Below are 121,896 nucleotides of genomic sequence, written 5' to 3' on the forward strand. Positions count from 1 at the left end.
CTGTCACTCCTTTTTGAAGTGAGGGTTATACAGTACATCAGAGACATGAAGACACGTAGGAATCACGGTGCACATTGGTCAGGCTCGGCACAGCAAAGCAATTGGCCTGAAATGTGACCAGATAAACACCCACTTTGTACATGGACAAAGAATCTAATTAGTTATAGAGTGAGAAATTAAAATTCTAAATAATCAGGAAAACATGAAGGGGAGTGATGCTTGTCTGCTTTCCCAACAAACAAGTAACAGTATAATTACTGTACAGATGTACAGCAGATGTAATTTAAACCAATATTTTAATTAATCATCAATAGAACACATTTTCTAACACAATCAAGTATTCTATACTATATCAGATTCAGACACTTGGATGGTTTTCACATTTTGTTATACACAACCTACTCCACACATACAAATCAAAACAAGGAAGACATTTTTACATATAATTCATATGAAAGGAGAATGAAATAGTCACAGCTGCGTAAGTATTCCAACCCTTTGCTGTGGCAAACCTAAATTAATTCAGGTGCACAAAATTATCTTACAGAGCCACACAATTAGTTGATTGGGCTCTGTCTGTGTGCTGTTATACAAACAAAATAAATACATCTGTTCCTTGCTCAGGTAGTGAATGTCAAGCAAAGACTCAACCATTAAGATTAAGGAGCTTTCAAGGCCGGTCAGGGATAAGGTGATAAAGTGAAAGGCACAGATCAGGTACAGAACGGCACGGAAAATATTGGAGTCTCTTAATATGAGTGAACACAGCCAACTCAATCAAGAAGAGGAAGGTGTATCATACTTCCCAGACACTGCCTACATCAAGCTGTCTCTCCAAACTGAGCAGACACAGCCATGAGGCCAGCAGCGCCTGTGAAGGAGTTACAGAGTGTACTGGCTGACATGAGAAAAAAACATCCAGGAGTTAACAATACCCAAGTCACTCCAGAAAGCTGCCCTACGTGCCAAAAAGACAAATCCATCTCAAATCCTGCTCGGAGTCTGCCAGAAAGCATTTAAATGATATTTTGCTCACATATGGCACATGTTTTTGGTGTCAGGTGGGACACAATCTGAACTTTATGATCTAAACAGAAAGTGTTATATCTGGTGCACAGTCAGCACAGTGCATTAACCGTCCCTACTGTCAGGCATGGTGTGGCAGCGGTGTGTTATGTGCTGCTGCTCATCAGTAGCGAATTGACAAGGTTGAGGGAAAAATAGATGGTCCAAAATACAGGCAAATCTTAGAAGATAACCCGCTATTCTGTGAAAGACCTAAACCCAGGAAAATGACTCAAAATACGAAGCCAAAGCTACAATGAATAAAGACGTGAATATCCTTGAATGGCTCAAAGTCTTGACACAAACACTTCTGAGAATCTGTGTGAAGATTTGAAAACTGATGTCCATAAGCAATTCCCAAAGCAACCTCAGAGACTCTTAAGCAAATATGGATCTGTGTTTTAGGTTTAGGTGCTACATTAGGTTGGGAATGAAATGATAAAAAAGGTGATTTAAATGGCAAACAGCTGGACAACTCTACTCTTTATTAATCATCAGCATTAATCACTAGAAATGTGTTACATCTTAATTGCAGCTGTGGACTTGGATTTAATCTTGGAACGACATCCCTGTGTGTGAAAAGGATAAATTTAAAATCCCCCCTCCTCCCAAGTGGAGTATGAGTGGGGCTGTGTGGGTGCTGGCGCCTGGCCGGTTCAGAGCCTGGTTTTGTCATTAGCTGAGTGTCAGCTCCTCTGTGGCTGAGTGAAGCTTTGAGAATCTTGGTCTGGTGTCTGTCCCTGGCTCACAGTGAGAGGTGAAACACGTGGCCTGATGATTCACTGGCTACAGGACATGTGTGCATCATCCTCATCTCTCCTGCCTCTGCCTGTGGCTGGGCTGCTTTGAGAAGCAACTGGATTTGACCAACTTTCCAAACAAAAAAAAATGAGTTACTCAGCTTGAATATTATTGGGCTGTTAAATAATGGAGGTTGCCATTAACTATACGAATGAAAGAATTGTATTTATTTAACTATATTATTTTTATAAAAAGCAACATTTTGACTTGCTCATTATTCACTCCTAACTTGTCCTTTCAGGTTAGTTGCATAGCCCATAGTTACATGCCACTTTCTAGCAGTCTCTAAATACGTATAACACTATAAAAGAAAACAAATATCCCCTCACACACAGTACAAATCTGAGTCAGTGTAAAGGAATATGGGCTCAGTAGCATTGTAAAAAAGTCCCAAAGTGCTATGTAACACTGCCTTGTGTTCACACTGGACTCCTACAACCAGGACTGCAGTCTGCTGGAGTACAATTGAACATAATGTAATAGAAAAGTCTCTAAAGACAAGAAGACTCTCTAAAGACATGCCAAGAAGACATGTTACAACTTGTGCTTGTTTCTTTAAATTGTAATTAACAATGCCCCAAACGCAGGCCATGCTTTTCATGTTGTATTGCTGACTGAGACACACTCTGCAGTAACAGGGACGGCGCTGTTACAGCAGCTGGTCCAGCCTCAGGGGTCACAGCCTGCAAGGGCGTCTAAATCAGCACCAGGTGACCTGTCAGATTCCAAGACAGATGCAGAATTAAATTCAGATTCATCTGCACAATTTCTACAAGAACCTGCAGCAGATAAAAAGCTATAAACTCTGGGTCTGAAGAAGCTACGCATGACAGTGATTGAGGTGTTTATGTTGACCTCATTCCCGTCTCCGTGGCACTGTGGAGAAGCAGAAAAATGGAAGACAGTGTGGAGGAACATGGAATCACATGCACAACCCAGGGAACTTCGGGATCATGAAACAAGAACCAGAGGATACGACAGGCGTCAAAGGGGCAGGGCATTTGAAACTGAGGACAGCGGGCTTTTCCATGCAAAGGGCTTCGGGAGTCTGGAACAAGCGACTGTGCCGTGTTGCTGCAGCTGGGTAGTTAGAAAAGCCGATGAGATCTGAGGATCGCGTATCGTCTAAAACCCAACGAGTTCTGAAAACTTCTAACTGATCAGAACAGCAGCTGGGAATCGCAGTCCCGCTTGTCTCAGTAACTGCACTTCCAGAGAACAACACAGGACTTACCAGAAGAAGGTTTAAGCACTTTTAAGGACTATTTCATCATGTTCAGTCAAACCTGAAGTAACTCATCACTAAGTAAAACTGACAAGCACCATCAGCACCAAACTCCAGAGGAGGAGGTGACTCTGTTCCCTGAAACAGAGCAAAGCTGCTCCATAGGTCTCAGCTTGCATTCTAGGAAAAAAATACATGTTTATTTCACTGGCTGCAGAGAGAATTTATTAATTTGACATTTTCTATTATTTAAGAAAAAAATAAATATGTGAAACATTCTATTCAGCCCATACCTAAATACAGGGCTGGGAGAAATCAGAGACACTCTTGTCAGGACAAAATAATAAACTGGGATTCCTACCTCCCTTCATAATGGGGGGGGGGGGGGGTGAGGCGGGGGGGGGGGGACATTCAACAGCCAATCAGCCGCTCATGTCTTTTAGGGAGGAAACCAGAGTTACTGGAGGAGCTCTTCCTGAGCACAGGGTGGGCTTCTGCGTGAAAACTTCACACAGGCAGGTGAAAGTGCTGGACTTGAGCCAATAGACAGTCTCCTTGGCTTACACAATTCTGTAACCCCACCACTTCTGTAATACTGTGAGTCTGTTCGCACTGCAGCTCTGTAAAAGCATTTGGGGTTCTAATATATATGAAGGATCAAACTGTTTATCGGTAAAAATGAAAACAATTTCTGAGCTACAACGTACACAGCAGGGCTTGTCAAAGAAGGAAAGGAATCTGTCTTCAGATGCTCCAGACTCAAACTCTGCACAAATTCCTCTGCAAGCACAGCATCTGAACTGGCTCTGCTGCTTAGACCCTTGACTTTTGCAGCACTACATCTCCTTTCTTTAAACTTTCATTAGAAATGTTTCCTTAAATTAAAACGGAGCGGCTGTAGTTTACATTTTTCCAGACCTGTTTTAAATGTGACCATTTTTTGGAGGAAATTCCTGAAACTCAGCAGGTGCTCTTATGTGACGCCAGGAAGGATAGAGCAGGAGACACAGGGATTGGAAACAGACCTGAATATCCCAGACCAGCTGACCAGCTGGGCCCGAGGTCAGTGCTGGGTCATCTTGCTGGAAACATTCTGTCATGACACCACCCAGACCAAAACAGCCTGCCGCAAGTCAAGAACATCCCCACCGTGTTAACCCAGGTGCACAGACTCCGCGTTCAGACACAGAAAGAAGAGGCCGAGCATAATGTTCTCCCTAATTTGTTTTTATTAGTCAATATGGAAACACGCAATAAAAGAGACCCCTCTTGGCCACCCCTACCATCACGTTTCTGAGTTTGGAAAGAGAGCACCGTGAGCTCCAACAAATACTGACACCAGTTAAGAAACTTAAATAATAAGCGTATATGGCGCTATTCGTTTGCTTATTTTTTGACAACCAGGTCAGGCAAAATACATTTTCTTTCCCGCGCTGCACTTCCTAAACACCTCCATTTAAAAGCAGATCAAAACAACTTCACACCTTCGTTTTTTTTAGAAATTCCAGCGCATCACATTCAAAACGTGTCACAGAGGTCACAAGGGTTAAACCAGCAGTCGCCTACAAGCAGCTCTTTCGGATGGGGATGGAGACCCCAGCCCAGCCCACCCGCGTGGCCGTGGCGACACGTTTGCAATGAGAAAGCCTTTTCAACGCACCGAAGAAATCGCCCGCCTGCCCTGGCGCCCCCTGCAGGGAGAGGTGTGGACGCGCGAGTCGGGGAGGCGGGGTTGTGACGTCACGATCCCCGGCGACCTGCAGAGGCGAACCCGCGGGGCTGCCCGGCCACGTGCCCTTCCCCCTGCAGCCGCCGGACGTCCATCGGGGCCGCAGTGACCGCGCTGTGACCCTCTGTTGAGGAAGGAGAGTCGGGTGTTCAGTGACATAAGCAAACTAGAGCCAAGAGAGTAAACAACCAGCGCTCACACGACTTTAAATTCGATACTTCAAATGCTTTGTCATCCCCGTATTACAAACCATCTTCAATTCCCGATTAGTCTTGCCAAGCAAAACTAAAACAAGGAAATACATGCATCTATGGATTCATTTATCGATCCATTCTGAAACCATTTTACGATTAAGGAAGGGATTAGTGTTTTAAACGTCTGACTGCCAATCTACCTAAACGCGCAGGAAAAAAAGAAAAAAGTACATCTGAAGGTTGTAGCCCCCTATTATATCTAATTGCTATAATTATTTTTTCTTACATTTTTCTATTCCACTACCTACGAGATTTATAGAGAATTTAGAATTAGCCGGAACATGCATCGCTTGAGCGCGTAACTCTTACACAGTGACCAAACTCCCACCTGTCGCTTACCCGACTACCAGAGCTCTCGGGAATAACAGCCTTTTGATTTCGACAGCCTAACCGTGAAACTTTATTTTGGCTAAAGTCACCAAAATGAACCAAATCGGGGGGGGGGGGGGGGGGGGGGGAATACACTTCATTGTGGTGTTGCGTTCTACAATAAAAAACATTGATAGATTCTGGTCATAACGCCCATGCAGCCTGTGTTTCTCGTCGAAACCACGGTCTTCCGTAAACTGTTAGAAACCAGTGGTCAAACTGTGGATACGCAGAAATGCGTTTCACCTGATTTTTTTATACCAACTGATTCTCATCGAACGCGCCGGTGTTATGACGTTTCATCGGCGTGTTCACTGTTCTTGCAGTTGCAAATAGTAATAAAATTAAAAAGCTGACTTTCCGGGCGCAATAGTCAGGTGGACAAAGTCTTCTGTAAGAATCGCTTGAGTTAAAAAAAAAACGAAAGTGCGATTGATGTTCTACCCGTTTTGTTTTTATGCTTCATTATGCCAGATCAGTAAAGGCCTAACACTTATGAACAACATGCTAAATACTCTCGATACTGCAATTTTTTTCCTGTTTACAGAAGCGAACAACATCCATTCGGGCAGTATCCATTTAAACAGAATGTCCCTACCAATCTAAAAGTCTGAGATGAAAAAAAGTTAAAAAAAAACGATTCTCTTATGAATAATGTATCATAAAAATAATTTTAGATTGAGAAAATTTGTGCAATATGTGAGAAGCAGTGTGTTTGGAAAAGAGGAGTACTGAAGTTCAAAAATAATTTATCAGCTAAACTAAAACAATTATATAAAAATAGAAAAATAGAAACTCAAATATAGGGGAGTGAATTGACAAAATCGATGATGTTTCCGAACAATAATTATATCAGTCGTATACGACACAACAGGTCTCTTTACAAGACTGTCTTGAAAGCCTCGGCGGCTGAACGCTAATCGGATAATTAAACAAAGTACATAAAGTACCGTTTAAAAACAAATACTGATTCATAACAATGGCTTCATGAGAAAACATTTGGGTAAAAGCATGAAATTAAAACAACCAGAAAGTACGACTGGTTCTTTTTTCTTTTATACAAATATAGACAAATGGTGTCCTGCATGAAGTTATTACGTAGATCATTCTTACTCCATTTCTTGTTCTCGTTCGTTGGTAAATAATTTATTTGTCTTTGTTTTTCTTTTCCAAAGAGATACTTAATTTTAAAAGCAGGAAATAAAACCAAATGTTAAATCAACTAAAACATTCTGCCTATCTCGTGCCACAACAGCTACCCGGGGGCAGCTGTTGAACAATCCGTTTACTTGATTTCGTGCACCACAGAAATGGCATATTCTAGATCTGCTGGAAAAACAGATGAAAACTTAACAGTTCTGAGATGTGAATTCAGACTTTACATGTATAACTAGTGTAGACTGAAAATACGTTAGGAGAAATATATTTTATTGGAAAGTTCCTAACGCCAAGGAGTCATTTGAATAGATTATATACGTACGTATAAAAACAATAAACCAAAATACATGCAGTCCAGCAAATTCACGGTCTCTCACTCACACATATTAGAAAACTGCAATTAACATAGAAACAAGACAACATACAATTTAGTTCTTTGTTCCGACTTTTTCAGCATTAAAACTGCGGGAAAATGTCCACCTATTCTTTGTTTTGTAAACCTCAGTTTTACTTCCAATCACGCCATCCTGCTTTGCATAGCAGCAGGCAGCTGTCAATAATCGGTATCTGTTTAGTGCACAACCGTGGCCCGCATGGGATACCAATAAATAAAAGCTTCTTGGTACATTCAGTCAGGAACACGAAGTTCGGCATTTTTTCTCTTTTACATTATCCTTAAAAGTTAATTAATATAATTGAGCAATTATGATTTTAAATTACGATTATTCTATGTGAAAAGCTTCATATATATATATCATTTTGTATAAAGTGCGTCGCTTGAAAACAAATGGAAAACTGGACGCTAACGCTGGGCCGTAATTAGGCCAGTCCACAAAATGAATAGATGGTGAATGTCTAGGTTTTTATACCGCCACTCCTGACGCGGAGCAAAAACGAAATCAATGAGATGCGAGAAGTTTTAAAAATCCTGTTTGAGATCAAGCTCCCAAAAGGTGTTCGACCAGCTCGTCATGAATCGACATTTTCTTATCCGCGTGTCATGAACGAAAAACAGGAATCGCTGAACATTTTACAATCGAGTCACAGCACTGATATCGCCACAATCTTTCAATAAGGTGCGTTTCTCTCCTCATGTCCAACAGGCCGCCCTGATACACCTAGCTTTTCACAGCGAGCTTCTTCACCGATTGTACGTTATATGAAAGTATTTACAAAATACTCACAGGTTTCCTGCACCCAGGTCTTATCTCCTGAAGCCAAAGACCTTCCGAAATGGCTGCTCAGTGACAGCACCCGCAGACACATTCAAGGTAAAGGTGAATGCCAATCATTAATCTTCACGTCGGTTCGAGCTTTCCTCAGCCGAGTTACTCCTTCTAAGGTAATTTACCACGAAGTACGTCAGAGAAACTTCAGGCCAGGTGATTCTTCATGAAAATGGCGGCATCCATTTTCCTTTTGATGATGATAGTGGTAATTATTATTATTATTAGTAGTAGTAGTAGTAGTAGTAGTAGTAGTAGTAGTAGTAGTAGTACACGAATGTGCTAGTACTGTGATGCACAGAGACGGGCGGAATAAACACTGTATTTTTACAGTACAAGTCTGTTGAACCGCAGTGTCAATTTAAAAGATAATCCCGTGAATTTCATCGCCGTTTACACTCGACACTGGATGTCTGCTACATTATACATTTTCGCTGGTTTCTGAACAGGCCTCGAATCGCTGGCCTTCGTCTAGCTAATTATAAGAAAAGATGATAAAATCAGGATATTTCATTAAGATTTTTAACACGGTTTCGGCCTCGTCCTGTTCCAGTAGTCTGTGTGCGTAAACTCAAGTCAGTATCGCTGTCGGCGCACAATGTTTTCACAAATGTACTGTGAGGGGTTGGCGTGAGACAGCTCACGCCTGATATCCAGTTTTGGGCTCCAATGCGCCAGACAGTATCCATGCTGTCTCAATATCACAATATTCACCAGAAACAAAAATTCAGGAACACATAAGTGCTATCGCGTCTGGTCCCACTAACAACATTTTATTTACTTGTCCTACATTATTTTCCCTATGGACTAATTCTGGGCTGATTGGTCAGAAACGAATCTCAAAAAGGATCAACCATATTTCTCCAAGGAAGGTCAAAGCTCCTCGACTTCATCCCTCCCCCCACAAGCCCTTGGGTGCCGAGGAAGTATCTCCTGACCGATAAACTCGGTTTTCACTGGGCGCAGCGCAGGGTTCGGAGCACGAAGGGAGCGAGATCGCCCTGCAGTTTTCCCCAGAAATAGGGAAGAGCCGCTTGCGGAGCTGGCTGGGCCGCCTGGCTGAGCAGGACACCGGAGTTCTGCCCCTGTGCGTGCCCTCAGAGCTTAAGACCTGTAAAGAGTCGGTATTCGGCTTTCTTTATTATTTCAGAACCTATCAGGTTGAATAAGGTCACTTGGACCGCCGAGTCCAGCTGCTCGGCACTGAGCCCGAGCCGTCCGCGCGCTGCACTGCCCACCTGTGCACGCGTCAGCCTCCAATAGGCTGACACGCACAGGTACACGTTTCTGTGGGAAGATAGTTATTTATACGAGTGCATAATTCCACAGAGAATCATACCTCTATTAGGCTTGAACAGTTTGTGTACTGAAGGCCACGAGAATACCACGGGAAGTTAAAGGTTTTAAATTAATTGAATGTAGGGCACGCAGCCTCTGTAATATGAACCCCTCGTTAAGCCCACCCTCTTTCATTCCAGATTGATTCCTTCAATCACGAGTCCGATGATGGATACTTTTTTGAAGGTGACTGAAGCCCCCATTTTGTTGAGGTTGTCGATTTGAATGATCTGTATCGAGAAAACCACAATCATTTCTTTTTAGATATTCATTTATGCAGTGTGTCTCCGAACTTTGACCTGCATAGGGGGAAAAAACATGACATTGTCTGCGTTTTGAAATTCACTGAGCGCGTTTGTGAGGGCGGTTTGCGTTAATGCATTAGTTATCTTTACTGTAACAGCAGTCGCTCGTCGGACTTAGGTAAGACAGCCACCAACAAGCCGCGGTGATGCTAATCTCTCAAACCTTCAAATGTGGAAATGCTTAGATACCATTTCGGTTATTCCATCGGAAGGAGAAATCACAATCCATAATGGCGGATTAGCCTCTACCATCCCTAATGTTGGATTGACCCCCCAGTGACCTCACGGCAAACAGCGGCCCGGCGAGCTTCCTGTTGTCTGTGGATGCATGCTCTCTGAGTAAATATTGATCTGTATCAGCCTGACTTCCCCAATGGGAGCCCGCGCACAGGCGGAGGCTTCAACAGAAGAAGTATGCACGCTCAGAAGACTACCAAGAAGTCTGCGAAAAAACTTCGTTGGAAACAAAAACTGATTTGTGGGGTTAATTTTACTGCAATATCATATTCCAGTTTAAACACAATATTTTATACCGCGTAGTTTTAAAATATTTAACCAATCTCAGTCCATTCATTGAGCAGAATGAAACGAGTTTACGTTAATTAATACTAATCTTACACGTTTGTCAATCGGTTTAGAAAAGTACTAGTTCTACTTCTGGGCAATACTGAAAAACTCTGAAGATTAAATATAGCTTGAGACACACAAAGATTGTTTCGTCATTGTTTTAAAATACATAAATCCCTCTCTCACTTTGTCAGATACACATTTTAAATTTCCAGAACATCACAGACTTCAATTTATTAAGGATTCGCGACAATATCAATGTTGTAATATGACTCGTGGCTTAAGTATAAAATGCCTGATGAAATATTTATACGTCTCAAATATTAAATCGACACAATTGATTGATAAACAATTAGTTAAAAACATAACCAATTAAATAAACCACCAATTTAAACATTAACTACGCAAGGGGATCTCCTGTGAATGTTACATGCAGATTTTAAACTGGTGTCACACAAACATGTAAGTAGATATGAAATTAATACTTTTTAGCACTGTGTATCTGGCTTGATATTTCTGCATACACGTGTTCTTAAATCGAAAAAAAATAGAAAATATTATTAATGATCTGTCCCGAATCATTTACAACGCCGCTGTCCATATTTAAATAACACACATTTATTTTGCCTTACAGTCTTTTTTATCCAAAACCAGTCTTTTATCCAATAGTTTAATGGAATTGTAGAATGACCAAGATTATAATTAAGAAAATGCTCTTCTATAGTATTCGCACACGGCCTGTAAACATCTAGTGCAAACATACTACACATGTTGCCATGCTGTAGCGTGCAAAAAAGGCTTCTTAGGATCCGGCCAAAAAGAAAATAAGTATTTTTCCCGGTTTTGTTTTCTCCAGCCTTTAAAGTTAAACATTATGGCCCCTTCGGTGTAGCACTGCGGGCGAACTCCATGAAAAGGCTCGTTCTGGAGACTGCGGTGTTGACATTCATGTCAATAGCTTCTGCGACGTCAGATGAAAGGGTCCGGAGACTGGAATTCATATAAACTCCAAAGGGAAGCTGAAAAATATTCGTCATTTTGAGGCTAACGAGGCGAAAACTGTTTAGCAATAAAAATGTGAACGTATGTGCAGGTATACTACCTTTATATTAAAACGAACTAAGTGCAGAGAAGGAAAAGACTAGAGAGTTCCCAAAATAACTCCTAACCCTGTTGTGGGAAAAAAAAAGTCATTTCTGATTTGTTTAGAAGCAGGATAGTTTTAATACATATCATACATAGACCCGTAAACTTTACTCGATTCAAATACATTAAATGTGTAGTTATAGTTTCTTCGCTTGTACAGAAATAGACTTTTACAACTGATAAAACTCAGTGTTAAGTGAGGTACATCAAAGCGCTGTGCATCATGCAGACGTCGTCACGAACACAGGTGTCAAATACAACTTGGTATTCCGAGGTATTTAAAGTGTGCGCCTTCACAGGTTCGGGATGAACCCACTTTGAACATTTCAATAGTTAAACGTTTCAGTGCAATTTCGTTTTATTTCACACAAATAAACACAATTTACAATAAAGTGAGCTTGTCTTCTTTATGAGGTATCTGTTTTTCATTATCGTTTTTCCTGTATAAAATAAAAAATGTAAGATCGCTCCCAAGCTGTGTCTTTCTATACCCTTAACATCTTACCGTCGTTATGTAAAAAGAGATTCTAAAAAATGAATTAAATACACATATTATAACTGCATCCAATTAATTACATAATTGCAATTCATAAGCTGAAGAGTTTAGGCAAGATCACCCGACTGCAAACTCTCTGCATTTAGTGCATTTCTCTAGATTTGTCATCATCACCTGAAATTTTGGGGAAGTTACACATGTAGTAGAAAACAGCTTGCTGACTACAGTATGTACTGTGTCATCTGTCTTGTGTTTTAATACATATTGTTGTCATTGAAATTCCGATCATCTAAATCCCAGCACTTACTTGCTCTATATCACTAAAACAACATGATAAAATGCGGACAATGCAATCTTCCACTTTCCTCCGATGACTGTATGACTGGAGCTAAGAGGTGCAGCCGCAGTGACAGGCTGGTCTGTCAGCGCGCTGCTCAGGAGCTTCAGCTGGAGGGACACGTCTCCGCGGTGGACGCTGAGGATGAGGCTGGAGAAGGTGTCGAAGGGGCAGAAAGAGATCTTTCCGACGCGTCTTCTCCTCTTTCTTCGCTTTCTGCTGCTGCCGACGGAGAACTCGGCAACAGACCTTCTTTCTCGCGTTTCTTTTGCTTCATCCTCCGGTTCTGGAACCAGATTTTCACCTGAGTCTCGTTGAGCTGCAGAGCTGCTGCGATCTCCACCCGCCTGGCTCGCGTGAGGTACTTGTTGAAGTGAAACTCCTTCTCCAGCTCCGTCAGCTGCTTGGTTGTGAAGTTCGTTCTCACCGTGTTGGGCTGGCCGGCGAAACCGTATTCTCCAACTTTCCCTGGAAACCAAAAAAAGTGCAGAGGATGTCAGCCTGAGCATCGTCATTCGTGTGAGAGAACATCACAGAGGATGTGCGCTTAATGACAAAGCCGGGCGAACAGGTGGAAAACACTTTGAGGTCGACTTCCACAGGCTGGGTAGCAATCGTATAGAATAGGTGCTCCTTGAGGAAACGCACAAGGGTTACAGAATCTCGTCACATGGGCTTTTTGCATGACAGCAGTACAACACAACTAAACGATACAGAAATAAACTGTTGAATTCAGTTTTCCTTAAGCGCCGCAGAAAGACACAACAACGATCAGAAAGGGGCGCAACAGCGTGACACTCACCGGTCTTGGGCGGATTTCTTTTGACTTTCATCCAGTCAAAAGTCTGGGCTTGGGGCGATGTCTCGGGCAGAGGAGAGCAGCAGGGGTCGTGGTGAGAGGCGTGGAGAGGAGACAGGGGGTTCGTGTAGCCGGGAAGGGGCAGGTTCGCCTGCTCGTGGCCGTAAGCGCCGTGCGTGTACGGAAGTACCCCCACCGACGCTCCGGTGTAGCCCTGGTGGTGCTGCACCATGGAAGCCGAAATGTTCCCCGAGTAAACTGCTGGGGCGCACTGAGGGTACCCCGCGCTAGACTCCACCTCTTGGTTCAGTGAGTAATGATTGTAACTCGCACAGAAGCCCTGTGTGGCATACCCCGCGCCACAGCTGGGGTGACTGGGGTACGTGAGGCTCAGGCTGCTGTGAGGCTGGTAGGCGGCCGGCTGGTGAGGGTGCTGAGGAATGCCCCCTGGCGAGCCCCTGCCCACGGCAAAGCGATCGTCAGCGCCGCAGGTATTAGTTGTGACAGAGCACGACGGGAAAGTTGTAATCCCATGGTCTGGGTGAAAAGCCCTGGAGGAGCAGGACGCGGTTTCTCCGCTGATCACAGGGTAATCTAAGAAGGAGCTCATTGTAGCATTGTCTACCTGTCACGACTGGTCAGGTCTGAAGCGATGACCGTGCTCCAGCCCGGGTGACCGTGCCAACTTGCCCAGTTCGTCCATCGGGCCAGCACAGACCGATATGAATGAGGAGCGGGGGTCACGTGACTCGTGTCCGCCAGTGGCTGCACAGCGGTGCTGAGATAGCCTTCTGCTGGCGGTGATAGATCACCGGTTTACAGACATTTAAATTCTCCACGCTCCTCTATCAAGGTGACGCACACCAGCCCGTAATGTATTGCTAGTTCAAACAATGGGCGAGACAGAGTGCAGCGGAAATCGTTCAGGACACTTCTCGAGACAATAAACAGCCCATTTTCCTGATGGATAACGTTTCTTGTTTTCTCGCTTTTCCATCCCGAAAGCACAGCTGTTTCAGCATCACTTAAGCACAAGGTAAGAAAAGCGCCATCTCTGGTTGTGAAATGTTTTCTGTTTAACTGAACGTATTACATATATTGTAGTCAACAACTCTAAGATTAAATGTGTCTTTGGGGCACATTTATAAAGTGGGATTTGGAATTTAGCATGTATTTCACGTTTGTCTTCTGAGAGTTGTAGTGTGAAAAGACAAGGTGAGCTCGGTTCAACATTTAACTGGGGGTGGATGCTTGGATTGAAGTTGCTGCTCGTCAGCTTTCGAGAGCCGGCAGACAGGTCGCATCCTATCAGGTGTCTGTGTGTGTTCACAGCTGTCGGCATGGAGATGAGAGCCTTCTGTAACCAAAGCCAGCGATGCTATCAGAGCGCTCTGAGCTCCGCGCATCACCTTCTCCGGCGGCTGGAGGCGAACACAGGCTGGACTACAGTCTAAACCGACACGTCTTTCATTCTACGATATAGGTCTTGGCTTCCCAAGCCTCGCCCCGGAGGCTCGCAGTCCTGCTGGCTTTCATCGCAGCACAGCCGTCAATGGTCTAATTTAGCTACTTATTGGCTTCGATGGAAGAGTTGAGCAGATTTTCTCAAGTCTGGAGGTGCCGCTGATCTCAGGAGACCTAGAAAACCTTCAGGATCGCGCCCCTTCAGGACCGGGCTGGGAAACCCCTGAAGTGGGCGGAGCCTGAAAGGGGAGCTGAGGCGGTTCATCTGCTCATGTCCGCTGGGTCCGTAGAGACGAGCCAACTTTTAGAGACCAACCATTCAACTCTACAAATAAGACTTCATCCCGCCTGGTGTGCGGTTTCCCTCACAATATAGCTGACGTGACTCTCTTCATTCGTTTTTTTTTAGCACAGCTTCTAAAACCGTTCCTCTAAATACGTAATGCTTTTTAGGACGTAATTTCTCTTAATTCGATAAAAAGTTGTAAAGGGGCTAGGTCTGTCAGACAAAACCATCTAAACTGGCATACAAATGTCTAAATGGCACGAGCAACAGCTGAAGAAGAGTAATATCGAAACATTTCACCCCACAGAAGGTTTCCTATAATAGCGTAATGGTTCCAGAATGGAATATTTTAGCCATTCACCCCTAAACTTGTTTGTGCGTCAGCATGATTAAACGTATCCATCAATTAATCGATAACGAAATAACCCGGCGTTACTTTAGTTACGCTACAATGCACATTTATTCTATTGCTGTTATCATATACCCAATATGTATATTTAGGCTTTTCCGATTACGTGGTGTTTTGTCCACCGGCCCTGTTTCCATTGCGACCTTACTCAAGGGGAGACCCGGTGGTCAGCGCTGTGCAATAAAATGGCGCTCTCGCTTGAATCCAGGGATTCAGGAAAGTGGCTCTTTCACAACGCCCAGCTCTGTCTGCAGTAACTACACATTTAAGCTTTCAAATATTGCCAGATGAACGTATGTCGTTTAATACGTGTGCAAAATCTGCACTGTTTTGTACTTTTGTTCACATACAAAAAAATAGTATGCCTTATAACATAGAACGCACAAAATGGAAAGGTATGTAAACTTACCATCACAATAAAAAAACCCTAGAAATACATTAACAGGCCTGTCCAGCTCTGTGAAGTTTCCACATCGCCCACGTCTTTAAAATGCGAATTGTTGACAGCCGGAGTTCCGAAAGAAAGGAGGTATTGTTTCAGGGGCACTGCGATACAATTCCTTTCAAAACCGTCGCATCGCCAGCGTGGGAGATAGTCCCGAAAAAGTCTTCATTCTTTAAAGGTTTCTAGATGTTTGTGTCCAGAGAAAATTTTCTTTATGGCAACATATAATTGGCAAAATGTCACTTTATTGCCTATGTGGTTTACAGTTTAATAGATTTAATAATGTTCGATCGATTCCTAATTAGAGGAAAATATCATCGTAATAACAAATTACAGTCTCTGGATGAGGCATAGAATGTGGATAATAAAGAAGAATCATTTTATCGACTCTATAGAAAGGCTCACTATAGACACCCTTTTAGGAAAACAATATAAAAATAATATTAAATATATATATATTTTTGTTGCATAAGACAAACTACGTTTATGTCGATTTGAAGTCCATTGTTAAATGTGAAATAAACTTTTAACTAAACAAATCGAAGAATATATATATATTTTAAAAAGTGCACTTTAAGAGATTGTAACACCCGCTCTGAGTCGAGCAGAGAGCATCTCGGTGCATCGGCGGCCGTTCTCAGGCCGCTCTGCTGGTTTAAATGGCAATAAAAATGAATTACTGCCGAACGCCTACAAAGTTAATGCTTTTGGCTGGGAATCCCCAGTCCCTCCAAATACGTAAGAGGTTTTTATTTGTGCATGTGCTCCTGCAATTGATCTCTTTGATGACATTCTCATTCATAAAAGAGAGTTTGATTTATGAGTTTGGGAAGAATTTCATCCAGGCCTCCCAGCCACTTCTTACGCAATTCCATCACGTTCTGCAGAGTAATACAAACGAAGCCAGGGCGCTTTCTGAGAAACCGGGCTCTTGTCTGCATAAAGCCGCTTTCTGCACGAACTCCACGGCAATATGAAGTTTGATTTCCACAGATACCGAGTGTAAGCCGTAACAATAACTCTGTGCCTGTCTTTTAAAATGACGAGAGCTGTAAACTACAGAAAGCTACGAAACAGTGCGTTTTAACTTTAAAATATTAAGATTATTCAATGTTTTATTTTAAAGTGCAAAATTATCTATGCCTGTCCAAGAGTTTTCTATTTCCGACTACGCACCGAATGCAGCATCCCGAAAGATTCGTATATGAAACTATATTTAATTAATTTAGACATTTCACAGCCCGGAGAGCCCCGCTGGAAGCTCTCTCTAGTTGTTCGTGTTCAGCTACTGCCTGAGCTCCCCGGCAGAATTCCAGTCCACCACGTCCTGCGAGATTGAAACTCGGTGAAACGGTCTTTTGCACTAACTACGCTTTTGAAGTTTTTGTTGTTTTGAAAGAAAAACATGCCTGTACAACTTTGAAATTGCTGTTTGTTTTAGTAAATACTTTTGATCTTTTTTTAGGTTCGGGAACGAAGAATATTTTGGGGTTTCAAGAGAGAGACACAATGGAAAACATTATTATTATTATTATTATTATTATTATTATTATTATTGGTGGTGGTAATAATAAGTAGTTTTAGGAATTACACCCAAATATTATCCTGTCCAGATTATACAAATTATATTTTTGAAAACGAATTTGAAAATTGGACTCATAAATTTAATTTTAAAAAGTTAATTGCTGATACACTTAAATGTATACTTTACTGTTATTATTCTAAAATACGTTTAACATTGTACCTTTCTTTATGTTTATTTTTGATTTCCTGTGGAATAATAAAATATTCTGACTTTCCATTTTCTTAATCTCGTGTTGTTTGAGAGGCGGGTAATATAAAAATACATTTTAATTTTCATTTGGACCTGGAAATAATGCAGTGACACAATTATTGAAAGCTACCTGTAGCAAGTAAAATTTATTCTAACAAAATATTCATGACAATGTACCCGAAAGAGATACAAAAATAAAAGAACAGAGACTAAATTCTATTTTTTTTTACAGAACCAATGTATTGCTTTTGGAGAATTAATGTTTAAATGGTTAATTGTAATTATTGCCAGACTAAACTTTTACAAAAATTAGAGCGTGGACTTTTATCTTCTGTACTGAATTAACTAATTCATTCATCAATAAACAAAATGTACTGACCATATCAAAGAAAGAAATAAACAAATCAACTTAGAATAAAGGAGAAGGCATAGTTTTTTTTTCTCTTTGCAATGAAGAGTCGCTAGACCGGATTTTTCCCCCAATTTAATAGCTGAGATGCTGCAAGTCGATTGTTGTGAGAGTGTCCGAGAAAAAATCAAAACTGTCGGCAGAAATGTCTACAGGGCTGTCGAGAGACTCTGGCAAACTAGGGGAAACGGCATCTGAAAGGTGCAGGCAGGAATCTGAGGAGAAAACGTTAAAATCCTGTAAAGAGGACACGTCCAGGGCCTCGGGGCTGTCATTGTGGAGGCCAGCTGTGCAGTCCTGGGCCATTGTTGACAGGCAGTTCTGAACAGTGGGTGACGGGCTCTGAAAATGTTTCAGATTTTTGTCATTGCTGCTTAAAGGCGACACAGTAAAACTTTGGGAATCTCCATTGTGCACGTTCGGAGCCTGTTGTGGAGTCAGAGAATTTTGCTGAAAAGCGTAGCCCTCCCTTTCCAAGAGGGCTCCTGAGACATTGTTGAGGGCTTGCTCGAAAAGCGACTTCTCCTCCTCGCTCTGCCCGCCGTCCTCCGGGCTCCTGAGCTTCCCCTCGCCGTTGTGATTCTCCTTGCACTGGGTTTGCCTTTTGTGCTTCATTCGCCTGTTCTGAAACCACACTTTGACTTGCCTCTCAGTCAGATCTAGCAAAGCCGCTATCTCCACCCTCCTCGGTCGGCACAGATACTTGTTGAAATGAAATTCCTTCTCCAGCTCCAGGAGTTGGGTGTTGGTGTACGCGGTTCTCAGCCTGCGAGATCCCCCGCCAGCGTTGTCAGGAACCTCGGGCGAGTCTAAAACAGCACAAAAGCACAGGATTGTAAAGACTGCACTCACGAACCACTTGAGAATATACTGGATTAAAAAATACACTGCAACAAAATGGCCGCCTGAATGCAGTAAAATCTATTGTTGCTTCCCAAGGCGTGTGTGTAAAAATGAGTACAAAATCCCACCACACGACTTAAACAACACACGAACCAAACAGTAAAAATACGAATAACGCAATATAAGCCTCCACCATGCTTGCCACATTTTAATGAATGCGCCAGCTGCTTAGCTGTGCAACAGTAATCTATCACTCTTCATTACTGTCAAATATCACAACTCTGGCACTGAAAGGCATGGAAGGTCAGTCAGTAAATCAAATAAATCATTTTACATTACTACATAAGTTAGTGAAAGTTTGAACAATTTTAGGAAGCACGTAAACGAAGCAGTGCAAAATCGTCTCAATGAATGCAACTTTAATAGACAAAATGCATCGAGAGACACAAGGGGAAAATACACCGAATTTCCTCTTCCCCCAGTCCACTTCGTGCGTCTTACCTTTCGGGGGAAAGCAGGCCGGTCCGGTTGCAGCGGCTGTGGACGAAGACGCCGGCAGGTGATTCTTCTTGGAGGCTTTTTTGTCTTTCATCCAGGGATATTCCGGGGGCAGAGAGGCGGCCGGCAAGGGGCTGCTGCCATTCGGACTCTGTTTGGGCCGGCTGTGGCGAGGATGGCTGCCTGGGTTTAGGCTAGGAATGGTGTGCTCAAAAGGAGGAGGAATCAGTGTCGAGTGTGAAAGCGTCGAGTTCTTGATTGATGAACTTTGAAATGTATCACCGACAGGGGGAAAAGATGTCAGACACTCAGCAAGCGACGGCTGACTATTGATAAAACCAGTCTCTCGCTCGAATTCGTAATTCATTTCCCTTCCCTCAGAGCTTTAGAAAGTTAGCTCTTATTTGTATTTTGTGGCCCAGACAAAAATCATAAAAATCGCTGCTAGTGTTTTTTCTAATTCACTGATTACAGCCGTATGGGGACCGCGCTACTATTAAACTATTGAATTCATGGAGACAAGGTTGAAATTGGACCGAATTGGTTGTCACATGATTACTTCTGCCCAATGACAATTTGGGGTTTAATCAAAAGAAGCCACTGTCTGCGTGATTGATCCAAAAAAGTCTGTAAGGAACGCCTCGTTCTGGGGTAGCACTGTTTTTATTTACACGTTTTGGTAGGTTTGTTCATTACTGCACTACACCATTAAAATATATTTTAATCGCGGGTGTCACAGACAGCTTGTCTTCCTCTCTGCGTCCTGCTCACTCTGTGTATTGTTTCTGACTGTCAGAAAAACGCCCTATACCTCACAAATCATCCAGGCACCCACATTTGACGCCTCAAGTCATTAACAAAGTAATCCATTAATCTTGAAAGTTTTGACACCGGACCCCAACAACCTCGCCACCTAAACGTCTCACGAGGACTCGTAACATTAATTTAGGAACCTGCTTGGTTTCTTTCAAAAATTGCCTCCTTGCAAAGTGTGTTGCTGTTTCATCTGTAATGCAGTGTCTCAGTGCGTTACGTAAGAAATAAAATGCAACAAACGTATTCATGGTTGTACATGTATATATATTAGCGAATTGTTCCTATCAGCAAATGCAACAGACAGCCAATCGAACTTAATAATGAAATGAAAATCCCATTTTTTCGTTTGTTTAAATAGCCCTGTCCCTTATCATACACTCGTTTGGCTTTAAATACGATTTCTCTCTTTAAGTTTTAAAAATACTGATATCTGACATTTCCTGTTTGTCTCTGTTCCGTAATAACACAACTAAGGGTGGTGTTTTATTTAGTTCTTAAACAGATAAAGCAGACTCCGCAAAGATTCTGACATAATTCCAGGGACTGGGGGCTCTACGAAAAACCTTTCTCTTCCTTTACAATTTGGTATACACGACAAGGCTTTTCAAAAATAAAGCATGTAAAATCCCTTTAAAGTGCTCATTAGAGAGCTCGCTAAAACAGGAAATAAATGCATCTTTTTTATTGGTATTATCTCGTTGCTCACACATAACGAACAATGATCTGGGAGCAGAAGGTCTAATTTGTATGAAAAGGAAAAAAAATAAAAAGAAGGATCTCGTTTTTCGTTTTTTGGGTTTATAGTTTAGATATTTTTTATTCTCGAACGGCGAACAGTGGTAGGCCTCTCACAGTTTATTGCTTATATTCTAAACAAAGAGGCTTGGAAGCCAGCGCGTTATCAATCTTACTCGCCAAAAGGTCTGACAGCTTCTTGCCCTGAGAACACATTTAAACCTTCTAACTCTCTCTGAGATCAAATGTAGCCAGGGAGAGAGGAAGAACACTGAGCACTTATTCGAGAAAAAGCAAAATATTGCTGGCCTTTCAGAAACCAGGAGCTTATTTAAAACTAAACACACATCTAGCCAATATATGCGCAATAATTCTGTGAAGTCGGCTGTGCATTCGGTGAGTAAAAAAAAACAACCTTTTATAATTTCTTTTCTTTTTATATACGTCGGCGTTTCCCTTTGAAAAGGGCCGATGTTTTTTTAAATGCAGGCAGCTGTGTAGGATAGATGCATTTGTTGAGAAAGAGACGAATGATTCTTCAATTACATCGAGCTTTGTGCGCGGATAGAGAGTGGGTGTTGGCATTCTGCACAATCCGATTCAGTCCTACACACTCAACGTCTTGGACTGAAATTGTGCCCCAATAACTCCGAGTGCCAGCGGGCTGCTCAGAGCACACAAACCGCCTAATGTTCACTACTTTTCCAAATGAAATTGTAAAAAAAAATTAACATTTTTTTCGAAGTAAATTTGTTTTCATATACAAGTAAATGAAGGGACAAAAGAAACACATAAGGACCAGTTGTTCTTCGAATTTCCTGCTAACCATATGTCACGGGAGGCAGCGTAACGCAGAAACCTTGTTCCTCACATGCATTGAACAGCATTTCAGAGAATTCAATAAAGAAGAGATTGTAAGTATATTTCTTACATTGGATATTGTAAGATATCTTACAAAAGATTGGAAATAAATCCGATACAAATGCGTCATTGATATTTTTTGCATTATGTTTACTCAGTTTCTACTCTCTCTTTTTAAACCCATTTGAAAAAGGTCCACACATTGATGTCGGGTAGCGAGGTAGGTGTTATTGTTCGGTGGGCAAACGTATAAAGACAATGGTATGATGTACATTATAAAACAGCTCGCTGAGCCTTTTATTTTCTATTTTCAAAAGTGAGAAGCTTATATTCAAAATACATTGCATTGATAATGTTTTGCGAGTGACATGCTTTAAAGCCAACAAAACCTATAGAAAATATCACGTTAATATTTTTATATACTTTTAACAGTCAGAAATTACTTTCGGCAAAATGGCGTCCGGTCAGGAGCGCGAGTAGTTACAGTTTTCAGAATAATCCCTAACAGTTTCGAGTGCACACAGGCAGGATTAAACATTGTAAACGCTCCCAAAAATACTATCCAAATATATCCTAAGTCTACATGTAGTATTTAAAATCACGATGTGATGATTATGGCTTATTTAATACCTATAAAAATTATCCAGTTCGCATTAATTTTCAAATAAATAAACATTATTATTATTATTATTATTATTATTATTATTGTGGCAGTAACACAAGAACTGCACACCTAAACACTACCAAGAAATAATAGAAATAACACTAATCCCAATAAATCTATTGATTATTTAAATCGAAAATGAGTAATTTGCTGAAAATTAGCTTTTTGAAGATTTTTTAATATAAAATTCCTGAAAGCATTTCTTTATCGGATGATTTATATATTTTTTTTTCGATAGCTGCAAACGCTTCCACTGGATTTATTCCACATGCTGCTGTGTACTAATTTCAGAGGACTGTTTTTAAATTGTTGCTAATGTTATCGCAAAAGGAATCTTGTGTAACGAATTACAACCACGAAGAAACAACTCAATATGTTGATCTATTATTTCTAGGTATTACATACATTCTGATTTATGGTCGTCTCAGGTCCGGCCGTTTACAACAAATTTACTTAATACTTTGACGGTCTTTTTGGAAACATCTTGAACGGTAGAAGAACATGTGTTTTTGTTTTTGTGTGAATTTATTTGCAGAGGAGCCACGGGAGCTGTAAACATTTCAGCGCTAGATCGGCCTTTGCAGAGACGGAAGAGAAGGAGCTGAAGGCGACACCGAACCGCAGCGTGTTCTAGAACAGCACAGATCATGCAAAATATATTCGGCAACCCTACGCTCTGTACCTACATGGTTATGTTTTGTAGATGCATAATATAAACGTATAATTATAATATCTTTGCAGTACGTATCTTACAGGCCTTAACAGATACATGATCTTACTCTGCGTTTAAAATGCTTATCTTTATTATTGACTATTTGGATCACAGCGATGTAGATATACAACATATTTCTGCTTGTGGAAGGCGGGCTCTGTGTTGCACCTAAAAATTGGGCTTAAACATTAAACCTGTTTTCCTAACCGGCGCCCTGGGTTTCTGACATTGGAGTCATTTCGCAGCCTAAACGCGTACTGCATTCGAGCGATTACTATTGTCACTATTATTATAATTATAGCTGTTATTATTATTGTAAAATGAACTGCATGGTGAATATTAATAAAGATGCATTAAATATTTTAGATGTTTATTTATTTCTCAGAACCGGAGCAGCATGGAATGCACGCCAATAAAACAGAAAAGTACTTTTCCATATCAAGCAATTAACAAGTACAAACTGTATCTAAATCAATGGTTGGTTTTCTGATCTTATTGTCTTATTGCATGATACATTTTTGTCATAATTAAAAATCAATCTGCGAGGAACTGACTTGGGCGATTGTGTCAAATATTGATCACGTGTTTTAAACTAGGCCAGAAAGAACAAAAAAAATATTATTTGTACCATGATTATTCTATAAATATTAGCAGGGGGATAAATAATACTTCAGACAATTAGAATACTATATTTTGCAAGAACAAATAAATAATTTTGAATGTCCATCAGAATACAAACAGCGGAGGCCCGGAGCTCTTGGCGAGAAACCTCTTTTCAAGCGCTTTTGGTTCTTACGGCCCCGAGAAGTGCAACAGAATACAAACACAATTCTTCAACTGGGATAAATAAAAGAGAACAAATTCACACAGATGCAACTTAGGGAATTTGTTCGTATACCCTGTTTTGATTTAAAAAAATGGAAAGTAAAGAGCGGGAAATTAAAGACGATGTCTGGGGACCACGCGCGCCCCCACACAAAGTTCATGGAAGCCGATAACACTAACGAAGCTCTAGAGAAATCCAAGCAACAGGTATTGCTACTACATCACAATTGAAACTATAAATGTGGGTCGGCTACTGAAGAAAAGGCAGGGATGGGGTCGGAGGTAACACAATGACAAAGAGGTCATTCCGCCACAGCTAACTGGTCCGTTAGAGATGCGTCAGTTTGGGCGCTTCCTGAATTCTTCCCTGAGACGGGTGATGAGGAGTGAGATCTGTGTATGTAGGATGTGAGTCGCACGGTCCATGGTGATGGTTGCTGGCCATAGTGCTACCGCCATTGTAGTCCATGCTGCCGGACGCGGGGTGAGGGAGATGCGTTAAGCCAAAAATGGAGGGCCCGGAATTCGTCATGGGATCAATGTAGCTGCCTCCAACATACACTGGGCTCCCCTGCAGATGAGAAGTCCCGTAGCTGCCGTTGCCTTGAAGGGGGTGCGCATCATATTCAGGCGTAACCGCGGCAGTCCCAGCGTATCTCTTTTGGGGGGGCGGGCAGCTACTCAGACTGCTGTTTAGAGGCGCCGGATATGACGTCGACAGACTATATGAATTTTGATGAGGTTTATTGTAAGCCGTGGGCGACTGGGGTTCATATGGTACACTGTTTACTAGCGAGTGCATAGAATTAAGGTATCCCCCTACCGACGAAGGGGGGACAGGACTTCGTGGAGACTGGCCTCCCGGGGAGGGCATCATTCCCTTTCCCTTCTGATCCTTTTTGTACTTCATCCTGCGGTTCTGAAACCAGATTTTAATCTGCCTTTCCGTGAGGTTCAGCAAATTGGCCATTTCCACCCTCCGCGGTCGGCAGAGGTAGCGGTTGAAGTGAAACTCCTTCTCCAGCTCCACGAGCTGCGCGCTGGTGTAGGCGGTCCGGGCGCGCTTGGACGCTGCCGACCCCGGCGGGCTCTTATCTTCGGGACAGCTCTCCACTGCGCGGAAGAGGGGAGGACAAGAGGACAAGATCAGTATCACCAAGGGGCAGATGGAGCACAGTGATGCTGCGCTGCGCGTCCGCCAGCACGGAGCACAGCGGCAAACCGGGAGCGCGACTGAGAACTACCCCCGTGTGGTGCGTCATCAAAGACACGGTCACACTCAAAACACCGGGAACGTCAACAATGCCTTTCCGTGTTTATCACAAAGCATATCATGTATTCTATTAAATAACCCACAAAAAGGATACACCTAAATCTTTTGATTTGGTTCTAAGGCACTATATGGTCCAGGGAAAAGACCTCTGTATTTCTTTCCTCTAATAAGAAAACATATACTATAACATTAAATCGTTTAAGCCATTTGTTAATGAGGGTTTCATTTAAAAAAATACGCCCGTCCTCAGGCCAATGTGCCTCCTGTGGCATCAATTCTTATTTGTACACCACGGAGACATTTAGAAAGCACTAAATAGGTTTCACTGCTCCTGCGCCGTTTTCTTACCGCACTGCTTGAAGTTTAGTGATTTTCCATTTTACTGTTATTGGATATTCACGTTCATGGTGGCTCCAAAAATGTCTCTATTTGTCCTGTCGCTCCAGCACTTACTCTCGACCACTTTGATAGCGTTCATAGCAACCTGGGTACTTTCAAGTCTTCTTCACCTATTATACAGACCTATCTACACAGATACTTTTATGATTTTCATTAGCCAATATTTTTTTACAGAAATTATATTCTGAATGTCACCTTCTTGTTTTATTCGATTATTAGTTTGTTTGAAATTATTTTTTTCTATAGGAATTTATTGATGTACATTCATTAAGAACGTGGACTTCACTATCGTTAAGTGTAAGCATTATTCACTGGTTGAAGGCTCACCATTGTTACACGATAAGGAGGGAGTTGTTTGAGCCTCACTCATGGCATAAGAAAATAATTATTTTTCTTAAAAGAAGTAAACATTATCTTTGCAAAGCAGTTCAATGTTAAGGTTTGTGGGGGATCTAGATATTGTGAGATACCTGACAAACTTTAAAGCACTAAGGATACCACTGATTTGCTTTCATGAAGGCTGACCATCTGAAGTAAAACACAGAGAACAGTATGTACACACACAGACAAAAGAGAAACCTCTACATTGCAAGGCATGTTGAGTACTGATGCTTATAAATCATTGTATCAGCTGTATAAGAAAAATGTAATTTGGATATGTGCCAGTGTTCCAAAAAAGACTAATCAATTCTGCCAGGTGTCTCTTTTTACCTTAGTTCTTTGTTTTTATTATTATCAGTATTAATAGTAATAATAATCATCATCATCACTGAAAGTATAAACACAGGATACAACTGTATGACTTAATGAAGTAAGTGCTCTTCATGTGTAATGTGAAGAGCTTTACATAAAAGTATTCAAAGGTTAGAAATATGTCAGTGAAAGGTCTGGGCCATATTAAATGAAAAACAGCTCTGTGCACAGCCTCCTTAGCCCTGAATAGATAATTCTATGTAGTCTTTTAAAATGGTGCAGATATAGAGGAGGGTTTATGAAACTCCCCTGGGCACTGTTGCAATTCCTGCAAAGGCTTCATTGTATACCTCGCCACACAGGTCATTACTGCTCACTGAGTGCCATAGCCCAGCATGTGCTTCACCAACAGGCCAGCCAGCGCAGGCGGCCGGGGCTTAGGAGGACACGCTGGGCAACAACACAGAATATTTCATCTGCAATCTCTACATCTTACGCTTGTTTCTTCTACAGAAAACATGCTCCAGGTAAAAACGGGGAATAAACTACATGATGCCCAGCTCTGTCAGCTTTATATTTCCATAGGAACTGGTGTTAAGGAATGTGCTCACAGAGAAGGGTCACTGCCAGCTACAGCACCATTTGTGCCAATCGGACAGCTGAAGGCTTACAGCTTTCGAGTCCCCTCTGTCCTAGCTGATTCCACTTCCTAGCAGACTGGAAGCCCCCCGAAGGCAGCTGCACACACAGGCGATCCTTCTAGGGTCCTGCGAGGAACCCTGCTCTGACAGGAGCTGTACCTGAGCTGGCGTTGCTGCTGTTTTTCTGCTTGGAGGTCTGGCGGGACTCCTTCATCCAGGGGAAGATCTGCTTGCTGCCGGCGGCCGGCGGGGAGGGGTGTGCCGGGTTCTTGCCGGCGCTGGGCGGGCCGGAGCCCGATCCGGAGTTGCTGCTGGGGTTCTGGGGCGGGGAGGGCGGTGGTGGGGGGGCCGGGGCTGGCGTGGGGGCAGCAGCCTGGGCCTGGGGAGGCGGCTGTGGGTGGCTGTCGGGAAGACCGGGGGTCTGGCTGGCCTGGGCGGCGCTGCTCCGCATGCAGCTTTTCCCAATCTCAGGGGGCTTCTGGAGGGGAACGGAGGAGCTCGGAGACTGCAGGGAGCAAGCGGGTCGATGGTAGTCACTTTCCACATGAGAGGAGGGGGGATATTGCTGCTGATTGGCATTATAACCGAAACCATTTGCTCCTTGATATGGGTAGCCACTGTATATTGCAGAGCTGTCGTAGTAGGTCGCCTTTTGCATCTCGTTGTTTCCCAATATTTATTTCAGAAACTGACAGGGTCTTGACACCCTTGTAGAATAACATTGGCCCCCGCGGTCACGTGACTCCTCTCTGCCAATGGCCTCTCTGGGTAGACCTAGGGGGACAAGAAGCACGTGTGATGAAGGAATGGGGCAGATCCATCTTACTTTCAATAGCTGCCTGACATGAGAAGCTATAAAGGGAAATATGCGCAGCATTTCACCAGCTATCACACTCACCTAAAGCCAAAGACACTGCACAACTATAATGAGATGTATTTAATCTACAATCATTACACCCAGATTTCTATACTGTAACACTGATACCATGGAAAAAAAAATATTAAGACAAAAACAATCTGCTGGGCGTGCAAAGATATACATCCCTGTGCCTGTCACGCCCTCACTCACCGGACCAAGTAGACTTTGAGATTGTAAACTGTGCGAGAAGGTGTTTGAGATTAAATATTGTAGATAATAAGTAACATCAAAATCAGGGTCATGTCATTTCACGGGTCCCTGTGATTCTCAATCTCGCATTGATTCACAAAACCACTACTGTTACTATTGCCACCACCACCACTAATAATAATAATAATAATAATAATAATAATAATAATAATAATAATAATGTGAAGACAATTATTTCATGCAAGGTTCTGGAAAACACACTGCAATATACAGTATATTCCAAAATAACATTAATATCACTCTGAGAGCAGCATCTGGGAAAAGACCCTCTAAATGAATTGAGTTTGAATGGCTCGGGTCTATTAAATAATCGCGCTGTCTTCATAATGCATGGCGTATCTATTTTATAATGCGTGAGAGCTAGAGGTGAGAGCGTAGCGCCGAGGACTCCAGTCACTCCTGCGGAAGAGGCGTCCAGTGCCGCATACATGAAAATAACAATCAAATTCTACATCTGTGCACGTGTAGAACGAAGATGGATTGAACACCTAAAGGACCCGTTCATCTCCATGACCACGTCTTGAACTTTTCTCCCAGCCTAGCAATAATGGCTTCTGTCTGCAGGGCTGCTGTGACTTGATGTATGGGGGTCAGTGGCCGGCACTGGGAGAGGCAGAGCGCGGCTCCAGGAGCTCTGAGTTAGAAGGAATGGGCCTTGTTAACTCACGATGTTTACTGAGCAAACCCGCGAGCAAGCCGTTTATTCAAACCTGCGCTTCTCTTAGCAGGCTTGTACGTTAAATCGGCCCATAAAATACTGACTTTTAAAATGTCAATGTGGTGTTTAGTGTCGGAGACTAAATAAAAAAAAAGTTGATAAATATTTATGATATACCTTTCGTTGTTTTGCTCCAACAAATCTTACATATCTCGTGTTTATTGTGAGATTAAATAGCGTGTTTCACTTTAAAGACTAGAAACGAAATCAATATTGAGGGACAATAGCGGTCACCATAAAAGTAATTATAATAACCTTTTAAATGACATCACAGAAGATCATAAAAACTTTATCCCAAAGCTATTCTCTGAAATTAATTTTATTCGCAGCTATGAAAACTCACATAGGTCAGATGACATCGATTACACATAGTAACTGATCAACTTTTAACACTGTTTCCACTTTCGACGTGAATAGCCATAAATCGTTTAACTTAGTGTCACTGAAGCAATAGAGACTAAAATAAAAATGTAAATTAGCAATAGACATTGTTCGAGAGACCTTAAACACTTTCCTACAACACTTTTCTAGCTGTATCACTAGAGTAGAAGAAGCATCTAATCCGTTCATTGCGGGATGTCAGTACAGATTATTAGCAATAAATACTTTACAGCATGCTCTTTTTTTAACCTCAAAAACGTGGACACCCTGTTAGGACTCTTCACATTGCCGGTTGTAAATGTACAATATTTAACCCTCTTGTTAAATGAGTGGAAGGTGAAATAAAAAAAAAATCAGCACTAGCATTCTGATCTTTAAATGCATTTAGAAAACAATGTGAAAAAATTCAACAATAACAAACAATAATAATAATAATAAAAATAGTGGTGGTGCTGTTGAGGAGAAGAAACTACTTTAAGTCCGAAAATGATTCTAAGAACTTTTTTAAAAAGCATAACGACACATTACCCCTTGAGTAATAAAACACATTGAGACAGAGGCAAATACAATTTGTTTCTGCTTTGTTTCCAGTCTGTTTAAATCGCAATAAAATTCACCATGCAATGCTCGATATTATTATTATTATTATTATTATTATTATTATTATTATTATTATTATTATTATTATTATTATTATGTAGCCCACGAATATCACGGGAATGTACACGGGAACAGCCCTGACAACCACAGTATTAAAAGGAGCCGTACCCAAATTCAAAACAACACAATAACGCGAGAATCTTCGCCTCAGTTTTAATGAAGCACAGAGAAACAGCTCAGAAATAGCAAAGCACTGCGGCTCGAGCCCTGCGCGTATCGGCGTCTCCGCTTGAAAGGAAGCTCGAGATGGTGAACTCTTCTTGAACCGAGATTTAAGTCCTACGGTCATAAATCACTAGGACATAAACTCCGCCATTTACAACTGATAGCCTATTTCTGGCCTGCTTACCTTAGCCTCTGACGACAAATGCAGAACACAACATAATATTTTCTCATTCAGCGACAAAATCGATAAAATGGGAGTCCAGGAAAAGTTTGGCGAAGGGCAGCAACAGATAGCGCGTGCACTTGCGGGAGTCATGGACAAAAGAGGAAGACAAGATGGTAGCAGGAGCTCTGCTCAAGGCACGAAACCAATCCCTTTCTCGATCTGGATCGGCCAGCACGGGACTGTGGCAGCGCACCCTGGTCATGAAGATAAGCGCTATCAGCCCACACGGCTGCACTCATCAAACGCTAGAGAAAAGGTTGTTTCGTGTGAATATTAAATGTAGCAGCGGCTGTTTTAAAGTCTGGCTCACTCCAGAAGTATCGTGCAGACACTATGTGAACTCCCCCGAAACACAGCGTCACTGTAGACAAGAAAAATTATGCAAATGAACCATACTTTAGACACAAGAGGCTGAGGTGTCGGATCCCACTCCTGCCTATAAAAGATGAAGAAGTTACCTTGCCCACAAGTGAGGAAATGCCTTAAAATCATTCAGAAATTATTTTTCTCGATCGTATTATTACGTTTGCCAACAACTTTCACTCAAAACGAAACCCCACAACCCAGACAAAAAAAAGTAATGTTTTACGCGCAACTGTATTTAATGTAAATGAATGCTCCGCTGTTTCTGACCCTTAGGAGAAGATGTTTGTGAAATATAAATTAGGGAGAATAAGACAGATTTTGTAACACTTTGTTTAGAAAATGTATTTGAAAATGCCTTGGGTTCGACGGCATCGAACAGAAACACAAAAAATAACAGCCCAGTGTTCCCACGACGGAGGTGCGAACTCTGGCGAGAGAAGAGTTACACCTCCAAACGAAAACAGAAGAAGAGATACAGAAAAGGATATGAGCGGGTCTCGTCTGCATACCAATGCTTTTTTGTCATTTGTAGCTACGTAAGATTTATGACTTCATGCATCAAGGCAGTAAACAAGTGTAGAACAGAAACTCGCAGCGCCTTGCTCCTTACACATTTATCGCCACAAAAAAAGTGGAGAAAGACGGACGGCGTAGGTGTGGAGAAGCTGACAAAAATTCTTCCGCGTGCAATTTAGCAACCCGATGAATGTAGCTTTTGAAGAGAGACCTCCTGGACAATAATTAACTGCCTTGCCTTTCAAAGTGCTGATTCGGATTTCTTTTTTAGCCCGTGTTAAATACCGGGTTAAATGTCACAAAACGAAACCTGGGCAGATGCGGATGGGCTTTTCGGAGGAGCCGTCTTTATTTCAGTTAAAAGCGAGAGGCCGAAGAGGATCTGATCAAAGACGCGAGAAGCAACAGCCCGACCGTGAGGCGCTAAAGATCTCACTGGCAAGTCTGCACGAAGCGGTGCGGGGCTGGACGCAGACTTTGTTCTTTCAGGCACCGGTTGTTCATTTAAAAAAAATGGAAGCGGCACTGAAGTGACTGCGGCTTTCTCCAAAGGTGATGTGCGGGTGTTTCTTTCCGAAGTGTGATTTCTCTCCTTATGCTTTGTAGCGGCAAACTCCACCACAAAGAAAAAGTAGAAAGACCACCAAATGATCACAGTATTGTTTATATCCTACTGTGTGGAAAAATAATACAATCTTGTCAAATTCCATTAGGATTATTGTGAACTAAATATAGCCTTATTAATTATATGTACAGTATTATTCAAGTGCATTTGTGTAATGTTAAACAATAGACGCGATGTGATCGCTTACCGAATTGTGATTCAGTCTCTCTGTGGGGCCGTGGGTCGCAGGGTCTATTTCGTGTGGAATCTGTACACAAACGTAAATCTGCAAAGCAGCAGGATAAATCAGTGAGATTAATATTGTTCACTCTGCGTGCTCAACAATAAAAACGGAAAATAAATATTTCAAACATCAGTTTATCTTAATTTGGGATAATTGATATGATATATTATTGTCTGTAAACGAAATTTTGTAAGCTACATATATTATATGTGGAAATTAACAATTAAAAATGTATTGTATTAATGTTAATTTAAAGTAAAGACGTAATTTCTTTCACTTGCTAATTTCATTTATTATGATAAAGAGAAGAAATAAATATATCACCTCCCGCGAACGAGTATTGTCAAGCAATTTCTATGCGTTTTTCTTTCATTATATGAATAAGTTCTCGGCTGAAACACTTAAAACCACAAAACAATTTTATTGCTCAAAGATTTTTTTTTTGTTTGAAATGTGTTTCAGTTCCACAGAGCTAAATAGTTCACATGCGCTACAGATAAAAAAATAACCGGCAGCCAAACAAAAGAACAGCCGAGCCCACCCTTCGCCCTCTTCGCTGGCTGGATTCACAAGAAAGGCTTTAAGGAGCATCGTCAACCACATTAACGGCAAACCGAAATTATTCTATCGAATACCAACAACGGCAATAATAAAAACAGCAGCGGCTCTGAAAGTTTATGCTGTAACATTTAATTTGGATGGAGAAGCAGTGAAACTGTCGTTAAGGCAGCTTGCCCAGAAGCGGCTGTCCCGGACCTTAGAGACATAAATCACGTCTCGGCACCCTGACCTTTGTAGAACTGAACACAGCCCTGGATACGATTTTAGACAGCAGTCATATTCTCAACACCATGGAAAGATTTTTAAAGCAAAACATAAGGAGTATATATATAGGCAAGCAGTTCAATGCAAGCTAAAGGCATTACTGCATTATTATTGAAGGCAGTACTCTATTATTATCATCATTACCAGAGGTCACCAATCCAATGTATCTTTAAGATTAAGATAAAAAACTATCCCCTGAAAATCTTTTAAAGTTAACCTTTCAAAATAGCTCACTTTCGAAAAACAAGTCACACTCCGTAGTAGTTACAAGCATTTACTTGCTGGTGTACATTGCCGAAGGAGTACAACCGAGACAGCAGCAGTTTGGTTTACGCGTTTATACAATTGAGGTGGGGTAAGAAAATCATTCAAAAATATTTTAAAACCTAATCCACAATGGTGCGTTTTATCCTTTCAGGTTAAATAACGAATTTTTTTTTAATTTTACAAAATCTTTCGCAAATTTTCTAAAAGGAAGAACTCGATTGGCCGACCGCATTGGATTTATGGTGTGATAAAGAAATAACAATCTATTATTTTTATTCGACCGGAACAATGCAGTTCCAATAAGGTCAGAGTACTGCCTCAAACTACACCCTATCGCAGCTCCAACTGTGCACAAACCCCACTGTAAACAGCCGAAATAAAATCCTCAGCGTTTTGCTTCAAATCATTCGTGTATATCAGACATATATAAGCATCCTCACACAATTGCGTTGATTACATATACATAAACTGTGGCTAAGGCTGTTTCTGCCATTTTTTACTGAACCCCTAAGCCTTTCCAACTGACCTTTGCCTTGAGCAGCAATAACTCACCACAGTAATGAACAATCAACGGAAATACCTCAAAATAAAATCCATCCTCCTAAAGCAGGGCTCCTTCTCTCTCCGCTCCGAAAAAAAACATCCATCCGCGAGAGCAGAAAACGAAGTCCAGAAAAGAGCCCTTTTGGTGAAAAGTATATAAAGCTCTGACTCTTTACAGAAAGTGGGGGACGATTATCACAGTCGAATCCAGCCCGGGTCTCCGCGGAAAATGCCACAATAATGCGCTGTATTATGCACTCACGTGGTGCTACGTCAACTTAAATCCTTTTATTTGAATTTGTGAATCATTAAAGGAACTATTCTTTGCCGCTTAATCTTTTACTTTAAAAAGTTAAACCACAGCATTGCATTGAAATTAATAGAAAACAAGAGATGAGCCTGCATGTTTCGTCTGATTGCTTTCCTAACTAAAATAACCCGTGCTAAGGTAAGTTAAATGAGAAACAGCCTGCGAATCTGCACTACGCTAGCCGCTTTTTGACCGACTGTTTTGTGAAACGTATGGACGGGAATAAGGTACCTCTCTCTGCATATCGCACACCAGCGATGTTTATTTTTGATCCTCTGTATTTGAATGTGTGGACATTGCTGTAGGAAACCCCTAATGGGTAGGTAGCTTGATTATCACTCAGCACTATAGTCGCCTCTTTGTAGGGCTATTGTGCTAGGCGTGCTCAACACCCACACAGACACCAAGGCAGTCAAATAAAATAAAATGACTTATAATTACCTGACAAAACGCAAAATGGGCTCCTCAATGGCTAGCTGATTTTTGTCGTTGTAACATAGTGTGAAGAATGGGGTTGCCTTAAATGTAGTAAATCAGAGGACTTTTCCCCTCTGTCTGTAGGGACCCTCCTGCTCAACCTGCTCTTACGCATTTCCTACCATCAGCTGAGTGATGCTGGAAATTATAGGTTTCTAATGAGGAAGGCTCGGCTCCAGCGCGTGGAAGAGGCTACAGGGAGCACCGCCGAACCGAGGGACATTTTGACGAAGTTCAAAATAGGACATTACGATTTTTTTAAAAAAAAGATTGTTTTGTGAACTAAAAGACGTCTCTGGTGGACGTATCCACAAAAAATAAAATATTCATTACTGAAATATAACTATTCCATGTTGTGTCGCTTGCTTTAAATCAATTGTATTCTTATTCGTATTATTCTTATTTTAGTAGTAGTAGTTGCAGTGGTAGTAGTGTTGGTGTATAAAAAGTACATTGCAGTCACGCAAGGCTCCAGTGTGAGTCTAGTAACATGTCGGTTTCAGCTCCAATGAATCAGTGTACAGATTGTGCAGTCTCTTTAAAAGGACAGTCAGCTTGCAGTGCTAATCCTTCCCTTTACAAGTTTTCAGCTCTGTTCAGTCATCATGGTGTAGGGGGCTTTGAGTGGTGTTAGTTCCCGGCACACAGAGCGGGCGAACAGGGTTTACTAAGACAATAAATCATCAGCACAGGACACCGGCCCCTTCATTCCGACACCCTCATGTTCAACAGCCATTGTCCTGTCGAAGTAGAAGAAGTTACACAAGTCTAAACTTTTTGTCTTATCGAGCCCGTTTTAGTCATTTGATTTGATTTTTCAGCTCTCTGTCTCGGCGCCTAATCTTCGGAAAGTGAAGCAGAGTTTTTTTAAACTGTATACTAATATGTACCTAATTCATTTTTAACAAGGGCTGGTCCTTAAACTCCTGGAAGACCAACACCTCCGCACAGCGAAGACTCTGGCGCCCAAGATCATCTCCTGTCCGGATCAGCCAAGCGTTCGCTCTCAGAATCCTTTGGAATATTTGGTGATTTCCTGAATGTTTTCTATGTCTCTTGGCTACTCAGAAGGATTCGTTCTTATTTCTGATGCTGCTGTGTGAAGATATGGAAGGCACTGGAGCTGTGAGGAGGATCTGGAGAATGTCTTGAACCTTCAACAGTCACAACAATCGTGGACGGATAGCAGACATGTGCTCCCACTGGGGTGAAAGTTTTTTCTGAGCCTGAGGATTTCACTGGTCCCTGAATAAGAGGCGGTTTGAGCTTGGATTTGTTAGGAAAGAGGCAATGGCAGAGTGAAAGAAGGAGCCGATAGGAAATAGAGAATTGTGGGGGAAGAATATATATATATTTCTTTGTTGTGTTGTGATCTGCTGTGTTTTGTCTCTGTCCTTGTCTCTGACTCGAATCGCTGCTATTTTCAATGGTGCTCCTCCAGACGTGTGGGTGGTGTACAACACTAAGTGCCTATATTGTACCATCTGTGGATCTTTGCCAAATGGTAATACATATCTCCACACAATGCTGACATGTATTGCTATAACATAAAAGCTAAGGTTACCGGATTCACTCAGTTTCTAACAAGGCTGTTCCAGATGCGTTAACGTCAAGGGTTCAGAAGGGAATTAACTTTCGGTTTTTTTTTATTTTACCGGTGAGCTGCCGGTTTGAAAGCCAGACCTGAGTGGATTTTATTTTTAAAAGACATTTTTTTTAGTAGAGGATCGGCGCGAACTCAGTATCAATCACATCATAGTCTTTGAAACGTAAAGTATAATTTTAAAGAATGAATGAAAATTCAGAGGAGCATAAAGACAGATGACAAGAAAGGTATAGGGGTGATGGAATGATTTCGTAACAATGTGGTTACAGGTCTACAAGCAAGAGAATAACAGGAGATCACGGCTGCCATCCTGCTATTAGAAACTATAATTAGCGGGTTCAAACATTGAATATCAGAAACTGACTTCTTGCGATTGCTCACACTGTCAACCAGTTCCTTATAACACTCGAACTCACAATTCTAATGGTTTAGACTACAAGACTCTCATCTCCAGCAACTGCATTTTCAATTGAACTTTGCAAAACGAAATGCCATTATCTTACACGTAAATCTTCCTCATCTAAAGGCAGACTGCTTTTCGCCCGTTGCAAAACACCACTTCCTAATTATTCTGGTTGGTACATTGATTAAGATTAAATCATGAAAACTTCCGTTGTGTTTATAATATCCTGAAACGAATAGTTTTTTAAGCAAAGTGGAAATGCGGCAAATATAAAACAAACTCTGGAACACAACACATCCCCATAGGCGATAGCTTGCTCAAGGTCCATTAGAGACAGGAAACACGAGGAAGCCCGTCTGAGGCCTTTCTTCATATTCTCATACACAAAGACAACAGCAGTGTAAATCAGAGCACTTTCAGTGCGTCCGATTACTACAATTTACCCGTCCGCGTTTCCTCGGTTTTATGATAAGTGAAACCAAGTCAGTTCAGTTTCAGGAAAATCTAAAGTAGTTTATTTACAGAAAACCACAAAGAGGAACAATGACCTTAGCCGAAAACTGTAAATCTTTAACACGTGGAAGAAGTGTCCCCTTTCTTATTCAGTGCTTTAAGTCCCAGAGGCATGGAGACTCTCTTCTGTGAGCCTTCACAAATCAATTCGAAATTCGAGAAATTGGCATGAGTCCACATTTGGCTAGTTTAAGCGTCAGTCAGAAATTGTTCGTTATATTTTCTCTAATTTTGCCACACGCGTGTAATAAAAATACATTTAAAGAGTATCTACGAGCAAAACACACTTCTGAAGGAAGCAACGTGAATTTAAAAATGTATTGTAAAATAGTTTTTATTCAAAAAAGACAAAACATCGTGTTTTTGTTTCTGATTTTAAGACATTAACTCAAAATCAGAAACAAAAACACGATGATTTATATTTTAACGCAATATGGCTTCTTAAACAATGGGATACTTTTAAGTTAACAACGTGCATTATTTTTTTGTTTTACGTTAATATAAAACGCGTCGTTTTTTTCATACGGATCGCGTAGCTGTTAACATATTTGAGTGTTAAGCCGTACAGAAATGCCTCGATATGCTTTCGACTGAGCACCAGTCAGGTGTCATCGGGTACTAACCGCTCAAATCGGAAGGTCTTTGGAAGAAAAAGAATCGTTTCGTCGATAAACTGACTTCTTTATTTGAGTATAATGTTTTGTTTTTCAATATTTTCATTCTATCTAAACGGATTGTCACTGGCTTGTTTTAAGAAGAAGAACATGACGGTTTTACAGTTTTGGTCATTTACAAGGCGGAAATCAAAGTTGCTTTTTCTTAGCCATTCTACTGAACATTCCGTGTGTATTTGTGTTTCTGTTCATTAAAGGGAATGCCATAAAAATGACATATTCTCCACTTGTCCGTGTTTGTTTTAGTCATTAATTTGACTATATCTTTTGCTTCTCATCGTTGTTTGCAAATTTCATTTCCCGATTAGTACTGTGAGATGGAATAATTGTAAGATTTCCATGTAAGGTTCCATTCTGAACTGCTTTCATAGATCACACCTTCGATAAAATAAACGGTAAATACTGTTTATACATTAGCTGTGACTTTGTGGGACATATATATTCTGGAGCCCTGGACAATTAAAATTGTGACTTCCTTTCAGAAGTCAGAGAAGAACAGCATCGATAACATTCATAACATCGAAACTTTAAAAATGCCTTATAAAACAATCAGAACCACTTCCCCGTCCAAGTGCTTTCCTCTATTACAGTTGTACAGAAGACTACGAAAAGTAGCAACTATATTTAACAAAACCTTTTTTTATATCCTAAAAACATTTGTGCCCATTAGAATGTCGTGGTACAAACTGACTTTGTTCTGGACCCACTTACGTAACCTGTACCCGTGTCTTAAAAGGCAGGTCTGTTTTCTCAATTCGAAGTGCTGTAACTGCATTGCCTCAGTGTTGGTTCGGCGCCCGGGCAAGCGAATGATTTATGAACCTGAAGAAACGGAACAAAGCGGTACCTCTCCTGCACGGTACCCAGGCATGCACACTGTGAACTAGAACGCCATCATCTGTGTTTGTATTTGTTGTAATTAATCATAAAAATCTAGGAATATCGCTGACACACGAAAGATTGACAAAACACATCGGCATGCCAGTGATTTAAATCTCATTCTATTAGCAGGCGTTATTCATCAGGGGAATGACAGGTAAGGAAATAAATAATAAAACACAGCCTGATTTAATTTTATTTTTTTAAAAATGATGCATACTCACACTACGACATACTAGTCCCAGATTCGTCTCCGGATGGTGAGATAAAAAAAAACAACCAAAACAAACCTAAATAGTTTCTTGTTTTGAGAATGAGAAAGTTGATATTCACTTCACAGAGGACCACATCAAGTGCGAATACTGGCGACTTCATATCTATTTCTGACCAGCTGCATTAATTATTTAATGAGTCACGTGAACAAGGAAGATTAAAATTTCAACACCTACACAAGGGGGCTACTGCTGACCCTTGCCTATGGCTCGGTGCAGTTTTCTTCCCTTCTTTTCAAATCTGACATTATGAGTTCAGTTAATTCACGGATTAAACTGCTGGTTTAATAAAAAAAGATTACTGCCCTGACCCTGAGTCGTTTCCAAATCTCTTGTCTCTATTCGACTGCCGTTCCACTGCGGTCCTTAAACATGATTGTCTAAAAAATACGTCTCCAGGAAGATTTTCTAATATGACATCACTCCGTTCCCATTTCTTCGATTATTGCTTTCGAAGTCGATAGAAAATCGAAGAATTGATCTACAATACATAATACATAAAGAGTACCCGCTTATCCGCAGCTAAGAAAGAGACAGCAACATGTGACAACTGTCTAATGTGATGATGAAGATGATGATGATAATGATGTTGATGATATTATAATAATACACGCTGATAGTAAACTCGATTATTAGATTGTCATGCTATTATTTCATTTCTAATTTATTGCACTACGAAATTGTGACGTCCTTGTGTGAACTCCAGGTTGTTAGATTTATCACAAGTTGAATGATGCACAACAAATGCCAACTTCCCACATGGCAAAGAAACTAAACTCCTTTCTCAATTCCGAAAGGAATGGCACCAGGCGGTACCGCGGTACCGGAGTTGTAGCGCAGTAGTTTCCACCGTCGAGCCCGTTAACATTTTAATCAGCGCAATAAAGCGCCTTGGATCTAGAAAGAACAATTAGTATTGATAATGCCTCAGCTGTCTTGCCTTGCTTTGAGGAAGGAGTATACTATTTCACATTTACAACGTCAAGAAGCAATTCTAAATGAAATCTTATGATTGTTAAAATGATCTATCATGATTGAGTTGTATTTAATATAGTTTGGGGGGAATGGATAGTTGCCGTTGTGCTAGTGTGTCGGGCACACACACACAGAGGTCAGGGTTCAGTCCACAGAGTTGGAAGTAGATAATTGGGTAGAATATGCGTCCTTTTGGTGAACCCGTTGATTGTTCAGTTTTGGCCAACAAAGCCAGCGCTCTGAACTGAGACGACTGTATATCAGTCCGGAATTTTATACACTCTTACCTCCGTTAGTTTACAGGTAGATCTGAACTGAACCATGTACCCAGATGATAATAGCGTTAGTTATCAAATATTGTATAAAAATGTCAACCGATGCAATGGTCAGATCTAAAATCACTTTACACGATTCGAGGGAATTTCAAAACAAAGGCCCAAATTTCATCTTACATTTTAATATGTACTAAACCTAACGAAAAATGGTTTTGTACAGAAAACACTCTGCTAGCCTGCTTACAAAAGCTATCTTCCTGAGATTTCTGTTTCTTGAATTCTGTTCACACGAACGCTTTTCAGTGCTCCCGCAGAAACACAAAGAAGTCCTAACTGAATAACTTGATTAATGGTTCTTGGTTAAAATATATTTGAATCTTTAAGGACTTCATCGTTTTTAGTAAATTAAAAGTAACGGAACTAAAATCTATCTGTAACTAAATTCTGTACAATTAACTGGTAATGCCATTTGTGTTTTGCATTAGCTCGGATTAAAACCTACATCTCACATGTGTGATTCTATCCCTGCAGAAAACTCTTAACAGTTTTATCGTTAAATTTACATCTGCATCTGACTCTTTAGTAAATTATTCAAGCCGGTGCCACCAGAAAAGAAAAAAAACACCATTTTACTAAGTGACTGAGTGCCTTTTCTCCAGGAATGCTTCATTGACTGCCATTAGTAAATTAATACAAAATAAAATAAGTAATTATGTCTTTTATTTTTAGCGAACCTTAATTGTTTTTGTACCATTTCACAATATACTAAGCATTTTTCACTCTGATGTAAATAATTAATCTGAATTTTGACTGAATTTTATTTCTTTAAAAAGCTAAATCGTTTTAATTTCGTTGGTTTCTTTCGCCGAATTTCGTGCAAAATGTATAGGGCTCTATAGTAAAATGTTTTGTGCTTTGGAATTATATTATTTTTTGTCTTGTCTGCATGGTTGTAAATTATTGAATTTCGAAGAAGAATCCGGTGTTAGTAAAGTCAACATCCCTGTAGTGCTCTATCGTTGCAGCACAATCCAATACAGGAAAATAATTTAAATAAAATCGAGTGATGTGTTAAACGAATCCCAACACGGAAGTTTATAACGTTATATAATGTGTCTTAAATGTTGGTAAAATAACTTTCAGAATAATTATCCGTACTTATAGAAAACGGTAAACATATATTTTAGTTATTCAGGGAAACACTGTTAAACGCTGTGTTTTTCCGCATTTTGGAAGTGACTAGGTGTCAAATTTATAAGTTTTTAACGACTTTATTCCTGCTCTCCTGAAGAAAGACGTTTGCTCGTGATGCAATCACACACTCGGATTAAATTCCACACCAAAGTCATGTAACTTCACATCAGGAATTACCCCCTCTTCGGAAGCTGCATGGTTATGTTTGCTTCTGACGATTTACATCGTTTTGTGTATAGATTCGTGACACAGGTACAGAAAATCGAGAGTAAATCTATGTTGAATAACCGTCACTGTGAACTAAATATTTCACGTGTTGTGAAAGCAAACAGTTACAAGCCATCGCAGGTAATAAATAATCATCGACATGAGGTTTTATTTGAAGTTTCGTCTGAAATAGCCCCTTTCAATATCAATACGACATTTAATGCCATTCCGTTTTAGACGACACTACAGACAGATATCCACAGCTAGCACCAGATTTCCACAAGCACACACGGCCTGGCTTACACACTACACACACCCAACAGTTCAGAAAAGGGGATCAAACACGACTTCTATTACACACAGATATTTGGGGATATGTTGCAAGTTCATGTACAGAGCTCAGAGGCTAAAGCATATTAACTCTTGTATGTGTGGCAGTGCACAGTGGACTCGTGCCCAGAGCACAGAGCCCAGGATTAACCTTCAATAACAGCATCTAATAATCCTTACAGCTGCAGAACACGATTTAAGCAAAGTCCTTGTGACAGAAAGGTGATACAGACACTGACTGTGTGAATCGAAACAAGATACACGTCCGTTAACAGCCCGTCTGTGAGAAGAGGAGGAGAGGCTGGAGCGAGAGGAATGGTCCGTCACTGAAGAATGACTTTGGTTTTCTGGAGTTTTGGTCCACATGTACAACGAGGTCGCGGAGTATTTTTTGTGTCTATAGACCCAGACCCGAGGCCGTGGGCACCGAGCTCAGTGGCTCCTGGGTCTGGCTGGGCGTCCTTGATTGCTGGCTTGCAGGTGACGGGTTGGTAGCGCGCGTTTTAGTGTTGGGCAGTTTGTGATCTTTCTTCCACTTCATCCTCCTGTTCTGAAACCATATCTTGACCTGGCGTTCAGACAGGCACAGCGTGTGTGCTATCTCGACTCGTCGACGCCTGGTTAGGTAGCGATTGAAATGAAACTCCTTCTCCAGCTCCAGGACCTGTTGTCGGGTGTAGGCAGTCCGCGACCTCTTCCCCTCTCCTCCATTAAAACTGTTCGTTACTAAATACAAGGAAAGCAGCGTTATCGTCAAATTCAAGGGAAAACGGTAATGCAAGAAGCAACACAGCAGGAATATAGTGCATTGGCTGCAGTCCAGCAGAAAGTGAGAGTTTGGGTTAGAAGGCAGGCAAAGACACATGGTTCAGGGACGGTACATGGCAATAGAATTTATGAGGGGCTTTAATTACTGACCTAGCAGTTTGGCGCTCGTAAATTTCCTGAAAGAGGCCGCGGTTTCAAAGGGGTTTTACACTTTCGAGGAGGTGACTGACTGAGAGTGGTCTCGTTTTAAGGCTGTGGCATAACTTACCGGTGTTAACATGCACTTTCCTCATCCAGGGGTACACCACCGGCTCGGCTTCCTTCTGCGCGCCCGCCGCTGTCTCGTTCCCGCAGCAGGCTGTGGCGAGGGCTGGTCTCTCACAGCCCTGGCTGCGGCTCGGAGCCTGGTTCCGAAGGGCTGGCTGGGGCTGAGCGCGACTTTGCTGGGGGGCGTCTTCCGGTCCATTAGTATGGATACTGTTGTAGCCGTAGCTCTGCTCCCTGTAGTTGGACCGCTGGTAGAGAGCCTCGTGACGAGGGAATCCAGGATCTCTCGGCCGCTCATAATACTCGGGAGAGGGGGTGGGCATATAGCTGTTCTGAGAGAATTCTTCGCAGGACGGGAAAGCAGGCTCGATATAGTTGGAGTTTATCAAATACGAGCTCATGGTCATTAATTTGAGCAGGGAAAAAATACTAATTTTTCTCGCGTTGTCGTTTTTCTGATCTCCACAGAACCCTCCTACTCCCTGTCAAATGTACGAAGTTGCGTGATCACGTGCAGGGAAGGACCAATGGCAGAGTCTCTGGTGGGCACCGCGCACGCAGACGCCAATGGCAGGTCAGACATGGGCACAGCGACACCGGTCACACCGTCAACAGTTCTGCTGCCTAATGACATTACAGCTGAACGGCAAAACACAGAGATATTGAACACGTTTTCCAAAACACTGCTTTTTTGGAGATAATTATTTCTCATTTCCTCCTCCTCCCCCTCATCATCATCATTATTATTATTATTGTTGTTGTTGTTATTATTATTATTATTATACCTTCTAACTGTGGAAGCCAAAGTGCATGAAAAAAATATTTGCAAATGACAACATATTTCTCCTTGGAAAGAGATTTTTCGGATCTATAGAACAGGGTTAATGGTTACTAAAGCGACATTACAAAACCATTTTCTCAAAGAGTATTTTTCAACTGACGGCACATCTGCGTAGATTATATTCGTTATGATTAAACGAGAGAAATACATAAGAAATGTTTTAATTTAGTGTAAGTAAAAATAACAACTATGGCGATCCCACTCTCGCCCATATTTAATGAGAATTCACCCTTCACTTGCAGAAACCCGTCCTCTAACTGGGGTGGAGCATAGTTAAGATTTGTGACTCTCTGAGATAAGATCTATTGCTTTACTTTTAGATGTTTAAACGTTCAGAGTATGTGTGTTATGACTTTTCTGCGTATCTGTTCATACATTATTCTTCTTTATTTTAACATCACATCTTTGATTGTTAAATTATGACAATGATAAAGATAAAAAATAAAAATGCCTTTCTTCTAATTATTATATTGTATTCTTTTTTAATCCCTGAAAATACTGTTTTATTAAGGTAACTATTAAGGCCCATGCGAAACGCCACAAAACAGGAAAACGTAATCTTCAGAAATGTCACGGAATTACTTCATTCTTGCGTCTGACAATTAATGGAAATAAAGGAACAAAAAACGCGCATCGCTGTAAAATGAAATCGATAACAGCAGAAGCTGATCGCTTACACAGCTGCTAGTTCCCACACAGGGCGGGTTGCTGGTTGCTGCTGTATTTGTAACAGCGGGGTTTGTGAAGAACAGTCTTGTTGGTTCGATGGATTCTCCTCTGCGTTATTCACATTATTTAAAAAAATAGGGAGACAAACTGCATGAAAATGATGAAACAAGAAATAGACTGTATTGGATTTCAATTACTCTGTATTGTGGATGTCAGAGGAAATGTAATATATATTATTTCCCTGTCTGCATCCGGTACTGGACTGCCGGAGCCTTCTTTCACAACCCAGGGTACTGCAGGAGTTAACACTCCTGGGTCACAGTGCTTCGCTCCGGTAACCCCAAAACCCTCAACTGCTATCTACGATATTGAAAAGGAGAAAGATTTAAAAGAAAAGCGAAAAGACAATTTATCTGACGCTGCTGCATAAAAAATATAGTTATTTTAATGCCCTATTCTGACGTATTTTACAAATTTAGCAGATACCAATGAAAATAGCCTTTAGGTGAGTAGGTTACAACTTAATCGAATATTGTTGTGCTATTTGTTACTGAGATGGTAGAACATCTGCACTGTTATCGATATGCCTGTGAAACAATGAATTTTCTACACGTAAGATTGTTTTCAACCTCAAAACGCTGTAAGCATAATTCATTCGACTCGGCGCTGAACCATGAAAGGCTGCACTTGGAGACAGAACAGAACTGGCACCAGGCATGCGGCACTGGGCTCTCTGGCCAACAGCAGTACCGCCGCCTTCACCTGCACGAGGCACCGTCCTCTGGACAGTCTTCACGTGCCAAGCACGCCCCCCTGTCCACTGTCGCCTCGCCCCCTGCTCACCCGGTCCCGGAATGGTTCGGAGACTTCGTGTGTTTGTCTTCTTGCCGTCAGAAATGGAGCAAACCCCGTTGCGCAAAACATCCGTCGGTATCCACAATGTCCCTTTCCTACCGCGGAGCCCGCTGCCTGTGTCGAGAGTTTTTTTTGCGTACATTTCGGATGAGTTCAAACCTCACTCTCGTATGCGAACCTACAAGTGACCCAAAAGTGGCACCGTCGGCATTTTGTTTCTTATTAATCTTGGACACTGACACCTCTTTGTTAAATAACAAGGCGCGTCCTTCAAGAGGCAAGATTTTCATATTTGTTAGACTCAGTGACCTGAAGTTCACCTCACCCTTGGACTTAGCCTTTTGGAAACTGCGTGCAGTTTGAGGGCGATAACTAACTGCTTTGCCCAGGTCAACTCCCCGTAGCACCACAGAGACAAAACAGCTCAGAACTGCCATTACAAAGCGTGAACCAATTCAGTCGTGAGGCCAGAAATGCACTCCTTCTTTGACGCTTCTTAGCATATGCACAACAAAGTAAAGAAGTTGATAGCCACTCAAAAAAATGGAGATTATTTTCTTGACTTCTTTATTTTACATAAAAATAGATTAGAAATCTAACCAAACTAGCATTATTATTATTTATGATTATTATTTATGTCATACGTTACATTGATATTTTTTCCGAAATGTAAAAATGAGAATTATAGCCCAAGACCGGTCTGTTTTGTTTTCTCGTGTTATCTCCTGAATCCTCCACACTCGTGTCATACGTGTGGGAACGCGCACACACAAATATTTACAGCACAATACAGCAGGCGAGAGGGTTTATCTGTGACAGCGAAGGGCGACAGAGAGAGGAAAGCGCTCGAGTTCCCACGCTGCTTCTGAATATTCCCTTCTCCTTAAAAGACGGCGAATGTAAAAAGTGAAATTTAAATTCAGAATTTAAAAACGTTCTAATGAATTATTTTCGCCTGAAAAAATAACCGGCACTGTTTGACAGGAAAGAGATTTTGATTTTTTGTTGTTGCTGTTGACAACATGTTTTGGTCAGCTTGCTGTCCTTATCGGGCCGAAAGGGAGCTCAACCAAAGACGAGAAACTGTGTCGATTATTCAAGATCTATTTCAATTTTTTTCACTTCTTAATAAGTCGTGTGTGTTTGCTTCATGGTCGGTTGAAACCTGTATGGAACAGATATTTTTACTTTAGCCAAACGAAAAACGAGTTGTCTTGAAGATGCCGGATTCGCTGCTAGTGACCACGAAAGAGTGCAGATCAAAATCATTCCTTGCTTGACCTAAGTAAACTTCCAGAGCTTTGCGAAACATCCATAATTTATTGTCATTACTGTTGTAAAGCCGTATTTAGAATTCAGTAGCATTATTGATATTGATCAAATGTTTACAAAACAGAACTCTTCTCATAGCTACTAACATTTCTTCATGACAAGCATATTTCGTAATCAGTTTCTATTTTCCTCCCTGTGCCCCTTTAACTGGAGTATATATACCCATTTGTAATATACTGTACTGAGGAGTTAGTTGGCTAGTTAAAATATTTATCGTATAATGTTATTTGATTTCAGCAGGAATAAAACCGATCAGCAATCTTAAAAATAGAGTGACGGGCGTCTTTATCTGCATGATCACAAATTTTAAAATGTTGTCTGTTCATATAAAAGAATGTGTTCTACATATTCTTTTTTAAATCCGGTGGCACAGTCGTCAAGCCAGAAAATGTCTACACTGGGATTTTATTTGGCGTCCCGAACCGTTGAAACACATCCAACTTGCGGTTTTGACCCCGTGCAATTTCAATGGCAACATGAAAGCTCTAAGGGGGACCTCGCTGCAAGGCACCAGATTGCTGTGGGTACTTGGAGATATTAACATATTATAGAAACTCGTGTGACGCGAGTGTGATTCTTGGATGAAAAATGCAGTTAACAATAACAGGATTTTATCACTTGCCGGGTTCTGTTTCGCGTCTAATACATTCAAAGCGATAAGGCTGAAGTTAAATAAGGAAACTATTCCTGAGTGCTCGCGTGAGGCTTTTCTGTCTTTTTATTCACCAACACTGATTCGTGAAGCAGCATGAACAATTGCCAATTCTTTCAGTAAAATGTGCCTTGCATAGAATTGTTTTATTGCATATACAGTTGAACATTTTAAGAACAATAAGCTTGCAAAACTGAAAGTGTTTTTAAACGGTGTATCTAGAGACAAAAAGTTCCATGTAAGGAAAATGTGATCCATTAGTCGTGATGCAAATTCTGGTTGAAATCCAGCACATTTTAAACGTGAAAAGAAGTCCCCGTTTCCCGTGGTACATAATTGAGGTCGCCCCAGAGCCTGAGTTCACCTGGAGTCCACAGTGATACATGTGTAATTCAAAGCTATTTTATCTTTTGTGTTGATAGTCAAGATCGCTGTTATAACACTGACATCAAACTCTGTCTGTGCGGATGACGAAGGGTTGTGCAGACCGTAAACTTTTGACCCTCATTTTTCCTTCTCTCCTCCGCCCCGACTCGCGATGTGTCTGCCGCTCAGTGTGCAGCAGCATCTCGCGTGAGGCAGGAGAAGAACATGTGTCTCTTTGAGGACAGATTATTATGATTATTATTATCAATGCGGAAAGGAGAGGCTTCTTCGCTAAGGGGCACTAAATAGTAAAGGCAGCCTCATTCAAACGGAATATGTTCGTCATATGTGGTGTGATTTCTCTCCCTCTTCTTGTTTGGCCAGTTTCACCCAGAAAGACAGATACAAACTAATATGTCAACGTTGCCCTGCACAGCGGTCTTCGGGAATGCTTATGAATGCAGGGGAAAAAACCTCAAGCAAATGTATTTTAAAAATCGCCTATAATTTTGTCAATCCAATGCATAAAGACATAAATAAAGCATCATTATGAGGGGGTTTAGGTCTGTGTTGGTGAACATCGTATGTAAAAGTTGTGTATTAAGACTCAGCGGTTAAATTCGTTTTGAATAATTGCCTGCCGCTGAATAAATGTGCACATTTGTGGGAGAGTCTGGAACAATGCCTGGGCGCACACGATGCTGTGCAGGATGGCGCATTGACGATGAACTTGGCCTAAAGCGAGCTCTGCTGGTGACTCCAGGGGTGTGCAGATTCATCTGTCTTGCCTTATTTGACCTCGCGGTGAACTGCTCGGAGAGCTATTTTTCATGCCGTGACACGGTCCACAGCTCAGTGTACCGATTTTCAGCACTACTAAAGCGTATACAAGAATTCTCGTTGGATTTCATTATATCACTAAACAATTTCCTTGTCGTTTTAATGCAGCAGTATTGGTTTGTCTTGTTTTTTAATGTAAAATAATCCTACTTCATGTCATGAAGAGACTCCTTAAACAGCCCAGTTGAAGGATAATTGTGAAACGAATTCATTTGAATGAGAGCGTTTTCTCCGACTTAGCTTTCACGGTTTGCAAAGAAAAACAGTCCTGTAAAAAGTTAAAAACAGTAGATACTCGATGATTTGGAAATAACACGACCTTATCACGACAGAACAAACGAAACTCGTTGGTGCTGACACTTTTTAAATAGATTCAACTTGGCTGTCCAATTTGATCTGATTTAAGTATAACATAGAATAGATTAACATAAAACAGCACTGAACCTACTTTACAAATAACTCGTTAGTTTCTTATGAAAATGTCACTCTGCTTTCAAATGAAAATATTTTCAATTTGAAACAGGCGCATTGGCTCCGAATGTCTTGCTCTTATAGAAAATGAAATTCCTTCCCAACTCTCCAAAAAAATTCAAAACAAAACACCAAACTTCTGAAATCAACACGACGTTTTGCTTGTATGCCCGTGTCGTGTGCGTTTTTATTTTTATGATACAAAAACATCTCTCTATTGGGGACCCCAGGCACAAATTTAAGAAGCTGCCCCCATGTGTATCTGTCGATCAAGGGAACGCAGCTCAGGCCTTGCAAACCATAACGAGGGAAAGCACGTGTGAGTGTGATGGTGGTGGGGACACTTTCATGGTTTCGTTTGTGACAAGTTTCTGCATAATCCGTTTTTAGATGTGTTGTACATGCTCAATAAACGAAGATGCAGACAAATGACAGCACCAATAACTATTAAAACTGAAAAAGTTCGCGCACCACAGTAGTGTTTTCTTTGATTTGGATGGTCATATGTTTTATTTTGAAAATAATATTAGATTTTCCGAATCATTCGCTTCAGTTCCTGTTGAGCGACACTATCAGACCTATAGGGCTACAGGCCTCGAGCTCCCGTGCAGGACGTTTCGGTCATCCAAGAAACCAGAGGGCAAACAAAGACAATCTAACAGGCTGCATGCGGTTGTATCAGTTGTATATCTGCGAACTTCCGAATGTCTGAATGCTTTGCAAAAAAAAAAACACGAAATCAGCAGGCCTACATAAATTTAAGCAAATCATTATTATTCTTTCAAAGGGGAAACGTTTTTTAGAATCTGACCTCCTGAATCCACAAAATCCAAATTTCCATGAATAGCAGAATAACCGATTCTGACATTTCCCCAAAAGAAAAAAAACGGGAAACGATATAATATAGTTAAACAGAATTGGTGTCTTCCTACAAACCGAAAGAAATGATTACACATTCAATAGAATGGTGTTTCGTACAGTTTTTCAATTATCTTCTCACAAAATGAGAAACAAAAATTCTAGTCACGACCCGATTTTATTTCAAATTAGTATGGGATGTTTAATCTTTCCCTCCTTTGTCAAGTTTAATTTTTGTCGTTTTGGCCGTATTAGTGTCAGGACAATGCTGCAAAAACTTTAACGCCTTGCACTAGAGAAATCGGTGTATAAAATTCCGTGTTTCTTGTAAAAATCCAAAGGATAATATGCAGCCTTGAAATGCGTGTGTATGCATATGTAAATGTATTTAACAACACATTTCATAAAACTGTCCATTTTTTGTATTCAAAGCATGGGAAGAATTTTTCACGTCAATGACAAATTTCAGGTGTCCTCCCAATTTAACAACCGAAAACAAATCAAGTTTCCCAGATAAAAGCTACATCCTAGCCACAGCCGGAACCGTCCTTCAAAGACACAAGACTTCTCCCTTTGTTTACACCCCAGTTTTTATTGCATATCATAAAACTCGGTTAATTGCACTGGAATGTTGTGAGGAGACATTTTGTGGAAACAGCCGCTTGTTCACAGGAGGCGTGCCTTTTCTGCTTTCACTGCCCTGACCTCTCACTTTAAGGGTGAATGTATTATTGGTTCTTTAAAGGATTACTGTACTTCAATTTTAACGAACTTTTCCTTGCAACAAACATACCCATCTTCAAACAGTTTCAAAGAACTTACACGCCACAGCATGAGCACGCTCCTTTATAAACCCCCCAAGAGATCTAAGATTTGCTAACCAGCGATGGTCTACACAACCACGAAAAAAGTTTGCAAAGTTAGTTAACAGTTAATTCCAAAAGGGGGATGTACAATATAATAACACTAGAATATCAAGAAACACTCTGCGGAGAAGGTAATACACGTTCAAGAAGATATGAAAGACAAATCAAGATACATAGCAAAGGAATCAAGTAAATTACTGCGGACAGACCACTTAGTTAACATTAGGCCTCCATCTCAACATCTGCCAAGTGTTATACTCCAACCATCGCAATTGTCAAATTAGAGTGAAGTAACCAGAAACAAAGACACAAAGCCCATTCACAAACCCAGCACGCTGGGGAGGAGTTAACCGAACACACACCAAAGGAGCAACAAACACGGGCTGGTTTTAAACAGCTTACCTTGAGACGGTAGCCATCGTTTCACGTGCTTTGGCTGTGCTTTCTGCATCGTTCGCTCTCTGAAAGAAGAGTTGGTGTTATGGTCAGGGAACACTAACAGCCTGCAAAAGAGTCAAACGGAGCCCTGCGTCAGTGTGATTATATGTTATGTGCAATATACTGTTGGATGTCAACTCCCCAAAACCATAAAACTTACTTTAATGGCACCACGTGACTTTTTATAGCCAGTGAGCCTATCTGTCTGTGCTATGGATGATTTTACGATCTAATTCATAGACAAAACCCCATTCATTTGGCACCCAAATGTCATATATAGCCGGAACTGGGATAATAAAGTTTACGGCTTTAAACTTAAAGAAGGATTCAGAATGTTGCCATTTAGGATAGAGAAGCACAGACCATCCTTCTGTGTAGTGGTAAGGAGCATTTAGTCTCAGGCGCGTAATTATGGGTGAGTACAGTTAAATCTGTTTTTCGACCTGTTGAATTTCTAGTGAGAAGAAACTTAAGTACGTTAGAGACGACAAACAGAAATGTAGCGTTAGAGTCTGATAAGTCATCAATTTTAAACATAAATCTAGAAAAAATCTGCGGCAATGAATCAATTTTTATGTTTTATCTTTCATTGTGCTAAATGGGTTCACGCTATTCGTTTTGTTTCGTTTTCAGTGCGTCAAGGATGACGGCTGTATGATAAAACTAAAGCTGGATTAATTTTAAACATTTCCGCGCAAGTAGCTGCATCAAGTAGGACAGTCTAGTACTCTCGTGGAGGCCGCATTTTCCCAAATTTGTTTTGAGCACAAAGTGCCGAAATGCAACACACAATACATGAAAAACTGTAGAAAGTTTATTATTTTTATTGTTACTTCCAGTCATTCTTAAAAACAAATACAAAAGCGATCACGATCTGTTCAGACAGCCAAGCCATGACTATGCTGAATACCTTTTCACAAAAACACACATCACTGTCGCTGCGCTTTCAAGAGCAACTTACTGAAGTTCGTGCAAAGAGTCATACAAAGGCACAGCAAGGACATAAAGTTGTGGAATCATTGTTCCTTCACGTGTTCACAACTCACTACAGTTACAGATATACAAGGTAGGTAGTATTTCAGTATTTTAAATTAACGATAGCATTGGTTACAAAGAAAACGTCGATTTTAAGAAACCAGTATTTCCTTAACAGCTTGGAGCTATTTAGACATTCAGCATACAAATACATAACACATATTAGCAACACATATTATTATTTTCGTTATTTTTTTTTAATTAGAGTGCAACACATAACAATTGTACTAAACGGATTTTACTGTTACTTTAAGTAACACAAGCTTATTTTGCTCCTTAGTACAGTAAATAAGTTAAAACGTTTACCCCATTTTTTTGTCAACACTAAGCCGATAAAAGACAAAGTTTTACAGAAAGCAGCTGTAATCATACAAGCAAGACCAGTTGAACGGATTAAGGATAAAAAGGCTGGAGCTGAAGGATGTGTTTGACCCAGCGCTCAGGAGTTCTGGAAAGTCTGTCGCTCTGACTGGAACAGTCCGTCGGTTTATTGCCAGTACTTCTTCAAGTGCTTAGAAATTAAGGACGGTACGCGGCTCCGGCTGCTGCCATGCTCATGCTTTTCAGTTTATTATCTTTTTTCCATTTCATTCTCCTGTTCTGGAACCAGATCTTAATCTGTCTCTCCGAGAGGCACAGAGCATGAGCTATCTCAATCCTCCTCCTCCGGGTCAGATACCTATTGAAGTGGAATTCTTTCTCTAGCTCCAGCGTCTGGTAGCGTGTGTAGGCTGTTCGAGCTCTCTTCCCTTCGGGTCCTGCGAGGTTGTCTGTGACACAGAACCACATCACTTACATCACTAGAATAATAATAATTATAATAATATAATAATAATTGGAAGTGGAAAAAATCACTTACACTGTTTACTCTTAATCTGACATATCCTAAATCCCTCGAATTCACTAAGCACAACAACAATGGCGTTTAATTACAATAAGAATATAGTCACTGGTTGCCTGGTACTACCTAGGCTCCACTGGTCATCACTGGTCAGAAAAGTAGTGAAGAAAAATCACTGATGTATATTATTTTAGCCAGCATCTGAATTTTCTATTTTTGAAATCAACGTTCATTGCCAATATGCGACAGAGAGGCGTCTGTCACATATATTAAAAACTTCTGAATCCCAACCATCATTTGCAAGAACAAACACATGAAGACCTCACTTCAAGGTTAAAATTCGAGCAGATTGTGAGCCGTGCTTTGGGGGATGCCATTGTGAATCCGCCCCGATAGTCAGCATTCTGCAAACATTTTGTTTGCTTTTTCCATAATGGACACAGAATGTGCATGAAACACCACACCATCCTCAACTTCATGCTGTGGTCCGTCTCGGGCAACCACGCACACTCGGTTAAAACATGCGGTATAATTTAAACCCACCATGCTGCATTTCAGTGTCCAAGGAAAAACAAGTCGGAATAACAGTAACAACACACTGAAATGAATAAAAGAAAAGAGAAGCAGTTTTACCGTGGCTTATGTGCAGCTTTCTCATCCAGGGATATATCTGGGGCTGTGATGTTTCGCTCGCGTTTTGGCCGTTCTGTGAATTTGTCTGGACGCTGCCCGCCGAGTTGTCATCCTGGGGAGCAGGCGGCTTGCCTGCACCGTCCCTGGTTAAGAGAGCGCTGCTGCTGCTGCTTGAACTAGAGGAGGAGGTATTAGGGCTGGCTATGGAGTTTTTAACAGCGCGGTGAGTTTCGCCGAGAGGCGAGCTGGCAACGGAGGAGCAGGGTAGAGGGTCAGGAGGTGGCGAGTGAGTCGCGGAGGCAGGCTGATTGTACCTGGGCTCTGCGGATGCGGCTGTTGCACTAGATGTGTAGCTGGGAGCCCTTTCACTAGAACCAAAGTGACCGGAGGTCGAGCGCCCGACACTAAGATCCATCCCATTGTAACCGTAGCCGTACCTGCTGGAATGCATGGTCGCAGAATCTCTGTATTGCTCGTTCACCGAGCTGTGATCTCCATAATTATGTAACTGGTAGTCCGGGCTATTAGGATAGCGACCGCAGAATGAGTTTACAAAATAAGAGCTCATTTGTTGATATTGTTCTATTTTTTTAGAAAAAAAAGATATGTGTGTGCTTGATTTGTGGTCTTGGTCGTTTTGTGCGTCTATAGCACCCCTGCACAATTTATGATGAATTATGGAAATGACTGGGACATGTACTTGATTCCCTCCTACGTAGGCACCCAAATATGGGGTACGACTTTGAGTCACGTGCTTTTGTTGTCCAGTCGTAAATCCTGCCTGATGACCTCCAGAGGTAAACTCGTGCACAAACAGGAGAGCTGGGTGGATGCCGGCGCTGGGGAGCGCGCACGGGGAAGGGCGCCGCGCTCCGGCTCCTGCTTCAGTTGTCGTCTTGCGCCACCCTCTGGAGACTCAGCCGAACTGCCCGTTTCGATCAGGGGAGTGCGGGCAGGGGTCGAATAAAGGTTAACAGGCATTGCTGCAGTATTACTCGCGTTTTATTCATGATATGATTAATGCAACCTGAACGCTACGACTTTTATTGCGCTTTTTCGCCGCAAAAACAAATATAATATTCGCTCCTTTGACAATTTGATATTTCCCGGCGATTACTTCTTCACACTGTTTGGATTCAACCGCAGCCGCGGATGGAATTGTAATTAAATTAACTGTAGTAAGCAATGTAATTCCGCTGGAGAGTTATTTGATCCTTAAGGCTTCGGTTATTTTGTTCTGTTCCTTTTGATATCATATCTTTCTTTAATTACTGTAAATGCGTAACAACATAAAGCTTGCGATTGTTTTTTTTTTTTTATCCACAACAGGATATTCTTTGTGCGCGCTTTTGTTTTATCTCATAGTTCTTTTCTTCCCGCGTTTAGGTTTATAACAGAAATGAATGTTATACTTGCTGGGTGAATGTAGGCAGTGTTTTGCATATAGCTAAATCGCTATCTGAAGGCGAGGAATATTCCGGAATATAAGCTAAGTGCTATATGATAAACATTACGTATATTCTTTATAATGCATTTAAGATGAAGAAAAATAATGTTAAGTATATTTTTTATTAAAACGTCCCCTGGTTGGATTTGAAATCATTGAATAGGGTAGTGTCCGGTATATTTAATTTTGTCAAAAACGGGAACAGTTATAATTTTGCGCCCATTCACGCTGAATCATTATTACGGTGTATTTTTATTTTATTTATATTAAATCACAGTACCGACACTCGAATCAGTTCATAATAATAACATTTCGCACAGTGTACGCGTTGTATCTGCGGTTATGTAAATTCACCACATTCCTTGCCTTCAGACGGCGAAACACCTTCACACTTGGTTTCTGGAAAAATAGATTTCGTAGCTATTTTCTTTAATAAATCACTAGAGCAATAAAGAAGACATTTTCGGAACAACGTCCGTATTCTTAACGGAAAAGTATCGGAATTATTATTTTTCTAAAAATACATCAAATAAAAAAAATGAATCTAACAACAACTATTGGACATGTTCCTAATCTATAGATCTGAATTTCTTATTTCAGTAACATTTAAATATTGCTTACGGTTACTTTTAAATCAAGATATGTGACGCTCTAATTGGATTACATAAAAGATTTGTCATTTTTTGTATCACAGCAATAAATAAATATATACGTAAATTAACAAGTAGAATATTGTTCTGAATTTCCACATCGCAGGAAAGGCCTACAAGCACAAGCGGGCTACACAGAGCACTCCCCTGTTTTCTCTTTGACGTCCTCGCTGTTCTCCTCTGCGGAGCTCAGAATTTTGTTCTCTTTTTTCCACTTCATGCGTCGATTTTGAAACCATATTTTAATCTGTCGTTCTGTTAGACAGAGAGCGTTAGCGATTTCAATGCGACGGCGTCTAGTTAGATATCTGTTAAAATGAAATTCCTTTTCCAGCTCTAGAGTTTGGTATCTGGAGTAGGTCTGGCGCCCACGTCTCCCGTGCGATCCATATATTGAAGCTGGAGAGAAGGAAAAAATTGACCAGACTATTTTTTACACCCAATGCAGTCCACACCTCATTTTAGATTAAATATACATTTAGTGGCAATCCTGGAAAGGACAGTTAGCACTGTAGTACGTGAACGTGTCAGAAACTGCCACTCAAACTACATTCAGCTGTACGTTTGCAAACGGTGTAGTTAATCTTGGACACAACACTTTCTATTTTTAGAAATCTAAACTCTTTTAAGTTTTGTGAAGAAGCATAGCCCTGAGATTCACGCTACAAAGTTGACAGAGCAAAATTTAATCAAAAGAGTTTCAGGATTCGTCTACAGAAACTCAGAGGTGCAACAGTAGAAATTATTTCAGCTTCTCGTATAACTTTGCAAAGTTGCAGGAATGATGGCGAGTTGAGCTCTGTACTCACCATTGCAAGAGTTCATCCTTTGCATCCACGGGTGAGCTGATGCGGGGTACTTCCGGTCGGGGGGCTCATTGCCGAAGATTTTGCTTTGTGTACAGTCCGGTTTACAGTGTTGGTCACCACAGAACTGCAGGCAACTGTCGCCTGCCCCCTGCTTGTCGCTGCCCGCGGGGTAAACGCTCACTGGATCCTTGTCTGAGTGATAACAGGACGGCCCATACTCATAAGGCGCTCTGGTGTTAAACACAGTGTTGTGTTGCTGATAGAAACACGGGGGTGAAAAAGTCTTGTCTGGAATCGCAGAGGGTCCATGAGGAGCTGGGAAGTGCCTGAGTGCATCATAGCCAGATGTGTACAGCGGGATTTGTCCGAGGAAAGAATCCTGCCCAGCGGGAAGGGAGGCAGGGAAAGCTGGGTTCACAAAAAACGAACTCATTTGCGCCACAAACCGAACTATTGTGATTTGTTGTGTGTTTGTACATCTGGCTATAACTATTAGTGGTCGCCCAAGGTTTGTTTCTAGGTGGCTAAGCGCCAAAAGCGACAGCAGCAAATATAACCAGCTGATTGTCCGCTGGCCAATAGAAACCGCTCCACAGAGCCATCACTCCCCAGGGCACTCGCCGTACAACCAGTAAACTTACAAACAGCCTCATCAGCCCAGAACCGCGAGCCGGCCAATTAGAGTTCAATAAGACATTCCACCGGACTGTTTTTGTAACCGAGAAAGAACAGAGTGCAATGATGTCGAAAACGAAAACAGCCTCACCTACACTTTGTGTTTACCTTACTGCCTTCTTCTGTAAATAAAAATACTGTTTTTCAAAGCTCGTATTTTGAACCAAACGACACATATGTACACGTGAGTGTTCGGAAGATGCACACAAGTTTAAATGAACGTGTCCAAAAAAAAAAACCATCGGAGTATTTTAGATGTGCGAAATTTAGAGGTATGTATTTTTGTATATGAAATACGAATTTATACATGAACGACTGTGCAACCTGCTGTTGATAAGCTTAGATGAGAAGAATTTCCTATACAATTACCAATTATTTTTGCAGTAGAATTCTAAATCTTACATAGAACATTTGTCAGCTCTGATTGTAAGGCTTGAGCGTGTTATTGGTATTAGCATCATTGACGGACTGTAATAATTATGTTGATAATGATTATTGTTGCAGTTATACACGTAAATACATTGCTTGCTAGTCATCATTGAAAATGCTTAATGTACCCTGTGTTATGTATTTAGGAGATGACTCTGGGTGACAGCTGGATAGTCGCAGGCCTATAATTTCCTCACAAGCGTAAAAAAGCTTAAATAAGCACGTACTGTAAGAAGGCTCGGAGCGCTCTGGATTGCTGTAACTAATACAGGCTCTTGTGATATTTGGCGGTTGATGGTTTACTGCATAATTGCATTACGTATTGTGTCCACAGCGATCATTACCTCATGTATACATACGCTGCAAATACCTAAAAATACTCAATTTTGTGCTGAATTGCCAAGCGGTGCTAAAATAACGTTTTCTTACCTGAGGCGTTATATTATCTGTTAATTTTAACAAAGCCAAAGTGCTGTCCGGTTTCCAAATCAAATACAGTGTTTTGACTAAATATAATCACATTCAAGTGTGTCGGTTTCTTCTCCACCTGCCGTCTTTATCACTTAAATTATTTTTTTCAACAGATTTGTTTAATTATTCACCGAACTCCGAAGATAATCAACACCGAGGAACACAGAAGCCGAAACTCCAGATGATCAAGACGCAAAAGCAGGGCCCTGTCTCGAAGCGGTATATTTTGACTGCTCTTTGGAGTTTATTGACACTTAAATATGATCATTTTTTGTCTAGGTCACAAATTATTAACAATTATTTTATCCAAACATTACGGAAAGCCATTGATTTGACTTGATTTAGAATTGATTTGATATCATTCGATCAAAGTACACGTACACAATGATACCAGTGAGTATGAATGTTATAACCGTGGCACTACGGATGCGAAGGTAATTAAATAAAGATTAAAAACTAATGAAAGCAATAAGGTCATACAAAATAAGGAAAATCTTAAGAAGAACAGCAAGACGAGAGTATGCATTACTTGTATTATGCTTTTAGTAACAAATAAACTTGATAGACCTTTTTCTCCTCAATATGGCTGTCTACTTTTGTATCGTATTGAGGAAAATCTTTTTTTGTCTGACCAGTAGTTTTGTTAAAATTCGATAAGGTCTGCAATACAACTCAAGACTTTATATGCTTTTCGAACTGTGTTAATATGCATAATTATTTTTCTACATGTATTTTTGCAACGCTAGATGTAAAAGTAATAGTATTCTATGTTCGTACAATGGACATTGGCAAAATATTATCTCAGATATTAAATAGAAAATATAAATGCAACCACTTGACAATAATAAATATTTTAACACACTTATTCAACGCGCACCGATGTCTTTCTTAACCTCTTTCAAAACACTTCTCTTATTTAACAGAACCCAGGTTCCGTCGTTATACAGTGTTCATTCTTACCACAAGATGGCGACCTCGAACAACAAGCTGCTTTTACCTTTCTCAGTGGCTGCGTACAAGGCGGCATTCAGATCATTAAGGAATATCAAACGAAAGCAAATAAATATTCCTCTAATAACTATATTATTAAAAACGTTATCATTAGCTTGACTCTGCACATTGAAAGGTAAAGCAAGCCTTGGGAGACCTCAAAACATTACAACGTCAGAGTAAAGAAAAAGATATTGATTTTGATACTAAATGGTAACTCTGTCTACCCAGGTACTGAAAATGCAAAATGACCATTGCAATACAAATTTACCGGTGAATATTATGGGTCTTATGTGTAACCCATTAACGAATATGTTCTCTTCAATTTCTAAAACCTGTTAATGACATTGAGTAAAAAAATAAAATGATATATTTTGATGTCACATATTGTTGCTGCCTGTTAAATAAGAAATACATTAATCTAAGAACAACTGAAGTTGATACAAATCTGTTACATGCCAGAAATAACGATAAAATATACGTACAGTGCATGTACTTCGCCAATGAATATTTCATTCCAACAGGATTGATGGTCTCAGTTTCAGTTTTTTTTCTGGCCAGAAATACTTTAGAAGCCGCAAACACTCACCAGCAACAACTATTACAAGTAAAATTGACAACACACGTTGGGTGAATCTCAAACATAATTTAGATATATCCTATAAGAAATTATGCTTCTGCCGACTGTGCTGTTCATTACGTAATTAAGTAGACCATTCTCTTACCTCTCATCAAGATGGCTTGAACGAATTAATAACTCTTGTTGGTGTTTTACAGTAGCCAGTTTGACAGGTAGACACGACCCTTCCTATCTCACCGTGCCAAAAGGATCAGGAAATCAGCCCGGCTGTAGCTTGGAATATGTTGTTGCTTTCAATCCGTTATGCCACTCCTTCCAGTGCAGGAATCTGAAATTCCCAACCAAGGAATCGTCTCTGAGGCTCCGTACAAGCCGATTCTCGGTCCACATTGTTCATGTGATAAAACAAAGAACAAAAGACAAGGGAGCTCAGAAGCGATCCGAAGCAGAACGGAGCTAAGCAGAAGAATGCAGCTCTATTCTCGAAAGGGAAATTATAAAAAAGTTCATGTTCACGGCTACAATCCACATGACCGTCAGCGGCCAATGGAAATACTGAGCAACTCGTAAAGTTGTATTGCAAAGTTGTAAATTTTCATAAACAACAACGGATTTATGGCTTTTTCCTTCTCCGTGAGGGGGCAGGTCACAGATAGGCGCCATCTTACCAAAAGGACAACGACAGACTTTAAAATAAAGAGAACATTTATAGTTTTATTTGATTATCAATTATATCCGTAAAATGAAATTGTGAATAATGAATTATCGCTAAGGTTGAAGCTCAGGGGGGATTAACTTGCATTAATACGATTTTACCTTCGTTTTTGAATTTTTTTCACCTTTTTTCTTCATTATGTGAGGTCATGTTAACTACAAGGGAAATGAGTACAAACGTAAATATGATATTTGTTGTTTATCATTGAGTATTATTCTTTTATTATTGATGTGGTTGTCGTCCGTATTGGTATTCGATTATTTTAATTAAAAGCCGTAAATGCTGCGTCTATACAATCGAAATTTGAAAAACAAAACTGCAACAGTACTTTAAAATCCAGACTCCAAGAGCCCTGTCGCAGTATCCAGTTATCCTTTGCTTTCAGATGAAGTGTATAAAAACGCAAACAGTATTCAGCTGGTGGTATTTTGTAACATTTAGAGGTCGAAAAGGTCACGATTGATCTTGTTTCGTTATTTTTCTGTATAGTGCAATTAATGATGGGATTCAGTTAAAAACAAGGTTGTTAGCGAGGGAACGTGTGTATGTATAGTCGCTGTACAATACTCAGTTGCCCGAGTTAAAACAGCCGTGATCGCATGTCTTCATAACTTTATGCATTAATTTGACAACAGTTTAGCATTCATGTGAATTCATGTTTTATTTATCAAAATTTCAATGCCTACAAACACTCACGTGCTGTGTTCCCCCCGTCAACCAAATATTGATAAAAACAGGCATAAGCGTCCCAGAACAGATTCCTAAATACAATGTATCTACTATATCTGCAATGCACATGCTACATACAATACATTTCACAACGTCACCCAGAGTCGAATGACACGAAATTTTCTTTTCTACAACGATAAATAAAAAGCTATAGTCCTGTGCGTTTCCTTAAACAATACTATCATTATTATTGAGAAATGTGGTTATACATATAGGCCTACTCAGAAAACAAAACGTGGAGTTACAAGTAATTTATTCCGATTGTACACACTTCATCAGCAACACTATTATTACATTTTATTACGTATAGTGTTAAGAAGTAAGGTTACAACAGTTGCCTGTGCATTGTAGCGCTGCCGTGTGGTTTAAAAGCTTTTATTTACAATAGACATTTCACATGCATACCGTATTACACAATAAAAAAGTAGCTACTGTTTTTGTTAAGGTAGTTCAGGAATGTTGATCGAATACTATAATACAGAAGCTCAGATAAGTTTATATTTCTAAACACATTGACAAACTTTATCAATAGGTAGGTTTTGCTTTTAATGCACGTGCCCGTAAACTATAACCTGAAAGTGTAATAGGTAGTTTAGTTAGTGCTTATAAAGGTTAGACCTACTTTAATGTTTCATTAATCTCCCTTTCTCTGCTGTTACTAAAAACAATCACAGAGAATGAAGCTTTTAAATTGGATTCATTTAATTAAAAGTCCACTATTCCGCAGTTCCCCCGTGGAACGCATTGATGTTTGATGTAAATCGATTACTTAAGCACAAAATGTTGTTGTGCTGTATTTTTAAATATCTCTCTTGTTACTAATGTCACAATACAACACAATAGATTTTTAATGTTTTGCTAAATATCAGTCCAATAAACCAGTCTTATTTTCCGCGGATGTCTGTCCTTTCCTATGGGCTTTTCTCTTCCTCGTCGTCGTCGTCTTCCTTTTCCTCAGCTGTGGTTTCGGTGGCGGCGGTGGAAATCGAGGTGTCCTCCTTGTGCTCTTTCTTCCACTTCATTCGCCGATTCTGGAACCAGATCTTGATCTGCCTCTCGGTGAGACACAGGGTGTGAGCGATCTCTATGCGCCGCCTGCGCGTCAGATAGCGGTTAAAGTGAAACTCTTTCTCCAGCTCCAGAGTCTGGTACCGGGTATATGTTTGTCTTCCTCGCTTTCTGTCCGCACCTGCAACACAAACACAACGCTCAATTTCTTTATATGTATTTCTGTCGCAGACAAAAACGCGTAAGACCTCACAAGCTATTATGTAATGTTAATCTAAAATTAAATATCTACAGGAAGCAATTCGGAAATCTGAAGAAGTGGAGATGCACGTCTTACTGTATTTGTAGAGCTATCGCACTAACGTAATATGTGTTTTTATATCGCATTCCAAAATTCACGCAAAAAGACACATTACACGGACAGAATCTTTACCTGAAACACCTTTGGCACTCAAAAGATTTTTAAAAAATATGTCACTTAGTTGTGGCGACTGTTAGATGTTGCCCCTTGCGTTGACATTTTACCACTGATATTGATAGTAGTACAAGGCCCCCCAAAGACAACCCTATACATGTATCTATACATATAAATAAATGCTTAGATGCATAAAACCATTTATACGGACTCTAAAAAGATTGATAATATATCAGCAATATATACTTCAGAATCAGAAAGGCAGAAAGAGAGGAACAGAGGTTACAGAATAATCACATATTTAATATATCCAGCAATAAACACAGCATAAAATAAATAAATAAATAAAATGCATCATAAAACGAAGAACCCTAAATAAAATAAAAAGAGACCAAGAAAATAAGACTCCAGAAAATGTGTAGCCAACCTGCGTTTCAAACATCAAACAGGCTACAAGGTGCTTTGCGCTCTCCCGACTAGTTCTTCTTTCGAAGGGATTTTAGCCCTTATCTGTAGGTAAGATGCCCTGCAATTTCCTTACAGTGGGATCCATGAACGTGGTGGCTTTATACTGGGTTAATAATAATAAACCTTTTCATTTTCTCTTTTCTCCAAAATCGGGGAGAATAAACAACTGCAAACTACTGAAAATTATACGAAAAGGCAAAACAAGACATTTACCTTTAGACAGAGCTTTACAGGAACGGAAGTGAAACGGATTAACGAGGTCGGAACTCATTACTTGCGTAATAAAAGTTTTATGATTTCTCATTTACATACAATGCCACGGGCTCTCCGGGCAGAGGCAAGCCGTCAGTAATTAAAACCATAAAGCCTTCTCTGACAGCGAGTGTAAACGCTCTTTTACAGTTGCACTCGGGGGTTTCCGCTTCACTTTAGCCCTACCTGAAGTTCTCATCCAGGGGTACATCCGGAAACTGCTCTCAGAGAGCGAGCTGAGGTTAGCGGGACCCGTCTTATCACTGCCGCCTTTGGCCAGGTCATTGCAGAGGACCGGCAGACTCTGATCAAATGAGTTGCAATGCAGGTTGTAACCTTCCGAGCCTAGGTTATACCCGGAGGTGAGTACGGACGGGTTCTGGTACATGGCATTATTCACCGTGTAGAGCCCGGGCAAAGCCGAGGAGAAAGCTGATGTTCCCGGTCCATATGCAGATCTCTGAACGCTGGGTGCGAAAGAGCAGGAAGATTGGTCAACATTTTGAAAAAGGGAAGTCCCCGCCGCATATTTGCTGAAAATACTATTCACATAATAGGAAGAACTCATAATTTTGGACGGTGATTTGTTGGCCAAGACGCTTCAGTGTCGTTTTTACGAGGTAGCGTGATAAATGACAGCATTACACCCCAGATTTACACCAAACCCCATCTTCCTCGGATCCGAGCGAGTTTGTTCACGTGACCCACCCTTGTGACCGGAGCAGCCAATGGCTGCTGCATCTAGAGCGAAAGACACCGCAGAAACTGACTATTTGAACATTTGGGTGGACAACAGCAAAAAAAAAAGATTAAAAATAATAAATTATGTTAAATTGAACATGTGCCATTAATCCTTCGACAATTTAGCCTTCCTCTGTGGGGCTACCTGTTTACAGAGCATAGAGCTGAAATCTGGAAAGGTAAAACAGGCCAAAGGTAAATTCCATTTAATCACGCAAAACATGTCTAAAAAATATGAAAATAAGTCATTCCTAAACCGTCTGCCATTTCAAAATATTTCAGGTGGGCTGCATTAGAATGACGTAAGGTGTTTAAAGTCTGTATAGTTATTCCACTCTTCGTGGTGAAATTACTCTGGCAGTCGTGCGCCTTTGTCAGAACAGCATTGCGCTGCGCTCCTGAAGGGGAGGGGGGGCGATAACTCTCAGGACGGCCCCGAGATTCCGGATTACTTCAAGCGATCCTTTTACGCATTTTCAGAAAATCTTTCATCTTAAAAGTCAATGCACAGCATCGCACGTCGCTTTTATGATTTCCACAAACTGCTGTAAGAGCACTGTTACGGGGTTGTGTTTTCTGCATTTTGAATTTTAAGATGGCCTGCTCTGTCATCGGGTTTCATTTCTTCTCTGGTAAAACCTCTACCATATTGCAGAAACGTAACGTGTTGCAGCACGAAATATAATGGGTGCGTATTGGGAATATTTGGTTTTAACTAACGTTTTCAAAGATATATTAATACGTTTAATGTAAATTTAAAATGATTAGGAACCGGGAAGATATATAATTCCTTTTTAAAAAAAACTTACCTTTGTTTTCATGATTGGTACTCTACCAAGGCGAGAATTCGTTTATTCTTCTACCAGCCTTCAAAGCAGCGTCAATTCCAGGACAAACTCATCCATGCAGCGCCTGAAGCTTGTCCAGCGGTCTGGGCTCGCTCGAGTGTGGAGTCCGACAAGCCTGCTCCCCACCAGCTATATGGCGCACCATAAACACCAGTGACACCAAATACATTCCTGTGGTGAACCCAGACAAAGACGTATTTCTAAAGAATGCCTCAACTGTTGCTCACAAATGCTTTCTCTTATTCGCCGTCAACACGATACTTATGAACAACAAACCTTGTTATCTCATTCATTCATTTATTCGGATTCAGGATTTCCTTTCTGTAGTACGGGAAGACCACTTCGAGGCTGCAGGGCGATGCATTTAATTCACCGTTTGTTTCCTTTCATATGTGAGGGAAAAATGCGATGGACATTTCTGGATTGGGAGATATCCTATAGTCATTTTTTTAAATTATATTTAATATATATTTCCATTGAATCAACTAAAGATCGATCGATAATCGACCGCTCTTCATAATAATTATAATAATGTAATGCTCCTCACCCATTCACAGATCACAGCTTTTTTGTTTTATGCCACAACAATCCCAGTAATAACATTTTGTTTTTGTTATTTGAAAAAAAATAGAAACTCAGTCTAATGAACTAATGTTGTAAACCTTTGCGTTAAAATATACATCTGAATTTACTGTAAAATCAAATCGATGACAACCCAGGTTGTTTTGCGTTAATGTGATTCCATTTGTGTGGCATTTACCTCTTCCAAGACACAGCATAAACATCAGCGCAGCTCTGTTCTCACAACCGAGAGTGTTCTTTATGAGTTTTTGTGTATTGATCTGAAAAGAATAATTTAAATCAACGTTTTGCGAGTATTATTGTGTTTGCTGTGAGTGTATACGCTCTCTTCATGTGTTTGTACTGAACGGTTGATCCTGACTCCGTTTAGTCTGAATGCAGTTTTGTGTAATATTCCCATTTCATTACAGATACGGGATGAGTTTAGGACGTGAGCACTACCTTAAATTATTTCAATCTAAAAACAGCATTTACAAAATTATTCAAATTACAAAATTACTTCTAATTTACACTCAGTACCTTCTCGTTACTTAATTAATCGGATATTTAAAATTCCCTCGTTTTCATTTACGAAGTTGTTCAAAAGAATTATTTTATTCTCAAAACATTTGAAGGGATCTCAATGTTTTTCTATTTTGTAACAATTTCTGTCTCTGCAAAATATCAGACGAAGGATGTTTTATTGTTATCGGCCTTGACGATACTTCACGTCTGTGTGAATTACCCGTGTGCACTTTTACAGCTTTCGCTGTTTCGTTTAATACTACAAATATTATATTGCAATATTTGTGTCTGAAATTGATCATTGTCGATTGATCAATTATTGTAGATTAAGTAAGAAGTCAGCAGCTTCTTACATCTTGTTTTATGGGCTTTGGAACAAACAATGCAGAAGTGAAAACAACTAATACATTCTCTGTTTTAACAAAAAGGATAGGAGCTTAAAAGTCGCGAATATGTAGTGTCCCTTTTACCAAACAATAATTCAATTAATATATAGATTAAGTATTAAAATTAATTTGTGCCTAAAATGGTTGCATGACCTTATGTTTCACCAACAGAAGACAGAAATAAAGATAAAATAGGATTAATTGAAGGCATTCTTGCACATCTGTAATGTCCCCCCAAAAATAAATGTATAATGAAAAATACGTGTAATCGTCTGACAATGCTCTTCAATGTTTATTAAGAGAATTTTCTATCAGTTTGAGTAACATTTCTCCTGAAAGCGTAGCAGGAGGTTATTTCAGTATGAGCTTCTGCTGCCAATTTCAAAGCTGAATCTGTTTTTGTGGTAGGGCCTAGCAGTAGTTTGATGGAATAATACTGCCATCTACCGTTCTTTTGTCGTAATAGCAGGAGATTACCAGCGCATATTTTACAGGTTTTACATACAGTTCATATCAGATCCCTTTTCCGAATTGTTCAATAACAGGGATTCATATGTAAATATATGAAATACTAACCAATATTTCACGGTCGTTAAAATGTCAACATTGATTATAAGAAACCGTGTAAAATTGGTGGTAGTGAAGAGTATTTTCATGACTTTGATAATTGTTTAGCAAGTAAATGATCACGAGGCTGGATTAATGTTTGCGTAAAGGAGGAAATGTCACAATGAATAAACGTGCAAAATGTGCGCTTTTTCTATGTGCAGTTATAACAAAGACTGCGAAGTATCTCTGGGGCCCAGTCGAAAAGAGATCAATAAAGAAAGTTATTTCCGCCAGCCTTTTGTGCAGACCTGTAGAAAACAACAAATGGATGGTCTATTCTGGAAACAGGCTAATTGTAGCTGGACAGTTGTAAACTAATTAAAAGTCAAATTCCAGACAGTATACCAGACCCTTGGTTTTATTGCGCAAGTCTCGGTACGAGCCTTTGATGTCTGCTCCATCTGCAACAGAGGGCGTCACAACATCTTAAAAAAATACTGCGAGGCTCGGGGTAATGGGGCCTCGGCGCTCCACTACGAAACAAATATGCAACAAAAAAACCCAACAACTTCTATCTCAACATGATATCCACATTGTTTTACAGATTTTTTGAAGACTTTTCAACATATTGTGTTGTGTCCTTCAGCGTTGAGGCGTTTTACACCCCATAACCGGTAACAACAGTCATTTTCTTTTATTGCCGTGTGTAGCTAACAATACCCTCTCCCAGGGCTCGCGGTCATCCGCCCTGGCCTGTTTGTGTGGATTGCAGCACCAAGGCTCATTCAGCCCGGCTTCCCAGAGCCGCGATCCTTATCGAAGTGATCACTGGCCTTTACTGCACACAGCCGTTTCACACGCATAAGAGCGACTTCAAAAGATAAAACCCAGAATGCATATCTGGCACTGTTGGAACACATTACATAAATTACGAACAGAAAACTACCAATATTACTGAATATGTTCTATTCCAAACATTCCTTCTATTGTACCACAAGAAATCTGTTGAAATCGGCAATATTTGTGATATGCGCTTAAAGCGGTTAAAAGTCACTAGCCTCACGGACCATCTTTGGTGTAATAAAGTAAGAAGAATAATTACGAATAAAGTGTTTGTATTTGCATCTTGTAGTTATAAAACTATTGAACAAAAATTTGAACAGCCAGTAAGAAAGTCGGATTACCAGTTAAAACATATTTATAGTTTTGAAAATATTTCCTCCAGTTTTTGTTTTCTCAAATTAAAAGTGGGAAAGAAAGTAATTGCTTCAAAACTGTGTGTTAAAATGCACAGCAGAGATACCCGAATTAAGAAATGAGACTTGCACATACGCGAAAGCATTTTGAGATGCATTTTTATTATTAAAATACGAACTACATTTGAAAACAGAGACGTTTGGTCATCGGGTCATGAGGTATTAATTCCACAATTTTGGCTATACAGTGATTTCTTACAAATAACTGCCCCTTAATTGTGTATATTCCAGTTTTTATTCTAACACTTGTTAAATCTTTTAAAGCGCTATGCGATAACATTAAGTTAAATCTTGAAGACTATTTTTCACGAATATAGGTAGTTTCGTGACATATAGGTAGTAAAAACATTTCATATTGTTATATAATATCTACGACATTCTCCTTTTTATTTTGACACAGAGCATATCACTATTTTTAATGTAATTAAATATATTTTGAATTAGAGTCCACTTAAACACATGCGCCCAGTAAAAAAACCAAAAACATTATTAACATTTCACTAATTATAACAACTGTACTGGTGTTTTGTTCGCTAACTTACATCTATGAGTTCTAATATTCAAAATAACAACAGCTTAAACAACGCTCCGATTTGCAACCTGAGATAAATCGAGAATCTATAATCAAAAACAGCAAAAACGACAATTTCCAGTTACAAACACTTACAACACCGAAGTCACGATTTCAAGTATGGCAGCAAACGTGTCTGCAGCACAGAAAATAATTTAGTAAGAGTACAAACCGCGGAACTGTGCAGCGCAAGGTAGTTCAATATAAAAAAAGAGTATATCGAGATAATAATAATAAAAGATGCATGATTTGGGCATGCATCTTTAAAATAAAAACAGCAAAATGTTTTAATGATATACTCTTTTTGCAGCGTTCTTTAATATCAATCGTCTTTGGGTCGTTCTTTATTGATTTTCTTCATCTTCATTCTCCTGTTTTGAAACCAGATCTTTACTTGTCTTTCAGTTAGGTTCAGGAGTCTTGCCACTTCGTATCTGCGGTCTCTGGTGAGGTACATGTTAAAGAGAAACTCCTTCTCCAGCTCTAATGTCTGGTGCTTAGTGTACGGGCAGCGCTTTTTTCTTGTCGACCTTGCATGTAGCCAGTTTGATGCGGGATTATCTGAAAAAAGAAGGTTAGAAATGTAAAACAAAACAGATAATATACGCAGGTGGTCACTAATTAAATTGATTAATCAACCCGAGTCCACTATCACATGAAATATATTGTCTAGTCTTTCAATGCCTCTCTGTCTCCATTCATAGGTCATTGCCCACTACACACACCCCTCTCCGCCCCCCCCCCCAAAAAAAAAAGTTGGCAAAAGGCAGTTTTTCTTCCTAGATTAGCTATTGAACAAATCGTCAAATCGATTAACTATTTATTAATTTAATTGAACCCTACGACGTAAAAGAAGCAAACGGAAAGAAAAATATTTTCAGAGCGTTTATGGTCAACTCTACAAATAAATAAAACACCACGTTCATTAATCTAGAACTAGTGGGGTGATATTATACTGTATCTAGCATTAGTTTTACATTTATTCAAATATGACATAATGCTAGACAAATTATTTGTCTATTATTGATTCAAATGTCCCCATCCACATACCCCTGCGGTTCCATGCAAATAAACCCTTCATACCTCGGGAGAATTCGTGTTGTTCTACCTTCACCGTGGTATATGTGTATTCAAACAGACAGCACTCACTTGTATCAGCTGCAGCTTTCTCCTCGGCCGACGCGCCCTCGCCGTTGGTGTCAGAAAAGGCCGTTTCGGTGGGATGTTCCTCTTTCTCCGCAGGAGGAGAACCGCTAGAAAACTCGGACAGGACCGCAGCGTGATTATCATACGCCGTGCAGTCACCTCTCCGGCTCAGCGGCTCGTGTTTGATCCCGTACTGCCTGTTTGACGGTAATCCGGGAAAAGGCAGAGATCCAGACAGGGGCTCTAACAGCCAAGACCGCAAGTAGCCTCCATCGGACTCCCCCGGCGGACCTTGGTGATGCACATACGGGTGGTAAACGGAGGGCACGTTGCTTGACTGCTGAGCATGAACGGGGCTCCAGGATGCGCCGAACACAGCGGGCTTCGGCTGGAAATTGCACGGGGCTAGCTCGCTGTGCTCACTCAAAGCCGGCTGCCTCGCTGGCTGAACCCCTGAACCAGAGGGGTGTCTGGGCTGGAAAAGATCCTCACTCTCGTGAAAAATGAGAGAGTCCACATAATAATTACTAAGTGTCCCTGAAGCCGACATTGCAATAAACACACACGCATCCAGCCCTACACACCCACTCACACATACACATAGACTGTTATATCTTCACAATATAAGAAACTGTAGAATTGAAGTAGCAACTTGGCCTCACAAAGAACTACAGTCAGCTAATAAGTTGAACGATTCCTGCCATTCCATTGGGCAGCAAGCCCACGTGACTGTACGGCAGAACAATAAAGAATAAATCAGTCCGCTGCCTGTTAAAGGGTCACTGTTTTCCAGTCATAATTTTTTATAGAAAGCCATATGTTTTTATGCAATGGGATATTATTTGATATACACAGTAAAGTTGATTCTAATCTAAGCCAAAAGAAATTAAAATCTCTGACTTGCAGAGGGGCTTGTAAGGGACTATTTCATGTCAACGTTAATCAATCCATCACAGGATTTTTCTTTTTTGCTGCATAACTTATAATCGTTAACCTTCACATTAAATTGTAGAGTGAATGATACCATACCACACAAACTACTGCTGAAAGCGTGTCGCCGTTAAAAACATTTTTTTCATAGCTGCATTTAAATCCCTTCTCCGGGTGTATTTTTCTACGCGAAAATGTAACTGCTGAACGACGGAGCCCAGCTAAAAGTCAGGCTCACATTTGGACCCTTGAGTTCAAGTAAGTCGGAAGTGCTTCACCCGCAGAAATAACACATTTTTGGTTTAAACGTTTCATTTTACATGCTTAGGTGATATGGAAACAGTAATAACATATGTCCGTATGAGAACATTTAATTGAAATGACTGTTTTAAAATTTAAGCTATAAGAGGCACTTTCATAAACTGAGGTAGTGTTCCAAGGCCTGACTTCAGATGAGGCTGCCTCAGTCTTGACCTTACCAGTACTGAATTATAAACATAATTAAATGTGCGCATATGCGTTTATGCTCGCAGATTTACTCGTGTGGACATAGAAAGGAGTTCGCATATATTTCATGCCAGGAAAACAAGGATGTGTGAGAATATAAGGTTTGTTTTTAAACATTTTAATCTTTTTAGTTTTTTATCGTGTCGATCACTCAGTATCGAACAAATATCTGTTATACGTACAGTCCGCCGATTTCCTTTTAGAAGAGTTACATTATATGGTACATCAGCCCAGCATGTGATAGAAATGAAGAAGTAAATACGAAATAAAATGTTCTAATAAAGCACAAAATATTTGAAATCTTAAGATCTCAGTCGCATTATTCTGTCTTCTCATTGCTGTTTAATCTTCGTACGAGCCACCTTTTAAGTTATTAACACTGGTTTTACAGTTCGTCATGTTCTGAGTCTGCTGAAATCAAGCCCGTTTGCATTCGAGAATGAACGCTGAGGCTACGGTGAACGAGTCGAATGGGTCGTCTTGTCCTTTAAGTGCAGAATTATCAGCCAAGGAAGGCACTTTTGTGATATCCCATTATTTTAATAAAATTAAAAACATCGGTTTGAAAAGCTGCACAGCAGAGTCCCGCATAAATTCGCCGGCTGTTCACTCTGTTGTCCTGACGCGAACTAATTAACTAAAATCTCGAAACTCACAAAAGGAAAAGAGCTCAAGTTTTTTCAAAGTATGTTTTCAGCCTGAGCAGAGCTACCAACTCTCCAATAAAAGAAAATTGCAAACGATTGCAAAAAGGTCATTCGGCCCCTCTGACTAATCTGGTCTGGAGTGTTTAAAGGAAAATATACAATGTGCACGCGAACAACAGAAGGAAAACCTACTTAAATCGAAATATTATTCAATATTCCAATTACTGGTTACTGAAACAATATTTTCATATGTGCACTACTATGAAAATCTAAAAAAACATTCATGAAGCAGAAACATGGCATTTTTTATTCAGACTATATAAAAATAATCTAACATTTTACATGTATATTAATAATAATAGCTGTACGCGTGTTCAGTGCTTAGCAAGGGACATTGCCTGCTGACTGCAATCGACAAATAAAGGGACGTATTTCGCGTATAATCCCCGTTTCCTGCTCTCGTTTTTGACACTAGACTATGTAATTACTTCCAATTAAAATGAAAAAACAAAAAGAGGAAGGCAGCGTTTCTTTTCATTGGCCAAAATGAATATTTACAGGGTACGTTCAGACGTTCCTGTTGATCAGTAATATTCACAGTAGCCGTGGACGTTTGAGAGTTTGAATTAATATTACATTAACCACCTAGGGTAAATATTTCAGGTAAATAAAAAAAACACAATATATGTCACCGGTAAATTAAAATACAATACTAAAGCGACATAACTGCCCAATTTGTCGTTGCAAACCCACAAAAGAATAATAAAACTACAATAAGAAACGACAGTAGATCACAACTGTACAGACAAAATAAAGGCTAGGAAGGCAACGAAAATAAAAGTGGGTCCGAAGAGAAACTGAATCAGAAGGAATCGTTCCCTTTGTCCCACCAGCAGCAAGAACACGCTGCTCAGCAGTGCACACTTTACTGCTCTGTTTATGGCCGTATCATAAAGCCCAAGAAAAAATAACCCAAAATAAGCAGAGCAACGCACGCGATGTGGAGATCAGATAATATTAAAGTTTCGTAAAAACACGATCATGTAAATATATTAATAAAACATTAATATTATCTGTGAGGTGCCATTTAATTAAAGCGGGGCGGAAAAAAGGCTGTCAAACTAGTTTCTTCTGCTGCGAGTTCCTTCATTCTCTGTGTTTCTGCAGTTTCTACAATCTGAAGGAAGATCAAGGCAACCCAATGTCACACACGAAACTGCAAAAGCGACACATTAGAAGAAAAGCGACAAAAACAGGAGCAGTGCGGATCCGTGCAGCCTCAACATAACTCAGATGGAAGAAAATACAAAATTGTGATCTAGGCACAAAAGGGAGATGTCGTTTTTAATGTGGTCGACAAGTTACATTGAATGTCAGCTAAATACTTTTTAGTGATTTTCCCGAAGATAAGAAGCTCTCCTGATCTGAACGTCGGCAACAGAGGGCCTGTTAGCTGTAGGCTTGGACTGCAGAGCCAGACCCCACGGCGCTTTGCAGGCGGTCCAGCGAGGTCGCTGTTGTACATTCTGGTGTCTGAGGCAGCTCGGAGTCTGACTCCGTCCCTGTGATCGTAACCGAGGCCTTGTGAGTCTGCATCGATTACAGCGGGTTTAAAAAGTAGCCCCGTTTCCAAGAAGTGCACGCTTCTTTTTTGTCTCTTTTGCTTGAACATGCCTTGAAGTTCACTTTAGTCCCCACAAAAAGTGATATACTTTGTGATTCACAGGCACGTCGCACGCTTCGGTCTTTAAACCTGAAGGAAAGTAGCTTTCAGTATGAATTACATTTAAAAATGCATAAAGAAATAGAGCCAGATTCCCAGAAAATAGCAATAATACTAAAAATGAAACGAAAAGGAAGAAACCAGGGTAAGAAGGAAAACACAGCCTAAGCAAATTAAGGAGTAATGAATTTAGATTACACGTGACCTTGATCGTTTCCAAACGAACACACGGAATTACAAACAAAACAGCCACTCTTCTTGGAATTAAAAATTACATCTAGGATTTTTACCGCAGTCCCAGTTTCCCCTCGGATCTGCGACGACTTTAACTGGGGCGATTAAGGCAGCTTCGTGTTGCAGGAACACGAATTGGAGCCCAACAACATGAAACTACCTAAACCACTCGACAGTCCACTTAGCGCCGTTAATACAGAAACATCACGGCGCGTTTGCCTTCCATTGGGTTAGCGAAAACAGTATATTAATATTCCACTTGAGCTTCATAGATATACAAATCTCTTTTAAATAAAATTCTGTTATTTGTAGTCCGTAGTATGTCCACAGCAAAGGAAGGAGCACATGTCAAAACACAGAGGCATTTTTGTCCTGACATAAAAACAAATTAGGGCCTCAGATAAAGATGAAATGAGCTTAGACCAGGAACAATCCTTCCTCTCACTGCCTTCCAAACATAAGAAGTGAATTAATAAGCAAAAACTGCAGACATCTGTATCTCGTCTCATTTCCATTCACGGCCGTGGCAGTGGCGAGCCCCGACAGGGAAGCTCGGAACGGTTTCGGTAAAGAAGGAGTAAGTAAGAGGTCTCCGCGCTCACCTTGAACTGCCCCAGCCTCTGATATCACCGGCTCCCCTTCCAGCTCTCGGAGAAGCCACGGCAACATGTGGCTAAAAAGAAAGCCGGTTTCCTACACTCACGCAAGGAAATCTGCTCCTCTCTGTCTCCGCAGCATTCGCTCAACTGAAACCACTCGTCCAAGACAGCAACAATCCAGATATACTAGCAAGTCATAAAACTCAACAAAGCCGACAAACCGTACAGCACTACCGCTCTATGGCCCAGACAAATTACGACCGTCTAGGTAATATTTAAATAGATCCCAACACTAATTGCGAGGCGAAACGCCAAAGCTGCTTGTGCTGAACCTCACAATTAACCTTACAAAGCAGGTAACGCAACAAACTCCGAAAAACTGAAGCATTCAACAAATAAATTCAAGAAGAAGAAAACCGCATGGCAGGAGCAATAGGGACGTATACACCGCGTATATATATTATATATTATATTTACACTTGAAACAGTACTAGGCGCCGATAATTTATTAATATCGCCAGCAGAACACTTACGCTTTCAATAGAACACCATCGTTTGCTTTATTTACACCACACCAACAATAAACTTTATTTTTTCACAGTTTAGACCGAATATAATAATTACTTCACCCCCCACCCGCCCGCTCCAGGAAAAGTAATGCTGGAAAAGCTCTGGCCAAGTCCTGCCAGGAATCTCCCTCCTGCTTCCTTCTCGGGGCGCAGTGCTTGAACACGGTTAGAGGCCCTACGAACCACCTAGCACTCACAAAAACAAAATGTACATACATTTCTACAGCGAGACTTTCGCTTGAAAGAGAGGTAAATAGTCCATCGAGTCCATCAGTATGATATGTGATCCCTCAGCTCTTGTGCAGGCAAACGTATAGCTTACTTGTATATTGCATTCTGTCCATGCGCCACCTTTTACTTCAGTGGAGCTCATAGTTCAGTCTACCAATACAGTACACAGCGATAGGATGTCAATCCAATTAATTATTTTAAAGTTTTAGGCGTAAAAGTCTCAGTTCACATCCACAAGTTGACTCGTGAGCGCGTTGTCTTTCTTTCCTCTATTATATATTATTTTCTTCACCAAGATCGTTGAAATAAAGCAAACACGTAAACGAACTACAAAAACTGGTGTTGTCTATTTAGGTCTTTTCTCGAGATGTACCGAAAGAGCGTGCGGTCCAAGACGCAGATGGAAACCGGATGGACCCCTCGTCGAAGCGAAGAAGATGCGAGGAGCCCAAGATCGAATGGACACGTGTATCACGAAAAGCTAAAATTCGCTGTTAGCTCGCGGATTCTGTTTTCTCTGCTCATTTTCTTCAGTTTCATTCGACGGTTTTGAAACCAGATTTTGACTTGTCTGTCCGTCAGGTGGACACTGCGGCTGATCTCTAGGCGCCGCTCTCGAGTCAGGTACATGTTGAAGAGGAACTCCTTCTCCAGCTCCAGGGTCTGGTGTTTGGTGTAGGGGCAGCGCTTCTTCCTTCCGCTCTTCGCTGTCAGCCAGTTCGCCGTGTTTTCGTTTTTCGAGTCTCCTTATGAAAAAAGAAGGGGGATATTAGTACGTGTAGGCCTGTCAATTTTGTTAAATTTGTTCCATCTATTAACAGTCAATTTGCATTCAATCTTTTGTTATATAACAATAATAAAAACATTATTATTATTGACACTAATAATAATAACAACCGCCTTGACTACGGTTTTATTATGTAAATGCATACGTATTTATTAAATATATTTATGTAGGCATATGAATAAAATCGTTCCAGTTTCCAAGTCCAAGTGTGACGTGTTTTGAGCAAAATTAATAAAGAATTATCCTGAAAAATAAGACGTTATGCGTTCGAGCAAATAAGAGGGAACAACACGTCTGTCTGACTAATGAAGTCTGACATTTTTAAATACTCTCTTTTGCCCTGCGCGTTATGGCATCATATGCTGTATAACCCACCATGTATATAAATCGATCTTTGCGTTTCATATAGACGTCAATGTAAACGTGTCGCTCTGGACGGTCTGCTTTGTTTCTTGCTGTAAATTGAAAACGAAGGCTTTGTGAAATGAAAAAAATGATTGATTTGAGCAAATGGTTTAAAGCAAAAGGGGATTGATTGCACTGTTCAAAATTGTTCGGAATCATAAAAAGATTTTATACCTTTTATAGACTTATTTATTGAACGTCTTTCGTGTTCTTTGGGCATTAAAACAAAAAAAAACACATTTCAGTTTTGCGGTTGACTGAAATTATTGTCAACAATTCCAGCTATATATTTACTGAATTGATTTACTTTTACTCAGAACGATGGAATCCTGCTATAGACTTTAAAGACGACGGTCTTTTTTACAGGGTGTTCACGCCCAAATATAAAAAAGTTCACAAGGTCACTTCAGTCTCGCTTTTCCCCATACCTGTCGCTGAACGCGCTGCCGGGATGGCGGGTCACCTACCTTTTGCGGCTTTGCCAGGACTTGTTTGGCTATTTTCTGTGGGGTCTGGGGACGATTCTTCCGCCGACGAGCAGACTCGGGTGTCCTCTTGCCTTTGGGGACCGGACGCTAAACTGGCGGAGGAAGCTTCGCCAACGCCTCTCCGAGCCGGTTCCACCGAGGCGGAAGAAGACGGCGGCGTGTCGAAGCGCACCGGCGGCTGCACAACAAACTGAGCGGAGCTGGGCTGGACACCCTGATAGACCTTGGAAGTTGTATAAGTCTGAGACAGGCGGAAGTAACCAGGTACAGGAACCGTGCCGCTGTCACTGACAGCGCAGGAGCCAGGTGTCAGCCTCGAATAGGAGAGGTCTTCTGCAGCTGATCCTTTTGGACACTTCTCTGACTCGTAAAGGCAATACGCGCTCTCCTCTTTAATGTTCGGGGAGAAGGAGCAAGGCGCTACCTGCTGACTCGCAGGCGGATCCAAACGGCACGACCGCGGAGGATCCATCCACAGCTCCATCGCCGGCATGTACGGGCTGGACGTGGGGACCATGTTCGGAGAACTCCCCTCGTTCCGCTTGCTCAGTCCTGGAAAAAACCCACAGTTCGGTAGTCCGTAAGGCAACTCGGAAGCCGGTGGCAAGTACACGCTACTACCCTGATAGTAGGCTCCTCCGCCCTCGGCTCGGCTGGCACTAATCAAGGAATCTACTAAAAACGAGTTTCCAGCCGGGCTGTCTGAGCATGACATTGTTGTGGTATAATTTGGCGAAGGGAGAAGATAGCCCTTTCTGGCTGACATTTCTTGTGCAAAACATGCTGAATATGATTACAGATACCCCCACTGCACGGTACAAGCAGACGACCAATAGAAGCTAGGATTCACTGGCGACTCCTCCCATTAGGAGCTCCGCTGTGGCAAGAGGTCATATGTATCTATGCCTTCAGTAAGAATAGAAAATTCAGAAAGTTAATATCCCATCAGCCTGATTTGAAATCACAAAACTGCAAGCGAAATATCGAGCTTTATAAGACACGGAAGAGTTGTTTCCTTTTAAAGACATACAGGGTTACACACGTGAGTCAACTTTCATGGACTAAAATGAATGAAAACCTACGCGGATTCAAGACCTTGGAGACGCGTGCGCACGTTTGTGAACGTCTTTTCCCAATGCACTAAAGTGAACCGCAAAAACAGAAAATTTAAAAACACACGTTTACAGGCTATACAAAAAATACAGAAGTATTCGTAATCAATTTTAAAAAAACGGGACATACAGGTTAGTGGAGATGGTATTGCTCGTTTATTTATTCTATGTGTGGTATAAATCTCTTGCAAAAAGTTTCACAGGGGCCTACGCAAAAATAAGGCACTCAATATAACTGATCACCACATTGTCGCCATAATTGTATTTATTATATTATTACTAAAAATACCATTTCACATGTAATGTGATTAACAGACACGAAAATCAACTGAAATGCAATAAAAATAAAAAACCTAGCGCTCGGTGATGAAAACCGAAAAAAAAAATAGCAAGCAAAGGTGTATGTTTGTATTATTATGATAAAACAATTATCAAAAGATTGTATCACCGTGTGCATATAGAACGGAATTTTATTTAATGTATTCGTGTGTTTTACCTGCCTTTAAAGTATGTTCCGATTTGGAGACTGCAGAAGTTGTCTTTGCGATTAACCATCTGTAAGCTGTGCAGCCCAGTAAAGAATGCCAAAAATAAATGAAGTGTATTTTACCAAGGAATTTACTTATGTGTGTTAATACGACATGTTTCTGTCTCTTGATACTGGTCAGAATAATTCACAAGCCTCCGCGCTTTCCTGATCTGATTTAGAAAGAGGCGCGTGTCGCCCGGCGGATTACGGCCCGGAGTGTTTATGTGTTTATGAACAAACCTTCGCCAGAACCTCTGTCAGACTGCTGTCATTGCTGGCGGAATTCATGCCATGTGGGGGATAATTGCAACAGGGCCGAACTTAAAGATTATGAAAGGGGCTAGTTTTGCCAATGTATTGATCTGTGGAATCAAATTAGATTTTTTTTTTACCGCGTAAAAGATAAGATTTTTTTTTAAAACCTTCACCTATGGCAAAATGCAGACTGAATTTCGTGCTTGACGATGCTCCGCCGTCATCAAAACAAAATTAAAACTCGCATGACAATTACTGCTGGCTCGAATATAACATAATATAGTAGATAATGCTTTTGAATTGATTTGATTCTGGGCGGTTGACCCGTCTGGAATCGTGTTAATGTACCGCTGGGTTGCCTGTTGTTATTGTGTGGTATTTTGCCTTACATGGTGCGAGTAAACAAAGCGCTCAGAACGGGGCGCCTTCTCCCCGGTTGTTTTTAGCCTAGATCGTGAACTTAATGCATCCAGCCTGAGCAACGGCTTGCATTCCTCGCGCTCCTGGGCCGCTTTTGGAAACACCATCGCCAGTAATTCCCCAATCCGGACTGTCATTGCCTTCAACGAATATACGAACATGCATATATAAATATATAATGGAAAGTAATATTAAAATTCAAGTGTGTTGGATGTGAATTAGCTAACGTTTAAGAAACGTGTCTATTTTCTGTAAAAAAAACTTGCATGCACGAAAAAGAACTGTATGCATTAAAAATAATTGTTTTATGTTGGTCAAGAAGATGTAAGTAAACGACAGTGTATTTACGAGTCTTATACGAACACATCACAAGCGCCACACACATTTTATATCACGTTTATTAGTATTACACATACAGGTATGTAATACTAATAACATGAACCATTTCTTTTTAATAGGTTCGCTAAAACATCGACATCTTTTGCTAAGAGTATCACATTTCGTGGTCAAAAGCATCGTTATGTATTATAATGTAGCGTTTTATTGCGCGGAGCGGAAGCTTTAATTTTGCACAAGAGACAATGGAGAAAAAATCCCACGCGCTCAAGCTCAGTCAGGTGGGTTTTATAACTGAAATAGACACTAACAAGTCTGTAAAATAACACATGGTTTTATGTATTTTTCCTCTTTTGATTACAGACAATAAAAATTACACCAAATTCCCGTCTAACAACAATTTTAAGAGATTGGTGCACTGCGCATTTTTGTAAAAGTAAAACGGCTGAAAATTAGTAAAGTATCCTATATTTCTTTGATCAAGACATTTTTTATCTATGCACAGTTTTGAGGAAACTTTACTATATTTATACATTTATATTTTGCATTATAATGTTCTACTTTGTTACTAAAGTTTTTTTTCTGAATATAATTAGCAGTAACTAAGATTCACTTATTGATTGAAGATGGTATGTAATACAAAATCCCATTTCAGCTGCCTTAACTGAACGATAAAGGATTATATAACACTCGCTGATTTTCACTAAGGGTGTTTGGTGGAAATTGATCAACTCAAGCAGTGAATTCTTGAGTATCTTCAGCCGTCAGATTGAACAACTCTTATTCATTTTCAGCATTTTATTTAAAACGAAGGCTTCTTTCTGCAATGTGTCTCTTTCCCAATTTGCTGTATATAAGTATGCTTTTCTCCCATCTACGGTTAATTTTAATAAAAGATATTCCTAAACAGAACACTTCTTCAGTTTAATAGAGAGATTTTGAAGCGAGCTTCAGCTCCTCACCAGCTGAAACGTACTTAAAGCGGACGGATGAAAACTATTATGAAACAGTTATAAATCAGAAGGAAAAATCCTTTTAGTAGCCTAATTTACTTCCAGTGTAGTCACCGGATGACAGATGGATAGACAGATTATTTTGTGAGAATACGAGACGAGGTGAACAAAAAACATGAAGTCCGAACACGAAGCCATGCCTCTTAAGTAAATAGCACTACTCCAATATTAAGATGCATCTTTCTAAAATTCTATAATGAAGGTATCTATTTTAGATTTTCGAAACATTTTACCTGAATGCGAGTTTTCGTTACAATCGTAAGGCAATGCGGGCGCCGGCGGTTTGCACACGGGTAGGGGATCCTGCCATCATTTCAAATCCACGGCCGTGACATTGATCTAAAGGGTGCCACCGTGTGGCCAAACGTCCGTAGGTAAAGATCATTGAATATTCCTGTCACTGCAGGGCGCCGAAAGCGCATTCACGAATGAAGGCCGAATGAGGCGAGTGCATGGCGTTTCTCCTGTTCCATTCCTCGTTTTTAACTCCTTAGTAACAGTTAATAACCTTGGTCTCAGACATTTTATTGCACTGCACTCCAATTCTACAAATGCTCCAGACTCAGACAGGGTTTATGGCCGGGTTGCTACAGCAACAGGGAGGATGTGCTGTAATTAGATCGGATTCCACAGGTCCTTGAAGGATGTGTTCGGAGGCCGGACCGTCTCGGGCAGCGTGAACCATAAACTCCAGGTCGTCTTTATTAAAGGCTCTTCTCTGCTAGAGTTGTACACCGTCCCTATTTTAGCAATACACTCAAAACACTGTTTCTAAACCGCAAATATAGGAATCTTTATTAATACACGAGCACACATTAAGACAGAATTGAGAGAATGACACCTACGTCACTGGCAGGGGGGCGGGGGTCGGGCTCTGCATGTTGTCTTCTGCCCCAAGGTGATGTCCATAGTGATACAGAAGTTCAAAGCCAATTAAATTAGACATTAAATTGCGGATTCGTGTGATCTTTAACGAGTTTTACAGTGATCACGTGTAATGGTACCCAAATGGGCAAAACAAAATCCGCCGTTTGATGAATCTGACAAATCTTCCTTTAAGGCAAACAGAATCAGACGAAATCAATTTGAGATTTTTTTAAACAGAGGTTTAAAAAATTTTGCGTTTCTCTCAATTACAGAGTCACCAGTAAGTTGCCACACTGTACAATTATGGGACTTCATACGCATAACATTTTCTTTTGGTATCAGTTCATTCCAGATGGTTAACGTGTCATGAAATGAAAGGCCTCCGTGCTTTCCTCTCTTTGTGAGACCTTTTCTTTCAATACTTATCCAATTACCGTGTAATGGAGATTATTAAGAAACAGTAAATGTCCAAAATATTTGATAATTAATTCGATATACATGGTTTTTCCCAGTGCGGGTAAACATTTTGTGATCTCAGATTTTACCTCAAATCCTGTTTTGCTTGTAGCAAGTCGCTCACAATGATGCATTTAATCGTTTTTCCTTAATCATTGAAGAACATTTTGTATTGCCAAAGCATATTATTTTTATCTGGGGCTTAAATCTAAGAAAAATCAAGGAAGGGTTAAATAAGAATAGGGATCTTACGCAATTCATTTTTATTGTTACTGCTTGCGCTGGGTGAATAAGCGCAGAGAATAGATTGTGATGACACAGAATGTTCTGTATTTACAAAGAAATTGCAATGGTAATCTCAAAGAAGTGAATACTCCAGACAAAAATAAATACTTTCAGACAGAACATTCTGACTGAAGCATTACAATCCAGAAGTTAAAGATCTAACTGCTGTGTCTGCAGGCACATGTACAAACATTTTGAATTTACAGTGATTGTGCAACGATCTCCATGTATATAGTAACGGAACGGTTTCCCTTTGTCACAAAAAGACTGAATATAATCTCAGGCGCACATATGTGTATTCTTCGGTTTATGATAAAGGAAAACACGCAAATATCATACTCTGTTCAAGCAACATAATCATTACTACGTTAAGACATTTCTGCTTGTAACATACCTGTTTCGTGCTCTGAAAGTAAACATTTAACTGGATAAATTTATGTCTCTGTGTACAGTACATTGCACAAACGCGAAACTTAAACTTGCGATAAAATAGGTTTTTAATATTTACATTTAGATTTTCTGCTGCGGGTATATTTGTAATTCGTATGGTAACAAAGCCACATAAAGTAGGCCCACCACAATAGTCAGGAAACGGAGAGCTCACATGGGCATTTACGGGAATCAATGGTATATCAAAGCGCCCTTTTGGTGCTACAAACGTCACTTAATATTGGAAGTTAAAAATATACAGATTAAACATTTTAAAATAGAGTGGTGAACAGTATAATGTATCTGTGTGATCAAACATTAATAGTATATCCACTGCTTTTTGTGGTTTACACTAAGGTCCGTGGCCAGAAATATGGTGTCAGTATTAAAATGTACGTTGGGTCTCTGTCCGCCATCGATTTATCATAGCTTATCCGACAAAACAACAAGGAAAAGTAATGCAGACTCGGGTCTCTGATTTACAAACGCCCACTGGCGGTCTCAAATATAAGCTTTGTAGCCGAAGACTGTCAAAGATGTATTTTAATATACAGAAATAAATCGGTTCTGTATTCAGGAGTGCCGTAAAATAAACGAGGTCATAAAGAATAGAAGGGAAATGCGCTCCAGTTATTTGTTACAGCAAATGTACAAATGAAGTCAGAAAGTCCACTTTTAAATGGTCTTTTCGTAGTTTGGAGACAGGAATCTGTAGCCTCGAACTTGAAATTAACCGTTTCATCTCGGTCTTATCACAACAGGAGGAGAGAAGGTGTGTCAGTGGAACTCGCAGTCTTAAAGCAGCGGATTAGTGGTATAGTATTGTAATCGATCTCTGTTCAATTTCTTTTCCTTCATTCTTCTGTTCTGAAACCAAATTTTTACTTGGCGGTCGGTGAGGTTGAGCATTCTTGAGAGCTGGAGACGCTTTTCTTTGTTAATATAAACACTGAAGAAGAATTCTCTTTCTAATTCTCTGATTTGGTACTTCGTGTAGGGGCATCTCTTCTTCCGAGTGCGCTGACCACCTGTAATAAAGCGAAAAGAAAGAAAGCATTAAGTTAGCTGGAAGAGCTGGGACACAAAACGTGCGTTTTAAAAATGCAGATTAGCATCTAAAAAGAATCAATGGTTCTTTTAGATTCTTTTAGATTTAGAATCTTTTAGATTCAAAGAATCTAAAAAAGAAGCCCGGCCGAACCTAAACTGATAACATTGCAAAATTCTTTGATGAGATTTTATTTTCAGAAATATTTTTTGTCCGTCTCACAGAACCACGTAATACTTTGTAATTTCTTATTTAAGCAACAAGGAACCGCAATCCCGAATGATTAAAAATTCACAAATATGCAAACTATTTCAAAAGTAAAATACACTGTATTATTATTATTATTATTATTATTATTATTATTAAGAGCAAAATTGACAGCCAGTTTTCCTAATATAAAGCGGTGGTGTACATTAAAACAAATAAATACACAATCAAAGAAAGTAACATTCTGTTCAAATCTATAGGTATAAAACACAATTATTTCGCAATCTGAAGAACACTTTAGAAATATACCACTGCACGATATCGCCATTCAGTCGGCCCTTCGTGTGTTTTAATAATCCCTTGTACGATACATTAAAACCGCATGAATCTCTTCTACATATTCTGTGAAAACATACCGAGTACGAATGTTACAAAACGTTACAAAAAATGAGACCAAATAACAATAACGATAATAATAATCTCACCTACCAGAAGCGCCACTTATACTATCAAGACAATATATTTCAAAACGTTCTGAAATCAATAGGCTACTTTTCTAAATCCAGCAATTGGCCCGAGGTATTTCACGGCCAATTTCAATCCCAAGCACGTGATCATGCAGTTTATAACAAAGTTTTGTTGGGGAAATCTACAGGCCCTCCATAAACCTTATATGCTTATAAAACAGCATATAAAATTTTTAACAGCAGCGCGCTAGATTGCAAAGTTTCTCTCATAACTGGGGCGCTGTCTTTATACGTACTGGTGTTGTTAGATTTTTCCTCATTGTTGCCGGAAGAGGACTCGGGGCTGCTGCTCTCTTCTCTCCGCTCTTTCGCCTCTGTCTCCCCGTATGTGTCAGACCCGGGCATTGCAGTAGTAGGTAATTTGCTGGTATTTTTATCTCCAGGATAGTCGGATGGCTGGTGTTCCGCGTTTCCGTACGCCGTCTCGAAAAACTGGTCAAAAGCTTGGGGCAAGACACCGTTTCTTCCCACACCGCTGTAGAAATTGGACGCGGAGTTGGAGCTTGAATGGTAGACAGTGGAGCTGTTTTTCGCGAACATTTCCCCCATGGTTGTAGGGGCAGGTAGGCAGTCCCTGTGCATGATCTCCTCAGCTGAATAGCAATGGGAGAGATTGCTTCTGTGATGCCACTTACTGGAGGCATCAATGGCATAGTCCCTGAAGGTTACTTCTCTCACAGGCTGAACCTGGGGCAGGTTAGATGAATAGGAGTACGTCATGGGGCGAGAAGACGGGGTCTGGGGTAAAAAAGAAGGGAGGCTGGAGAAATCAGCACCCGAGACGTAGTACGTGCAACTGGGTAAATACATGTTAGAACCAACAGAAACCCGCTCATCAAAATCCATCATTACTCTACCTTGGGCTCTCCTCAATAGCCGTTCTCAACATGGTTCTCCTTCGCTGCTGCTCCTGCCTCTTTGAAGCAGATCCGCGGAGTAAAAATTTGGAGACGTAAGCTGACGTGGAGATCCATCTCCATCCATTACAGGGAGGTGCAGGTCATGTGATCGCAGGCAGAAATTGACAGATTTTTTTTTCTCGTGTGTGAGCGTGCCTGCATGTGTGCGTGTGCGTGTGCGTGTGTGTGTGAGTACACGCGCGTGCACGTGAGTGTGTGTTAGAGGTATTTCCTTCTTCTGCGCTGAACAGGAGTTTTTCCTTCTTTGTTCGGGTTGTGGCTAAGGCTGTAGTTTTAAAGATCCCGAGCTTTCGCATCGATAGGTGTTTTATGAAGGGATTTCTGTTTAAAAGACTCAACGTCTCCGTGTAATCAGACACGTCCTTTTGTCTTGCAGTCCAGCTACAGCTGCAAATGGCTCCGTCGTGTAGCCAACACGAAAAACGCGCAAAAAGATGTGTCTTCGCTTGTTTTCTGTAACGCGTTTCTGCAACTTCGCTGCATCTTCTACAGTACTACCCGGAGTGTAACAAATATTTTATAGCTACACTGCCATTTGCCTGACATATTAATCCACGAGAAGTATACGACCATCAAAAACATATGTAGGTCTATTTCTCTTAATCATGTTCATCTTTAAAAACATACCTTCCTATGAACTCCCATCATTTTCCACATTAAGAGTGGTTTGTGAATTATATCCCAATTGCTAAAGCGAGTTAACATGTAGTTAGAATATAGCAGTTACGCCTCAAGCCACACATCTGGTCCAAACCGAAGTATTATATAGTCCCTTCCGCTAAACGCATATGATGCCCTATTTCCAATTCAAGCCAATATATCCAGAATTTCCTTATCTTTACACTAAACGTGCGCGGGGAAATAGAGCACGTTCATGCTCAATTTGAGATAGCCCAGATATTACATGAACATAAAAGTGCAAAGTGAATTGAAAAACGTCCCATTTCCAGAATATACTTTCCAAAGAGCCGTGTTTCAATTGCACGAATGTAACACCGGGAAAACTAGTCAGTCCTTTTCCATGCGGCACTGTAGCATCCGAGCGTTGTTTTCGGTATCTGGAGAGATATGGAAGTGTCCCAGTTTATGCTAATGTTGCACACCAGTAATTCCAAACACTGCTGTGTAGGTTAGAGGAACATGACACACCGCCATGCTTTCTTTTCCGAATGTGTCCTTTTATTTCTACATTTGTGACTAAATCAGATTGTATTTCAAATGAACGTCGGTTCATTTGAAATGAATTCTCAGTCATTTGTGGGATACAATGCAATCACAAGAATGCTATTCGCTCCACATGTATGTACAATATATAAGGAAATATACAGAGTGAGATACAAGCCGAAGTACAAATAGGTTTATAAGTCTGTGTGTGATACTCGGAAATGTACCTTTACACGTTAAATTATGATGAGGGTTTGATTTAATACGTCTAAAGATGAAATTTTAATAAAAAAGCTGAACTACTTAGGAAAGTAACGTGTTGGCCAAGAGAAACATTTAGCTTTTTTATGTAGGCGCTGTCAGAGCGTGCAGGACTCTAGCCAGGCAATATAGAAGCAAATGGGAAATACATAATAAATTTGATTAAGATAGGATACATTTAAATACATTTTAGTGAAAGCGAGAAGGGGAACACAGAACAGTTCCATCTTAACAGAATATTTCCTTACTTCTTTGCTGTTGGAAATTTAGTGTATTTCTAAATCCACTAAAAAATTTCAATCAAAAATGTCATTTTTGAAAAGATTAAAGTAGCTATGTACCCAAATACGGTAAAAAGGAACTTTTGGAAACTGTAGTCTGCAGTACATGTGTTTCATTTAATTTTCCTGTTCTTCATATTTAGATTTTCCGAAAAGATAAAGGATACAATCTCGGAAATCAAGTTAAGAGCAGGCCCACACCAAGAAAACTCGTTTAATTGGTCTTCTCATTTATTACAAACCCGACTCTTTGTAATTACAGTCAAGTTTTTAGCCACCTACCTCAACATAGATGTCTCGAGGTTAAAAGTACATTATTATCCGTTTTTAAAATGACAGCAACTACATCGCATTTCCTCCTGCTGTACTCGCAGGATTGTTTCCTGCACTTTTGTAACGTGTGTGTTTTACATTACGCTGGAAAAAAAAGAGACTGCTAAGCAAACAAACAAGTTCTATGTTTTATTCTTTAACACGTATCTGCATAATATTGTTTTAAACTGTAAATTTATTCGGATTTTATTTATTTAGCACTACTTGTTGAATAGGAGAAAGGTATCTTCTGATATTATCGGCTCATATCATTGAAGCCGTGATTTGAAGGGATAGAAATCTGTGAAAAGCACATTTGCCACGTGTTTCTCTTTTCTGTCCCTGTCGTTATTTTTCTTTAAACACATCACCGGGGTTGCACGCCGTGCTGTTCTGTGGCAGCATGGGGGACAAGCTGTTTAAAAAATATCCCGGTTCCTGGAATCTGCGAAGTGTAAATTAGAGACCTACACGGATTAAGAGTACTGTATCTCCGCGCTGCCTTTGCGCTTTGTGTTAAACCTTTAGGCCTGCACACCATTGACAAACACAAGGCGGATGAAATCGACTTAATGCAGTAGTGAGCTTAAAAGTCCAGTAAAATAGGAAAATTAAATGGGGCTCAAATGTTAATTACTAAGAAAAAAAGTAAAATATTACCATTAATCATCGTCTTATAGGATGTTGCATATTTAAATAATTGTAACAGCAGAACTCGGTCTCTCTCCTCCCGGGGCCTCGCTCCGCCTCTGTGTGAATGCAGACAAATTCTGCACTTGTATTACGGCTTTTAAGCTATAATTGAATACAGGGCGCCTGCGAAAACCAGAAACAGCTCAAGACTGACCTGCGGTTTTATAGTGCTTTTGGCAGTCAACTTCAGCTTTTGTCAGAGCAGACACGACAGAGCTGACCAAGGGCGATATACAGACGCCACCTACATGGAATTCGCGATACCCTCAGATGAAACGAGACAAACATCAGAAGTGGAGGATACAAAGAACTTACTCAGGTCGGTGCGATTAGATGAATTGAACAAAGGCGGCGTTTTGCAGTTATTACACGTTTTACTCACTTCAGAACTTGCAGGGCTTAGAAAAATATTGCAATGTATTGAGTGAATAAGATGTCTCAGACTAAAAAAAGTGCGTTAGAAATTTATGTCGTGATGTGTAAAAAAACTCATTTTGTACACAATAAGCCAAACTGAGAAGAAGCCGGTAAAATTAGTTTTGTATGATGTAGTACTAAATAGTTTTTAGTAAAATATCATTATTTACCTACAGTATGGTTCAACAAGTTAGTAAAGACAAATTGTATGTATTTTAGAAGACAATACAATTAGAGTCAACCCGAATTTTTAAATCTCCTTTGCGACTTAGTCCTGATTTTGCCTCTTGATGAGGATTGACATTTCAATCTACTGTAGTTTGATTCACAGGCGCCATAACATATCATGACATATAGTATAGATTACATATTTGATATTACAATAAAAATGAGAACAGAGCAAAGGCCTCATCTCATCGTTGCTTGTGCGACTGTTTGGTGAATTCGCTCTCGGTCTGCACGGGTCTCTTCTCCGACTTGCCTCAGTCAAGACAGCTCTTGTGCTAGACTTCAAGTTCGTAGATAAGGGGTCATTTAGACCTGAAGGGTATAGAATGCGCCTGCAGACGCCATTTAGAACACCACATGCCCCGGATGGAGTTACTGATTAGCTTATTCATTAAACCCCAGATAGGACTTTAATGACTAGAATAAGTAATAGCACGAGGCTTTTTCAATTGTATGTCCTCCGACAGTACTCAAACTGCGCTTCTGTCTCAGCTGATCTGTGCGCTAAACCGCAAAACTACAATGAACTTCACCTTAAAGAAATCGTCATATATTACGCACGCATAATAAGGACGTTGTATTAAAGTAGTCAGATTTGGAAATGCAACAATGTCTTCAGTTTTAAGAGATCAAATCCAAGTAACACCAAATAAGCCCAATTTCTCTCTATAGTACTTTAAAATCGTCCATTATTCATCGGTATTAGTGCCAGGTTCTGTCATTCCCTGTTAAATCTAGCTCGTTTTCACTATAGTATCGTTAATTATATGAGCAATTTTCATTAAATTTAAAATCCTGTACAGCAGTACACACGTAATACAGTAAACAGGAATGTTAGTAACCAAGAATGATCTAGTGTAAAACTAAATTTAAATATATATACCCTTAACCTTACCTTTGATATGCAATAATACATGCTGTTTAAAAAATCTATAAATGATATTGAGAAATAGTAAATTATTTTGTGCTGGTGAAATATGTCCACCAGTCGATGAAGGGGAAGATTTGGTCTTTTGATATATGTTCCTAAAAATGTATATAGTTATTAAAAATCTTCTGCGGTATTTGTCAAATCAACAAACCATCGTCTGAATTAATGTTTGAACCTGAAGTTTTCGATGTTTATTCTGGTGGGGAGATGCACAGGGATTGTTTTAGTTATATTTATAATGAAATGTACCTAGACGGAGAGCATAGCCGATTTCTGCTCAGATGAGGAACCACATTACGTATTATATGCTATCGAAAGCTCAAGATTTTACTTATTATGACGATAACTTCTAGCCAAAAGTTTGGAAATTTAAATAAGCTTATTTATTGAGCACGTACCAATGGACATTTTAAATGTAAACAAAAAAGATACGAATATGAGCAGTACGAGCAATAATCTGCAAACGAAAATGGTCCTACACACTGATCAAAATTTAAATCAAATGTTATTTACTGTCTTAAATATAATTATTCATTTTGTGTCTGATTCTGTGGCTGTGTTAATGCCCTGTGAATATCAAGAAAAGACCAATCGCGCGTTACGTTTGTAGAATTACAACATAATGCAAAATGTAACACTTCCCCGAATGAAAAGGCTTCATAAAGCTAAAAGCGCGTGTTTCACGGACGAACGCAAGAGACTTTTATTTTCCTGGGATCGTTGAACCCAGTCTTTTTCAACGCACACGTTTCCCCCTTTCTTCGCTTGCAGCAGCCGGCGGGATCCCGTCCCGACGTGGGCAGGAATCGCGAATTTCGGCGCGGTGTTTTTGAACTTGAATGATTTCGCTCCTCTGCTGCGCAGCGACAGACGCCGCTCGAGCTGAAGGGAGCGGGAGCAGCGCGTGCGGTCGGCTGCCGCGGCGCCAGACTGACCCCAACCTTTGCACTTGTTCAGTCCACTCCGCCGCCCTGCCCGAGCAGGCCCGAACCGCCTGTCCATATCTTCACAGGTCCATAACGCTGGTTTTCAAATATCTTCCACAGGCTAAACACCAAAGGCTGCGAAGGAACGGAGGACTGCGGCGAGAAAACCACCCGACTCTCAAAACAAGCTTTCAATTTCACTGCCGAGGAGCTTGACTTCACGTCAAAATCCTTGTTTTTTTCTCAATTTCTGAGGGATACTCGTCTCCAAGAATAAAGTATATCCTTGTACAAACACGAGGGAGAAACCGTTCAGAAAAGACTCGTGACGTTTCTAAATTTGGATTTTGTTATCACTGCTATTAGCACAACTTCTAGATCAAAACGTTCAATTTAAAAAGCACACATCTATCTTTCAAAAGCGCGTAATCGGGTATATTACAGGATATGCAAAACCTCCAAACCGAAATCTGTTTGTTGGTAACTTGCCCTTTACAAATAGCACGTACAGAAGTCTTTTCTCAGTATATCGGGATAAATTTGAATTTTGCTTTAAATAGTCTTTTATTGGACGAGATATGAACTATGTCTGACCAAATCTGGATGAGTAATTAAAAGTAATACTTGTTGCTTTTATTTTTGATTGTCGTATAAACGCATTTCCTTACACAAACATTTTTTATAAAACAGATTTAAGAATGCCAATTTTTGATAAACGTTCCAGGATTTTACCGTAAATGTGATAAACCAGCTTTAAGAATATATATATACTTCAACATTGAAACGTTGCTTCCGTGGTCATTTGAAATGATTTTTTGAATGTTGTTTTCGGAGTCAAGAAAAATGCACATCATGTATTAGATAAATACTGTAGGACAAAAAAGTGTAGTGGCAAGACCAATAAGATAAATATCTGATCACATTGAGTTTCACTTAATTGTATATCAACAACAGAAATCTGCGAAACGTTTTATTTGTCAGATCAAGCTTTGTTTTTTTTAAGACAGATATTGTTTGGTCTTCGTAACCTAAATATTTACCACATCTGCAGTAGTGTGGATTCGCGTTTTCACAGTATTTATAAGGTTTTGAACAGACAAGTGATATTTAGTTAGGCTTCAGAATTAACAACTATTTTCAATCCTGTACTCCAAAGACCTATTGATTTTCCAAAACCAAGCTATTCGCTGAAGTCTGGATTCTGCCTTTTTCAGTGTAGGCGTTTCAACAGAGTGCCGTTATTTTATTACGCGTTATAATGTTTTTTTAAAAAATAATTTCTTCGGATTGTTCTAAATAAATGAGAAAAATCGAATATCATACATCCCGTGTTCCGAGAAACTATAACAAACGCAGGCAGAATTATTTTGTTATTTGTTTCGGATGATTACATAGTGTATATGGCTGTCTATGTTTTGTTTTCTTTTTAGTTTATATTTTGTCAGCCTTTCGATGCTGATTGAGCTAACAGAAGAAAACAGAGTAGCCGCAGGGCCAGGGTTAGACTGCCTTTCTAATAGAAAGGACTGTTGTGCTGTTGGTTTGTGTGTGTTGACGGTGACGGCCGGCGAGCAACGAGAGAGCTGCGAATCTGTAAGAGAAAATACAGAACAGACGAGGACAAACACTGCAAAATCTCTTATCCGAAAATATTATTCTTAGAAGATTCTTTTTGCACATACGAATTGTTGTGATGCGTCTTATGGGCAAAGATTATTTAATATAAAAACGTATTGTTCTTTGCTCCTTTATTTCTTCACATCCTAAGAAATTTCAACTGCGTAAATATGAACTTGTGTGACGGTACCAGTTCTTTATTACCGTTCTAATTACATATTCACTTCGTTAGTACATGAACGTATTCTTTAATGTTCACTATTATCAAAAACTAATTGTCTAGGCCTGGTTCTTTATGGTTAGAGTTAAATAACGTGGATAAGGTCGGATGATATAAGTCATTTTAATAAAATTAACTTTTCTAATTATTAAGGCCTAAATGAAAAACCTCTCTTTGGCTGAAAATCGCACGACTTCAATTAGAAAATTGTATTCTTCTTGAAAGATATCACCAAATGTTTTTTTCCCCCTGTTTAATACCAGTTTTGTTTAAAATGAATCATGTCGAACAGTATTCGGGTCCACTAGTTGTGTTTTTCAGTTTCAGGTTTTTTTTTTCAAACCAAAACTGAGTGTAAAATCAATCATGTTCTTACAGAACAAGGCCAATCCTCCTTCATGGCTCTGCAGGATACTAAGATTAGAAACCGCAGATTTAGGAAAGATGTCTAGTCATATCGCTGTATTTCCTGAATACTGCCCTCTTAACTATTTTGTAATTACTCTTTAAACTGTCACTCATGGAAACAGAATTTAGACAAGAAAAACCTGCAGAGATCCTCTGCTGACGCTTCAGTCGTCAGAGGCTGAGAAAGGAATTTATATTTTCTCCATACATAATTATGACAACCTGCGGTGAACGTGACTCAGTCGCGCAGCTGAGCACAGAAGGTTTCGGAAATAACTCAAGAGCTGAACATCAAACTTTAAAGCCATCTACGTCACTCTAATAAAATGAGCTAGACGCCCTACACAAATAAACACAACACCATTTTCTAATGAAGTATATTTTTCAAGAAAGGCATTTTTATTCATTTTTCCCATTCAGTTTAGACGTTCCTAGCCGGCCGTTGTTTTGTGCCTGCCTATATTATAACATAGCTAGTTTTGCCTACTCGGTAGTTTGTTTTAGACATTTGTTCCTTTCCTATTGGTAGATAAAGTCTGTACATTTTCCATCTGTAAGAGATAATCAGTCGTGTTTAGGGATTCACTGCCCATCATATGGGGATTAAACTGACGTTTTGACGCTGATCAGTTTTTTAAAAGAACTCGAGCATATGTACTGCAGTCCTGACTGCTACATGAACAGAAAATATAAGTGTGCAACACAATAGAAACATAAAAGAGCCGAAATAACCAAGCAAATGTTTCGCTCACTGGCCTTTTGCAGACGTGTGAGATATGATTAAGACACTCCTTCACGCCAAGGCCTGTAAGTTAACACCCATCCGAATGTATGTTTTATTCTTGGTATGTGGTTGTCCTGTTGTTTTTTCTATAAATGATTCTCAAATCATCTGGATATTTTGTCAAAAAATGTGAAATTCCACTTTGTCAAGAGAACTCATTTAGCCTGCAATGTCATACATCTTCAGTAAGCAAAGAGTGTTTTGGTGTTTCATGGTGTCGCAGGCTTGGGTTACACGTCTCGAAGCGACTTGGCGCTGTCTCTTGGTCACCTGGAGCCATCGACCGGCCAGCTGGGGAAAATAACTGCCTTGTGTGTTTCGCGCTAGTAGCGTGTCCTCTCAACCCCCACAATTGTATTGTTGCAGTTCTTTCGCAAGTTCTCATGTGATTCACCTCGGGAAACATTCACTGTGTCCAAGCGGTTTCAATGAATGAAGGCAGAAGTCTGCATTCTGATGCGTATTAAAAGTAAAACGTCATTAACTTCAGGGCTTTGCTGAAAAACAAAAACACAGCCAGTTGCTTCTTTTTTCTTGCGCATGTTGATTAGTGTTCGACTATCTACTGTATCTTCAGCCTCTTGCACTTCTCTCTCATCTACTCGTATGTAATTTCTTATTTTGGAGGGATGTGAAGAATAAAAAGTTGTACAGTTCCAAATCTAGGATAACTCTTTACATCGAACAATCCTGCTGTTACCTGTCTTGTCTTTAGGTGGCAGCACGTCAGTCAGTCACGAGGCAATCACAGAAGACAGCTCCAGACTTTAATTCCCGTCCTTCGGTCCCACCCCAGAGTTTGCTTTTGGCCAGGTACTGGTGAGCACGTTCAGGCTGCATTGTGTACTTCCAGCTCTTCGTGAAAGTCGTGTAATAGGGAGCGTATCGACCTGTCTAATAACACAGCTCAGTTCCAAGACACGGAAATTTGTGATACACTTTTAAAGCTCATTGCCTAAAGTCAAGTTGCTTTAAAAAGATAATGTGATTTACACAATAATAATAATGCTATGCATTGGTTAATTTCTGTAAAACTAAAAGAGAAATTAGGGAAAAACAGCGTTAACAGATTTATCAAATTATACCACGTCCGTTCTTTGGATGTTTAGTCCACATGCAGAGAAATGACGGTACTGCGTTTGACTGTGTTTCAAGTGCTTGACAGTCCAATGTTTGATACAGAAACTTTCTTAAATCATTCTAAAACTCAACAGCGAAACTATCGACAGTCATATTTATTTAAGCTTTTGAGAATTCCGAGAACTAATTAGAAAACATAGACACTTCATAGCAACATTGACTTTTGTTATAAACCCGCGCGCGGCGAGTGAAAGCCTTCAAGCCGTTCTTCTGCATCCTATAACGTGAGAAAAACCTGAGCCATGCTCATGCAGTATATTTTCCTTGCAATATATTTTCATGGCCTTTGAAAAAGGTGTGTCTGATGGTCGGTTTCTGGGGGCGGAACATGTTGCTGCTGCTCTTCCGAACGAGTCCGCGCGTCTTGAGCCGGCTGCCCGTGTCTCCGTGGGGCGCAGCAGACAGCGAGGCGACTGGAACACTAGTCCCACTCAGATCGGATCCTCCAGGCGTCCTCCAGCGTGACCTGTGCTACACCTCCTTCTCTATTGATTTTTACACTCTCTGTCGCCCAGACGCCGCTTAGATTGCATGATCTGTTTGGACACAAAGATTCATTCAACAGAAGTATGAAGCAACGGGTCTGCGAGAAGCAACCGTTGGCTTGTTCCCTTTTTAGATCACCTCTTATATTATATAGAACATTTTCGCTTCGACACGTCTGTGTCCGCGGTGGAGTTCGCAGTCCCACGCGAGCATCTTCGGCCTCCGAGCCTCAACATTTGTACACGTCCTTCGTGCTGTACCCCGGCGTTCACAAACAACAACACACCCAGACATTTATTAGAGAGTGCATTATGCAGTATTTCAAATAAGAGATTTTGTCAATTAAGTCGTATTTTCTCTGTCGTTATCTCCTACAGATGAAAATGGGTTTCCAGATACTCTTTTCCGACTATAACGGAAACACCCAACCCGCTCGAACCTCATTCAGTACCAAGGTACTCACAGGTTTCATTAGCTGGCAATGGAGAAAACAGTGTCGGTGAACATTTCTCTCGATCTACATAATATGCACATTTTTGCTGTGACTGTGCACTCACGTCGACCTACTTAAAATGTGTATTCCAATGAAGTACAGATTATAAAACAATTCGCACTGCCTTTAAAACTTTAGAAAAGTATAAGAATTTACTAGAATTTTGATTGAAACACAAGCATTATATTTCATAGTAACGAACAGATTAGGTTAATATTGTATTTATGTAATACTTTTCAAAGTTTGCATAACTTAAACATAAAATAAACATATACATAATATACATTGATTATAAATTCATTTATAATTTATCCGAATCCTATTAGCTATTATTCACTATAAATTAACTACAAGTTCAGTACAGTGTACACATAAATTACACTATAAATCACTATAAATTAATTTATAGTATAAAACGACTAATTAGATCAGATTTTATATAAGAGGTTAAGAAGATCGCAGAGCTTATATTTTATATCAAAGCTGCTCTGAGAAGAAACTTGAGCTACTCATTTCCGTTAATGTGCGATCAATAATTAATGATTTATTAATTAATACGACCATCTGAAGAGGAAAAGATCTGCATTGCTCTTGCACAGCTCGACAATCGCACGCATGGAAAACTGTTGACATCAATGTCCATTATATGCTCGACTGGCTGGCGGCTTCTAACATTCTTTCAGTGAAAAGCTGAATACTGTGGTTGTAATGTATTACAAGACAAATTGAACACACAACAGCTGCGCATTATTTCAGTATTATCTACGTCTCACAAACTCTCTGCATTCTAACAGACAAAATAGACGAAAACCAATGTAATATTTATATACCATGTAGAATGTACTATTCTTTGATAAGTACATTCATTTTTGCCATTTATCTGGCCCCACATATAGAAACACATGGCCATTGTTACATCAACACGCAATGAAGGGTAGTACCCAAAAATAATTTAAACAACTACGAGATTCTTACATGAAAGGTATGTACAAGGATAACGTTGCCCAAATTATAAGTTGTTTTTTTTTCTTTGTTGGCTTTGTCTTGCGCATAGAACTATTCAGAATTTCGTTAATAAAAATATTTGATGAACTTGTATCCATATGTACACCTAATGAACCAGTTTTAAGCTAACCTTTCTATGTATCTCTTCAAGAGTATATGTGAATCCTCGAGTTGTAAATGGGCTATTGTCGGGATTAATTGGAAAGGATAAATGAAAAGCGAAAGTGGGTGAGTTTCTAACGTGACTGGTGACTGGGTTATTGCGGAAAACTGCCACACATGTACACCTGCATTAACTGACGCGGTTTCTAAAACGGAAATTATTTCTTCGTATAGGAGGATGTGAAAAATAAACAGTTGTACTGGAGAGATTGTTACACCAAACAATTGTGCTGTTACCTGTTTTCTCGGTTTTCCTGTTTTAGGAGAGATTGTAGAAAATTGTTTCAAATATTGATTAAAAATAATTTTTGAATTTACAAATTGTGCTTGTAATTTTCTTTCAAAGCCCGGTGACTTAAAAGCAGAAGATAAAAACTCCGCAGAGAGGGAGCACTGGATTATTACTGTGACACGTGTTCCAGTGTCCGGATTAATATTTTATTACATTAAAATACCTTTAAAAACGGTGATTGCTCATTTCTTCCAGCCGTGAACTTTCTGAGGTTTGAGCCACTGTATTTTAAAACAGCTGAGGACATTTTAGTATAAATAGACAAATAAAAAACGTTAACATTCATATTGTGGCAACAATTTTGCCACACGAATAACACGATTTAGGGGTAACGTTAGTGTAACAAGTTCTCCAGATAGATGCCGTGCACCTAGGCTACAGATTTTTTTTAATAGCGCGTAACCATGACATATACCTGAATCGACTGAGAAGAAAAAACAAAGCCTTTTTAAATATTCTTTAAATTGCCTGCGTGAATATTTTTAGATATGTCTGTGTTGGCCTGCTGGTATGGATGGTGAATAATGAATGCTCTTTTAAGGGAATACGAGACATGGAGTTTTCTCCTTAACGTGTGAATTAAGTGGGGTTTAGCAAAAATAAATATTAGTTTGTTCCATCGCCTTCATGAAATGCATAGAAAACAGACATAAATTAACATTCAGCATAATTTATATTCGGTTAAAAATTTTCCTGTTTCTCATATTTAATAGAGAAAATCGAATTATGATAGTCTACATGCGATATTATCAATAAATATATGCAACGATTGAAATTTCGAAATAGAAAACTAAAAAAAAAAGGTTTGTAAAGCTCTGTGTAGTCACACAGAAGTCTCGCCAGGTGGCGCCATTGTTCCAGTAATTTCACTCGTCCATTCATTTGCTGTCGGAAGCCAAGGTCAAGAACGGGCCATTTTCCTTGAGGTCAAGGTTTGATCCCCCGAAACCCCAACATAAACACTGGCGTCCCAGACAAAACAGCAGATCAGTCGAGCGTGTTCTGAACCACCGATATCCAGAACATACGATACCCAGAAACATGTCTTATGAACACAGATTATAATGACTACAAGGCTTAAAATAAGACATGCTGCTGTATATGGTAAGTACTATTAAAGGAACACTAACGTTGGATTTAATGTTCGTGAAAAATGAGAATTAGACTATTTATTGATTAAATTAAATCTGCAATAATGCTCAATGCCTCTGATTTTCAGCAGACATTCGGGAAGTGGAAGAAAATTAAATTAACAAGCCGTTTGTCACCCTGTTTCTTTGATGTCGTATAAATCAAGTTGGAGTATTTCGTTTGTAGGGTGAGATTGAATTTGAAACAACTCGAATGGACTATGCCTACATCTTCACCCTTCCCTTATCACGAGGGTGTAGTGATTTCGGTGTCATTTTTAAACAAAGATATCACTCTCTATAACTCATATTACATGTCCTGATTTTATTGGGACGGAATTTGTTTGGTAATTAACAAAGTACACTGATATTTTGCAGACACAGATATAAATGAACAATGCAAATATTCAATACTTCAAGCATACGGCGCTGGCATAGGCTATACAACAACAATAACGCAAATATTATAGGAAAGCTATTTTACAATTGACACATATGAAAAGCTTTGCTTTCACCAAAGGACATCATGAAACAGTAAGATTGCCTTGGCAGTTTCCTTAATAAAAGGACGTGTAGATCAGGGAAACATTAGAAATCACGATGTAAGTAGCCGAGAAACAATTCTATAAGACTTGAGATATCTTTAAAAGCCACGGTATACATATTTTCCATTAAACAAGTGAATTGTGTGCACATTTTATTTTATTAATTTTCATTATGTATAATTCTAAAACATGCTGGTTTTAATTTAGGTATCCCAGACTGCTTATAGCCTCTTTTTTCAGATCTTTCAAATGAAAAAAAAAATAGAGCGTAAACATATTTATTACACGTTTTCTAGGATTTCCTGAGCAGAAATGAAGCATGCAGTATAGATTCGCAATACGCTGTACATGAATAAATCCCCGTCTTCCTACACGCCTTGTGGAATAAGACACAGCACGAGTACAGTCCAACCACTGATGCTTGTAGCAACACAATATATTTTACATCAAATACGGAGGTTCCGGACGTCTCCAACACTCGCTCCTGCCTCAGAGAAAGGCTAGGGTGGCGCCGTGGCACGCAATGTTAAATTCTTTCAGAAAAAAAGTCTTCTTCATATTTACCTGTGAATTTCGAAGTCTTAAATCCAAAGCCTCGAGCTGTGTGTACAGGAATGACATACACACGTCCGCACAACCTGTAGTTCGCACCTCGGAGAGGAAAGAGATCCCCTCACAGTCCCCTCACAACTAGCTGGTGCTCTTCAGTTTATTCACCACTTTCTTCTCCTTTACTCTCCTGTTCTGGAACCAGATTGTGACCTGCCTTTCGGACAAGTTTGTTTGCGCAGATATCCGTCTCCGCTTGTCCTTCGTGATGAACTTATTAGTAGCGTACTCCCTCTCGAGCTCTTTCAGCTGCACCTTTGTGTAGGGCACGCGCTTCTTCCTCCCGCGCCGAAAGGTGCTGCCGTCCCCCGGGTGCGAGACCACATCTGCACGACAACAGAGCGCAACGTTACTCTCCCCGAACCTCCCTCTCACCTACATAAGGGCAGCCGACAGCAGAACTTATCAAAAAAATAGCTGCTTCTCACTGACAAGTGGTTGTTTTTTTCCCCCAAACTCGTTAGCAAATACCCGATACGTTACAAGCAAGCGCGCTGGCTTTACAAATCACAGATGCTTAAAATTAAATTGAAAAAAAAAAAACCCGACACGTTAAAATGTCACCGGCGGAAAAAAATAATTGCGCTTTCCAAAAGTAAAAGGCACGGTTTTTTTGGGGGGGAAAAAAAGGTCAGTCTTCTCGGATTTCTAAGTGTACCTTCGCGTTCTTTATGTATTCTTGTGAGTAGCTGCTGCCTATTCTCTCTAGTTTGAGCGCAATCAAACAAGCTTTGTGCCACATACCTTGGATCGATGATTTCCAAAGGTGAGCCGGCTGGGCTTGCTCCTTGGAGCAGTAAACTTGGCCGTTCCACCCGTTGGTGATCGCCCACGGCTGGTAACTTTCCACGGGTAACAGCGGTTCGTGCCGGGGCTCCCCCGGGCCGCTAATCGTCGGCACTACAGGAACATCTAGATAGCTGGGAACGGGCTGATAGGGGCCGGTAGCGTAGCCCTGATAAAACGCGAATTCCTTTGCTCTGGACGTGAATTCTTCGCCAGAAACCGATGTGTCCATGTACTTCTCTGCATAGGTAGAGGGCTGTGCGCAGGACTTAATGCCGCTATGATGTGTCATCCTACAGGGGTAGTAGCCGCTGCCAAAATATCCATAGGGCAGAGAAGCGCTAGAAGAGCTCTGGGCTGCAGAACAGGGGCTGCACTGTTTGACAGGTTCGGCCATGCCAGAAACTGGCACCTCACTCGACGTGTAAGCAGTGCTGGGAGCCAGGGACGCAGGATGGGCCAGCAGATTCCTGCACTGATTCGCGGCAAAGTTGCCTCCTGCAAATCCTTCCATGTTTTTGTTCACTTCATCTAAACCGTTGTCGTACAGGAACATCACCGGGTCAATCCAGCGGGGATGGAGAAGTAATGACGCTGTCATAGCACGTCCAACATTGAGACTACTGGCTCTTTTTAAAAAGCCCCAAGACTGAAAAAAGAGATAGTGAATCCGAGAGAGTAACCAGCACTGACGCGCCTGTGTACACCAAGCCCGCGCGGCTATTGGCTGAGCCCAGCCACGTGATATGCAAAGAGGGCGATAAACATCTCAAACACAGATAATTAAATGTACAAGATGCGGTGTGTTGTAAGTTGTCCGTAGCAATCAAAGTTCCTGGCTTGTGTAATACTTCCCAAAAGCTGTGGACTCGCGCGTAAATCTGAGAACCAAGCATCTGCTTATATGTGGATCTGTTGCAAGATAAGTGTATTTTACCTCTTTGGTTTACATGATAATCGAGTTTCTCAAAATACTTTTTACCCCTTTCGACCGGCAAGGACTTCTAGGAATCGAATAAGAAGCGGGGAGAGTCTGGTGTGTTATGAACGACTGAAGTGTCGTCTAGGACTTGATCCTAACTCTTAATGTAACCCGAAATGTGCGTGTAAATCTATTTGTGAAAAGTATTTACAAATATAAACAACTCATTTATGCACTCTGGTTCTTTTTTCTAAACATCCAGGTTAATTCAGGGCTTTTATATACAGACAGTACGCATTTAAGACAAAGCAAAGAGAACCTGGGAGTAAATAATGAAGTCACGAACCCTGCTCTGTCTGTCGGCAGCCTACCAACACAGTAACCTGACTTTCAACTCAGATCTCCACTGACGTTCCGATTAGTCTAAAAATGTGAAAGAAGATGGTACACGGAAATATATTTACAAGTGTAACTAAACGTACGCAGTTCATCAATATTAAAATAAAACGACTGCAGACAAAAGTAAAATTGCTGAGCTGTAAAGTAAAATTAATTGTTTTTTCCTCTCAAATCTTTATTGCTTTATCGAAAAATGATTAAACATTTCTTTAAATAAATCAAATTTAAATAATTATGGATCTGTTCAATGTATATTATTAAAGAATATGCAGTATAATTATTTAATGTAGGACTGACCTGCAAATTTTAACTATGTTTTGCTGATGAGAATATTTCAACTTCTCTATGTAGTACAATAATATATGCATTATAGAAAGGACTACACAAAAAAGTGATACTTGGTATAAAGTAATATTATCCTCTATTTAAAATGTAACTGGAAATAAAACTTTTGATACACTGCACTGAGAAATGTCTTCCGTGTCCTGAAGATTACTCCTAAACTAGGCGTTTCTTTCTGTTCCTTTGACGCCTTGGCTCACAGAGGAAATACAGTATCTGCACCTTTTCAGCTATAGAAAATACGACCCCACTGGACGCTGGAGGCGCAAATACCTCCCCACGCAAAACTGCAATTGTAAAAATGGACAAAAAGGATTTACTTAAACCATTCCTACCACGGTAGCTTCCGGTGTGTTTACAATATGCAAAACTAAAGCAGGCAGCAATGTGGCCGAGCTGTTTTACATACGGGTTAGACGCGGCCAGGGGCCAAGGTCAAGTTGAAAGTTGCAGTCTAGCCAGAGTAACTGTTGTCATTCAAGCTTTGACGAGCTCGTCTGAATTCCTGCAAGGACACAGTCGTGAGAAAAAGAATGAACTGGGTTCTGTGCAAAGTTGTGGTTTTGTAAAAGTAAGTTATTCTCGTTAAAATGAATTGGGATCTAGTTATATTCTTCGTTTTCTTTTAATTTTTCAGAAAAAGGTGTAAAGACGATTTAATTACGTAAAAAGGGCCTCTCAAACAAAAGTGCTGCCACCGGATTTGTGTGTTTGGCTCTTTTACAACAAGTAAAGTCTCCGAACCGAAACTTGCGAAGCAGCTCCATTTATCCGCCTTCTCGATGAAGTGAAATTATAGAGTGAAAATTCTCAATTCTCAATTCAAATTCTGTTGTATTAAATACATGTAGCTCTTACCACCATGAAAGATTATGCTCTATAAATATATTTGTACGAGCAGTTTACACGATTTGACATACATTTAGATTGATATCTAGTTTCAGCGTAGAATAAAACTGTGCCTAGCCAAAAAGGACAAGTACTTGTAATGAGGTTTTATACAGGTATGTTTCCTGTGAAATCTTTCAACTAGTTTTCGCGAACGAATAAATGGACTCTTTCTTGTCAACAATGCCGAAATTATAAAATAATGTTTTGGGTTTTGCTTGAAACGCTTGCTCGTTGTGTTCTATTTAAACACAGTTATCTCCTCTATTATTTAGAGCGACCTTTTAAAGACTTTTTAAACATCTCGAATTCACTGCAGCTATCTTCATACGTCTTTCACATGTGCCATAATTTGAGTCTAAATTGAATTGGACGTTTTCATTGAAAAAATGACACTACGTAACATTTTAAAATATCTTAACGCAGAGCGGCTTTTCAAGGGATCAGTTTGCCTATTCACACAGTACATCACATACTGAAAATTCAGGGAGATATGATATATACAGATTATTATTAATCAGGATAAATATAGTGTTTCATAACACTATATTGCCATAAAATATGTGTGGAGAGCCTAAGAATAATGTTTTATGCATGGACTTCATACATACAGTAGCTCTAAGTGTGAATATCTTAAAGGGTGCTTTACATATTTCGGACTATATCAAATTGTTTACATAAAGTGTTTATGATAGATGTAGTGAAATTTGCGTATTAAAGATACATAATTAGACGTTTATGAGAAAATAAATACGATTATGAAATATGTGCTCACAATAGAAATTTGATCCACATATTTGCTCATTGAACGCAGAACCGCCAGTATCAAATGCCCACAAAACCTTAGCAAAGTTAAAAATCTGAAATACTTAAAAAAACAGTGTAGCTATATGCATTTATTTCCAAAGAAAATAATAAACAGTGCAAACTGATTTTTTATTATGTATTCATATGTATTTTTTTTCTAAGATATCAAATGAGGTATTTAAGAAGAATAATGTGCTCTATTGGTTCAGTGGCTTGAATTAGAATGCACAAAATATGAAAAACTGCAAACAAATTGCAAACTTAATTATTCATATTTGGATCTGTGATTCATACAGACAGCACCCAAACCATATTTAAACGACATTTGTTTGGAGGGCCAAGCACACACCTCCGACTGTCCTAATTTTGTTTTATTTTTAAAAATCATTACCGTCTTTTTTGCACATTTCAAAATAGAAAATAGTTGTTTCAGCTTCCGTAATTCATACGGTTTCTGTTTCGATGCACAGTCTGCATTTTTGTCTGTTTATCCATTGGTATGTGTATTATATTAATAGAAAATGTGAATTATTTCAATAAAATGAGCCAAGTGCACGAAACAGGTTATATAAAATATCTCCAGGAGAAATAGCAGTGAGAAAAGGCAAGTTCATGTGTATATGTATTAGTGAAAATCTGTCATTATGCGAGATTATTGTCAAAAACAGATTAATATGAACCATTACATACAGAAATTCCGAAGACAACGGGAATTACTCGAGGAAATAAATGTTTTAGTCCCTCTGAATTTCGACAGTGCCACGAAGAAGACAGCGGGAGGAATAGTGTGCCTCTACATTGTGATTCCGGAATAAATTTTAAAAAATAATTTAATGCCATAAGAAACGTACAAATTAGAAAAAAAACATCCGCGCCTGCAAGCCTTGTGGTAGCATCCCTGCAAATAGGTCCTGTTTGTGCGGAAGCGACAGGCCGGAGCGGGGCTGCTGCTCGTGCTGGCAGTATCAGGCAGGATAAGAGCAGCGAACCGAAGGAGAAGCTGAAGTCCAGTAAACAGAGGGGCGAAACTCCAGGTGAAGAAGTCTCTGCGAGCAGATATATTGCATCAGTAAAACGATATTTCATAAACCGATTAAATAGAATAGTTTTCATTTTACTATAATCATAATCATGTATACCTGAACTTTAGTTCAAAGACACTCTCGATTCATAAAGGTATGGAATTCATGTTCTCAAATTGTTGGTTTTTAATTGCTACACACCCATTGCAATGGGGTTATAATATGGAAAAGAAAAAGCAGGTTTAATGGGAGAAGCTGTCGCCTGTTTCAGGAGACCGGTGCTATAGGGATGGTTTCCTCACAGCTGTGCAAAGGCTGCAGTAAATATGATAATAGCACAACACCTATAATTAAAGGGAAAGGACGTGGCTGTTTGTATTTTGACTTGAGCGATCTTTCTCACAGTTCCTGAAGCATTATCGCTTTTCTTTCTTCACAACACAGGAGGCGAACTACACGTCCCTTCAGAACACAGAAGTATGTTGCGTCTCCTTAGTATTTTGGGGGCGAGAAAAGGAGCACAGTTTAATACCTTAGGAGACGAAGATCACTAGGCCCAGAAATAGAAAAAAGACTTCAAATTACATTCCGACATTGTTTTAGTGTCGTGGTGTTCCTAAGGCACGGATAAAAAAAAACAATTACCTATTTTTTTCAAATCGGACTTTTGTGCTTAATGAAAATCGTTATTACTGAAGTGAGCTGGTGTGCTGTAACGTTAGATACTGTGCACAGTACTGGCATATCTTACTTTGTTCGTCAAGTGATGCCCTCAGTTCGCTAGTTTTAAGGTAATGAAAATAAGAAAATAGCGACAGTCTGCGAGAAAGTTGCTCGGTTCTTGTGTTTCCTGAAATACTTTAATTCTGAATAGTAGGAACCAAGGTTTCTTAACTTGGGTTTTAAAAAATGAATTAAAGGGCGTTTAGCTGATCTGACGCTGTGGTATCAGTGCACCCTGCTACAATGCTGGGTCCGTGGTGTAGTGTGACCAGAAAGAAAAGCTGACAGAATATTTGACCAAATACTAGCAGTATAAGTACATATGGGAAAAGTACTCATTTTAACAATATTGGAATAAATATAGTCCGACATCTATCATTCATATTATTCCTTCTGTATATTTTGCCTGCTGGCATTGGGGTTATTTCGTTTAAATCAAGATTACCATGCGACTCATTCCGTGACTGTCACGATATTAGCTATCCGACATCGTCATGACTTGGTTGCTGTTTATTTTTAATCGACTCCCCTCCCTTGCTACCGAAGGACATGTGAGTCCCTGAAGTCCAGTCCGCACCGTCCATTTATTTCCGCTGGCTCCACTGAAATTTTCAGCTTTGAGAATCGTTTATGACAGATTTACACAAGTGAAACGACCTCCACATAAACGGGGGCATTTCGTGGTTTAACGTGGTCTAAGAACTAAAAATGAAGCATCTAATCTTTTATTATTGCGGTTTTATGGTCATTCTTCTGGCAATTCGCTCTCCGACATTCAAAAGCCTAAATTGAAGTTAGAAATTAGTGGAATAGGGTGCTTTTTAGATTTTTTCATCAGTTCCCTGAGCTCTGTTCTTTAACGGTGTTCCACTTTGGTTGTCTTAAAAGACTGATGTTCCTCGAATAGCTGGACTCTGCTGGACAAGCCTACAAACTGGACCTTAATTTTAACACATGGGTTCTTCTGAGAACGCACAGGCCTTGTTTTAAACTCTTGGAGGCTTTACTTTCACCCCATCTCTGTCTGAGGAGGCACTTCAGCAATGTTCGATTCCTTTTATTGAAACAGTCATGCTAACAAGGCCTTCGCCCCGAAATATTTACAGGATATTAAAAACTGAACTACTCCTTTGTATTCTTACCGCTTCTTCTGAAGAATCACTTTAACAAACAAGGAAACAGGAAGCTTTTGTCTGTTTCTTTTTCGTGATTCAGACGCTTTCTGTGTCCTTTCATGCTCGCCGAACAGTTCCTATTTATCCTCAATTCTTCATTCTGTGACCATAGAAGATGCGCAAGGTAACAAACTAGGTCCGGCCGCTAACAGTCCCACTGAATCATGTCATTACTGTATTGATGCCAGTCTGTCATCGGGTTTGCGACAGGCCTCAGTGCATCACTTGACGGAATAGGTGCGGTCACTGTCTGTACCTGCAAGAAGGTGAGAATGATTTACGATGAACGTGTTTTTATGAACATAAGAACTGAAGGATCAGATGTGGTTAGAAAATTGGAGACCAAGAAATAAACGGGCAGATAATAAGACAGCAAACGCTTTTCTAAGTGACCAGACATCTTTCTTTAAGTGTAAAAGGTAAATATACCATTTTAAATAACACACGCTGATAATAACTTTTTCAAAACCATTAGTGTAGTGTCTGTTTGGGTACGGCGGTGTCTTAAACAGGGCTACAGTCACTTGAGACAGTAGCTGTTTATTCCGCCATAAACTGCAGTAATACCGTCTCGTTACGGTGTTCTGTTGGACTTTTTTATCCTGTGATTGCAAATAAGACCTTCGTTTAAACATTATATTATTTTGGTAAAAATTGAATTTACATATTACTGTTCCTTCAAAATGAACCAATTCATGTGGAAGATAGTAACTTTTATGTTTGACAATGCAGGTTAATAATAGTCCCTATTCATATATCAGTAACTCCTGAATATTTTTTTTAACCCAGGGCGTCATCTCTCCCAACTGGACCTTATCTGGAATCGAGACTGATTGTACATCTCTACATTGATGCCGGTTGCGGTTCGAGTTATTAAGCCATTTCAACTGAATGTGCTTTGCACACGCTGTTGCCTATGAGTTGGTTTCAGAAGAAATACTATTCCTGGGGCATTGAATTACAGCTTACATTAAATTGAAATGTATATCTTTGTAAGTATATATATATTATAATGTGAATGTGCAAATTTCGATGAAGTAATAAAATACTCTAATTTGTACTCTTCTACCGAAATAAGACAGCATACTTTACAACTATAACATAAGAAACTGTTGTTATTGGGCTCGAAACAGTCCACTTTTATTAGAAAGCAAGGACAGATTGCTCGCGCCGAATGTCAATATTAATTCTAATTTCCCTATTTAAATTTAGTTTTAGCTAATCAAGTATGGTTAACTTAAAAGCAATTTGCGATATTTGTGATTGAAGTTTTAAATTAGACAAGATTTTGCTCGTTGAAATTAATATAAATATATTTATCTGGAAATACACCTCCCTATGCACTGTGCAAATACTTCACTAGTTTAAGTCATTTTGAAGACATTTAACTGGGAAAACATCTACCAGTCCTCATGTTTCTTGCAGTTCTCTGTGCCATATTTCAATTTAAGACATGTGCATATTTAAACTAAACCTTTCAACAGCAGCTACTGTTTGGGGGAACAGAGAAGTAATTTCAGTTTTCCTCGCCTAAACAACAAATAGACAAAGTGAGCGAGTAGTGTTGCGTAGACGTGTCTGAAGCCGTTTCCTGAGAAATGGTCAAATAACTTCTGCTACATACATGTCCTTGTAAATATTACCACGTCCTGCTGTGTTAATTACATTTTATTGATTGTTCTTTTACATTCTTGTTTTGGCCTCGTGAATGAGAATGAGTTCTTAAGTGATTTATCTGGTTAGATAATTAAATTATATATTGACATTGGAAAAATATCAGTACATCTTTACAAAACATTTTCCAGAACAGAAACACAGACACGATATTTTGAAAGAACTACAACATACGAAACATAGGTTTTCTCTAATCTGTAATCTGTAATCTGTAAGAAGGTTTCTGTAATCTCATCATCACCAAAATAAAAAAAAGAAATAAGAAATTGTTCTGAACATTTTACAACCAGTACCTTACGATTTATAAAATATCTAAAAATAATTCACTCGTCTGTCGAGAAAACAGTAAAATTCTACTATCCTATTACAAAATACACTTTACGGACCACTCCAGAATAAAAACACATGTGAACCAAATGAAGATTAACTTAACTTCAATGGGAGGATCTATCATACAGTATTTTGATCAAATCCTAGATCCCAGGTATCACATGGCAGGAAAAATATTCAGATGACGTGGAAATAACATATTTCTGCTGATTCCGTCTGTAGATAACGAATGGACCCCATTTTATCTGTGTAATCATCCTCATCCCACAATTCTTAGCGATTCACCTTAATTTTAACGCTAATAGCATTGTGTGAATCTTAGACTGTATGTCACTCTGAGAAAAAGGCAATACGCACGTCTGATATCAATGTTTGGAAAAGAATCCTACTGAAGGCACCGTTACTTTAAAACAGAAATCCCAGGGTTTGTGATTTTCACCATACAGTGTCACTTTGAAATACGATGTTTTAACTACACAAAGTGTTAAAACTAACGGTCCATGATGTGTTCAAGTCGATCCTCGTCATTAAACATTTCAGAAATGTGCTCTTCCACTTTGTTTACAGAGCGAGATTCTCAGAAATGGGTAAAGGACGCTCAATTTGATCACTTAAGATTCATGTAAAAATATAAAACAGAAGATTTAAATAACTTATCAATTTACAGTTTGCAAAAACTACTCCAATCGTGAATAAAATCATTCTTTCATTAAATGCAGATTGAACAATCACACAATGTGTTCAGCTGTATATTAATTATTATAAATCATCATGCAGCTCATTTCCAGGAATGGAAACGAGAAGGAAATTGATAAGATCCTATTAAAATGAACCCACAACCGCGCCAGAGCTGTTGAATCACATCGGTGACGGTAACAAGGTGGTACATTGTGCTAGATCTGTGCTTTGCAACTAGATTTAGAATTTACCGGCTCCCACCACTCCAGGCACACAAATCTTGGAGGTCAAAAGCGGACAGCACGACGGTGCGCAGTTGTCAAAATCAACCGGCAATAGGCAACAAAACCACTTCAGGTCCGGGGGTCGGGGTTGGGTTGTTAAGAAGAAAGGTTAATTCTGTTCTGAAAAGTAGGAGAAAGAAACACAACCTTTCAACTGTTCAGTCTCCTTCAGATATTTTCATGTTTGTTTTATATTTTTGTTCGTTTGTCTTGAATTCCACGGATTGCGCAAAACGTCACTATGAAAACCACACTCCAATGCCCAGTTTTGTGTACTTCACTGTCCTCCTAAATGGGAAACGAAGAAAGGGTTATCACTGCCGAAAGGAAGAAATGTCGTTTGAATCTTTTTAGCTACAGTGAAATGTGAATGAACTGAATCACTGCGTTGTCCAAAAAGAAATGGTGAAAAATAAAATATTAAAAATAACAGGGGGTCACAGGTTTCCATTCAAATCGATTATTTGGTGATATATTAATGCAGTTCTCTAAAAAGCTATATTTTACAATGTGATAAAGTGCCTATTTCTATTTCTGGCAATGTGCTATGTTTCCGACACTATGATATTGGTTCCTCGTGTTTGTAACCAGCTTTTATTTGAAGGTGAGAGATATGATCTAGGTACATTTCGGTTTCAATGGCTGGTAAACCATTGAAGGCTCTGAGGAGCCTGGTAAACGAAGGATGGTCACAGCAGGACGGAAAGAAGATCTAAACGTGATCCATATTTCACTGCACTAGTGACACACACTTGGGTAAAGCGGTGAAGACAGGGCCACGCGTGGGCATTCTGCACTCTGAGGACCAGTCTGAGGTTTGCGGGACAATGAGATAAACGCATATCGTAAAATACAGACAACGCAAAGCCATTCCATACAATTGCGAAACAGCAGGTACAAAGATCTGTATATATATTGTGGGCATCTCAGAAATCGCCGCTGTGTGCAATGTCTGCAAGTTCCCGCTAGATGTCTTCAGTGTTACTAAATAATGATAAAGATACAGTATCCCTTTTAAGAATGCGGTGGATTCCGGATCCAGTCGAACTTTCTCTCCAGACTAAGCGAACATCTTTTCTTCCCGACACCAACAGCAGTCAAACCAGCTATGATGATTCTGGACACCCCAATAAATCGAATCTTTATTACACGTCCTGCTTCATTAGTATGGTAGAACAATAAACAATCACAAACAATAAACAAAAAGTCTCATCAAACCGGTCAATGTCAAGGACATAGAGGAGGTCACATGCGTGTTTTTTTTTTCTGCGCCGCACGTCTTAATGTGTTCCGGGGTCAGTGCTGTTGTCGGAGGCGAAGCCGCCGTGAGATGTGAAAGACAGGGGCCGACACACAGCGACACAGAGGCGGACAGTCGTGCCGAGATCTCCTCTGCGTCCGCAGCTCCGCAGGTCTCCAAAGCGCGCCGTGTAAACAAGCTGCCTGGCCAGACGTCAATAACACAAAACCGTTTGATTTCAACTTGTTTTGTTCGGAATACACATTTTGCGTGATTTTTTTGTATTTAACAAGAGAAATTGTTTGCATTAGAAAACATATGGCACATTCAACAGCTTACAATTTAGAAGAAGCTTCTGACATAGTGCCTATATTTTCTTCCTCATCTTTGGAAAAATCTCGGTTACACATAATTGTCAGTTTAAATTAAAGCGGCAGTTCAGCGACAATGCAGATCTAGCTCGTGTTGCTTTACCTCAATGACAGAAAAAGCGCCAATGCATTTTTAAGAGGAACAGATTTCAGGGTTATACCTTTGTGTTCACGTCTTCTGAGATTAAATTAAATCCAAAACAAAAATATTATACTACGAGTTGTTTCACTTTTTTGTAGGCCTACTCTTTAACCGTTTAACATGATCACCACAGAACAAAGAATGTAGTGAATTACAAAGTTTATTACTCCAGGGATGAGCTGTTGAGCAATATATGTAATGCAACAGATTTATGTTCAGTGTTTTCTTGAAAATAAGTGTAATTAACCTGGTGCAAGTTAATAGCTGTGTAACATAACGGCTCTTCACATCCTGTTTTTATTTTAAGACATAAACTTTTGAAGGAGTATAGGAATTAGACAAAACGTACGTGTAGGCTAACATTAATTAGCTGAAGGACCATAGCCCCTTTTTACGACGTCATACTTTGGTGTCCGGAAGGTTTCCAGCTACAAAACCATGGTCAAGTTCAAGTTGACTGGTCGACACAAGTACTACTGTAAATCTCACGACTCGGATCGTCCTTTAATCCGCACACTATTCTGCTTTGTAAATATTTATTTATAATCCCATGTACACACGATCAACATTCAAACAGCAAAATTATTTCTGAAATAATTTCTGTAAAAACGTAACCATTTTATTTTTGTAAACCATGGAAATGAAGTCCCAAAGCCCAAATATCTGCTTTATCACAGACATAGGCCTGAATAAGGATGTGGATAAAATGATCAAAAACAGTCTTACGAATCGCAAGAATGTTGACAAATCTATACGGAGCCACCCACAGGAAAAAACATATTTATCATAGCAAGTATTTTTATTTAAACGCTCAGTGATCGCGTGTTTTTCCCCTTATTTACTGTCCTTTATTAAACCAAACTGTCGACGTGTCATTCAGTAAAAAAGTTTCAAAATCTTTCCAAATTTGCAAAATGTTTCCCCGACGTCAATATAATTTAAAAAATAAATAAAAAAGAAACGGGAAAAATTGAAAACGCTCTGTTATCATGTTAGGTTATTTGATTGTAAAGTAATAATAATATGATCTAAATGAGTATGAACATCATTAATGTTGTGTCTGATGTGTTGTGATTTGTTCGAAAACGAATTATTCGGGTAGAGATATATTTTTCCATAAGCAAATTATTTTTTCAGATCCTTTAATTTATATATATAGAATGCAAGAAAATGTCTGGCTTTTAACAAATGCTTTTTTTGTTGATAGAGATTCACGGACACATTCGGTAAAACCCTTCACATGAAAAGAGTACTGTTGTTGAGCAAGAACTATTAGTCTTAAGCAATTTTAACATAAGCCTTAACCGATTTATTAAGGGAAGTTTTTCAAAGGGCATGAAAATTGCTCAATTTTTTATGCTCGTTTTAATTACTTTTTAAAACTGTATATAACTGGTGACTCTGAGAATAATCTGATGTTTAATGTCTTGTTCCTCTACAGTCCAACCTGTCTTTGAGTTGCATTTCAAAGATAACTCACTCTGTTTTGAGAAATCAAAACCCAGACGGTTAGTAATTGATTTCCAAACGCGATTCCAGTCCTCCCGATTCAACAGTTATCAGAGATCCTGTGTCCTGTTTTACAGTAAAAGTGTTTCCCCCAAACATTCCATAACAAACCCACTTTGTTACAACATCCCACGACTGGGCTCCAAATGTACCGAGTTCATATCCAGTGAATTGCTGCAAATAGCACATCTCTCCTTCCTCCCTGAACGAAGGAAACGGCACAAACTGCAGTAAACCTGCTCCTGAGGTGATGTAGACTTCGCATCAGCAAGAGGTCTGTGTTCTCAAAAACCTTTAGTGTATTAGGATTTAGTTCTGTGTAAGGAAGAGACAAAGAAAGGGCAAAGTTGGTTACCCAGGGTAAATGATTGTTTAGTGTGTGACACATATTCAGCTACCATATTGATATTTTTGGGTTTTATTGATAATCTTCTTCTAGTGTAGCTCACTATTTAGCTTCTTGCCCAGAGAAAAGCTAATTATGATACAAAAAACAGAGAGCATGGCAAACACAGAAAGGGTGACAAGGAAATGATAAAAAAGGCCATAGATTGGGCAGACTCTTGGCAGATCAAACTGAGTGGTAATAAGTACAGCTGTCCACAAAGCGTGCATGAAATACTCCAACTGCATGTCTGATTCTGAGCAGCAGGAACCACACATGAAAGAGGTCTGTGTGTTCCTGTAGATTCTTCTATATCCTCATTAAAACAGTATGGGGAAGCAATAAAAAAAGGCAAACAGAATGTACCTCGGTACACAGCTAAATGTGTGGAGTTCAAATCTGGGGAAATTGTTTAAGCTTTACAGTGACTAGAAGGACCTCATTTACAATACTGTCTCAACATAATACTAAAAAGTATATTTTAACTTTAGAAAGATATTTAAAAAAAGAGCAACAGGAGTGGTTCATGGGCCCTGTCGTATGCAGACAGATCAAAGGAGCTCCATCTTGTCAGAATGAAAGAGATTGAGAGAAGAAACGATCCAAGTATATACGATCTTAAGTGTTATACTGTAAGTAGGGTCAGTCCAGTAGAAGGGTCACTACTGGGGGCTAAAAAGCATTAAAAAACAGAGAATAAGAAACACTTTTTAACACAAGGAGTTGTAGCTGCAGGTTTTTGAGGTTGAAAACTCTAGGCTACGTCAATAAGTATTTTGGATTCACTTAGCTCCTTTCTTTAAATTAGCAAGATGGCAGAATGTCTTCTTCTCATTTGGAACCATTCTTATTTTGCAATGGAGCACACTGTATATCAGTCTTCTAAAACAGATGTGAAGTCTCCGGTAATAAAAGCAGGTTGCACAAAAGCTGTTAGTGCTATAGTCCACCAGGAAAAGTAGAATACTGCTCCGCATTTATACAGCTGGGTGGATTGGGGCAACTGGAGTGAAATAAGTCACTTAAAGCACAACAGCAGTGTCTGCAGTGGGGTTGTGAAGCCCAGCTGCCAGTTACTGTGTGAGTTAAAAGGCTCACTCATCACTTTATTCGGTATCTTTCCAACTGCAGTTCACATTCCTCCCTGGTACACAGGGATTATACATCAGTCCTGGAATGACTTTTCAAAAATAATCTATTGACATGTTTCAAAGTTTAAAACTTTTACCATAAAATCAAATCTTAAAACAAGCTAATAATAACCCTTATTTTATAATAATGTTTTGTCTTTTTGTGGTTTAGGTAAAACTGCAGATTGGGATCATTCATTAACATAAGAATGTCTACAAATGAGAGGGACCTTTACTTTTTGTATGTTACGTTCAGGAGAAAAAAATACAAATTCGATTTTCATTAAAGGTTTAAAAGTATTGATAGAAGGTTTAAAAGATTACACTAAACATTAGTATACTCACTTGGTATAGTGAAAAATCCTATTATAAAATAGTATAGTATAAAATCCTATTTTAAACCAGTGATAAAACACAACTAACAGGCATGCATTAATTTGAGAGAACTCTAGAAATACAGAAATACTCAGGAGTAAGTTTGAATGTAATTCCCAATTCATCTTCCAATATACAAAATCAGAATTGCTCCAAGGCACCAATCTTGATGACACAAAAATTATTCATTTGCTTCTCTTGTGTCAGAACTTCAAACCTTGCTTTCCTTTGCCTAAACCAGTAAGTTGATTTAATTATCATTATTATACATTCCAACTGAGATCTTGGAAGGCAGATCAAAAAGAAGAAGAAACAAGAGACAGAAAAATACAGGAACAATACAGAAACTCCACCATTATCCATTCACCAGTAATTCAGTAATTTTACAGCATTATCCATATTACTAATATAAGATTTTTAACATTGTTATTTACATATTTAAACTAAACAATTCTTTATCTAAGAATTTCCCCTATATATGCTGTATATACTGTAGAGTTTCAGAAGGGTATTGATAGTTCATAAAAATTAATGTCAAACTACAGGTGACAATAATTCAGGGAAATGCATGTGTTTGTATTTAAACAGGTTATTAGGAAACAAAGATATCATATAAAGTGTAAGCGGTCAGACTGAGGTGATGTAATCAGTGGCGTACCACAAGGATATGTACTAGGACCATTGCACTTCCTGATTTGTCTCAGTTAACTAGATTCTGATATAGTTATAATTAGAAGCTGCATGTGAAATAAAAAAAATTAATATAAAACTCAGGACTGGACAAACACCTGGCCAATTGTTTTTTTTTTTGTAGACAAGTGCGCACTATCACAACCAGGTAGCGAGAACATAAACCATAAATCCAAAATGGGAAACACTGAACTAGAAGAGGCTACTCATGAGAAAGACTTAGGTGTTGACATTGACACATTGTCTACATTTTCTAGACAATGTGAAGGAGCAATTAAAAAGTCAAACAAAAGGTATACAGGTATAACTAAAAGTGTAGAACTTAAATCAGTGGATGTCATGTAAAAACTGTATAAAACACCAGTAAGGCCTCATTTAGAATATGGTGTACAATTCTGTTTACCATGTTACAGAAAAGATATTCCAACTCTGGAAGCCATCTGGAAAAGAGCAACTGCGTACACTCTGGGGCTTAAGGGAATTAACTTCAGAGCTGAACCTGAGCAGTGAAGATGACAAGGAAACCTGGTACAAGAATTCAAAACCCTCAAAGCCATTGACAAGCCCAGTGAAACACACACCACAAGGTACAAGTGGAAACTGTGTGGAAGTGCATTTCAAGTTCACTTTATATAATAAAGTATATATAAAGTATTATTATATACTTTACACTTTAGTTTACTTGAAAGTTACATGAAAGTTAATAGACAACCTTCGGCATGTTTAAGAGCTAAAAATAGTCAAACAGTTCAAATTATTTCTGTAATTGAATCAGTTCAGGCTCAGCTGAGCTGGTCTGGGGTGCGGAACTCTGCCCTGAAGTCTAGCTCTTTTGTGAACGCAGGAGTCATGAAATATCAAGAGGATTCAATTATAACATTTTTTTAAATTGACAAAATTTATGCAATTTGTGCATGAATGAAATATTATTTTTGCAATGAGTTCACAAAGGCTGTGTTAAACTGTGCCATGTGATAAAAAACTATAAGAAACTAAATGGGTATCTGGGTTTCTGTCACAGTTCTACAGGCTAAAATGGATGAAATTATTTTTTTCTTCTTCTTCTCGCTCTTCAGCATAGAGTCAACCAATCCACATGCCTCTGCAGCTGAGAAGGAATGGACGTGCATGAGAAGGGCTCCTGTATATTTAAGGCCAACTGAAACAATTTTACATGTTGCTGTGCTTGGTAGGCAGCACTTCCTGGAAAACAACCCTGGCAGAAGTTGTTGGCTGTCCCAAAGTCTAAGCTTAAACCCCAGCTCGTCACGATAAGGACAGGACAGCACCTGATAGCCGAAGCAATGTGACACTGAGTGCTGGGAGCAGAAGGAAGCATGCAGGAAGCTCATGTCTGCACTTTAGTACAAAGCATTAAAAAGTCAATCCTGCTTTACACTGGCTTCATCTTAGTGCTTCTGATGATGTGGTTTTGGAGTACAAGTGATTTTTACCTGTGATCTGCTGCCATTATCATGTAGGGGGAGTCTGAGCTGCAGTGTATATTTTCAACATCATTGTTCCTGATTGTCGCTCCAGCACGTCTGGTTGTTTATAACTTCATGCCATGTTACGCTAAATAAAAAAACAAGTCATTAATTGTTTCTCCCACTGTAATTAGAGAAACCATCCCATCAAAGTAAAAGAGGTTCATAAGCATTAGGCACAATTTGAACCCTAACTGTATTTACAGGAATCACTCAGCAAACACAGACACTTATGCCAAGTCATAAACAGTAGTGTGCTTTTTCTTCAGCTGTTTATTATTATGTTATATAATTTGTATATAATTATATATTTGTTTTTATATTACTAGAGGTGTTTTTGTTACATGAAACAAATCTGTCTACAAGTGATAGTGGGTCACTGAAGTAGCAGACCACAGGTGCTTGGTACTCATGGAAAGATCACACAATTTCAAAGTGGAAATATCTATGTAAAACTGAAAGGTCTTGTGGTTTCCATACAGGTGAAAAATCCTGCTTCAAAAACACAGATATCAATCAACACTGGTAATTGTCTGAAAATACTCCACTTTCCCTAAAATAAAAGTCATGTCTTCAAAGCAAACAGCTGTAATACTGAAGATTGTCTGCCAACATTTACTCCTATTCTAACCAAACCAAACACATAACATCATACCAGTCCAGCGTGTGTATATGATTTCTTGTAGAACATGTATTTGAGGCTGAAAGTATACCGTGTCACCAGAATGACTGCAATTATTATATTAGGTTGTTTCTTTTAACCAAAAGAATAGTCTTTTTAATCAAACAAGTCATTCCTCTGGGCCTTCCAGCAATACTACACTAGGTCAATTTTTATTTTATTTAACTGACTCAAGAAATTCTCTCAGTTTCACTGTAAATCAAATTATCTGTTTTTGCTGTTTCCATATCCATTTGCCATCTGATTTGACTCCTGCTGTCACTGCTGCTTTGAGGTCTAAGTGGCAAGGAACATTATGATGTTTCTTAGTTATTTTGGACTAGAGAGACTGTCAGATCTTTCAGTAAGAAGAGCAATATAATTGCTTGTGTCTGAACAGCAATTTAACCAGGACACCATGGTTAACACACCCCGATCTCACAAAAATTGCCAACTGGCATTTTTAATACCCAAGTAGTCAGGACCTTGGTTTAATGTCTCATCCAAAGGGTAGCAACTCCAACATCACAGTGTCACCACATTGGGGAATTGGTTTGGAAATTTGGGTCCAGATGGAAGAAAGCCCCCTGCTGGACCCCCAAAGCCATTTTAGAGCCTGTTTTCACTCCTCAGACGTCTCTCAGCCCGGTAGTGAGCAGATACAGCCTTGGTCACCGTCAGACTACATGGTGGCATGGTGAGAAAGCCGCTGCCTTAAATATCACTGGAGGAAAACTAGAGGGGGATCTTCCTGCAGGTAAAAGCAAGTACTTTAGTTATTAAGAACAAACTTGCAATTTACAGATAACTGAGACAAAAACAATGAGCATTACATCTTGAAGTAGTAAAAGTGATAATATAACAATAATAACATCACTTCATTGTCCATATACAATTTCTTGCATCAGGAATTTGTCTTTTCACATACCCCAGCTTGCTCTCCATGAGACACACAGACAGGGAGAGAGCCTGGGGTCAGAGCACAGGGTCAGCCATTGTACAGCGCCCCTGGAGCAGTTGGGGTTAAGGGCCTTGCTCAGGGGCCCAACAGAGTAGGATTCCTCTGTCAGCTGCGGGATTTGAACTGGCAACCTTCCAACCACAGGGACAGATCCTTAGCCACAGAGCCACTGCTCCACCCTTTTTTTTAAAAAGATAATCAGAGTATATAGTAAGATACACGGGCAGGTTTTAATTGTAGGAATAAGAGTTAATCCTTTTTTAAAAAAAATGCCCTACCATTGTGAAGTGTCCATTTTAAATTTACGTCAAACTCCTTCACCCTGTGTCTTAAGTATTTCAAAGACATTACTGAGATCTACTGTAATATACCGGAAACTTCTATTACTGTTGACTTTTTTGTTTTACTTAAATAATTAAAGTTAAAGATTCATAGTTCAATTGAAAGGAAATTTGACATAAATTGCAAGTAAGTTGCAAATTTCAAATGGGTCTATGCAGTTTAGTCTTACTTCTGAGGAGGACATTTTAAAACAGTTGCACTTGAATGGATATCCTTTTAGGCTAGCATGTAATGAGAGATGATTCAGTTAGCATTTTCATTGACAAAATCCCCACCAGTATATTTGGTATGTCTGAACACAAACCTTTGAAGTTGCTTGACCACAACACACTGCTCCTTATATTACACTGATGTGAACACACCCTCCTAGTTCACCAGATATGCTCAATCAACAGATTTTTTCATCACCCAGCCGACCTCAACTGGATACTTACAATACCAGAAAAAACTACTAATTACATCACTCTATTCTGAAAATCACTGCTTATCTGTACTCTTGGCTTCCTTTTTATTAATCATTCTCAATCAAAATGCATACGTTTCCCTGAATCCTGTCCTGGGTGAGACACTGTCTTGAGGACAGTGGAAAGAGCTGTCCCTGATCTCTCCTGTCTTGAAGACAGTGGGAAGAGCTGTTCCTGGTCTCTCCCGTCTTGAGGACAGTGGGAAGAGCTGTCCCTGGTCTCTCCTGGCTTGAGGACAGTGGAAAGAGCTGTCCCTAGTCTCTCCTGTCTTGAGGACAGTGGGAAGAGCTGTCCCTGGTCTCTCCTGTCTTGAGGACAGTGGAAAGAGCTGTCCCTAGTCTCTCTTGTCTTGAGGACAGTGGGAAGAGCTGTCCCTGGTCTGTCCTGTCTTGAGGACAGTGGGAAGAGCTGTCCCTGGTCTCTCCTGTCTTGAGGACAGTGGGAAGAGCTGTCCCTGGTCTCTCCTGTCTTGAGGACAGTGGGAAGAGCTGTGTCAGTGGCTTCAGATTGACATCTCTTGTATCCTTGAATATAGTAGGTAGGTGCAGTGTCACCGGGCCCTGGGGATCTATTCATCTCCAGTGCTTCTAGCAACCTGAAACACTTCCATTTCTTCTGTGCTGCTAGTGTTTAATAAAGACCTTCCTGCTGCCTGAGACCTGCTGTCTGCTTCTTCCCTAGTGAGCTCCTGAGTGAAGTTCTCACATAGCACTTAGCATCTGCCATTTCTCTTTTAAATCGTCTAGACATTTACCACTGTCCCCTCAGCTCGATTCAAACCATGCATTATGCATTCACCTTGTCTACCATTTTGGTTTCTCTTGCTGACGTTCCTAGGGTTTTCCCAGGCTATGTTGGGAAAGTTAAATTCTCCCATAAAAAGTCTTTTCACAGAATTTCTCAATTTCATTGTATCGTGTTTATAATCAACATCTGCATTTTGTTGTCTATAACATACTGCTATCACTATACCTTCACAGCAGTTTTACACCAGCCTGAACCAAATATATTTGGAAGTTATCTATTCCTCTAACTTTAATTCCTGAGCCTGAATACTCTTTGTGTTATGTATTACTACACTTCCCTCTCTTCTGTCTTTCCTATCACTCTGGAATAGTGTCTCTACTAATTACTAATGTTACTGTGGTTTTGTGATCTCAGTTATATCATAATTGCCTGCTAATGTGGTAGTTACTAATTCCTGTACTTTGTTTCAAACACTCCTAGCATTTAGATAGAAACAGTTACTTACCTGGTTCTCTTCGTCTCTTTGCTCCCAGTGCAACTTCCTTTTGGAACTTCTTTGGCTGCTTACCCCTTCCTTCTAGCTTAATTGAAAACAGGAGATTTTAAAGCGTGAGAAAAGGAAATTCGATGGGATACTACAGTAGACTGTGGTTCTTAACCAACCTTCGAAAAGTTGAAAAATACCGGGGCCCCAGCACTGCAGGGCAGCATGGCTATCCAGCATCACATGCTCATCTGGCAGATCTATGGGCCCTCATACAGCATGATGTTTACTGTGCTGTTGATCTCATTTCCACCTCTTCAAAAGCTAATTAAGAATCACAAATTAATTAAGAAACAACCATTAAGAATTAAGAGGCTCAAATTAATTGCTCGATGGCCCACTGACAGAATGTCTCCTTAATGCACCGTCACCACATTATGAAGGCTCTTGAAAACCTCTAAATGAATTTATTAGTGTCCTCAGGTCCAGGAATCAAGTAAGGACAGCCCTTACGCATATTTGGTTTCATGACTATTGTTTATTAAAGCGTATATATTTACCTGTGACATTTAGGGAGTTATACTAAACTAAACATTGTTTCCTCCTAATGTGAGTAACGGAGGTTTCAGATGAGTTAAATGATTTCTAAAAAACTGATACAAATGTCTGTGCAGTTTCTGTCACTCCTTAGATATGAACGTCAAAATATTAATAGGTGATAAAGAAGCTAAGCCACGTTTATGTAAGAAGTTCAGCAAGACGTATGGTTTAATAACCCTCACTTTGTAATGCATTGTTCATCAGTTCCTTTCAGTGTGACGGTGGAGATGCACTTAACAATATCATTAAACGTATATAACGTTTGCAGACTCCCGAGTCCCGGCTAGATTAGATTCCTCGAACACACGATCTCTGACCCATGTCTTGTTTTTACTCAATATTACTACGAACAGGTCCAGTACCCCGGAAGTACTACAGACCGACTCCTAGTAGCCGCGGGACTCGTGTGTTTTCGAGCTGAAGCCCCGATCAGAAGAGAAGACCAGGTCGAACTGGCAGCTCCTTCAGGAGGTACAGTAACTGCAGGGCGACCCGCTTCCGGCAGAACTCCAGCACAATGATGCTACTGAGGAAACGCCCACAGAGAACAGGAATTTCCGTGTTACCAGTCACTGACCGAGCTAGACACACATCTTCATTTCAAAATGAAGTGTTTAATACATGTGGCGTGTACAGTTAAGACGCGAGGTTAGATAAAGATCTGGTCCTCAGCACTCCGAGTTTCGACAGAGGTATACAATTAACGTTTGAAATCTTTAGATTACGGTTAAACTAGGCTTTGGCTAAGATCTAAACAAGATTTTATCAGGAGAAAATATTTTCCGAGTTTAAGGAAGATCTTAGTGTGATTATCGGATTTCAAAAAGGCCGAGAAAACTATCTAGTAAACTTCGCAAGTAGCCAATATTCTGTTTGACCTTGAGTGAGAAAGTCCCTGAAAGCAGCCAGTTTCCTCAGGTTTTATTGACCATTACAGTGTTGTTCTTCTGCTGCTCTTTGAAAAGCCGGTATGTCTTGCAGGCGGGTCTTGCCAATTGCAAATACTTTTATAGATCATATCTACCTCGACACAACATGTTGACGGATGTCCTGAAGTTAAAATGAAAGTAAGTAGTTAAAAACTTTCAATACCAAAACCAAACAGTATTTTGCCACGATAAAAGACGGACCTTTCTGGCAATAAACAGCCCCTCTCCGAGTTTCGACAGAGGCATTCGACATGCTGCCGTCCTTACAGTCTTAAAAAGAAAAATTCCTCATCAGTGTAAGACGCTGCTGTTTCTGGAAACCAGCAACTTCCTCTTTCTTAACAGGCGAGGGCGCAAAAAGACAGCGATTCCCCCAGAGCCAATAGCAAGCACAGCAGCGGAGAGAGCAGAGGCTGGTGGTGACACTTGCGTCTCAGTGCGCCCCGG

The 121,896-nt window shown here is 39.8% G+C and overlaps 11 protein-coding genes and 3 long non-coding RNA genes across 19 annotated transcripts in view; 2 read left to right on the forward strand and 12 right to left on the reverse strand.

The window, feature by feature from the left end:
* LOC148823221 (uncharacterized) overlaps nucleotides 1-7,864 on the reverse strand; it is a 15,613-nt gene extending 7,749 nt beyond the window's left edge. The window contains exons 1-2 of the long non-coding RNA XR_016093843.1: nucleotides 7,786-7,864; nucleotides 4,752-4,944 (exon numbers count right to left, since the gene is read on the reverse strand). This is a non-coding gene — a long non-coding RNA (uncharacterized LOC148823221). The remainder of the gene's footprint in view (nucleotides 1-4,751; nucleotides 4,945-7,785) is intronic.
* A 4,258-nt stretch (nucleotides 7,865-12,122) lies between these two features.
* Nucleotides 12,123-13,425, reverse strand: hoxa1a (homeobox A1a). The gene is made up of 2 exons (XM_088929336.1): nucleotides 12,819-13,425; nucleotides 12,123-12,484 (listed from the first exon to the last, which is right to left on the reverse strand). Exons 1-2 carry the CDS (start codon nucleotides 13,423-13,425, stop codon nucleotides 12,123-12,125), a joined length of 969 nt encoding a protein of 322 aa, XP_088785462.1.
* A 3,895-nt stretch (nucleotides 13,426-17,320) lies between these two features.
* Nucleotides 17,321-19,316, reverse strand: hoxa2b (homeobox A2b). The gene is made up of 2 exons (XM_088928748.1): nucleotides 18,947-19,316; nucleotides 17,321-18,411 (listed from the first exon to the last, which is right to left on the reverse strand). The coding sequence occupies exons 1-2, from the start codon at nucleotides 19,308-19,310 to the stop codon at nucleotides 17,678-17,680; spliced, it is 1,098 nt and encodes a 365-aa protein (XP_088784874.1). The 5' UTR covers nucleotides 19,311-19,316; the 3' UTR covers nucleotides 17,321-17,677.
* A 1,414-nt stretch (nucleotides 19,317-20,730) lies between these two features.
* Nucleotides 20,731-23,093, forward strand: LOC148823224 (uncharacterized). Its single transcript, XR_016093834.1, has 2 exons — nucleotides 20,731-20,890; nucleotides 22,555-23,093. It is a non-coding gene; the product is annotated as an uncharacterized LOC148823224 (long non-coding RNA).
* On the reverse strand, nucleotides 23,088-34,195 carry hoxa3a (homeobox A3a). 4 transcript variants are annotated; one of them, XM_088928744.1, is made up of 4 exons: nucleotides 33,958-34,195; nucleotides 31,536-31,613; nucleotides 26,722-27,336; nucleotides 23,088-24,669 (listed from the first exon to the last, which is right to left on the reverse strand). In XM_088928744.1, the coding sequence occupies exons 3-4, from the start codon at nucleotides 27,218-27,220 to the stop codon at nucleotides 23,885-23,887; spliced, it is 1,284 nt and encodes a 427-aa protein (XP_088784870.1). In that variant the 5' UTR covers nucleotides 27,221-27,336; nucleotides 31,536-31,613; nucleotides 33,958-34,195; the 3' UTR covers nucleotides 23,088-23,884. The 4 variants fall into 4 exon arrangements, with proteins under 4 accessions (XP_088784870.1, XP_088784871.1, XP_088784873.1 ...); XM_088928745.1 differs by lacking the exon at nucleotides 33,958-34,195 and adding an exon at nucleotides 33,216-33,282; XM_088928747.1 differs by lacking the exon at nucleotides 31,536-31,613.
* Nucleotides 30,714-37,404, forward strand: LOC148823226 (uncharacterized). Its single transcript, XR_016093835.1, has 2 exons — nucleotides 30,714-31,275; nucleotides 34,903-37,404. It is a non-coding gene; the product is annotated as an uncharacterized LOC148823226 (long non-coding RNA).
* A 3,732-nt stretch (nucleotides 37,405-41,136) lies between these two features.
* Nucleotides 41,137-43,044, reverse strand: hoxa4a (homeobox A4a). Its single transcript, XM_088928749.1, has 2 exons — nucleotides 42,358-43,044; nucleotides 41,137-42,047 (listed from the first exon to the last, which is right to left on the reverse strand). The coding sequence occupies exons 1-2, from the start codon at nucleotides 42,761-42,763 to the stop codon at nucleotides 41,719-41,721; spliced, it is 735 nt and encodes a 244-aa protein (XP_088784875.1). The 5' UTR covers nucleotides 42,764-43,044; the 3' UTR covers nucleotides 41,137-41,718.
* An 8,338-nt stretch (nucleotides 43,045-51,382) lies between these two features.
* On the reverse strand, nucleotides 51,383-53,752 carry hoxa5a (homeobox A5a). Its single transcript, XM_088928750.1, has 2 exons — nucleotides 53,054-53,752; nucleotides 51,383-52,349 (listed from the first exon to the last, which is right to left on the reverse strand). Exons 1-2 carry the CDS (start codon nucleotides 53,619-53,621, stop codon nucleotides 52,099-52,101), a joined length of 819 nt encoding a protein of 272 aa, XP_088784876.1. The 5' UTR covers nucleotides 53,622-53,752; the 3' UTR covers nucleotides 51,383-52,098.
* Nucleotides 53,753-53,861: 109 nt separating this feature from the next.
* On the reverse strand, nucleotides 53,862-56,392 carry LOC148823229 (homeobox protein Hox-A6-like). Its single transcript, XM_088928751.1, has 2 exons — nucleotides 55,960-56,392; nucleotides 53,862-55,549 (listed from the first exon to the last, which is right to left on the reverse strand). The coding sequence occupies exons 1-2, from the start codon at nucleotides 56,390-56,392 to the stop codon at nucleotides 55,281-55,283; spliced, it is 702 nt and encodes a 233-aa protein (XP_088784877.1). The 3' UTR covers nucleotides 53,862-55,280.
* A 4,085-nt stretch (nucleotides 56,393-60,477) lies between these two features.
* LOC148823230 (homeobox protein Hox-A7-like) lies at nucleotides 60,478-63,368 on the reverse strand. The gene is made up of 2 exons (XM_088928753.1): nucleotides 62,878-63,368; nucleotides 60,478-61,737 (listed from the first exon to the last, which is right to left on the reverse strand). Exons 1-2 carry the CDS (start codon nucleotides 63,257-63,259, stop codon nucleotides 61,460-61,462), a joined length of 660 nt encoding a protein of 219 aa, XP_088784879.1. The 5' UTR covers nucleotides 63,260-63,368; the 3' UTR covers nucleotides 60,478-61,459.
* A 4,286-nt stretch (nucleotides 63,369-67,654) lies between these two features.
* hoxa9b (homeobox A9b) lies at nucleotides 67,655-69,999 on the reverse strand. The gene is made up of 2 exons (XM_088929288.1): nucleotides 69,278-69,999; nucleotides 67,655-68,689 (listed from the first exon to the last, which is right to left on the reverse strand). Exons 1-2 carry the CDS (start codon nucleotides 69,822-69,824, stop codon nucleotides 68,451-68,453), a joined length of 786 nt encoding a protein of 261 aa, XP_088785414.1. The 5' UTR covers nucleotides 69,825-69,999; the 3' UTR covers nucleotides 67,655-68,450.
* Nucleotides 70,000-74,420: 4,421 nt separating this feature from the next.
* hoxa10b (homeobox A10b) lies at nucleotides 74,421-77,187 on the reverse strand. 2 transcript variants are annotated; one of them, XM_088929383.1, is made up of 3 exons: nucleotides 76,374-77,187; nucleotides 75,877-75,956; nucleotides 75,277-75,460 (listed from the first exon to the last, which is right to left on the reverse strand). In XM_088929383.1, exons 1-3 carry the CDS (start codon nucleotides 77,158-77,160, stop codon nucleotides 75,425-75,427), a joined length of 903 nt encoding a protein of 300 aa, XP_088785509.1. In that variant the 5' UTR covers nucleotides 77,161-77,187; the 3' UTR covers nucleotides 75,277-75,424. The 2 variants fall into 2 exon arrangements, with proteins under 2 accessions (XP_088785508.1, XP_088785509.1); XM_088929382.1 differs by lacking the exon at nucleotides 75,877-75,956 and having other exon boundaries at nucleotides 74,421-75,460.
* A 4,959-nt stretch (nucleotides 77,188-82,146) lies between these two features.
* Nucleotides 82,147-84,888, reverse strand: LOC148823233 (homeobox protein Hox-A11b-like). Of its 2 annotated transcripts, XM_088929826.1 has the most exons (3): nucleotides 84,736-84,875; nucleotides 84,115-84,616; nucleotides 82,147-83,124 (listed from the first exon to the last, which is right to left on the reverse strand). In XM_088929826.1, exons 2-3 carry the CDS (start codon nucleotides 84,596-84,598, stop codon nucleotides 82,892-82,894), a joined length of 717 nt encoding a protein of 238 aa, XP_088785952.1. In that variant the 5' UTR covers nucleotides 84,599-84,616; nucleotides 84,736-84,875; the 3' UTR covers nucleotides 82,147-82,891. The 2 variants fall into 2 exon arrangements, with proteins under 2 accessions (XP_088785952.1, XP_088785951.1); XM_088929825.1 differs by having other exon boundaries at nucleotides 84,115-84,888.
* A 14,095-nt stretch (nucleotides 84,889-98,983) lies between these two features.
* LOC148823234 (homeobox protein Hox-A13b-like) lies at nucleotides 98,984-100,289 on the reverse strand. The gene is made up of 2 exons (XM_088928754.1): nucleotides 99,647-100,289; nucleotides 98,984-99,228 (listed from the first exon to the last, which is right to left on the reverse strand). Exons 1-2 carry the CDS (start codon nucleotides 100,287-100,289, stop codon nucleotides 98,984-98,986), a joined length of 888 nt encoding a protein of 295 aa, XP_088784880.1.
* Between the last annotated feature and the right edge of the window lie 21,607 nt (nucleotides 100,290-121,896).

Source organism: Atractosteus spatula, chromosome 12 (assembly GCF_055471065.1).
Source record: "Atractosteus spatula isolate fAtrSpa1 chromosome 12, fAtrSpa1.hap1, whole genome shotgun sequence".
Taxonomy (NCBI): domain Eukaryota; kingdom Metazoa; phylum Chordata; class Actinopteri; order Semionotiformes; family Lepisosteidae; genus Atractosteus; species Atractosteus spatula.

Bases quoted from the DNA above. Each gene is read 5' to 3' on its own strand.
- hoxa9b (XM_088929288.1), bottom strand. From the start codon at position 69,824: ATGTCGGCTTCAGGGACACTTAGTAATTATTATGTGGACTCTCTCATT. The intron at 68,690-69,277 runs GTGAGTGCTGTC...TTCTTTTTTCAG, and splicing joins GAAAGCTGCAGCTGATACAA to ATAATCCCGCATCAAACTGG.
- LOC148823233 (XM_088929825.1), bottom strand. From the start codon at position 84,727: ATGATGGATTTTGATGAGCGGGTTTCTGTTGGTTCTAACATGTATTTA. The intron at 83,125-84,114 runs GTACGTATAAAG...GCTTTATTACAG, and splicing joins GGAAAAATCTAACAACACCA to GTGGTCAGCGCACTCGGAAG.
- hoxa4a (XM_088928749.1), bottom strand. From the start codon at position 42,763: ATGACCATGAGCTCGTATTTGATAAACTCCAACTATATCGAGCCTGCT. The intron at 42,048-42,357 runs GTAAGTTATGCC...CCTTGTATTTAG, and splicing joins GAAAGTGCATGTTAACACCG to TAACGAACAGTTTTAATGGA.
- hoxa2b (XM_088928748.1), bottom strand. From the start codon at position 19,310: ATGAATTACGAATTCGAGCGAGAGACTGGTTTTATCAATAGTCAGCCG. The intron at 18,412-18,946 runs GTAAGACGCACG...GTGCTGTTTTAG, and splicing joins GGCCTGCTTTCCCCCGAAAG to ACTCGCCCGAGGTTCCTGAC.
- LOC148823230 (XM_088928753.1), bottom strand. From the start codon at position 63,259: ATGAGTTCTTCCTATTATGTGAATAGTATTTTCAGCAAATATGCGGCG. The intron at 61,738-62,877 runs GTAGGGCTAAAG...TTTGTGTTGCAG, and splicing joins CCCCTGGATGAGAACTTCAG to GTGCGGACAGAAAGCGAGGA.
- hoxa3a (XM_088928747.1), bottom strand. From the start codon at position 27,220: ATGCAAAAGGCGACCTACTACGACAGCTCTGCAATATACAGTGGCTAC. The intron at 24,670-26,721 runs GTACAGCTCCTG...TCTTCCGCGCAG, and splicing joins CAGCAGCAACGCCAGCTCAG to TGGAGAGCTGTCCCGAAGAT.
- hoxa10b (XM_088929382.1), bottom strand. From the start codon at position 77,160: ATGTCAGCCAGAAAGGGCTATCTTCTCCCTTCGCCAAATTATACCACA. The intron at 75,461-76,373 runs GTAGGTGACCCG...TTTTTTCATAAG, and splicing joins TCCTGGCAAAGCCGCAAAAG to GAGACTCGAAAAACGAAAAC.
- hoxa5a (XM_088928750.1), bottom strand. From the start codon at position 53,621: ATGAGCTCTTATTTTGTAAACTCATTCTGCGGTCGCTATCCTAATAGC. The intron at 52,350-53,053 runs GTAAAACTGCTT...TCTGTGTCACAG, and splicing joins AAAGCTGCACATAAGCCACG to ACAACCTCGCAGGACCCGAA.
- LOC148823229 (XM_088928751.1), bottom strand. From the start codon at position 56,392: ATGAGTTCGTTTTTTGTGAACCCAGCTTTCCCTGCCTCCCTTCCCGCT. The intron at 55,550-55,959 runs GTGAGTACAGAG...CCTTCTCTCCAG, and splicing joins AAGGATGAACTCTTGCAATG to CTTCAATATATGGATCGCAC.
- hoxa1a (XM_088929336.1), bottom strand. From the start codon at position 13,425: ATGAGCTCCTTCTTAGATTACCCTGTGATCAGCGGAGAAACCGCGTCC. The intron at 12,485-12,818 runs GTGAGTGTCACG...TTTGGTTTCCAG, and splicing joins AAGAAATCCGCCCAAGACCG to GGAAAGTTGGAGAATACGGT.
- LOC148823234 (XM_088928754.1), bottom strand. From the start codon at position 100,289: ATGACAGCGTCATTACTTCTCCATCCCCGCTGGATTGACCCGGTGATG. The intron at 99,229-99,646 runs GTATGTGGCACA...GTTGTCGTGCAG, and splicing joins TTGGAAATCATCGATCCAAG to ATGTGGTCTCGCACCCGGGG.